This window comes from Sparus aurata, chromosome 15 (assembly GCF_900880675.1).
Source record: "Sparus aurata chromosome 15, fSpaAur1.1, whole genome shotgun sequence".
NCBI lineage: Eukaryota > Metazoa > Chordata > Actinopteri > Spariformes > Sparidae > Sparus > Sparus aurata.
In genome coordinates this window covers 18288762-18432940 of record NC_044201.1, presented here as the reverse complement: position 1 = coordinate 18432940, position 144179 = coordinate 18288762, and the positions used below count along the sequence as shown (strand labels likewise).

Sequence of the window (144179 nt, the reverse complement as noted above, 5' to 3'; positions counted from 1 at the left end):
ATGTTCCATCCCAAGATGCATTGAGAGCAGAATCCCTTCTGATGATGAACTTTATTGATGTTTTAGATTTAATGCAACAATAAACAGATGTGTAATACATTCAACTAAATAAAGAGAAGAGTTTTTTGGGGGAACTGTAACACTCAAAACTGAGTGTAAATTATCAATATATACTCTAAACATATGAAAAATATTACATGTATTTGATGATGTCTGTTGTTCTTGTTGTGGTTAGTTTATTTATGTTTTTCTCCCATCATCATAATCCTAATTAGGTTCATTTTTAGATATAATTTTCTTCTGTGTACCATCATGTGGAGGAGATGTGTGATATGTTTTTATATTTGAATGTGTTTCAATAAAGTTAATGGCTATATACTGTACATTGAGTTGTGACTAATAAATATTTCACTAGACTGGTTATTGCATCTTGTGTGTGTGTGTGTGTGTGTGTGTGTGTGTGTGTGTGTGTGTGTGTGTGTGTGTGTGTGTGTGTGTGTGTAGGCAGGGGGATGAGGATCAATATCTCCAGCTACATTCTCTCTGGCTGTAGAAACTTCCCTGTGTCAGAAACTGGGTCAGTAACAGGTGATTCAAATAATATCCACATCCTGTTTTCTGTGCGGCTGCAGAAAGCAGAAGTCGACTGTTTTGCCTCCGTGACAGTTTCTGCCACATGACAGAAAAGCAGGGAAAGCCCCCGAAACCAAAACTCACTCCAGTTTCAGCCTGGTCACCGAGACTGAAGCAGTCACGATTTTACACAACATTGTGTCAGAGTGTCTTGTGTGATTACACAATGATCCATGTGGAGTACTACTGCTGATGTGCATGGTCAGCCATCATGAGTGGACTGAAATGACCACCAAGGCAACAATGGGTAAACAATATATAGATCAACCATACATGTATAGACATCTGCAGCTGGAATATATTGCAAATCACAGTTTCAGCTGTCTTTGTCCGCGATTTAAAGTGTGGGCTTTCTAATTAGGTACCGTTTGTAAAAGGGTTTTAGAAGCTGGGACTAATAGCTTAATAACAGTTGATTAATCAGGTAGTAAAGTTATATAGATCAGTTAGAAGCATTTATAAGAGCGAATCATTGTGAAAAATCCATTTACTGGTGTTTATCCTCCTTTTATCCATTTGGTAATGAAGTTCCTCTAAATGGTTTCAAAGCCCATAATAATTGCTAATGAGCTTCTCACATTTCTAATCTGCCATCAGGTAGAACCGTTCAAACATTTTAAACCACCTGCACCAAAAGCTTGATTGAGTACAGTCAGACTGGTGAGAGGACGGCTGTGTGGTTTGAAACAGTCAGTATGAAGGGAAGAAAAATGGAAGCCTAGCATCGAAATGTGTGCCGATTTAAAAAAAGAAACAGGTTCTCGTCTCGGTGTCGAGTGCACAACAAAGTCTATACCCGGCAGGAATCCACTGGCATGTTGCTTTAACAAAGCTATTCAAAATAGAAACTAGAGCAGAATATCCGCTGAACATACTTTTACTGTCTAATCACAGTTTAAACCCACTCAAGTAGACTGTGAGAGCCCAAAGATGAAAGGATTCCCAAAATATCTAGAACCCGTTGCCGTCTAATAATCTCAGGTCACTTATGCTTTTCTGGACTGGAAGTATAATAATTTAAATATTATTCTTTTCGGACTAAAAGTATCTTTGAAATACAAATAACACATTTGATGTCTAAATTGTCATGTTTTTAAGCCTTAAGCTTGTCAATGAAGCCTTAAGTTACAACATGAACCCATTATTTAGAGAAATCATGTAATAGTGTAATTCTGGGTTGAGTTGCAGCAAAGCAACCAGTCAATCACGACACACTTTGAAATGTTACATCGTGGCCACTAGAACACTGATATAGCGTTTAGTTAGAGTGGCGAGTGTGAAATTCACGTACACCCCTTTCTGACAGCAATCCCACAATGCAGTGCATCGCATAGATGCACTTCAGCCCTATCAGTGTTGGCCCATATAGATGATTAATGTGTCCAAAATCCCAATGTACTTCACTATAGAATAAACTATAGAGTGTCCATTATATTTTGATTTGTGAATGAGTGATGGAGTGATGTTGGATTTTGATTTTAAGAAGGTCCACTGAGTATTAATGTGTTTTAATCACCTGAGAATATGTCTTTGTTTCTTTAGGAAACATATATAGAATAAAAATGAATCATTTATTTGTATCGTGTTCATTCTGGCATTTGCGGAGGGAACATTTGAATTCAGATCAATAGCAGGTGTTTGACCCTCTTGTTAAGGTTTCCAGGTTTCAGATGATTGAATATTCAATTTAAGGGTAGATTTAAGCACAAAATATCATTAACAAAGATATTTGATTTAAAAGACCAGCGGTTATATTGTCAACAGTTTGAATATGTAGAGATCTGTGGAAGTATTGGACAAGCAGATATAGGATGTAAAACACTTCAAGCCTATTTTAAGGGTAAATCAACATTGGGATTTGGGTTGATTGAGGGATTCATTAAAAGGTTTCTTCTCGTTAAACTGCTCATAATCCTGATAAGAAGCTAATAAAACATGTAATAAACAATCTCTTTTGTGCTGAGTGGGATTGGTTGAAAGGTCAAGGGAATAAGACAGAGACGGAAAATGCTTAGTTCACTTTCAAGATTATAATTGTGTCCAGTTGTTCAGTGCGATCTGACATAACCGGCAGCGCTCGGGCTTCAGCTGTCAGCCTCAGTGTTGGTATCAGCAGAAAGGCAAAAGAAAAACATCAGTTCTTGAAAATGAAAAAGTACCACTGCGGTGCCCTCTGCCGTGTCACAGATACGGCCTTTAGACATGCTGTTGAGAAAAATAAGTGAGTGTTGGTGATTACCGGTCTCCAGCGGTGCCTGAACTCTCACGGTCTCCCCTCGAGGATGAGAGGGGAGGATATTGTGAACTATCTCTTTAAAAGGCACTGCGGCGTGTTGAACAGCATGCTGGGAGGAAATGGGAGACGAGAGGACAGGAAGCACATGGAGACACCATCTGTTGTTGGGCAACAATAAAAGGAAGAAATGCCAAGCTGGAGACAAACACACACACACACACACACATACACACAGACGCATATGAAAGCAAATGGCAAACAGAGAGATAAGGACAGTATCAACAGTGGGAGCACATATTCGTCTGATCAGGATGCTTCATTTAAATTTTCTGATCTAGATTTCAAAACTCGGCGAACAATTAACAGCCAATATTAAACAGCCCTATTACGTGTCATATGCTAGCACTCAAAAAGAATCATGTTTGAATAAACGAGAATGAATCAACATCATTTGCTTTTATTCATTCAGCCCATGTGGCCTAATCCTGACAAAACAAAGTCAGCCTCACCTTCACCCATGAGGTATGGTATCAAATCCAAAAGTCCTTCCTCACGCTGATCAGAGGATTTGGTGTCACGATTATCCATTCAGCACAGCAACAGCGACGACATCAGCTTCGTCTGCCGAGGGCAACGGCAATACCGACACCCTGCCGAACAAAGCGCGGTTTACTGTGCTCACACACTGGGTTTTCTGTAGTAGACATTTGTGGTTAAGATTGAAATTGGATGGATCACTATGAAATCTGTAAGCACACAGCTCACCTCAGAATGAATTGTAACAGCTGATCCATCATCTCTTCATCCAGCAGTCCATCAGGTTACATTTACATGTATGACCTGCAAAACTACTGACATCAGCCTCAGCTCCACTTTGCTAACAAGCAAACATTAAGTATGCTAACACGGTAAACTAAGATGCCATGACACTTGCTTAACATCCCCCTTTGTCGTTATAGGTGTTCTCGCATGCTAAATGTTAGCATCTAGCTCAAAGTGCCCCCGAGAAACCAGCCTAGCTGCTAGAACAACCTATTGGCAGTCGACAGTTCCGCACCATATTGACATTTCTATAAAACATATCATGTTTACATTATGTTTATGACCTGGCTCACATGGAGGCGGATCGTATGGTAGTGGAGTTAAGCAAGAAGGCTGCAGTGCCAGTGACCACAGTTTGAGACGGTGTTTCAATATTTGTAAATGTGAAACCTCTGGATATTAGAAGGAGACCTCTGGACAAACAAATCTTGCGTGTTTGTGTAGCCCACAACATGATTTTTAGCCCCTAACTGTTACGACCAGGGCCTAGAGGAAATCGTGGCGCAACATATAACATATAACATATTTAGTTTGGTATCTTGCTTCCATAATTCAGTGTCAGGAAGAGAACAGAATCTTAAGGAAGAACATAATGTGGGGTAGGAATGCTTAAATGAATTCTTAAGTTTTTTTTGTATGTCGTTACAATGAATAAATACATTCTAGCCGTTACGACTCATCCGCTGAACCTAAAACAGAGGATTTTCTCATCAAATCAGTGTTGTATTGATTTGCATGCTATAAGATTGGAAATTATATAAAACCTGCAGCTCTTTACATCAGTGGCTGTGTGTGCTCCACGAGTCTTTCCGCATCCTCCACACACATTCAAACACATTTTCACAAGATATAACGAGCACTATAAAATGAGAGATGTTTCCCCTTAGTTTTCTCAGTGGGGGGAGGGGGGGGGGGGGGGGTGTCCCCTTTCAGTCGAATGCAAATAAGTCGACAAGCCAGAAAAACTCCCCCACCAATCGCCGTGTAACCCCGTGCCGCCTCAACACACGCTCGGTCGCTTTTTCTGCTCGAGCACACATTGTGGAGGGCCTCCTCATTCTGTCAGTGTGAATCGGGTGAGTGTGCACGTAGGAGAAGCGTATACATACGCGGAGACACGCACGCGTAAGCACACCTGTGCAGTTATTGGGGCTTGGGAACATGAGGCGGCGATTATGTTCATGAATTTAGTAAAAATATAAATGGACTCAAGGAGACAGAATACCTCGGAAGGGCTGCACATCTTCTCTTTGTCTCTGTATCCTCCTCAGCAATAAGACGAGGTGCTCTATCACAGGAGAGTCCTCGTCGCTGCTATTTTGTGATGCACTGGTTCGAGTTAAAGCAACAATATGCTTTCCTTCATTTTGATGGCACAGCGACTTGTAATGGAGTCGTCAGTGCCGTCGCCGTCTCAGCCGCTCCACCGCCCGCTGCTTGTTTCTGTGCTATGTAACTTGCAAGTGTCCTGGAAGTATGTTGTCGGATGCTAGCAGGTTGTCCTCGGCACATCGGTGGAAAGTGTTGCAGTTTGTGCACACATGCTATCGTGTGCTGGAATGGGCGTCGGAGCCAGGCAAAGAAGGCAACAGAGCCAGGATCGGCAGCCTCTACGGACATCATGACAGAGGCAAAACGATCGAAGAGGATGTCGATGGAGGAAGCTCAGAAGGGGGAAAAGAATTAGTGACTGAGGAAGAGACTGGAGAAGAGTAAATATTGGACTGGATTTTAGACGCTGGCAACAGCTTCACAAAATAAAAGCCGCAGACAGACGAGGAGCTGGATTTGTTGCTGTTAGACTAAGTTCATTCGCTGGCTTGCTATCATCTCTGATTCAGGTTACGTTAGTTTAGTTACTGTTTTGAGTTGTAGGAAACCCAACGTTGACCCCAGGAAACTGTGGGGGTGCACCAAATCCCTAAAAATCTACATTATGTTTCTTTTAAGGTGCAGTGTGTAGAATTTAGGGGACATCTATTTGCATACATGACATACATATTCATCAGTGTATAATCTCTTGAAACTAAGAATCATCATCTTTATTCCCTTAGAATTCCCCTTTATCTGAGGAGCAGGTCGTCTTCAATTGAGTCTGCTATGTTTTACTGCCATGTTTCTACAGAAGCCCAGAGAGGACAAACAAGCCACTGGATCTACAGAGAGTCTTCTGTGGCTACCAGAGGGGAGGGCGAGATGAGGGGTGTTCAGTTGGTCGCCATCTCACTAAATCACTAAAAGCCACTTTTACCGACACACTGCACCGATGACATATTGGTCTATCAGACTGGCTTCACTGATCACTGTGGTCTTTACGCAGCACTTCACATAGATCTCAACATGTGGATTTTCTGAAGACAGCCAGATGCTCTGGCTTGAGCTCTAATTACATGCAGGCCTAACAGAGAAATATTAGTGTAAACTCAATTTTACATGTGTTGGCTACAAAAGCAGCTATCTTTTATAATACAGACAAAATACAATAGGAGAATTTCGATTTCAGTTTGCGTAGATCGTACTTATCGTAGTGACATGCAGAACCTTGTGAAGCTGCTTTGCTTGACACTTCATCTCTCCTGGCTTGTGTTTTCTTGTCGAGGCTTATCAACGGCAGCAAAGAGGAGCGGAAGGATCGTCGCTGTCACCGACGTGGAGACTGAAGAAGGAGCGAGATGAGTCGCACTATTGCACAACTGATGCCCTCTAGCCATCACATCTTTCGGCTTAAGCCCCCTCCTGGCGGGCAGCAAGTGCTGTAATTGTATCTCTCTTAATATTTTCCAACTTCTTTGTGGGGAAAACACTCGTTCCATCGAGTTCTTCAGTGAGTTTACAATTCCCATAATATCAGGCTCCTCCAGCTTTTTACTGAGAAGTTTGATCCCATTGTTCAGCTGGCAGATCTGTTGCAGCACACGTGTCCTTTGTACTGAAGAATCAGTGTATTTCTTTCTTTTCTTGTCTGTGGAAGGCACAGGCGTCACATGATTGACTGTAAGAAGCTTCAGCACTGAATGTCTACATAATGACTAACAATGCTTCAAAAACTACATTAATAATGTCAGAGACGACCATTGTGATACGTCAGTTTTGGGAATGCATTTACAGGCAGGTTATGTGCTGTCTGCAGCGTTTAAGCCCTGCTGTTGTTAATTTCTCCTGTCCTTTTGTCAGGCGTCATTCGTCACAGTGTAATTTAATGTGAATATATTATATATTTTATGCCTGCCAACAGGGTAATCTGTCTCCTGTCTGGAAGCAACTGAAAATAACTGTGAAGCCGTCTAATGCAAACACATGATGATAGGGGTAAATTAACAGCATTCATAAGCAATCGACACAGGCCTCGGAGCAAAACTGTTAACTGCTGCGATCGCAGGTGTGACGTGATGTCACTCTCCAGTCACGACTCCTGCTGATGACACGTTTTAACCAAGTGTAACAGAAGCTGATGACTTGTACAGCTGCAGCACAGTGTGACACTTTTCACCTGAATACTGGAAATAAAACTGTGAATTACTGTTTTGCATTTGCACAGACACATTTATTCTATATTGCACTTCACACACAAGGAAAGTTACTGTATATAGTAGGTTTATCTTTATTCTCGTAATTCATTCTATTCTTTATTCAAATTGTTATTTTATTCTTTCCAGTATCACTTTATCGTCGTCTCTCTATTTTTGAGACTTACTCTTGTGCTGCTTCTCATTTCCCTCTGTACTGCAAATTTCCCACAAGGCGGATCAATAAAGGAACATCTTATCTTGTCTTGTAATAAAGGTATATTTGAAGATAAGGAACACTGGGTGTGCATAAAGACTTAAAATTCCTCCACAGTGCTCCTTTAGGGTATTTATATCATGGTAAACAAGCGGTGCAGCTCTTCTTGAGTGAGCTGAATCAGTGGGTTTGGGGTTTTAGTGTTGATATCTATGGACGTAGCCGTGTTGGCTCGCGGCCATTTTTACACTTTTACTGTTCTTCTCGCCAACTTTAAGTATTAAAGTCGTTGGATTTCCTGACAACCTGGATCTACAACCAGGAGGCTGACGAGAATATATTTTTTCACTCAGCTGCTCATATTTACAGTCTGTTCATTATGTGCGCACAGACTGTTGCCTGCTTGATTGACACCTCCCTCTTATTAGCTCTCCTGCTCCTGTTCGGGCACTCACAAAAGCGGCTCCCTGTGGATGTTTGCAGCGACATTGTTTCGCTCGTACCACACAGTGCTGCAGGTTTTTTGTTGTTAAATGTTAAATGTTGCAAAATGTGACAAAATTCAACTGCTGCATGACTGATACCGGCTGTATTCTTGGGTCATAAGCATTTATATTCTGTGCGCCTTCAACTGTGGTGGAGCATTTGATCCGTCGCTGCTGTGCACCTAAACCACTGTATTTAGGTGGCGCTAGCACAGGAGCTTTGGACCACAGGGTGGGAAAAGGTTTCCATGGACCCAAACGGGAAGCGGCGCTGGACTTGGCACCAGAATACATGTGGATACCTGACAACCACACTCAGTGCTCTCTCACCCTCCCTTGAGATGTTTCCATAGGTGCTACATTAACCTTAAATGGAGCTTTTACACTTCGCCTCAGAAAATTGACATTTTTGTCAGGTGTGCATGAGGTGTTGCTACTCTCATCATGCAGTAAAATTGACCGTGCTGAAGTTGGGTGACGGTTGTGGTAAAAGGCGTGTCAGAAATAATCCAAGCAGAAAAAAGTGCTGTTTTGTTTGTCAGAGACGACTTCAGCTGGGATAGCCTGGGATATCAGGAGAAAACATGCTGATGTGTTCAGCCTGTGACCAAAAATGAGTGAATGATTTTCATTCTATACTAACTATGTATAGTATGTGTACTGTCGCTTCACTCCAGTTGGGGAAACTGAAATGTATTTACAAAGTGAGCACTCTGTCGAAAAGACTGAAACTAACTGAAGGGTTAACTTCCAGCTGTCAGGTGTATTTGTGTTACAGGTGCTGATTTATTGCGCTAGTGCATTCACACCACATTTATAGCCACAGAGCAAGACTGAAGAGCAGAGAAACGTATGTATTGAGGTCATGATTTATGTTAGGATTACAATTGCGCATAGAATTACGAGGAGACATTGTGTAGCTTTAAAGGAATAGCTCAACATTTTGGGAAACACACTAATTCACTTCCTATCCGAGACTGAAAGGAGGGTGTGGGTTGTGTGCTTCCACAATTTCATGATGAAAACCAGGTCAGGTCAGTGACTACCTGTGTACTGTTGTCATCACAATGCTGGGTTAACTGCCTCCCAGCATCAAATACACGTTTCTTAACTTGTGGCACATTTAAATGGATGTTTATGTACTCATTGTTAATAACAACAATAACAATACAATATTTTCTGCATTGTAACTGATTGAGAGGAGCCTTAGAAGAGCTGTATGTTGTGCTTGACAAAAGTTGGTAATAGTATTTACCGACAGCCCAACATCAGGGCTAGATGGAAGCTCGCTACAGTTACAGTTATGGATATCAAAGGTTACACAGAAATAGACAGATAGGTTACCTCGTGTTCAGTGTGTAGTTGCCTACTCAGTCATTCATTATGTCTCTCCTTTCTGACTGTGAAGATCAAACAATCTTTGTAGACGAACCAGAGGATGTCATTTTGTGTATTTGTCCATTTCAATAATCTTCTGTTCCGTTTCTAGAACCAGTGCGACAACCCAGCCAATCCAAACTGTGCTTACCTGTACAGTATGCCGAGCTTCTGTCTAACATAATGACATTCACTTTTTTTTCTGACGGAGCCTTTTTTTCTTTGTAATGGGGCGTATTGTGTACGGCATCGATGTGCATATTAACGCCACGTTAGTTCCAGTCAGATTAGAGGCGCTGACGTCAGCGACATTTCAGAAGTCAGGCAGATAATCTCAGTTATATTAAGTATCTGAAAGTGAATCCCTTCGCATGTCTAATCCTCCACTGTGAGCTTATTTAACAGTGATATCTGTTCAGCCTTTGGCAGACAAACTGTGGGTTTTTTTTTTATGCTCCCACCGCTGAGGTTTACCTCAAGCAATGAGATTATTCCAGTTTCCAGAGCAGCTCTGCACCTGGAAAATTGGTGCTCGCAAATATTTAAGGGGCTCTATGTGACAATTTGTAGTAATTTACATGTACTAATCATTTTTTTATGAGCCATGTGTGGGCAGACTGTAACATGCTGTGAAAAATGCTTTGATGAAGTTGCTTAATGCTGCTGGACTGTGGATTTCTTTCTGAAGGATTCTCCATGACAGTCCAGTGCCTCGTCTCAGTGTTTCAGCGAACAACGGTAGTTAATGTTGTTTGAGAAGTAGAGTGCGCTAATACAAACTGACAACCGGCTTCCAGCGAAACACAGGGCCCCTTTAAAATAAAACGTATAGCCACACGTACAATGCTGTAATCCTTCAAACACCTCCAGATGACAAAAATCTTAATCCACATCCCCATTTTTATTTGAGTCAACTGTGGCAAACTTCACATTTTCGGGCAAATGTCCAGTTATTGAGGCCCGTCTAACACTGGAGGAAACACTGGCACAGTCAATATTCTATGGAACAATCACATTTTAATCAACAGGCCAGGTACAAACAATTTCAAGTATTATATAGCATCAACCTCTCCTCTAAACCAAGTCTTATGGGTTTTATTCCTGCTGTTACTGTACATTAATACTCATACTGTATATGACTGTAATGCAAACAATAATGTCAATATCAAAATGCTGTACAAAAAACAGGATGTACAGGAAATCAGTTGGGTAAGACACTCTTTACAGCATACAGATAAACATAAAAAATACAAAAAAAGGCACTTAAGAATATTAGACACACACACACACACACGCTCACACACACACACTCACACGTATATGTACACATACAGTATACTAAGAAATCATATACTTGAGCCCATGTTATCACACGATTCACCTGAAAAAGTTATTTTTACAATTATATCAGATACACTTGGCTGGGGAGCAATTCAGAGAACCTCGTCAGCTTACGATAAACAAGGCGTCATCCTACAGGAAGAGCAGCTGACCGAGTCAGGAAGGAGTGTTTACATCGTATGCATCACTGCCGTCTTACACCTCAAATGGCTTTTTATTTCACACATATCCGTCTGTTGTAACCAGGAACTCAGATGCCAAATGAAACATGATCGCCTTAACTTGCCTCTGCAAGAATGAACAAACCAAAACACACTTATATCATATTTAGTAAAATTAAACACAAGTATGGTGACGCTGTCGACCTCTGATATAACGAGTGTCATGATATGATGTTAACAACATCTCAGAGGTGAGTATAAAAATCTGCAGCTTCACTTTCTCCAGCAGCTGCTGACCCTAAAAAATAATTAGTCTGGTTGTCAGCGCAGTGTTAAATTACTGTAGCATTATATATGCTCATTAACTAACTCCTGCACTCTCATTAGAGAACAGTTCTAGGGGAAATGTTATTTTTGTGGAATATTTCATGGTATGTAAATGAACAAATGTTTCAAATATTGAATATCTGACAGAAATATCAGCAGCTGCTCTTCCATAACATGTTTTAATTGTCACATTCAGAGGGATAAAATCAAGAGGATCATCACTAACTAATGTTTAGCTTGGTTAAAAACTAATTTTGGCAAGTTATTGCAAGGTTAGAAAAAGAAGAACAATCATGTTCGTGACGCCATAAGTTCCCGACCATTTGTAGATTATATATGTATTTTATGTTGCGGTCAACAATTTGGAGAAACCTACAGCGCTCTCAACAGGAAGACACAGATTGTCAAAAAAGTGCAACAAACCACACGTCACCTGTTCGATCACATAACTTCAGTCACAGTCCACATCCAGTCATCAAGAATAGAGGGCTTTTAGGAGACACAACACACTCTGTGACAACCATATTGCCAATTACAGCAGAAAAAAGTATGGCTGTGTAATGTTTTTCACCACCAATTAACTCCACTTGAATGATTTTGTCTAAAATGTCAACATGGTTCTCTCATCTCATTGTCAATGGGGTTTTGTGAATGGGTTTTCTGTTAGATGCCTGATGTAAGGTCTGTTGTTAACACAAACTTAAGAAATGTTCACAATTGGTTGCCAAGGGGCTAAATGAGACTACAGAGGTTGTCGGGGACATTAAAGGAATTATATCTAGCAGAAACTATGACTACCAGTAGACGTTAGCATTTTAACTCAGATACATTTTGATATTGTAGCCAATAGGGCAAAGAAAGAGAAAGTTTGGCAGGTCACAGTAACCTTCATTTGACCTGAAAAGCAGCAGGGATCTTGACCTATTGCTATATGCTATATTTAGCCATCATTTGCACCTTGCCACTTGTCCAATAGGCCTTTATAGTGCCAGTGATTGTCTACAGGAGAGTTGTGATGTCACCAAAAAGCCTCGATTCTTAACTGTTTCTCACAGATATCAAGTCACTAACAAATCCCGTTTTTTGCTCAACAGTTATATACAGTTACCATAGGGTGCAGCTACCTTTAACTTGTGGAGTAAAATTGCAGAGCAGATAAATATTGCATTGTGCCTGCAAAGTGACAAATTCAAATCTCAAAAAACATGGTTTCAGAGTATTGCTTTGACCAATCAGCCAACCCCGGCCATTTTCACTCAGCTCCAGTGTGTGCAATGTTTGATGAGTAAGCAGGACTTTGTTTCCCAAAACAATCGCAAGACCAATATGACCCCTTTGGTTCAGTAACTACATTTTGCCTCTGCCACAGCTCCAGACCAAAAAAATAAGGCAATCTTTTGTTGTTTGAGTTGTTTCATAATCATAGCCCTGATGAGGAAAAGCATCATAATGCATGTTTGGGTTTCTACTGATTTGGATGGTTTTGAGATTTGATCCAAGGCGAGCTTGTTTAGCTTGACTCAGGATATGACCTCCCACCTCCCCAGTCAGCCCAGTCCACCCCCTGTTCAATACAGTGAAACAGATCAGCAAAGAAATAACAACATATTGTCAATGGTAAGCCCTTAACCTGAACTGATTCTAATGACTATCACATTGTATGAATGTGTTCTACTGTTACTGTCTTGACCCTAAGTGTCAGTGTCCTAAGGGGATGCCGAGGAACCTCCTAACTATGCTAAGAATAACGTTCTGGGGCTAAACAAAGATGCTTTCCTTACAATTGTACTGCTTAATTTTAAAAACAGTCGTTTTGTTCTGTCTGGAAACCTTGGTAACAATCGAACCCGTTTTCTCTACAAAGGAACCATCTCACTGTACTGGTTCCTCTCTCCTCGAGCTCCCGCCATCATAAGCGCTCCCTCCAGTCCGACCATACTGGAGCCGAGTCCTGTGCAGCCCTTTAGCCCTCCTCCAGCCAGGTCCTGGCACATCATGGCATCATGGGAAGACACAATAATCCCGCTACTTGCCAAGGTGGAGGTGGGGCTCTCCTCCCCCCTCCTCTGTCGCTCCGGTGTTGGAGCAGGTGCTCTGATCCCACTGCTTCCAGCACCTACGCCGCCTCCGACAGCTCCACCTCGCCTTTTAGGTGGCGGGCCCCAGAGGAAGGCGTGGGCAGGCCTGTAGTGCTGGCGGGCGTAGCGGAGCAGGCGTCTGCGGGTGGCTGGCAGGCGGATGGTGTAGACGTAGTACTCCAGGACGCTGTGCTGCATGTTGGGAATGGTGTTTTGGCACAGCGACTCCTCCAGGAACAGGCGAACCAGTGGGGCCTTGAAGGCCTCATAGCCAAGCTCCCCCAGGGACTTCAAGATGCGAGTGATCCGCAGGTAGTTGTGCTGCGACCTGGAAAGAACAAAGCAAGGTGAAAAGGTTTACTGGGATGAAGAAGGGGTTGAGAATTATGTTTGAGCAACATGATTGCAATGATACACTGTGTATATATTCCAGCTATGACTAGTATAAATGTCTGTTATGATTTAGGACAGTCTTTATTATCTTCATTATCAAAAATATGTTTGTCTCTGATGGTTGTTCGGCCTGAGAGGGATCTAGAAACTACGTTGCACCAGATGCTCAAGACGTTGTGTTTATCTGATGGGATGTTAAAAGGAGGGAATAAGATTATACTGAGCAGCTGCTTTATGGTGGAGAATGTGTTGGTTTTCATGTGGTTGGGATGATGGTAACAATTAACATTGGATACTTTGGGTTTAGAGGTGGTTTAAGACTTGAGGAGGTTATAGTAATAGCACTGAGACCATGCTGTGTAATACTACTAGTAAACACCCCAACATGAGACATTCAGGTTGGTTTCCATTGGAAGAAAGCGCAATGACTTCTCTCAGGCCAAGAAGCCATCCAAATCGAATGCGAAAGAAAAACAAATCAACCTTTAAATTACCCTTTAACCATCTGTTTGTTGGCTTGAAAACATGTTGTTTCACATTTGGCTGCTGATAGAAGAACAATTAAGTTGCAATGGATTTAGAATAATTGCCTTGCTAAAGGACACAAAAGCAGAAAGTGGCAACCCAGCCGGAAGTTTGCAGAAATTCTAGCAGCAATTTGACACCATGAAGCTGCTGCACAATGTGTTTGTGTGCGTGCGCGCTTACTCGTTGAGGTGCTGGAAGCGCTCCTGCCAGTTGGAAGCCCGAGCAACATTGCCACTCTTATCCAGCAGTTTAATGCCATAGAAGTCCAACATCAGGGAATAGGCCGCCAGGAATCTCCGCTTAGCCTCCCGAGTGCTTTGGAATTCCTGACAGGAGTAAACGCAGCAGGTTAGAGACTGAGACATGGAGACGACGCCACGTTTTTGTTTAGCTACAGAATGCTTTTTTTATGTGTAGATGGTTGTCACTAATACGATGAGGAAGTGCAAACAAATGAGACACGCAGCTCGAAGCTCAGACATAAACACGCTTGCAAACGTGGTGTGTAGAGTCTATATGTCTAAATTTGTGTCTTACTTTGATCTCATCCTGAGTCAGTTCATGTGCGTAGAAGTTGAGCCCTTGTTCTCTTAATGGGAACAGCCTGCCACACAGAAAAAGGATTAAAACACATTTGTTTATTCAGTAACGTAGATTACTTGACTGCACAACAGCTGCTGTTGTTGTCACTGGATAACAGACCAACAAAGCTAATGCCTCCATTGCTACCTTATGATCACAATAAGTAAGTAATAGTCTGACTTTACATTTCTACTCATCTCATCTTGGTAATGCTAGCACTAACTAGCTTGACAACGCAAAACAGTGTTCTTTCTTCTTATTCCTATTTCTTCCACAGAGATCATCAATTGGTGATGTTGTTGTATTTTTGCCTTAGATGTGAAGCTTTAGCCTCAGTCTTTAGCACAATATCATGTATGTATCCATCATCTGTATATTCAAGACCCTTTACAAAATAAGTCTGATGGAAATATTAAAAAGTAAACTAGAGAGAGTGTTTAAAACCAACTCTGGAGCTGACGTTAGCTTATTTGGCTTGCTACAGTGGCTGCAGCTGACAAAATCTAACAGCGACAGTGTTCTTTTCAGCCGTCTACATCGATGGTCCATGCCTATTGTCTACCTCTGTCTGACCTGACCACCATTATCATTTTAAACGGCCCTTTTAAACTGCCTGTGTCCTGTGTAGGAAGCAAAAGCTAAACAGGTATAGCGACAGGAACTAAAGAGGACCAGGCTTAGCGGGTACTTATTTTCAAATCCATTCCAATTCTAAGATGCCCCACATTTTACATTCAGGAAGCGCAGCTGATTTAAATCCTCGCACTTTTTTCTCGTGACATCTGTTCGACAACTGGACAGGAAAAAAACAAGCTTTGACGTGTCAGTCACTGCCAATTACGAGGAGTTTGTGCTATCACATTTGGGATAAATGAACACAGACAGATGCAATGTCTCACCACTGAATGTAGGTGTGATTGTGCTCCAGTTTGTCATAGTCGCCTCTCCACTTAGTCAGAATCTCCTCTATATAGATACCTGAGGAGAGACAGGGACTAATTAGCTGCCACACGCATTTGAAGTGTAAGTATGTTTGTGTTACATGCGTGTGTGTGCGTGTGTGTGTGTGTCTGTGTGTGTGTGTGTGAGCTCATTTAAACATTGGATCAGTTCACTAATCTTTTGGTCTTTCCCAGTCAAACATGACCTTTAGCCAAGCACAACTCGTTAAGCCCAAAGCCAACATCGGGTCTCTCCACAGTGGCAGGAGGTCTGCATGCATAGAGCGCGTGTGTATGTGTGTGTGTGTTTGTGTGTGTGTGTGTGTGTGTGTGTGTGTGTGTCTGTGTGCGTGCGTGTGTGTGTGTGCGTGCGTGGTCTCACCATCAGGCACCAGAGGGATCTTGTTCATATAGAAGCGCAGGTTGCGGTACTCGTTGGGTTGCCGGGACTTTCTGAAGTTCTGCACACAAACACAACAAAGAGATCACACTGGGTGTCTAAAACATTATATATCGACATTTGTGGATATCTAGGGCAGCACAATACATCATGTTTTCTTTGTGTGTGTGTGTGTGTGTTGTGTGTGTGTGTGTGTGTGTGTGTGTGTGTGTGTGTGCGCACGTACCGGGTAGCTATGACGGTATTTGTAGAGGTCCCTGGCAGCGTAAAAACTCCTCTTCATCTTTGGAACAGACTCTGGGGATTCAGTCTGCTGAGAAAGAAAGAAAGAAAGAAAGAAAGAAAGAAAGAAAGAAAGAAAGAAAATTATTCTCTGTTCAAATGCAGATCTGAAACAAAAACATCCAGTGTTTTCAACAGATGCAGCGTCCCACTCATCCACCATTCAGCTGAATTAAAAGCACTGACTTTGCTTTTGAGGTCGAGTGCTGTCATCATCCATTCCTTTCTGGCAAAAGAGGACAATTCACATCAGCGCTGCCGTGCAATCGCTGCAAAAGGACGCCAGAAACTAGATCTGATTCTCAAATTAAATCTGGGTCAGGCTAACTTCAACGGGTCAGAAAGGCTTGCACTAAGCCTAATCCTGTTAAATCGAACTATCTCACTATGGGAATCATATCGTGCACCCAGTACCTCGAGCTGTTTACTGCATGATGTTTCTTAATTTCATCTCTTTTTATAGCCAGGTTTGTGTCTGCCCTGAGTTTAAGCTTGACGCTCAAAGACCCAGACCATTCGTCCAGTTTAGAGTAAAAAAAAACATTTATTTCTTTAATCCGGCTAAATTCATCCATTCTCAGATGAAGCAAATGTAAAATTGGGACTTGAAATGAGCCAGACGGACACTTAAGGTTCTGCTAATGATGTATTGCAAACTAAATATACAGTACACACGACAGTCAGCCGCCACAAAATGTGTTCAACGTCCTTGAGCATTAAATCACGCTCCAATATGCAAACTCCAACACCAAGTTCTGGTTTAATCATTACGAAAACACACACACACACACACACACACACACACACAAAAACAATTAAGAAGTCCGATTGAATCATCTGAAACAATCTATCAAAGAGTGATTCAGCAGATTACAGTTTCTCTAATAGCCCTGTTATAACCTGCTGGTTTCAATAATGTGAAACAGTGTGAGGCAGCCTAATTACAACTATTGTGATCGTTCAGGGCACAGGGACCATAATCACGAAGCTGTAATCTTACCATAAACCAGCAGGCACATTGTGTTATTTCAACTGGAAAAGCAATATAGGGAATACATAACTACCTTTAATAATTAAATGTATCAGACTTATAGTATGTGGTAAATAATGCCACATTTGTGATACATCAGTAGGCTACCACATCATCATGCAGTTAATGGAAAAATTTGATTAAATACTTTTAATATTTCTTTGGTGTGTGATCCACACAAATTTGACAATTTCACAGTCAGCTTTGTGCCAGCTGCCTGTAGCAACAACCCTTCACTGTCCTGTGTAGTACACCTTTGTACAGGTACAAGTACAGTAACAGCAGGACCATTTCAGTGAAGTACGCTACTGTGTTGCCGATATAATGTCAGAATGTATCTCAACGACTGACTTAAGTTCACACCATGGAGTGAGTGGATATCTCTGCGTAAAGCACACGTTCACGTTCAAAATTGACACATTTTTAAATGGAGTTTGGCGGAACGCTCGCCCTCAACGTGACAGCATGTATCGGGGCTAGTGTGCTGCCCTTCTGTGTCCTGGCCTTGTCAATATTGGTGCGCTGCCGGTGGCACACATGTTACCGCAACGTGTCCCTTATCACCCCCCCGCATTGTCTAATCACACGCATACTACAACATGACCCCTCGGTGTACCTGCGGGGACGTTTCTCCAGGGTCTCCGGCGGCCCGCTCGCTCTCCGCCGGGCTGACGGAGTCGGAGATGCCGCTGTCATCTTCAGCCGCCGGCTCGTCGCTCTCTGAGTCCGACCCCCACGTCGAGTCGCATTCCTCAACGGTGCTCGGCTCCTTGAAACGCCAGCTGCCCAACAGATTTCCCATTTAAAAAACATGCAACGCCTCTCTTGTACTTCTTAGCACAGATTACTACATCATTTTCACTCAAGCCCCCTCGTATTTAGGTTTGTCACATTGCCCTCAGAGCGGAGCTTTTAAATGGCAGAAAAGGGGGAATTTCCAGATAAGCGGCGATGATGCGTGTTTCTGTATGAGAGGTGATTAGTGCGACGAAGCAGCAGGAGGCGCTTTTAAAGCGGCAGCCCCTGAATACTTACCTGAACGAGAAGCTTAATAATTGTCTTAAAGAGGATCATATTATGCGTTTTGGGTTTTTGTCGTTCCTTTATTGTGTTATGTAACATTTCTGTGCATATAAAAAGGTCATGCTACTGTCTGAAATGCCTGGTTCGGAGTCGAACCTTTATTGTTTCGTTTTACAAATATATACGTTTAACATAAAACAAAACATATACACTCCAGTCATTCAGCAGATATATAGTTGCTACTGCTGTAGTGGTAGAGCCCGGATAGCTTAGTCGGTAGGGCATCAGACTTTTAATCTGAGGGTCCAGGGTTAGTGGTTAAAGCCCCTGTTCGGGCAGTTGCAGTTTTAAGTTACAGTGCAGACTGAACTATGGGGCTACCTGTTGAGAAATCTTACACCTCTGTCACAGGTAAGGTGAGGTGGAAGACGGATCCATACTGTGACGTAAGAATCAAGAGCAGCGTGAAGTTAATTACACCTATATAGATGTTCTGTGATTTGGGGCAGCTGTGGCTCAGGGGTAAAGCCAGCGTCTTGTTATCGGAAGGTCACTGGTTCAGTTCGCCTCGTCTGCATGCGGAAGTGTCAATGGGCAAGATACTGAAACTCAAACTGCTCCTGATGTGCTGGTTGGCCCCTTGCATGGTAGCCACTGCCATCAGTGTATGAATGTTCTGTAAGTCACTTTGAGCAAAAGCGTTTGCTAAATCTAAATCTGGTGTTATTTTAGATCACACTACCTTCCTTGGCATGACCTGCCCTACCCTGCCTCTGATTGGCTACATACATCCTGCCCGTTAAGTAATGCACATGTGCAACTCTTGCCAAAGATTCAACAAAGGCCAGGTGTCTCACTCTGTAACTTCAGTTCGCTTACTTGTCATGCTGAATAGGGCACTGTTGTATTTTTGGCTTACTGCTCAGTGAACTACATCGTCTTGCTTAACACGCCTCACCAACACCAACATCGCCACCAACTCGGCACAAAAAGGTCCTAAATAAAGATGAGAATCACAGTAAATCTGGCCATATTGACAACTATGTGAACGGAGAGTTTGTCAATTCTGCATACAGGACCAGCTCTACAATGTTTAAATGATGGTTTTGGTGACCCCGTGTAAACAATACGACGTAACTAACGCAACTGTTGCGTAGTCTTTCAAATTACGCGTCTTAGTCTTACATTTCATTTGTTTTTCTGTCATCTTGATATTCTAGTGGATATCTGATGTTTGTGTAGCTACAGATGTTTTGCACAAAAAAATTAAATGTATCCACCTCATTCTTAGCTCCCATGATGCTTTGCGTGTAGTTTAGGTGCGATGGTAAAGGTGTTCTCATGGTGACACGAAGCTTATCCTCATTTTTGGAGCAATTCATATGGCGTATCATTAATTCATGAAGATCTAGGATGGTGACTGAATACTACTGACATTATCTTTATTGCTAAGCCCACTTAGCTAACGCCTCTGAAGATACTTTGTTATTTACACTAGTTCAGCCTAGCACAGGAATAATCACCCATAATTGTTTCCCCAGTGACCTTCTCAAGAAATTAGTGAATTTACAACACATTACCAAGACTACAGCATGTCTACATGAAGCAATAATAATAATGTGTTGTGTGGTTGTTTTATAGGAGGTATGTGTATAACATTTCTTGTGTTTTGCTTTTTGTCACTCTGAAGGCACCGATCTTGTTTGTTACCCAGTATTTTACAGTCCACAGTTTTTTTGATAGGCCCTCGCTTCGCCTCATCCTGCTGCCGTGTGGCATCAATCACTCCTTATACAGGGTCCCGGTAACAGCAGCATCAGGACCAGAGCTGCATCACGTGACACCGGGACAAGAGGAGGTTACGGTAACCCACCCCCCACACCACCGACCCCTAACCCACCACCCTCTGAGCTTATCAATGTCAAAAGATAGCTTGGATCGTCCAACATCCTTCACAGTGTAATATTTTGCTATTAATAAAGTAAATCTGTTAAAAAAGTAGGTTGTTAAAAGCAGAACCTTTCATTTTAACATTGTAGTTATAGAACTTTAAATGAAATGCTCTGGTTACTTGTTCCACCGCTGATATTTGCGTTGACCTTCATGTCATCGTGAGCTTGATGCGTGGTTTACAAAATACAGTTCTACTGGACTATCACCACAAGTTAGAAACAACTTAACTGCATATCACATTAGTGTTAACCTTCAAATGCACATACAAGTACAACCCTTGTAGGCATTTTTTGGTTTGGTTACTGCGGTAGGTCGACCACCCTGACGCTGGAAAGAGGAGCCACCTGGAGGGGAAACAAGAGCTCTTGGCAGCCTGAACGACACCTGTGACATTGATGCAACTCCGATCAAAAAGGTGCCTCTAGTCCCCTCAGCTCTGACGGCTGCTGCTGCGATGGATGAAAGTGATTCACAGAGGTCAGAAAAAAGTCATCATTCCAGTGGGAAAAAAAAAAAAAATATGTTGTGGTGTCGAAACGAAAAACCAAGTGAAACTGAGAAATGAGGCCATCGAGAGTGGTTAATGCAGTATCAACATCATAGTCTCGGTCAAGTCACCACGGCGGTTAGAGTGACCTCCTCAACTTTGACGGTAAGTCATTACGTAACAGCGATTAGCTGAGAAACAACTTGAGTAACATATAGCAAAGCTGATCTTTTACAGCTTTTCATAATTGTCCATTGGTCTGACGCCGAGTTGGATTTTTTATAAAACAGAAGTGAATGCAACATTTTGCATTCAGCTCGAACTTCCCAACTACCACGTCTGACAACAGCAGAACTCTACCAACCACAAATCAGTTATTGTTGACGGTGGAAAACCCAGGATCAGATGACTATCATGATCACATCAACAATGTTACAGAGAGACACAGAAATCCTTTTGATCGGTATTGAGGAAAACTGGTTCAGGCACAGCAGCAGCAGACAAACAGTCAGTGATGGGATCAGTATTTCATCTAAATATGAGCCATATGTACCAGCACCAAACCAATGGGGAGACTTCAACTGCTGCATTTCTTTGTTTACATACACTTATTGCTCTGACATTGGGAGTCAGAGGGCCTTTTTCCTCCCTCAGTAAGCTTTTTATTGCTTTCAGTCCAACCAGTTTCCTCTAATGTGTTGTTGAAACACAACACCTGAGCCTGTTTATTGGAAAATAATGACCCTCATGCTGTCGAGTGATATCATACACTTACACTGCCGCACAGTGTAAAAGCCGAGCATCAACCTAGTAGGGTTCCAACTAATGAATATTAGTTTTAGACTTTTTCAGAATCACAAAATGCCCCAGGTGACATCTTAAAAAGGTGTTATAAGAATTGGAAACCAACCTCTAAACAACTCTACACAAAGCCGCTAACTGCTGCTAGCTTGTATGCTTAGTTAACCGTGCAACAAGCAATCTTATTGGCCGACTCTGTCCAGACTGGGAGCTTGAAACCCCGGGGCGGTTGGTGTTGTTTATTATTGTACTATCCTCTAGAGATACAAAGTGGCTAGGTGCTAACTGGTCAGCATGCTAAATTCAGTGAATATCGCTGCAACCAAATACACAGATGTCTTTGAAATGATGTTGTTACGGCCCTAAAAGAAAGCTCTTAGCCCGAAGAGGTCTATTATAATTACAGGAGTCAAGAGCTCCAAAATGGAAGAATTTTATTTCAACAGACAGAACGTGACCAACAAAAGTGACACATAACTGACCCCAAAGCCTCCCCAACTAACTACAAACTGATGGGTCGGCAAAAAAAGAGCAAAAGATGGGAAGTCACCTCCGTCCAACCCTTACAGGGCCGTCGAAACCGGGCTCTTCCCTCTGCCCTACCCAAACATTCCCCAAACTAAACCCTACAACAGAAATAGCGCCACAAAACTGAATCACCGAACCCATCAGGGAAAGGCCAAAGAACAAACAATCAAAGCTACATGTGGTGGTGGTGGTGCTGCTGCTGCTGTCGGGCCAGGAACGGAAAAGAGACCAGACTTGAGTCCCCACCCCCCTCTATATTGACTCCTCAATCAACCTGAGCAGGCTCACCTGGAGAGAGGAAGAAAACAACAGACCAGTGACATCAGGGCATCGCATGATCAGAAAAGGGGGGAGAATATAAGAGAAAAGCTTTTATTTCTTCACATTCAGTTGATCATTTTAGTATGTTATTAACGTATATTCTTAGATATTACACCTTTGAATTGCTTTTTTCCAAGTGATGTTGAACCACAACACTCCAAAACTAATTATGTTGAATTTACTACCACAAAGTATGAAAATAAGTATAAAATCCTCACATCTGAAAAGCTTGAACTCAAGTTTAATTAGCCTCTTCTTGAGAAATGGCTTACAGATGTGATACTGCATTGAAGCTGCTTTAAGTTATCTGAAGTTGACTCCCTGACGCTATGACTTCTGGGAGAGAGTCAGAAACTTGACAAAATATGAATAAAACGTTAAAACATCATCCATGAATGTTTCTGCCTGAGTTCATGTGGATGTTCATCAGTAATGTTAGCTGGTTGTCTCCTATGATCCCTAGATCATGGGTTAGAAAACAGAAAACAACAATTAATTAACAACATAGTTTTGGACTAATTTACTGAAAACTAACCATTTGTTTCAGCTCCACATCAACCAGCTATTAAATGTCAGCCTGTTACATAAATGTGCTGTATATACTATTCTATTAACAGAAATGAGTGCATCAACAAAATGAGGAATAAACTTTAGAGCTATTTTGTTTAAAGGAAGTGCAATAAGAGGATGTGTTTGTATGTGCTGATGCTGCAAAAGAATTCTATCTATACCCAATCAAAATATAAATGTGGCACTTCTCTTTTTGTTGCCATTTTTCTCAAGTTTGAGTAAAAGAACTGCAACTTTTATGTATGCAAAATATTAATTTCTGTGTTGGTGAACACTTCTCCCTTACCAAGATGCTCCATCCAGCTGGCAGCTGTGACATATGATGCTGATCGAACAGCCGGATGAGTGCACAGGTGTGCCTCGGACTGGTCGCAATAAAAGGCAAATTAATGTGCAGAACAATGAATGTGCAGTTTTATCAAACAAATCATTTTGTGTGAATAAATAAATCACACTGCATTCTGCATATTCTACTTGTGCTTGGGGAGCAAAAACAAATTAATAAATTGCATGCCAAAGGCCAAGTCTGTTGTTGTGAGCTGAGCTTCAGCCTCTCGGAGTGAGTGAATATTTTTCTTTTCTGCTGTGCTTACCTAAACTGACCACCAGAGGGCAGTGTTTCCAATATAATAATGTCAGGCTGTCTCATCATTGCCAGCCCCTCCCAACTCAGTGTGTGTGTGCGTGTGTGTGTGTGTGTGTTTGTGTTTTCATGTATGTAGGTAAATGTAGATGACAGCATGAGGAGGGTTGTGAGTGGGGGAGGCTGATAATGTATAGGGACACACATCCACATTTACACATGCACACACACGAAACTGTCCTCCAGCTGTAGCTGCCAGCAAAGACACAGCATCCTGCTGAGAAAAGGCCTCTTATTGAAATGGGCCAGCTCAATGTTCCCTGTCTACGATGCAATTGTGTGTGTGTGTGTGTGTGTGTGTGTGTGTGTGTGTGTGAGCACGTGTGTGTGCATCTATGTGTGTTAAAAGCTGTTATGTCTCCCCTAGGATCAAGTTGGGTGTGTCGCTGCCATTAACAGCATGTTAGCTACCTGAACTGACGCTGAGGAACCAACCATCAACCGTAATGACCGTACATACAGTACCTCTGTGGGAGTGTGTGGGAGTGTGTGTGTGTGTGTGTGTGTGTGTGTGTGTGTGTGTGTGCTCTTTATGACAGCAGAATGGAGTGAACGTGGGGGAACAGATTGAAGGCACAGTTCAGAGAGGCTGGCTGTGAGATGATTTCTTCTTCTTCTCTTTATTTATTTTATTTTTTGGTTCCATCTTCGATGTCATGACCTCATTCCCACGGTGGTAGTATTTTGTCCCTGGGACTGCCAGAGGTCACCTGCCAATCAAATGGCGCGTCCAGTCCAGCAATGTGACATCTGTAACCTTTGATTTTCTCTCTGTGAAATTTCTGTTATGTGCTTCTCTCTTTTTCTTTGATTCGCCCTGAAGGCTATAAACTGCTCAAAAAACACTGGCTGCAGTGTTCATAGAAGATTCAGTTGAAATGTGAGAAAAGTGAGCGACAATATCTTACATTCTGGTTATGTCTTGCTCCAAATTTTCAATATACTGCAGTCTGTTTGTCTTCATAGTAAACCTACAAAGCACTGTGTCGGTATAGATATGATTCTGGGGAATTTGTTTCACGGCAAACTCTATAAATAATAAAAAAGTGAGCATTAATCATTAATAAATCCCATTAGAGGAATTCCAAAGTATCAGTAAGGACCAATTTCTCTAAAAGCTGCACATTAAAAAAGTGGTCCATTAATTATGTGTCAATCTCAAACAGTAAATAACAAAGTGGAAAGTCATAAACACTTTTCCACACCTGGTAAAAAAAAAAAAGGAATGATCTGTTAAATTATCCTGGTGGAACTTATGGAATGAACGGAGGAAAAACATTGTGGACGCTGTGCTTGAGTAACTGAACGGCAAAGAAAAGGTCAATACGTGACTGCAGCTCGCTGTTCATGTGACAATTACGTTATTCGATTATGTCCTTAGATGTTCTCGAGTGGCTTCAGAATGAGAGATGAAGATCACCGTGGCTTTGACGTCACAGAAAACAAACGTGTTTATGCCCGGCCTATCGCTGGAATTCAGTCGCTCAGCTAATTCAGGGCCGACCTTTTTTGACTTGCTTCGACGGGCGCTGCGAGTGCTGCTGTTCGTCCCGCTGGCAGAGATAAAACCCGAGGATTCACCCGGAGAGGAGACCTAAGTCCTCGACGGCACAAGGGGACTCCAGCGACATCCCCTGACAGCTGCTGACTGCTGTTATGTATGAAGGGAGGATAAGGGAGCTGTAGCATCAACCTTGATGTTGGGAGCTGGATACTTAAAGGGATGGTTCACTCCGAAATTTAAACTACATGTTTTTCCTCTTACTTGTGTTTATCTTTCTGCCCTGTCTCGAATTAAATCAAACTACGCGTCTACCAAACTTCACCTGCCAAACGTGCCACCACGCAGAATGTAACATGCATCTACTCACAGACGAGAGCCAAGGGGTTCATGCCAGAGCGGGATTTAAACATTAACCTGTAACATTTGATAGGTTAGTTGCATAGATGCACGCTTACTTGCTTACGCTCACGCTTACGGTGAGAAGGTAAGAAAATGGTTCATACATGAATCTGCTCACAACAAGGTCTGTGGAGCATCTAGACTAACCGGATCATGATTTCTGGTAAAAGACATTGCAGAGTATTTTTTTTTTTTTTTGCCCATTGAGCATCACAAGCCGAATATCATCTTGTCTCATTATATGTGAGACAAAGCAGACACCTATTCGGCCGGCATCTCCAAAAACTTGGCAACTCACACCAAAACAAATCTAGATGGATAAGTAGCACTACAGGTAAGAGGAAGAAATGTACTTTCGGTTTTGGGGGTATACTGTAGGACTGTGGCATCATTTTAACCATCTCATTCTTTGAAAAATATTCCCAGCAAACTGAAATAATATATCATCCTATCTTAACGTCCTGTGAGTGTTTCCCACAAAAGGAGATAGACACCAGACATTCGCCCGAAACTACCACTGGGTGACAAAGAGCAAACTGCACATTGAACAAATCATCCGCACTCTCCACAGTCTGCAGCCGTGCATAATGCTTCAGATAAATCAACCTCCCACTCTGGGTGGACAGCAGCTCCTCTACTGCCCAGCTAGTTGCCTTCTTCCTCCGCCCACTCGTTCACAAGCTAAACACACTCAAGGTTATTTACCGTGAAGAATGGCTTCTGCAACACGTGTTGAACCCTGTAATGCCAAACCTCATGATGTCCCCATGTAGGGTCTTTACGCATGGTGTGATCAGGGAACATAGGTCATTTGTTTGTTTTTAAATGTTTATTTCCAGGAATTTTGTACATTTACTCTCAGCAGAATACAGAATAAATCACAAACAAGTGTCCCCTTGAGGGTGTTGAAGGGACACGGAGAAATATTCTGAAGGGGATTTAAGAATCATTATTTAAAGGGATAAATTAGAAATAACAGTGTTTTTAATAGAACTACATTTTTGTTGTATATTTTGTTGAGTTGTGTACTTACATGATCCCAAATGTTTCCAAAAATGTAAAAACCCAGAGAATCTTTAATTGTATTCAAGTTAAGGTTCAGCTCATCACTTTACAGGCACTAAGCAGCTAAAGGGCTCTATATTTTTCTGCAGGAGTTAATGGAGACCAAAGCAGATCTAAAAGAGAGGTGAATATCAAACTTGCATTCATCAGCTGGTGCAGATGAATGCTGATGTTGCTCTCTAACTGCTGGATGTGTAAACAGGCTGACACGTCCACTCATAAGCTTGCAGCCCAGTCACTAGGATAAAATATTGGCGACATGCATTTCTGCAAACCACGGAATACATCAATTTGTATACGTCCTACACATCATATTAATATTCATGTTAGGCTACATGTATATGGGCTGACATTCATGTCAGAAGGAGGAGGAGGAGGAGGAGGAGGAAGCATGACAAACTGCTGCCAAGCGAGAGACCAGTCAACAACTGTAAGTGTGAAACCTCTGGATCTTTATAACGTGACATCGGGCTGATTTCAAGCCTCGTTTGTGGTGATAGAACCTGTTATTTTAAATCAAAACTTGATCTTTTCCTAACCACTTTTCTTTTGTATTGACCAGACCATTAACAACACGTCGTCACAACATAAAATCGGACTGACCCTAGAGAAAAGTAAAATAGCAACATGTCTGTCGTTTGCAGAAATGAGCATTGCCAACATTTATTCTGGTGATGAGTTTGCAGCTAGGGTGATAATAAGTCTATGGGTACAGCTTGTGTCTATAAAAAGGAGATGTTGAAAAAGGGTGAATGAGAGAAGCTTCTTCTTGTAAAAATCAACTTTCATAGTCCAGATCATACTGTACTTTTGAAAAAGGTTCAGCTTGTTCCTGTTCTGATGTGACAATCACAGGATTCATGGTGGAACTGTGAGGAGGGAAAGAGAAAGCGGCTCTTTGCTCTAGTGAGCAACACCTAGACCATTATCATCAGGCAGAACTAAGCGTCACAATCTGAACGCTTCGCATCAAGTCATTCAGGATTAACAATCAGCACAGTTAACAGCTCAGGAGGAAAATCATTATCCCTCCTCTCCTGTAATTAGGACCTCTAGCAGATCTTAAGTCAGCTGAGTTCACGAAGAAAGACCCTGGCGGAAAACTGTTCGGTCAACTTCCCTCCAATAAATAATGGCTACAGAGACAGATAGAACCTGCTCTAAACACAACTCCAGATTCACTTCAAACTGTTCGATGTCGCACCCAAAACACATTCTGTTGAATTTCACCTCCATTCTCTATTTCCCCCGCAGCCTTTAAGTGGCAGCGCGCTAGCAGCTAATCTCTCAGGCCGACACTCCGGCTCATGGCTAATGACTAAGTGTCAGTGTTACAGATGAGGCTGCTGTCTACGCTGACCTGTTTACAGACACTAAAGGCTAAAGGCGTGAATGGTGCCGGTGATAAATCATTCCTCCACAAATGGCTAGAAAATGAACTGGTGGCAAACAAATATCAGCCGCCAGCCCAACATGTTGCTAAATCAATACAACGAGGATTACATTGATCAAACAATACCATCAAATGTAAATTACACATTGGGGAAGCTAGAAAAGTTCAAATACTTAAAAGAGAAACAAAAAAGACTACGACAAACAAACATACGTCCCTCACATAACTGTAAATGGATCAACATTGTTTGGGTTAAGTGGTGAGCGGATGGAGCCTATCAGTAAATGTAGTTTTTCCCATGTCCAATTATGAAAAAGCCCCCTTCATATCTAATTAGAATATTCAATTTATAAGCTGGACTGCCAGAGCAGACAGAGGGAAGTTTTTCACTTCCCAGACAGGGTAGCAGGTGTCATAGTGAAGATGAATTACTCCCAGCTCCCGGTGCTCCAGTAGACAGTGAAGGCAGTGAAACATAAGGACCACTGTATGGTGATGTTTAACTACAGTTCTATACACAGTGATGTGCAGAGACTCTCTCAGATACAGTGAACCAAACAGGGGGACCAGGGCGGGGAACATAGAGTACTGGGATGGAGGCACAATTGCAAATTAGTGTCGGGAGAAAAATTAATCCAAGTTGCTGGCATTTGAATAGCACTTCCTCCGGACAATGTGACATCGGGGATGATTGAACTGAACATTCACGTCATAAAATCACCTTCAGCTTTTATTTCCTTTTATTGAGAGCCTTTTCCTCTCTGAGCAGTTTCATTTCATGTTGCAATAGCCACCAGCATGACCCAAAGCTGTAGGCAAAGAGGAGACAGTGCTGACGATGGCTGCTGTGTCTGGACCTCCTTTTCATTTGCTGCCCATCAGATTGTTTTTTGGCAACACTACCTTATAGAGGGTGTTTTTTTTCCCCCTTATAAATTAAAATAAGCAATTCTATAAAAGTGGCATTGCTTACCTTACCATGTCACGGAAGCCATCACTCTCAACCACACTGTAAGGTCATAGGTCCTTAGCGATATAACAGGCTATAGATGTGGTGATTACCTTTGACCTCGCCGAGTTGTGGTTAAGTTGTGGCTGGAAAAAGTCGTTGTCTTGCATGTTCTTGCTTGTGCTAGCTGTAACGTTACTAACGTTAGCATCCACAGACTCCCCGTCACACACGTAGTTTTCTCTATGCCGTCTCACCAGGTGAGTTTTCATTTACATCATTAGGAACGTGTCAATGTAGCTGGATCTTTAACGTTAAATTCAGATACCGATTCGTATCGGTGAATCTTTACACCCCTACTATCTTACCATGATCAGTGGAAAATAAGAAATATCCATGGCTTGGATGAAGTCATGCTGCACTTGGAAATCTGAGGCAACGAAGGACATGGAAGAAAAGGAAGATCATGGGAAGGAGTTCCGGTCAGGAAACATGCAAACTGTTCTTTTCTTGGAAGTCAGTCAGATAATAAACTGGATGAAGCGGGAAGGGTTTAAACCATATTTGGCTCAGCTCTTTGATCCCAGACTCAGCCATTACCTCTGAGGACTTCTGAGATAATTGCTAAAAACCTGAACTGAACAATGGAATTGGGGAAGAAACAAGACGGTTTCTGCTTCATGATCAACAACCGGTGGTAGTCAGGGGCGGTCATCATTTCTATGGACTCTTCTCCTAATCTAGAGCACCTTATGATTGGACACCACTCTAATTATCTCCTGAGGGAGTTACCTCAGATCAGATCTTACATCAGATTACATCTCAAAGAGGTCCTACAGGTCATCATATGTCAACAAAAACCAAGCCCTGGACAAGATGTAGGCAGTGATCAAAAGACTTCATGACCGGAGGCTAGTTTCATTGTTAACGAGGCCAATGTGAGGAAAGTGCTGCCAAGATGTCTGTAGCTGTCTTACACATGCTGATAATACAACCTTTATATAGATGCTCTATACTCCCTCCCCATAATGTCCCATGTATCAAATCATGTTTTGCTTCTCAAGCAAGACATTCCGATGACGGACCAGATTGAGGGACTGACCCTACTTGGTTCGGTTAAGGCACTAAAACTTCTTCAGTGGCTTAGGAAAACATCATGGTTTGGGTTAAAATCACTATGTTACTTCTGTAAATAATGTACTTCTGTTGTCTACAGAACTTCTTTTCCATGATGTATGTCACGTAACTTCACTACACTAGTAAGCTAAAAGAACTCCACATTGACTTCTGGTTTCACACTCAACATAAACAGGAGTCTGCTGGATTAAAGTCCTATGCTTGTTTAGCTTGACTGTCCATCTCCAACCTCCTCCCTACATGGACTTTTCACTTTTTACACTGCTTTTGTTTTCAACCTATAAAAGAACAAATAACGCAGCGAATCAACTCAAAACAATTTTAAAACCACACATTTTGGTGAAAGATATGAAAGGATCTTTAAGTATTTTGAAAAGCGCCATATGAGTTAAATGTATTATTACTGTACCTTGTTAAGAACCAGAAAACAGTTATTTGGTGGACTTGACTTGGAGCTAACTGGTCTTGACTTGGGGCTTCATAGCCAAGACTTCTTGGTTGAACAACAGTGATCCTTCCTTGTCCCGTAACCAAAACAGACAAAGCTGACATTTCCTTGAACAAAACACACTGAACCTCAAACAGATTTCCGACCGACTCAAAGTTGACATCTGAAACACAGTTCAACTTGTCACACTCGACACTCATTCATGCAGCCTGACCCCAACATGTAATTAACATCACATGCACGCACACTGCACAGAGGTGTTTTTTTTTACGCTGTGTTTCTAAATGGAAGGTCTCCTCTGTTATGCTAATGGGTTCAGATATTGCCAGTGATTCAAGGTTAGTCAAACAGCAGTTTGTTTGGTTGCCGGGCACGATTAAGAGACTTTCCTGTCCTGGCTCGACAACAAAGCTGGCACAGCTACAGCCATCAATGTCATTGCACAGGGTAGAGCATTTGTTTCTGAGTCCAGCCCTGTGTTGTACACAAAGAAAAAAGCCAGGCGGTGAGCCAGTTCTGTATGTAGTCGCCGGGAAAAGTATGCCGTGCGGAGCTGTGAGGAAGGTTGAGATTTTGCGATCTTGATATGCAAATGCGCTACCCAGGTTTGAATGTTAAAAGGCTCTGGATAGATATTTGCTCAATGTCAGTCGCACAAATCGATGACGTCACCGCTGCCATTTGGCTCTTCTAGGATGGCTCTTAACTGACTGACTTTTTTTTTTTTACAAACCACTGCACTGTTTTCTCAAACAAATCAGCTTGGAATGGTTCAGCGCGCTCAGAACGAGGGAGTGAAAAAGAATGATGAATACGAAATGAAATAAAAGAAGAGAGTGACGGTGATGAAATGGGAGAATAATAAGACAACTAGCCAAGAAAAGTAATGGGAGGAAAAAGAGATCCCCCCAAAAAAAAGTGTGAGAGAGAGAGAGAAAGAAAAGGAGAAATTGATAAACAGGCAAGGCAGTGAAAGAAAATCTTTATTGCATTTTTTATCCGGTCTGTCTGAGGAAAGGAAGGCACAAAAACAGAGTTATTCTTTTGGAGATTTGATTGTGCAGGCGGAGAATAAATTCAGTACGCTGCAAGGTTCTGCCATTCTGCCAAGAACACAGGAGAGGCAATTTTATCCTCTGTAGCCTTTCTCACAAGGTCTAATATTGTTAAGCTTTCAACCAAATGGTCAAAGGTATTATTATAACAATGAACTCGACAGTATTAAAACCATGAGTTTATTTTGTTTGTTATAACAGCAGAATCTGCAGTTATTCAGGAAAAAGGAACTGAGCAATTGTCACAATTCAATTCATTTTTATAATAATTGAATTGCTTTGTTGGAAACTTTCCTGGATCAATTTTCATGCATCCAACTATGTTCCAACAATTTTTTATTGATTTTCCAAGCATGATTTTTCATGGGAGTGCCCTTTAAAGAAGGCAGCCCTGATTCACATCATGAATAATCATGTTCCCAGTGAGCATTGTCCTGCTGCTCAGGGAAGCATTAACTGTGGTTCCTGCTGACACAATGTGACCAGTGAAAGCTCATTTTAAAGGGTCCTCAGCCCCTTAGTTAGTGTTTCAACTATCGGTGTAAGCAGCACAACATGGATGGTTTACTGAATGGGTCTACCAGGCTCAGGTCCAAAATGACCTCACAGGGATCCCGATCAACCATAAAGACAAAACAAAATGACCACAAAGTCACACAGTGACCACAAAAAGATACAAAGTTACCACAAAGAGAAATCACATGATTAAAAAGAGATAATAAAATAATAATAATGACCACAAAGACATACAAAATGATGATAAAGCAACGCAAACAACCCAAAAGAAACACAAAATGATGACAAGAGATACAAAGTGACCACAAAGAGACTTTTAGACTTTTTGTCTGAAATGGGACTTTCACATGCAATCAGTCGCACATAAGGCAAAACCTTAACTCCTGTACAGAGGTCACATTGACCTCAGACAAACCAGGAAGTTTGGCGATTTGTTCGAAACACGCCTAATGGCAACGCTGGAAGGCAGGGTAGAAAAACTGCTGTTGTGTCCTCCTCCTGGCTGTCTCACGCTGCCTTCCCTTCATCAGACTGCGTGGACTCCGTCTATTGTGTGGTTGCTGTCTCAGCGGGATGCATCATACAAAGGCGCACACTTCAGTCTCTCCACAAAAGGCCTTCATGCTGTCTCCCTCAGTTTATCTCATAACACGCCTAAGCGGGTTCACATCAAACATCTACTGTTTATTTCAATTCATTAAACATTGATTGCATTATTATTTTATGCTACAGTTTATCACACCAGTTGCGAGGTGAAGAAGAAGCATAGTTTGATTATTCATAAGCGCTTTAAATCTTCAGTATGAAACACAAGCAGTGTAGCAGTGTGGTGTTTGGTCACGCCACATCTACTGTAGCTCCCTACTGGAAACATTACACGACTTTTTAAAAATAGCCACGCGACCCAAACCGCTACACTGATCGTGCTGCCGATTGTTATTGCTGCACAACTGGTCACGTCCTCTTTCCTCACTGCCATTATTTGCATGGCAAAAGAGATGTGGATGGTGCTCCAGCCCCAAACAGATTGCAGGTGCACGTATCACAGGCTGGTGCCCTTTGGTAATACATAAGAGAATTTGATTTGGCGCTGGAATGGATCACATTATATAGCTGTGACATTAACATACATGGCAGCAACTAAAATCAAATGGTTGACGCGCAAATGTGACAAGGTGTTCCAACTCCAAACACTTCCCCATACATGAAAATGTATTATGTATTATACAGTATTTTTAAGCGACACACTATAATACAAATACTAGCACTGTACAAAAGATAGAAACTCCTCTAGACCGCGATCTAATAAAACAGTTCCGTGTTGTGTTCTGTCTCTTTGAATCTCTCGGCGTGTTCTTCTTGACAGTGTCAGAGAAGAAAACTGATTACACTCTGTGGTCGTCGTTATGGTTGCATTTCAATATACAGCACGTCAGTACGACCCTAAGACCATGACCCAAGGCCTCGCAGAAATTATATCTCTCAGACAGAATCAACCGAAAGCTGAACTTTATCGTTGCTTTATGATTTTGATTCATTTCATGGCAGCTGTATTGGATTGCATCAGGATGCACTGGTTTTTTTTTCTTTCTTGTTTTTGGTCAGTCAGTGTAAAAAATATATAACCTGACAACCGAGACAGAGAAAGAGTCTTATGTCTTACGGGATCTTTATTCTGATGGCAAAACATTTGGCGTTCTGTTGAAATGAAACTGCAAAAGCTTTAATGCCGGAAGCAGTTTTATAGACTCTTCTATCTGTGTGCACTGTATCCCTTACAGAATTGTATGTTGAGGAGTCAAAAAGTGCAACATTAACCCTCAGAGTATGACAATGCCAAAATAACTAAAACAAAAAAACTGTTTAATATGTCGAGGCTCTTCCTCGTTAAAACAAAGCCGACATATTTAAATCCTTTTGAGTTGAGCCATTATTCTGTCAGCACTGGGAGGTAAGAACTTTGACACATACATCTGCTGTTGTCTTCCCTATTGAAGAGAATGTCAGGAGTCAGGAGACTGACCAATTTAACATCCAACAGAGTATTAAGCTCTTGACTTTTTTTTTGTTGGTGCCGATGCATTCAAATGTCAAGCGGCGCCTCTCATCTCCGCGCAGAATGTATCGAGTCCAACCCCCCTAATCTGAGGAAGTGCCGGACAGAAACTTATTTCTATGCTAATAGTGCTGACAAATGTGTTGTGATCGGTTTGCCATTTTTGAGCAGATTTGAATTGTCCCCTTGAATTGAATTGTGCTGTGAATTATCATATAATTGCATTTTCAGCCGTGATTTATGTGCACACTGGAGCCGCTGTGCTCCAGTTAGTTGGTTGTGGCATTTCGGCAGCTGGTCTAACTCCAAACACTGCAGGATGTTTCTCCACCAGTAAACATCAATCTTTGAGCCCCGGCTCCCCTCCCCTCCCCTCTTCCTGCTCTTTTCTCTTTCTTCATTCATTTGTTCTTTCTCCATCTTCCTGTCTTACTTCCTTTCTTTCATTCATTCCTTTCTTTTTTGTTTAAGTAGCCCTACAGGCGATGCTTTCACTTACTCCCTTTATACGTTCCATCTTCCATCATCTGTCTCAGCCGTATTTGAAGAAATGACAGTGCGGTACCCTCAGGGTTATTCAGCTGCTCTGCCTCCTTCACACTGCGCACGCACACACACACACACACACACACACGTGAACACACACACATCTTCTCTTCCCTGTCATTTCTGCATCCCAACGCCTGGCATTGACAGATTCTCTCTCCGTCTTGTTGTCTGTATGCTCCAGTCTGTCATCCTGCCTGCAGTAACACATTGTATTGGAACTTCGAACATGTGTGCTGGTCGCCACCTTGCATGGCAGCCACCGCCATCAGTGTATGAATTACTGTAAGTCACTTTGGACAAAAGCCCTAAAATGTAAATGTATTTTGGTATTTTTTTTATGATATTTTATGTTTTTTGGACAATTGGACAACATATAAGACAAACAGCAATATATATAAAATACAGTCCTACAGTGTGTCCATTAGTCTGAGCTTGAAAGTGGTCTTCTTCTTCTCTGTACTCTACTCTCTACTCTCCCATCTTCCAGTCTTCCAGCAGTACATCCCGCTCACACACAGAGCCTCAGCCCTCCACATCACCGCATGTCACCAGACTGCAGGGTCCTGGCAGCCCCCAGTCACGCTGACATCCTGACATTTGACATCATGTCACTATAGCGAAGCCCTTCAGGGTCAAATCAACAGCATGCACAAATCCAACCCTACACTGATGACGGGCAGCTGACTCAAGTCTGTGTCAAAGGTAATCGGGCTTGAAAGTCATCCTGGTTGACTTTACTGGGACCAGCTTGTGTAGCGGTGATGCTTTTAATAGCCAGATGCAGAGTTGTTCCAGGCTCGCTGTGTACATTTACAGGGGTGGAAGAATAATGGACTGTGTGCGTTTTTTGTTTTTTTTCCAACCACACCAACTGCTATCACGGTTTGACGAAGTGCTCAGGTAATGCCGAGTAGATTGGAGTTTTTTAGCTGTACAAACATTCCTCAGAGCTCTGTAGGTAGAAAAGGAAAGAAAGAAAAAAAAAGACACACAGGCTGATATAAACCTCCAAAGCTTTTTCAGAGTAGATTTTGAGGCACAAGCTTGAAAACTGGCCAAACAGCAAATGAAGTTAAAACTGCACTAATCAATATTTTTATATTAGCACTGAATCAATGGTGCGATGAGTGAAAGGTGTTTCTCTTTGTGACAAAACCCCGCAGACAATTTGCCACCTGACTCTCCAGTTTTACCTCAACTCTGTGGAGCTTTTCTCATTAATTGCATTTCTACCGTGAGCAAGCAGCCTCTTTTGCCTCGTCGCAAGCAAGCTTTCTGACAAAGCTAGCAAGTAGGGAGTGCACAGTGGGGCATTATAGACGTACAAAGGCTGATACGAAACATAATAGATAGAAGAGTAACTGCTGTCAACTGGAGCTGCCATTGGTTAGCTCAGTTTGTCTTAGGCCAGAGGTCCAGACTTGGAGCTCGGTGTGGTATTACAACAGGGATGGGTTTGGGCCTGATGATGGGTAGCATGCTAACTTCAGTAGATATCTCTTCAACACAATAGGCTACATACTGTAGATTTCTCTGAAAATTACAGAAGAATTAGAATAGAATAGCATAGAATAGAGTAGAATACAATAGAAAACAATGCCTTTATTGTCATTGCACTGTGTACAACCAAATTTAAGTGCACCTCTAGTGTAAGAACAATAAACAATAAAACAATAAATATATTTCTTAAGAATAAAGTCAGCAGCATATTATTACACCTAACAGTAGCACCAGATACTTAATAAAAATAAAATATGAAAAGATTGCACAGGGGAGTATTGCTCATAGCCAGTTTTTTGGCAGAGATCAGGTCTCTGAAGTCTGGAGGTGTGGAACTCAACAGACCTGTGGCGCTTTCCGGAGGGCATCAGAGTGAAGAGGTGACTTCCTGTGTGAGATGAGCCCTTGATTATGTTCGCGGCCCGGCGGAGAGGTTCTGTATGTGTCCTCAAGTGAAGGAAGCGTTGGCCTGCTGATCCGTTGTGCTGTTTTAATGACTCTCTGGAGTGCTCTTCTGTCAGCTAGCCCACCGCGCCAGGATGCCGTAGGTGAGCATGCTCTCCGCAGAGCAGCGGCAGAAGGACAGCAGCGAGCGACTGCCAGGACAGGTCGGCTGTCCGCAGTGTCATGAGGAAGTAGAGTAGTGCACCGTCCATAAGAGATCCTGTGTGTCACCATATCTCCTCCAACGAATACAAGAGCAGGTTTTCTTTTTCTCTAAGTCACTAATCAGCTCCTTTGTTTTGGAGGTTGTTGAGTGCCAGGTTGTTGATGGAGCTACATTCTATCAGTGCCGACTGACACCCAGCTCGAGCAGTTTATATTCAAATGTAGATTAGAAAGTTCAATTTTTGCCTCGTAATTGTTCCGGAGTGGAAGTATAAAGTAGCAGAAAGTAAAATGCAAGTTCGTCTAGACTGCACTTAATTGTAGTGTTTAAGTGAATCTACTTAGTTTACATTCAATCACTGGTTTATTGTAAACTGGGATCTGGATAAGAGGATAATGGTGGGGAGTGAAATCCAGCACCTGCAGGGCGAGGGTGGATAATGGAGGACTGTGGCTGGGCGTGAGCCTGGAGGGGATAGCGTGGCGGGCAGGGGATACCACAGAGGCTCGGGGGGTGATTGGCAGCTAAGTGACGATCCCGGGACGAGGAGAGAGAAGTTAGTTACATGAAGCACAGCGAGAAACTAGATTGGCCTCGAAGTGCAACCACAGCATGGGTGAAACAACAATCTGACGAGGAGCGGTGGAGGAGCTCGGGTTGTTTCACTTAGGGGGAGGAGCCGATGAGAGGCAGGTGTGCAGACTGGGAGGGGTGACAGGTTTTGATTTCAGGCAGGTGTGTGTGATGAGCGGAGAGAGAGCCAGGAAGAGGAAAGGACGACCACGCCCTCACCAAAAACACAGACGAGACATAAACAAAGAGACGCAGACAGGGGAGCACTGGGAACACGGGGAAATCTTCTGGGGGTACGAATATAGCATAGATTAAAGGTTTGACTACATTTCACGGTTTGAGTTATTAGCATCAGAGTGTGTCCTCATTATATAAGCTGCCTCCTCTTTTATCCTTTGCTTTTCTCTGGGCCCACATCTCATTTTACAAACCGCTTTCTGCCCGTCGAGGTTTAAGTCAGTCTCAAAAGAAGTTCTACCCCTGAAAAAAAATCTGCATTTATCATCCGACAAAGCTTCTGTTATTAAAAATCATCACTTGATGTAGTAACGGCTGAGAGACTTAACAAGATACTAAGGTCATTTGTGGGAAAGCTGTTCTTTTGCATAACAGAACAGTAGAAACTGTATCTGCTACAGTACTAGTTGAGTGACAATAATGTATTGTATATGTATATATTTAAAGTATGTATATATTTAAAGGTGTCTATTTTTGGCCCAACTGTCCTCTCAGTTCTCTGTCACTTACGCACTTAGATGAGCACAAACGCTTGCTACGAATGAAATAGCATTTATAATGCGGAGACAGGTGAGTGACAAGGCGGCTTGACGTGTGATTGACAGGTCTGACAGCATGACAGGGGGCGGAGATGGGAGATTTTTTTTTTCAAAGCCTGACGGATCGAGACATGTGTCACGACTTGACATTGGTATGATTTTGTATTGCACCATGGCAGAAAACGGGTAAATTAACCTCCGACTTCTCACTGTCAACATGTTCCACCCGAGCAAATTTGAATTGCTACAAATCAAGTTTCGAGACGCTTGATTATTCCGTGTACATTTACATTTCTTTGAACCGGCCCCTTTTAGATCTTGTTTTTCAAAGTCCTGTACATAAAATGCTGTTCCTCCTCTTGTGTCCCTGCCGTGCTACTAATAATATCTAAAGCAATTTTAATCAAAACGAACTCATTTCAAATTACATTTCGCTTGACGAGTGCTCTTAATTTCCAAATTGCTCATTGTGTATGAACAGATGGAAGAATGTGCAATCACGGCTGATAAAGCGCGGCCGTTTAATATCGGAATAGAGCCTGTTAAATCACTCGCTATCATCACATCACTCTCTTTAAAGTGATTTACCACTGAGTGAGCCCATTACCTGATTTTCCCCCAAATCACTGAGCATGCGATTGATTAAGCCTCTAAGAGTCATTTTGTTTTGGGGACAATGCATTCGATAAGTTTCAAGGTGCCAAACATAGCGCTTAAAAAACAACAACTGGTGGTTACTGCTGCCCACCCTCGCCCGCGGTGTTCCCTTAGCGGCTACCTTATCTGAACAATCAAAGGTGCTTTCATCCTGTGAAATTATGAGCTTGTTTGCCTGCAATTAGTTTGGCGCGAACCAACTCTATTAGTGCGGTTCAGTGCTTTCTCTTCTCTTGCCTCTCGACGGATCCCTTGATCCGTGTTGTGTGCATAATTACCCATCAATGATTAGCTTTCTCGGCTGAAGTGGAGAACACCAGTAAGCCAGGAGCCACGCACGTATCTGCATTAAAGACACACTGAATGGATTCAAGATAGAACCACTGGCTTTTGATCCGGCTCTGTTCAGATGAACCCCATCTGGGAAGTCGGCTGTTGGTATCTGTGACCTTGAAGAGTGTGGGTGATAGTAGAGCGTGTTGTAGCAAAGAGTCCTAAAACCTGGAAGTGAGTTAGCATTTGTTTCCCCTCTTCTGGCTCCCTTGCCTCATAGTCAATGGGTATTGTGAATGGGTTAGTTTTGTTAAATGCCTGAAATAAGGTCTGTGGTCGACACAAGCTTGAGACAACAGAACTCGTCTGAGACCAACTTCATCGTGCCGAACATGGCAGGTGGACTTTAGATGCGACCTGTTCTTATTTAAAATTCAACTGATAGAAAAGTAAGATTTCATTCCATCTCAAAAAGAACATACTGTACAAGTGGCATCCATTTGGGAGGGTTATCTTGCTGAAAGAAATGTAAAAGTATCATAAACTTGTGTTTGCTAGAGAATTTACTTTCTATAATTAATCAAAACCCAATTTAGAAACCCCATGGGCTTTTTATCAAAGGAACTAGGGCGATGCTAACTTCCGTCATAGCCTTGTAGGATACTATGGTATGTGGTCCTGGCATGGGCAGCACCATAAATATATAATGTAGGAGACACTGCTCACACGCTACTTTGATATATATATGATTATTAATCACTGGCAATTAATATTACACTCGTTAAAGGGGCACCACCTCCGTGTTTAGTTATTGGAATAATCCGGAGGACATTATTCCAAACACCTAACTGTACCAGTTAGCTTGGACAGTTAGAGTCCATTCAAAATCAATTTATTCAGTCTTAATATTCTGAAGTAGTGACTTCTTTGCACGTATCCATCGGTTCTCCACGTTAAAATTAAGTTCCAGACAAAGACAACGATTATATATTTATTGACTAAATAATTTGGGTGAAATAAAAGACATGACAATTTTAGACGAACAACAGATAACAGAAAAGGTAAAGACTGTAATTAGGAAAGTAATAAAGCCGTGTGACCGTCGGTAGATGGTAAAGTTAAAGGGTCGGGTTTTTATATATTAAATATTACGGGAGTAATCTTTTAATACTAACGAGACCCTACCTCAACTTTCTTAAGTTCATAGGATAGAGGTTAGAACTTTAGACAGAAGTCAGAACCTGAGACAGAAGTCAGAACTTTAGACAGAAGTCAGAACTTTAGACACCACTCATTCTCACGTGTGTGGATCCAGCTGTATGAAGACGTTCAGCCTGTTTTGTCTGGGCGTCAGGAGGCACAGAAGCTTGGTCTCTTTGAGAGTTCTGGGTTGGACCACGGCACGGCGCGTCGGTCCAGTAGCCAGAGGGAAGGCCGATACTCTGTTGAGGAACTCTTGGTCCGAAGGCCCAGCGGGTTTTCCGCCTTGGGAGCGCTGGGGGCAGAGTCGGTGTCGGCTGGGAGCACACAAAGTCTCTTTTTGTTGGAGACTCTTTGCAAGGCTTGCAACGTTCTTCATCAGATGATCACAGTCTTGAAAAAGACTTTTCTTGGTGGTTTCAAATAGTGGTACTCAAGTTCTGATTCTGAAACTAATTCAACTTCTTCTGAATCAGGCGGTGATACTTTAACAGTATAAAATCAAAAAGAAAAGAATTCGTTCTATTAAAAACTTGAATAAAAGTGAATACTTAAAGTAGGGATTCAATTCGCTTGTCTTAGCTTGTTGCAAAAATAAAAGTAAAGATTACTTTAAAAATAAAAATAAAATAAAAATGAAAAACAACGAAGAGAAGAGAAGAGAAGAAGAAGAAGCAGGGGGAGAAGAGGACAGAGAGAGAAGCGTGTCCTGAGAAGAAGCGAAGAAGAGAAGAGAAGCGCATGAGAAGGGGAGAGTGTCTGTTTTTATGACCTGCAGCAGGGGCTGGCTGACAGGGTCACACCTCCTGTGATCTGAGTTGAGGCTCCCAAAAGTTAATCTAACTATACTATTGTATTTAACATTTTGAAATCGTGTTTTAACCTTCCCAAAACTTCACCATCTTAAAAGTCGAATTTTTGTCTTCGTGAAAAGATGCAACATGATAATGATCATTTGTCATTCAAGAGAATTATAACCTGATTAAGACATGAAGCACTAAAGTATACAACATATATCAATATAGTATACAATACACAGTAGAACCAAGGACTTATACATATTCCTTGTAGTTCTATCTTTAACAAAACATATCAGACATTTAACTGGTAAATAATACAAGTATTACACAAGGAATGATGATCTTCAAATCTCTCCTCCATCGACAAAGGGGAGGGGGTTTCTGTTGACCTCAAACTTATTGAGTAATAAACTTCATTTGGGCTTCACAATAACATAAGAAAGATCTGTTGAATGACAGATTTTTCCATTTCGGGATCCGTTAAATTTAAGAAATTGAGATGTAGTTTATTTGTTATTTAGGACTTTTGGGTGAGAACAGAAGACTGAAAGGGGGGAATGGTATGTCAGACCCAGGAACAACAACGGTCGTAAATAACAGTTGGACATGTGAGGAGAAGAACACACAGATTAGGTTTCCCATTAAGCCTTCCCCCACTGGAGAATGTTCCAGAGGAAGAGACACGTAGATTAGAAAAACATCTTAAATCACCACATCTATGTTAGAAACCAGTCCTTCTTCCTTTTGGTGTGACCAAAGAAAACTCCATCGGGCTTGACCTTGTTTGACCTGAGGAACAGGGGTTCATCTTCTTTGGAGGAAGAGGAACAGACCAGATGTGCTTTAGTCGTTTTAAATTACATGAAGATCTCTGGTGATCTGTTTATAGCAAGATAAACAACATTCTCTCACTTTGTGGAGAGGAGAGGATTTGCCAGGCCAGGATATGGGGGCTTTCAGTCCCATATGCTGGAAAAAGGAGTTGATTTGGGTTAAAGGTAATCATGGTTGAAATGAAACCACCTTAAGATGCAGAGACAACGGCTTGTGTTCCTACAGCCTACAGAAATACGTCATCCCTGCCGCTCTCGTGACACAAGTGCAGAGAGAGCCTATATCATCAGTTATTGTCTTCATATTATTTGTGGATGGCAGCTGTGTAGAGTTTGGTCATCGTAAAGTCAAAGAGATGCAAGAGTCGGTCAGTGACATGTCACCACTTTATTTTACTCCATTGATCTCTGGCAGGCTAGTTTAAGAAATACGACCCTGACCCACTCCAGCTTTAATTAAAGCAGTCACATTTTATTTTGTTTGTATAAAATGTTTGCAAATAGTGAGTAATGCAGGTTCCTACAGCTCAAGGTGAAGCCATCAACCGCTTGCTTTGTCCAAACAACACCTCAAAACACCAAGGACATTCAGTTCACTGTCGTATTAGAGTGAAAGAGTCTTCACATTTGACAGGCTGGGAGCAGCTGTTTCTTTGAAAAATGAATTAAACATCATAATTTAATTCATTTTCTCTGAGTTTTCATTTAAAGTTAGTGATCAGTGTAAAGGCTAATTGTTCCAGCTCAATCTGTATTTAAATTATGTGAGCACTGGACGTCCTGGTAGCCTGTAGAGTTAGAATCCATACCATTGACTCAGTATTGATCATCGTTAGACATCGACATTTGGTTGGTTTCAAGTTATGGTATCAAGCAACCAAAATTCAGCGTCTGTCCAGCTTTGAAAGTTGATGGTAAGCCGATGTTGGGTTTTGGCGTCAACTCGATTCTTATTTCTAATTTAAGTGTAATGTAATTCCAAAGTCAAGAGTCCAATATCTTTCTGATGTGACATGGCTGTCTGATGACAGCTGGGGTCCCTCCTTCTCGGCCATATTAGCTGTCCGTATCTACATTGTGAACTTTACAGCAGAGACAAATATGATCACTACCACTACTACCACTAATAATAATAATACAATTTACATCAAAGCTAGTTTTGGACTGATCCATCTTTAGATTGTTGATTGCAGCCTTTCTTCACATTGATCTGGCTTTAGATCAGCACAAAGTAGCCCTTGGATACACTTAATTATTATTTTCATGTATCTGATGATTACTTCCCCCCAACAGGTTACGTGTCTGTTGGTGTGTTTGTTGGTCGGTTTGTCAGCAGGATCGCACAAAAACTGCTGAACACATTTTCACAAAACCTGAATGGAAGATGGATCTCGGTCCAGAATATACCCCATTTACTTTTGCTGCAGATTCGCCTTTAACATTACGACATCGGGCATTTTTCAACATTTTCTTAAATTTCTCTGGTAAATGAGACTTGGATCTTGATGACTGGGTTGGTTTAACTGGCTGATATCTATGACTGAGTACAGTTCGATGTGGATCCCATACATTGTTCTTCCACAACACGTTGGAGATGATGATTCCGTCTGCGTTGTTTTGAGCTTAAATTATAACCAAGCAGTAATGGGTGGTTCAGATTGATACGGAGCTATCGAGTTCAATATTGGATTAGGCTCGATTGAATTAAATTAAATTGCTCTTTTGGGCCTTGGCGAAGGTATGCAGTCTACTTGGGTCCTGTTCCAGTCATTCCATTAGTCATTTCATCTAAAAGTAGTGACAAGTGGCCGTCATAATTACTTAAAAACCAAGATGGCATCCTCTAATAGCCTGTTTTGTGCATCCAAGACCTCAAAATACGCAATCGAGGGAAAGAAGACAAATCTTAACAATCTGTAAAGAAGCTTGAACTATAATGTTTTGATGTTTTGTTCAGAAATGTGACCAACACCCAACTACCAGAATGCCTGCCAGTTAATGTGGACCTCACATATATGAAGTCACGGCACACAGCCGACACATTATGATTATTTCTCACTACTTTGTCCTGACATTTTACGAGATGTTAGAGTTATCGCCTTGAGTTTGAAATAACAGTGTGTGAGGAGTGGATGAGAGTGGCATGTTTGACATTAGCTATGCTGTATTTCTGAAAATTAATTTTTTCTCTCTAGTCTTATCAGTGTAGAGACCCCTGGAGGTCTCTGGGTCCCGAGACAGCTCAGATCAAATCCTGCCTTCTTTTTTTTCTTTTTTCTTTCCTGATTTCATAATATATTCTTAACAAACACAGCATGAGAGCTCCGGCAGCACAGGCCACCTTCTGCCTCTCTCTCTCTCTCTCTCTCTCGTGTCTCCATGCTCTCTCTATCAGCTGGGTTTTATTCTCAGCGGACACTGATGCACACAACATAACAAGGCCTTTCTAGCTTTTCCCCTCCTCTCTCTCTCTCTCTCTCTCTGACTCTCTCTCTCTCTCTCTCCCCAGGTTCTCTCCTCTATCCCGTCTCCCCTCCTCTGCTCTGCACCTGCTCCTCCCCTCCTGCCTTATTATCCTCAGACTCAGAGCAGCGCTCCGTCCTCGCCAAGTGATGCTCCTCGGCGGCGCACATCGGTGGGTTATCACCGCCCGCTGCAGGGGACACCACTCCGGCTTGTTTTTCTCCTCTGGAAACCGGCACTGAAGGGGCGACAGAACATGGGAATTTAACGGGGGCTTTTGAGAGAGAGTGCGCTGGAGGAGGGAAGGACGACGAAGAAGCACTTAAGTCCCATCCGAGAGAAGAAGAAGAGCAGGAGGAGGAGGAGGAGGAGGAGGGGAACTCCTGGGAAACGGTCCCGCCGGGACGGGGGAACGCAGCGGAAGGTTTTGTGCTTGATATAGTTTGAAATGGACTCAAGAGGTCCGCTTTTGTTGTTTGTTTCTGAGGAGCAGCATCATAGGATTTAAAGGAAGGGGGTTCCCGGAGTGCATTTCTTTTGGTGTGTGTGATGGAGTGAGTGAGAGAAGAGGGCGCACGGTAACTTCAGCCTCGCCATGAAATCAGTGTTTTTCAGCCGCTTCTTCATCCTGCTGCCCTGGGTCCTTATTGTCATCATCATGATCGATATCGACAGTAAAAGAACGATCCGGGCCCCGGCAGCCGCTCGGACCGGCAGGGCGCAGCGGGCGGCCCGGACCGGCGCACCGGGAGCCGGTGGCACCCAGAACCAGACCGCCCTGCCGGTCATCTACGCCATCACTCCGACTTACACCCGTCCGGTGCAGAAAGCGGAGCTGACCCGTCTGGCCCACGCCTTCCGCCAGGTGCCCCGCTTCCACTGGATCGTAGTGGAGGACTCGACGACGCGCACGGAGCTGGTGGCGCGCTTCCTGGCCAAGTGCGGGGTGCCGTACACACACCTGCATGTGTTCACTCCCCGCAGGTTCAAGCGCGCCGGGATGCCACGCGCCACCGAGCAGAGGAATGTGGCTCTCGCATGGCTCCGGCAGCACCGGAGCAGGCGGGACGCCGGGGTGGTTTTCTTCGCGGATGACGACAACACGTACAGCCTGGAGCTGTTTGAAGAGGTAGCCCCACATTTCATACATCACCTGTGTTATTACCGCAAATCCGTCACTTCGCAGCTGAACAAGGGGAGATTTATTAGCGATTGTCTTACCAGTTTTTCTTAAAGACGAGCTAAGATATCTGAATTGAATTGTTAACCTGTTAAACTGTTTTAATTTGAAAACCAAGAGGTGGAAGCATGAGGTTTATTGTGTGTTAAAACAGTAATGTTGGAAGAAGTTCTAAAATCCTCCCTCACACACAAATCTAGCAGAATGGTAAAAGTAACAGAAGTGGGCTATTATCAGCATTAAGGCTGCTTAAAGCATCACAATGTAGTATGAAAGAGGAAATGGCACATATGTTGGTTTACAAATCGAAATTTAAACATATACCAGTCTGAGAGACTGGTAAAAAAAAAAAAAACACCTGCGAAATTAACAAAAATTACCCAAAAAGCCTTGCATTGCAACTTTAAAAAAGATGGGGAAAAAAATCCCTGGGTCCTCTCTTTATCCAGATCTGCACCAAAAGGTCTACTCTGGTCCGAAACCCTTTCTCCATATAGGTTTCGTGGAAATCTGTTCTGGAGTTTTTGTGTGATTCTGCTGACAAACAAACCAACCAACAAACACACAAATGGACACGGATGAAAACATGACCGCCTTGGTTGAAGTAATAAAAACACCCCTCCTCAATTCAACACCCTCCAGAGTTTTGCTGGTCATACAAACCTACTTGGTAGTCTGTCTTATCTTATGTACATGAACTTGTACTGTGCTGATGTGCTGCTGCTAGACAACGTTTTAGGATCTACCATTGTCTTATAATTGGCACCTGGTGCCTTTTCTGCAAAGATTATACTGACTCACTTTGCATTATCAGAAGCAGTCATTATGCCGAATGGCCCCTTTCTGAGTCCTGTTATTACATCATTAAATAATTACTCATAATCGCAGCAACGAGTCAACAGGATTGAAATGTTGCAGTCGATATATATGGCATTGACTGCTGTACATACTGTTCTGTTGCTTGATGTCTTCATGTGCTGATCACATTTTTATGGGGAGAATGTTGAATTGTGAAGTAACTACAAACTGTCGCAGACAGATTAGTTAAAAAGTAACCTGAAAACCACCCGAATGGTGTCGGAGCCCTCAGCCAGACAGCCCTGATAAATCTTAAACGCATCCTTGCACACCCTGTTGCAGAGGATATTGTCCCATAGATTTAGTAACTGATGTCACGTCAGGAGATAATAGAGGTAAGAGCCATAGAAATGGACTATTTGGGTCTACACTATGAGGGTATGAGGTCTATTCCCTAATTTCCGAATGCGTTTGTACCATGCTGGAACCATGATGCTGCACAGGAGAAGCCATTGTTTAGCATTCCCCGTATGGGATCACATCAAAATTCACCAGCTCTTCATGTTGATGGGATCCCACCGGAACATTGCTAAAAAAAACTCTGGGGAGGCTCCAGACCTTGTTCCAATACCCGCTCGTTCCAGCTGAGATTGTGTTGTTAAAGCAATGTATTCTAGTCGTGAAACCAGTAAAACCACATGACAGAGAGACAGATGAGAGAGACGGATGGTGGTAGAGGTGGTGCTGGTGCTCACTCGGGGTGTTTTCGGTGCACCAGGGCTGCCACTTCTTTCCAATCTTTATCACAGCACCACCGCTGTCCGGATTTCATCGGATTCACTCACCCACACTGAATTAATGTGACAAGCAGGGTTGTGTGTGTGAGAGTTTATGCTAGGGTAAGATAGCGATACTGGTTCTTTTTGACATACATGTTCATTTGTATAATTTTCTCATTAATCTGATGCAGCATGTGGACCAATTTGAGACCCTCCGAGCCTTCTCATACATAAATACTGATAAAAACATATCGACCGACAGTCGTTTGTAAATCTGAGTTTGTCGACAGGCCAGATGATATGCCAGTATCGACTTCTCATATCGGTAAACTGACATTGAAGTTTATGTCTGAGAGTGTGCTTATATTAGCACATGTACATACGTATATTGGTGTCTCTTTTCACATCGGCGTTAAAGATCTGCTTGTCCTCGATAATACACGCTGCTCTTAATGCCCAGGTGACAAAGAGCGACAGCAGCGGCAGACGCAACCAAACAACCCTCTCACGTTCAAATGAACAAACACTCTTGAATGCCTCTCTGATTGCTGATTGCCTGCGCTGATTACTGCCATTCAGAGAAATGCTAAAATTGCTATCATTTGTTCCAATAATAAAATATTCGGAATACGAGACATTTTTTACAACTTATCCTCTAATGCTGCGCTGAATAATGTAGTAAAAACCGAAAGGAGGAAAAAAAAATGATTGCAATACCTGGAAAATGAATTAAATTTCACAGCGAGCGATTTACCTGCTGGTGTGCTCTGATGATGATCTCTGATCACGACTGACCCATTCAGAAATGTGGCGCTGTCCTCTACCTGAGCATTATAACGGCCCTTTAGCAGGGTGAAAAATTAATGTTTGCATTGCAACATGTTGATACAAAAAAAGGCTCTTTTCTTTCTCCCTTTGAAAGCAATCTCAGCGCGCATCTAAAATCTGTTCTTCAAACAGCAGGGTAAAACTGAAGGCGAATTTACACTAAGAGTGTTTGACGCACTGTATTTGAGCTCTGCAGCTTTTCTTCTTTTCATTTTGGACATGTGAGAACGGAGCCTGATGACTGATGATTCTAAGGGAAGTCTTGTTCAGCGGAGGAGACAATGTAACTGCTGGAGAAATGCAGGCTGCAACAGATTACAATTTCCACCATCGATTGATCTGACAATTTTTTTCCTGGATCGTTTTAGGTCAAAGGTGTCAGAAAACAGTGGGAAGTGCTCGTCACAATTCAGTGAGAAGCCTTAAATTTGCTCGTTTGCATCAAGCCAAACAGTCCAAACCCAATATTAGTCCAAAGGCCACAAATGGTGACGTTTTACAAGCTGGAAATATTTAACAATTTAGCTCATGGGTGACTTAAATTATTAATGGATTTTCACAGTATTGGCAGCATACATTTATGAACTTTTACTTATTGATTAATCAATTCTATAAAGGGTCAAACAGAAAATGAACTGCAGTCTGGGTTGGTGCTCATTCCCACACAAATGACCCAAAGGTCTTTCCAATCAATCCAAATGCAGCAAAGTAAATTATTCACATCGGCTCAGCCTGAAGAAATACAGCTTTGATTTGAATCACATGCTGACTCTCGATGGCTTATCCATCTTTTTTGGTCCCTGAATGCAGCACTTGGGCAAAAACCCTCTATATTGTGAGCCCAGTGTGCTGGCTGAGACTTTCCTGACACGTAGCCTCGGTGTTGGATTCTGTGCCTGTGGCTCATCGTATAGAGCGTCTGTTTGATTTGTTGATAGCACACTGTCTTCTCTCTGTCCACCTGCCTATTTCATTACTTAGCTCCTCTGTGCAGGTAATGGCCTGTCATAGAGAGATAATAGGCTGTCATACGGCAGTAATAACCTGCAGAAACTGTCTGCAGGCTTTAGACTGATGGCAGTAACTGTGCTTATAGTGGGTGGCAGCTTCAGATTAAAAACCCTTATATCACTTTAGGAGGAAAAATCATGCAGTTCACATTTCTGCAACTAAAATATTATTTCAACATGACCTTTTGGAATATTATTTCTCATTGTAATCTTTTGGGAGTTTTTCCTGGAATTCCAACAATGATTTTATAAAACTGGTGTTTAAGAAAAGTCTGGATTTTTCAAACCCATCTTAACGCAGTACTGTCATATGAGTCACAGCAAAAGCAATACCCTAGGGGTACAAATCAGATCAAGCCAATACATTATTTGCTCACTGATGGCTGAATTTATATTATCAGTCATTTATCAATGTGTCCAATAACAATAGACGACAATGCGAGGATAGATTGCTTTCATGGACTTTACAAGCACAACATCAGCACATTCTGATACAGTGTGTGGTGGTATGCAGCTTAAATGTTGGTTTGCAATCTGTCAATAAAGAAGAAGAAGAAGAAGAAGAAGAAACACTTGTTACGCTCATGAATTTAAACTGCTACATCGGCATAAAGCCACGCAGTGTAGACTAAAGAGCCAAACATGTTGCTGCTAGTGTGGACGTTTTTTTTACTGTTTCAGAGAGGAGGGGAAGTTTACTTTACTACAAGTTAAACACAACAAATCTTATTACAGCTGTGGAATAATTGATCGTTACTCTTTACTCAGTAAATCTTACATTTGTTTTAATTTTAGGTGTGCATAAACTACAGGTAATGGACTTATTTTACAAGTGAAATTTTTTTTAATGAATTATCCGTTATCTTATCGGCATCAACCATAAGAAGCAGGTCATTACCACTTATCAGAATTGGCTTTCAAAAAAATCTTTATTGTGCATCCCCTAGAAAAAACCAACAGTTGCATGTCCTATTTTATGTCCCCTGCCCACCAAGTTATATGAAACTGAGGCCCTGACCAGTCAGTAGAAGAAAAAAAAAGCTAATACAGACATAAGAGGATTTTTGTAATTTGAACATCTGCCTATGGAGATTATGCTACACAAAGCGCAGTGAGGGGGAAAATAGATTTAAAGCATTACAGTACTGCAGGCACCGTGTGTTTGGTGGCTCTGAACCCATTTTACAATACCCAATACTGTAGGTAACAGACACAAGTCTGCAAAAGCGCGCTTCGGGTCATTGCTACACATGTTCTGTATCACGGGATTAAAACCGAAGCTGATGCATTTAAGATGGATGATTGAAAAACGCGGCTTAGACACCTGCTGTATAGACAAACAACAACAAAAAAATGCTGCCAATGTGGACGGCCCTGACGTTAGCCAAGTCAAGCACATCTTCATCCTGTTAGCAGTGTTTGTAGGTTTGTTGCCGGTGTTGTGTTCCTGGTGACAAATGTAAATCCATCCACCACGGCTCAGATAGGGTCAGGGTCAGTATAGAGAGGAGGAATGATTACAACATGAGTAATGTGCAGTATGAAAGCAATTTGACCTAGAAACCCTGATGTCAGTGCTATTAACAAGCAGGCAGGTTGTGTTACTTACTGGTCTAGTAGAGAGATTGCTTGTTGTACACTGTCTCAAGTCCCACTGATAAGAGTATATAGAATATAGTAAATATACCAGCGGGGGAGCAGATTCGACACTCCAGCTCTCCATCAAATAAACGTCTGATTGTTCACTCCTTCTCTATCAGTGTTGTCCTTTTTCTTTTGCATCGCAGAGTTATTTCAGTTGTTGCAGTTGTTCCACCGTTACCTGGAGGAAACTGAGCGGGAAAAACAATGCCTCTCCTGGTTTTGGTAGGGCAATTGCAGACACGCTTCCTTGGTGCTGTAATTTTCGTCTTTTATTTTTTTCGAGAAAAAAATCCAGCCTGGTGGCAGCATGGTGAAAGTGAGATCGGTGTCATTTCTGTACAGCCATTATTCTGTGCAATCAGCACTTCTGTCAGAATGATACGTAGAAGCTGAAAAAGTACATTTCTTGGACATTAAATGCTTCACTGTTATCCTTCCAGAAATATTAGAATTTAACAACCTTGGTTTAACAAGGAGAAGATGTAGAATACCGTACAGGAGAATCATGTAACTCAAATTGATATAGTATATTTAGACATTGAATAAAGGTGATAATATCAGGTTTGGGAGGTTAAATGTTGATTTGAACAGGAAAAAGGATGTTTTTCAATATCTAGATTCAAACCAATTTCATCAGTCTAATTTTAACTGTAGAGCTGAAAGCACTTGATTTCTGACCTGCAGTTGCCCAATTAACAAAATGATGAACCCCAGCTGGGACAAAATCTGCCTGGTGCTTGACTCTGAGCTGTTGATTGCATGAAGGTATCTGCCCAGGCAGTTTTGCTCCAAACCACCGCAGAGTAATGAGCTAATGAAAAAAACATTGGTACATAGCGAATGTTTAACAGTTCTTCCTCCTCTCCGGCAGCAGAGTGGGAGTGAGAAGTCAGGTGGAACGGCATTTAGCATTAAGACAAGAGTTAAAGGGTGTATTCTCCGTTTCCCCACATTAGTCAGGTCTCACTCTGGCTTGGTTTATTATGCACGCGACGCGTTCCAGCTGAGTCGACGCCTGGTAGTCAATAGGGTGTCAGAAAACGCGAGGCTGCTCATTGAATGCCACCCGTGCAATTACACCTTGATTGCTCTCACACACGCGCGCGATGCTTCCTGTTGGTTCCTGATGGTGATTTGGCATTTTTCCCTCAAGGAGCAGTGTGCCACCGTCACAGTGGCTCCCTCACTTTGGAGCACATTAACATTGTGTTCATAAAGTTTGAATCACTCAGATTTCTTTTTTATATTTAGCTGGTGGGCTTACCCTGACTGTAGTTTCTTGCAGTAATGTATCCTCGCGAGGACAGTTAAACAACACTTATACCCAGAATGAGCGAATCGTAATGGGGTTATGAATTGCCTAAGCCACAGTGAATGAGGCTTCATTTATGACTTTGGGGTTATTTTGGTGAAATATCTTGAAAGCACCGTGGAAGGGTTTGTCTTGTGGGAGAAAACGAACAGGCAAGAAGATCTGACTTTGGCAGCCCAATAACAATAAAGACAGATGGGAGCCTCTCTACGTCACTAAACAGAAGTCGAGACAGTTACACCCCCTAAAATGCACAAGCTAACATCTCTGGAGACTGTTCGTGATGAATTCTAACCAAAAAAGGTTGAAAAGGAGTAAAGTACCTGTCTGTCAAAGATACATCCACAGTCTGTTCATATGCCATATGCTGTCTCTCAATTCGGGGTCTGCATCCTTCAGAGGCCGCATTTGAAGGCCAATTATGTCACAACGCTGCACGAAGGCTGTCTCAATTCGAAAGCCCATCCAAATGCAGCTCACAAATGTGGCCTTCTTTACCCTCTTTTTGGAGGATGCACCGCTACTATGCTTCGTGGACTCACATATCCTAAGATTCTTTGTGCGCCCGAAAAAGAAGAAAGAAGAGAAGAGAAAATGGCGACATGGCGTGGCGTAGATCGTCACTTTCGCGGGCCTGGGCAGCAGAAATCGTGACGTAAGTGTAAAACATCTGGTGACGCAACCAGGAAATGCCCCAAAGGCTAGACCGTTCCATTTAACAACGGTTGACGCGGTTAACAAGGTCTCTCCGAACGACTCCCCTTCAAAGAACGCAAAGGCCGGGTCCTTCCATGGATGCAGACCCTGAATTGAAACGCAGCAATAGTGTAATTACAATACATCAGGAGTCTGGGAATAAAGCCTCTCACTGTCTGATGTCCTTAAAGGTTCCGTATTATGCTAATTTTCATGATCATTTTTTTGTTAATTTTGGGTGTCCGCTAGAAAATCTTTACATGATTTACCATTAAAACCACTGACAATTTTTCTAACATTGTCTATACTGCATCACCTCTTTTCACCCGATGTCTCACCGCTCCCTTTAAGGCATTGTAAGGCCCAAAAAGTCCCGTCTGCTCTGATTGGTTAGTTCTCACAGACCTGAACAGGCACTGCCCTCTGATCAGCTCTGTCTGTATTTTTGCAACCTCAGCTGAGGGACTATTACAGACACTGGGCACTTTCTGTGCACTGATGCCCCGCCATCTACAGCTAGTGTAGTTTCCTTTTTATTTTTCTTGCCTCTGCCCCTCAAACATCCTGAGTCTACCAGTGATTACAGCCATTTTATATTCATTACACTTATTGGCTTTACCTCCAAATAAAAGGCTCTACGATTCAACTCCGATCATCTAACTTCATTTTTCTTCTGTCGGCTTGCAGCAATAACTTTGGTTAGTGGTGTTATCAAAACCAGCAGAAATGATAGTTAAAACTACAAAAGTAAGATCCAAAATGTAATAAAAACCTGAGTTATCCAATAAAATACTGCTGACCCCAACTATGTCTGGCTCAGTCAGTTTTACAGTGGAGGAACCCAATCAAACTTGGCTGCGAAACAAGCAATCAGGAAAATTAAGCTGTGCCTTTTTCCCCCTTCTTCATTCCTGAAAAGCTGACTCTGGGGATGGAAGCTTTTTTCAGCTGACGGCAGCATGGCAGGGCTGTTTGATTCAGCTGCGACGGCCTGTCAGCGAGGCAAGACTTTCGTCAGACCTTTTTTTGAATAATTGAACTCCCCCGGCTCCGAGAGCTGCGCAGCAGTCACGGCGACTATTTTAGGGAGCAGGTACTTAGGCAAATGCTCTATGCTGAAGTGTGACTCTGGGACACCTTTCCACCAATGGCGCCGCACCAGATCCAGTGTTGCTTTTTTTTCGTTCTAAATTTGTTTGGTGTTTTTGTTTGATTGTGTATTTGTGATGGAAATCCATTGCTGTGCTGAAATGAAACTGAACTCGAGAGCTCAGAAAGTCCAAGAATAATTTGTTCCATTCGATTTTTTTGATGATTCATCTTTGAAATTAAATTGGATTTTAATTACACTCTCATACTGTTAATATTCCCTCCTCTCATATGTTATACATCTTACTGGGGAGTCAGTCAGTGTTGGGGAATTAGTGAAATTACTTTTCTATTTTTGGAGGAAATGGTCGAAAGACACGTAAGCAAACATTAAGGATATATTTGATCAAGAGTCCAAAGCGGCAGACTCCAGGCCTGCAGAGAATCGTGGGGTGATGGTGGGGGGTGGCACAAAGAGAAACTGCTGGGATAAAGGAGCCAGAGCGAAATGGGAAATTCAATTTCCTCAAACCCCTATGAGCAATTATCATAATTACATAGTGTAGTGGGAGAAGCGAGGATGGGGGGGGGGTTGTAATGTCAGGGTAGCGAAGCATAAAGGAGATGAACCTCGGCGAGAGAAATTGTCCGTGGTGGGGTTGGTGGGAGGATAAGGATAGGGGAGACAGGAAGGTGACGGAAAGGTTGAAGGCTTTAAAGGGCCAGTATAAACGTGAGGCGGTGATATGCACCAGCCTGCTGCATATTTCCCCAGCCTTTTTTAGACTACCCCCTCCCTATACACACTACCCCCTCATCAAACCCCCTTGCGTCCTGTTTCACCCCTACATTCAACAGAAGCTGGTCATTATTCAACCTGTGTCTCTTAAACCTGGTTTTTCAGTTTTCCTGATGTGTTTATAGCTTATTGCGTCCACAGATAAGCTTCTTCAATCTCAGACATTCTGAAAATTGAAAATGACTCCAACACTTTCCTGTGAACATATGTGGGTGGGAAAAACTGATGAGATCTTATTTCCTATCGGATCGGTTCAGTATGTGGGCTAGTGGTTCTCGTGGTTTCGCTGTAGACGCAGTGGTAAACTTTTTGGTTGATGAAGTTTTTCTTCTATTTCAGCATAATGATTAAAGGATAAGTTAAAGTTCAGTCATTGTCTGGTCACTCTCATGTTTATGGAGAGTCAGTTGAAGCTTCGCAGATAAACAGCACTGCAGCGAAAGTAGCTGGTCATGTCATAGTTTCTGGGATTTTTTTTCCATAATAGTGAGATGTTGTGGAACTGATTAGGAACCAGCCCGATTAGTCATTATACATTAATAGTGTCAGCAATGCGTCAGGGTCTGCCATCAGTCTGATATCTGCTGAGAGCTCACCACCCGCTCACAAGCTCAAAGGAACTCTTTATTTCAGTTACTATGCTGTGGCTGCGGTTGAACTGTCTCATTGTTTTGTTTGGTTTGATTTAAGATGCTTAGAGTGTACAACATGTTCTATAGCGTGTCCTGAATTAACCTTCATAGTGAACAATCTAGTAAGGCCTTACGGTTTCTTAGGTTAGCTAACTAAAACTAATCCAGAGAGGTGTTGATTCAGCTGTGTGATCATTTCAGCTCACAGTGCTGTTGTATTGTGACGGTTATAAGAGAGGTGTTTTCTAATATTTACCCTTCCCTCACTGACATTAATACGGTGGAGTATATATCAGAAACACCTACTTTAACATGACATAACAATACACCATTAACAGCTTGAGTCAGGACATGTCTAGCATAGGTTAGTTTAGCTTAGAACTACCAACTCTTATAAAGCTGTCTTTGCACGATGTATCATCTTACGGTAGAGAGGTCGTATTCACTGAGTTCATATCAGTTGTCCGTCCCAGGGCTCCGGTCCATTAAAAAAGATGTATTGATATGTTAAAAGTTATCAACAAACTAACAGATCAAGGCTGCGGTAGACCAGCAACTCCCATGTTCTGTGAGGTAAAATTGCTGTTTTTAGAATGTAGTTTGTTGGATTTGAAGAGAGCACAGATGGACATCACAGCTCCAGTTTTCCACTGATTAAACTCTTACATAATACTATGTCACATTGTCCAAAACTTTGTGTCTTTTGTCATATAACACAGGGTGACGACAAACTCAAATGTTCAACAGGTCAACAATCATTGTCTCGAGTTGTTACGTGACGGCGAACAAGTTCAGAAAGATCGACTTTGTTCCAAAATAAAGTGTCTTTCTCGCTTGTAATGTCCTTAATACATAACAAAAAATGTTAAAAAATGACAAGTTATGATTTAATGGAGTACCTAGTTCTTTAATTCAGCATCTACGCCCACGGTACAGTGTAGGTTTCCAGACACAGTTTGTGGGCACAGGTTGTAGAGAGCACAGTAGGTCAGCAGGGAGCGTTGCTGTTTTCAGGCTGTGTTGAGTTTGGGAAAGTTGCGTCCAGTCAGTGCGGCGGGCAGTTGTTTGCCCAGAAATGGTTCCACCATGTAACTGCCCTTAAAACCACAAAATGTCATTTTTATATTTCTGTATGTGTTCAAGGTTAACACACAGACATGAGAATTGTTACTCTCATCTCAGTCTTGGCAAGAAAGCACATAAATTCACTTCCCAAACTGTTGAACTGTTTTGTTATAATAACGAAATACTACAAGCAATCAGAATAAAGAGGCGAAGAGTGATGTAAGACTTTCTAGAGGCGAAAGGAAACTGTATATCTGGAGCCAGTGCTTTGTGACAGAACAGCTGGATCTTTGTTACAGAAACATTTTGCATTTGTTCATAGATTTACATTGTTATAATGTATATAACAAGTACATACACAATATTAAGGTTGTCAGAAGTATGAGAACCTCTTGATACCAATGCGAAATACAGATTTGACGGCATCAAATGTGCCAAAGCTATTAAGAAAAATCTACTAAAAGATTGCCGTCAGACAGCCACTGAAAGTCTCAAAACAGTGCACAGCAGGCAGTGGTTGAAATATGTCTTGCTGCTGGTACTTATTTACAGCGGTACACTGCTCTGCTCACTGCCGATGTACATCATGCATCCCACTGTCAAAAGACCTGAACTATCCCTTTTAATATTATTACAGCTTGTCTTTTCTGTGACAGCACTGTGTGCAGGTTGATCTTTAAAAAAAAACAATTAAAAAAATATTATTATATGAATATTGGTATCATATTATTTTTTGTGTTAAGGATTTATTTTTTTTGATGTGGTACTGAAAGTTGTGTTGAGAATGCATACAGTTCCCCTGCTGGAGAGAAATGCTGTGACATTACAACATCTCTGCACATTCGTGGATATTGTCACAGAAATCACTCCGTTTCACACTCCACACACACACACACACACACACACACACGCACGCACACAATCAGCATGCACCGTCATCTCTTTCATCTTTTTCCACATAAACCCATAAAGCATTCAACCTGTGCACGTATCATGCACCATTGCAGCACGGTTTCATAGCCCGTCCCCAGACTCTCTAATTTGATTCATTCATTTTCTCCCAGCTCATTTTTTCCCTCCCTTTCTCCGATTGCCTCTGCCATGCATATTAATAACACACAGATAAAAATACGCTTGATTAAAATCACACCCGGCCCAGCCACTCGTCCCAGTGCGTCAACAACACAATGACGGCTCTTTCTCCAGGGCAGGAGGCAGGAAACGAGAACATCCATAATGGATTTCATATACCTCATCATTAAGAGTCTCTTTGTGTGTACACACAATTCACTTCTCACCTATTTGTTTGCAGGGGAGGGAGTCAGAGTTGATTACCCGACTGAGCCTCAGTGCTCCCAGACAGAGTGTCCTGGCTGCGAGTCAGATGAAATGTGATTCCCCTCAGCACTGTATTTTTCACCCCAGCTTTTCTTTTGTTTACTTGTAAATAGCATGCGTTTACTGACTGAGCTGCCAGCGCTGTAATTTGTCAGGACTTGGAGGTTGTCGTGCACCCAGCTGCATCTGAAATGATTTTTCATGTGCGGCAAAGATGAATTATTTGTTATCTCAGTGCAGCGTCTGCCCTCTGGTGAAGATATCCATATTGATAATGAGACAGGAGCTTTGGTAACGCATGACAGTGTCCGCTTGTGACTCCGTCTATACAGCCCACCGATGTACAGTACAGAACAAAGGGTCTACAGATTCAGCAAGGGAGGAAAGTGAGTGTGTTGTTTTAAGGTCTTATTAGCAGAGGCAGAAGAGTGAAATGATATTCTCTTGGAATCACTCTTATCTTTGACTCAACACTAATATCCACAGTATTTTTCAGATATGAATTTTGTTCCATTTCACTCTTCATAGGTGTATTGAATTGCAGACCTTTGGACTTGAGTCACATGACAAAAACGACTTGACTGTGATGTCCAGGACTCATCACATACATTCTAGCCTTTTTTGTCCACCTAAAATGTCCAGTTTGTAAGAAAGTTGTCTCATTTTTCAACTTGTCAGATACTTCTTCTTTGGGATTGTGGGTCGTGTCGACCCCAATCCCAAAGCGCCAGTGTTTGACGAGTTGGAAATGAGACGACTTTCTTACAAACTGGAACTTTAAGAACAGAAATAAATAAAACTTTCAGCACCTTCATAGGTCAATCTGTCGGTCCACAAAACTTCCCCCCCTTTTGGCGACTGCGCCCTTTGTGTCTGTGTATGTCTGTGTGTGTTCATGACTTTGCAAATGTCTTATTCATGGATAACACCAAGAGGTAGTTTTGGCATCCAGGTCATTCAGTATTGATGCTTGTCTTGGCACCACCTGAAAGTTGGTTGACATGTTCTCTGATCCAAACCAATATTTTTACCATTCTTATCTTACCGGTTTCCCCAAATTTATTTTTGTCTATTCTGTATACACTATACAACATCTGTCATCACTCCACTGTTGGTCTTCCTTCCTTTTCTTTACCCATTTAAAGGGTTTTGGGTCGTCATAGCAGGATGAATAAAACATTATTTGACACAAAAATCGAGTAAAAATCTCTCAGTCTGGAATGATTGTCAAAAAATGCTTTTGCGCAACATTTTGAAATAGAAGAAAGTAGTAAGAGGAACTTCACATTCTAGGATATGAACATAATGTGCTTTTTAGCATTGCCTTCAGAGAAAACTCCATTCAACCGGAAGCTTAGTGAAGGCACATTGGGATCTTCACACAGTGTTAGGATGTGAAAAAATATTGTATTGGTGTCCAGTGAGGGAAATATTTGCCCACCGTGAACAAACGACAACAAAGACGACTCTCTTCAGATTTAAAATGTGTTGCAGTGACAGAGACAATGAAAAGAAGACTGAATGTGTGGACCGTCAGAATTTTTTACACCCCAAGGAGTGATGCATTCTTGCAGAGCTCGACCAGAATGAAAATACAATATCGCTAGAAAATCCCACTGTGAGCTCACCCAGAAACCTTTACTCTCTCTCCTTCCCTAGTTGAGTCCCTGTGGGGAGCGGCAGAGTCGGCTCTTGATGATGAACCTGATCATAAGGATGAACTCTGTGGTTTTCTGAGAGAATTGTTTGTGTTCTCAAATATGAGCTGGATTACTGTGGTCTGTTGGAGTGACATCGTTAAGGCCTGGATCGTACTCTGTGGAGACTGAGATCAGGTGTAAAAGCCGACTGTGTTCACACTCTCACTGTTCTGAAATCTTTACAACCCAATTGCCAGAATAAATGTAGGCAGTGTACGTTTCTGCAAACAAGTTGTTGCAACTTTAGGCTTCTTTAGGTTCAGTTTCAAATGTTATGACAGTGCTCAGGCTCAGAACCAACTTCAGTTAATATTAGGAGAAGATCATAATTTGACTAACCGTTTCTGTTGCCACATGGGAAATCAACCCGAGGTGTAACATCCAGTGGTTTCACACTTACAAATACTGAAACACCATCTTGAACAGTGGTCTCCGGCTTCAAAGGTGTTTCACCACCACAATCCCCTCCACCTCCCGCAATGAAAGTCAGCATGTGTACATGTAATGTGAAGGTGATATGACAGATAGTGTACAGATGTTGATATGATAGTTATGATATGTAAAGATTTGAATGTATCCGTGTTTTGCATGTCTATCATTTTGTGTTTTTCCTTTGGAATCCCTTTCTTTCTGTAACTTTATCATTTTGTGCTGAGCACACTGTATTGATTTCAAAGAGCTGTATCTTGGCCTACAAAGATAGGGTGTGTGCTTCCCTTCCCACTGTAACAACTATTTGTATGTTGTTTAAAAAATATGGATTTTTACTCAACTTACGCACTAAAAAGCATATATACGCACACACACACAAACAAACCCATACACACACTTCCCAAAATAGCAACCTTTCTGCACTTTCGAGGTTGTGTTCACTCTTTTCTACAACTCCATATCCTCCTAAGATTGTTGCAGTGTTTTTTCTTCTCAGATGAAGGTATGGAATGTCCCAACAATGAGCACTCATTGTTTGAAATTGGTTTTGTTAGCAGTAAAAATGTGAGTTGATCGTAAAATCGATGATTAAGAGAGCTCCTGGTTTAACTCCTGAGCTGGTGCCAAATAAAACCCGAGCAGCAGCCAGAAACAGAAGTACCAACTCACCGGTTGGCTTTTTAGGCGTTAGAGGAACGACCGTGCAGCTGCAGTCACAGCTGCCAAGTCAGGATACTTCTAACAGTAGCTCATAATTCCTACTTAGAGCAGCAAAAGTCTGGAAGGTAAATTCAATAAGTCCTCATCTCCCGACGTGAAATCTAATGGCTGTTTATCTTTCTGTGTTCCCTTTCTGTTTATCTATCTGTTTATCTGTTTACTGGGATCAGCTCTCACATTTTTCTCACTTTTGCTGCTGCCGGCCATTTGTTTGATTGCACAGATTCCTGCTATTAATTTGTTTTGTCAGCTACATTGCGAAAGGAAACATAATTGCTGTCCAGATTATGTTCAGTGGAAATGATTCTTTTATGTATTATTTAAACTTTTTTAAACATCATGTTATGGAAATATTGCATTCGTTAATGAAGTAAATTACATTGTGTGCTTGAAGTCTCTTTGGACAACGTTTGAACAAAACTTTCTCTGACCCGAAGCACAAGCGGATGCTAACGCTGCCAGCGTGGATATTGTTGGAAAACAACATCAGTGAGCGTCTTGCAGATAAAATCATTATCAACATCTTTGCAACTTGGCAGATTAGTTAATTATGTTTCCTCAATGTGCTGCTAAAAATAGCATTATGTTTCTTTCAAAATGTAGCTTCCTTTTTCACATTCAGTATTCTATATGGCCTCAGTAGGGTTGTCTGTATCCAAAGATGTTTATTGGATAGCTTCAAGGTCTGAGGTCTATTTGTCATTACACAACGCAGGGCTGAATAATGAAATCAACATTTTTACATGTCGCTCCTTCATGCTGCACAAACATTAAATATGTATACTGTCATTTATAACACATACACACCAAGGAATAATTATATAGGGCAATTTTTTATAATAATAATAATAATAATGGTAGAAATACATTTTATTTATCTTGCGCTTTTCATGATGCTCAAAGACACTTTAAACGACCTCATTTTAAAAAGAAACAACACATGACTTTTTCATTTTCCTCACAGCATATGTAAACAGCAGCAACAAGATGGCGATGGTCCTATGATTTAATTTAATTTTCATCAAAAGTTTTACATCAGGTAAACGTTACCCATCAACTTGGACTGCGTTTTAGCAACGTTACCCATCAACTTGGACTGCATTTTAGCAACGAGCATCAATGATGTAAACACAGATCCACCTGCCTGGGTCTTGCCAGAGTCTTGTGTGGTATTAGCTCAGAACGCGGTCTGCAGCATACAGCACCTTCATTCGGGATGTTGACGTGAAGACAGGTCTCTTCAAAGATGAGAGGACAACAGTGTCTGATCCCATTTCGTACATTTCATTTCTTGTCCCAGTCAAAGCTGGTATCTGTTGTCCTCTAATCCTGTTGATCTGGTTGGATGGTTGAATGATGCCATGGGTAGTGAATGTGTCAAAGTCTCCTAGATTTCATGATTGTCTTATTCCTCAGGCTTGGTCACTTTAAGTCACACAGCATTCAAAATGACAACATTTTGCATTAGAATAAATTAATCTTGGTGGAACTGTTCTTGTAAAGTAAGTCTGAGAATGTATTAGTTTCTCAGGTTTACTTTTGGTGTATATTTACATGGTGATTGGCAAAATAAGACAAGGGAGAGTCAGAGTTACCTTATTATCTTAAATTGAATCTGCCAGTCACAACTGAGTCAGATTTCTCACATGTGTGCAAATACTTAGCCAAAATAGAAGACTCTGATGTCTCCTGAATATGGTGTGTAATGTATTTGTCCCATTAGCTAGCTTTGGCTTGCTAGCTGACAGCTGAACTTCACTGCCGCTTTCCAGTCTGATCAAGCCTCGATGCAGTATTGTGCTGGGTCTATTACATTATCCATGGCTACATTAAAGTTGCCCTTTAATGCCATGCAACACACTCCTATTAACTTTAATTGGTGCCTAATGCAAATTTTAAGCAAAGAAAATGAAAAAAAAAATTATGCCATTGTGAAGATCTGCAGACGGATTATAATAATATGCATATATCTACTGTGGCAGGGTCACAGGGTTGAAACATCTTAGCATCTGGCTGTAACAGAATTGTATATTACATGTTTTAGAGTCAGCCTGGAACTTGATGTGGCTTCTAAAAGCAGCTTTTCTCGAAGATGTGAAAGGAGGATAGTGGAAGCAATTGTCCTCATGTGTGTCATTTATAGAAATGCTGCTGCCTCCACTCTCATCACTTAGCTCTTAGGTTCATTACTGGAGATAATTACAATACTCGCTGCAGCATGCAGACCTAATAACCATTGTGTTCATTTATATAAAAAGCTCTTGTCTGAAATACGGCATGAACTTAACCTTGTTCAGGAACCCCATTCCACACCAGACTGAAGACTGCTGTTGTGGCAACCCAGTTGTCAGAATAAATGTTGGCAATAAAAGTTTCTGTAAACCTCGGATATGTTGTTGTGCTTATGGTCTCGTTTGGTTTATGCACAGAAAACACTTTTAGGGTTAGGAAAAAATGACCAGGCTCGCCCAGCTGTCACACAACACTGGTACCTCCACCTCCTCACATCGAAGTAACCTCGAATACATTTCATGTGAATGTGATATGACAACTTTATTAGACATGTTAATACAATGTGTATACATTTTATTATATATCCATGGTTTGCAGATACATAAAATGCCAGGATTCCATACTGGTGACTGGGCTGGTTACTGTTAACAAACCGGGTTAATGGAACTATGAGGAAGTCTACAGAAAAGCCTTTGACCTTGCTAAACCTTCAGACTTTTCTCAATAACTGGTCATACCTGACTGTAACTGCTTTAACCGAGCTCTTCTTCTCTTCTCTTTTCTTTTCTCCACGCATCTGTTTTTGTCACATTATTTGATGTATTTTTCATTGTCCCTGCCAGGCAGGTAGCTGCTGTAAAAACAGCATGTACTGTATGCTCAGGCAACCAAGTATAGTTGAGGCCACAAGTTTGTGTTACAAACTTTTCCTGTGCCAGCAGTAGTCTGCAGATGGTGGCATGAGAACCAGCATGTACCAAAGCAGTCGCCACCGAGCAGAATAATGTACCATCTGTTGAAACACTGTCACCCCACATCTTTGTTTGGCTCCCAGCATGCATTTTGACTTTGAGTTGTTGTTGAAAAGACAACCTGCACCGATGTTGAAAATGAAACCGGAGACGACATCTGTGGTGAGCTGCCACTTGGGTCTGGAGTGTAGTCCAGTAACATTCTGATATCCAATTAAAACTGTCTTCAAAGCTGGTTTAATATACTTTTTTATATATATAACTTATTTCATATTATAACATCATATTGCTAAAAGGTTGTGCTTGATTAAACTGACACAGAACTTGCACATCCTCTTATCATCTGTCAGATACTTGTTCTGTATTCCAGGGCAAAGATTAACTTTAGATCATTAGGTCATTTAGATGTGATTCTTTAACCTCAGACGCTCTAACATGAAGATTTGAGAGGTCCTGAGTGTTAGTCTAATGACACTGCCACCCCAGATAGACAGACTCAGTGTGGAGCCTGGCCACAGTCCAGTCATAATGGATAAATGAAAGCTATAAAAACAACAAGTAGGGTAAGCAGCAGTATAATGTGCTGTTGATATAGCCTGGTGCTGGCAGCCCGCAGCTCTCAGCTCTCTCATTTAACGCAGTCTGGAGATGCTCAACAGGCATTTGTCTGGGTGTCATTTTAACTAAGCTGTGCTATGGATTATTGACATCTCACTCCTTCAGTCAGACATCTGCCTGAACCCTTCCTGCATCTAATTGTTGGAATGAACTACTCAGTGAGCCGTCGGTCGTCTTTGCCTCAGATTTTTTCAGACTATGAATGATTTGGTCTCAAACCAACAAAACCAGTCTTCCAAACCTACATGTCCCATATAATGCTCACTTTCAGGTTTATACTTGTAGTTTGGGCGTTGTCTAGAAAATGTTTACATGCGTTGATGTTCAAGAAACACATTATTTTTCTCATTCTGCCTCTTACTGCAGCACCTCTATTCACCCTCAGACTAAATGTGTCATTTAAGCCCCCCCCCCCCCCCCCCCCCAGAAAATCCCTGTCTGCTCTCATTGGTCGGATCTAACAAGGCTGAGCAGGCACCGTCCATCGTGTCTCCAGTCAGCTCTGCCAGTGTTGTTTAAAAACATGGGCTGTGTCCAAAATCACTCACTCATTCCCTACTCCCTAGTCACTACATAGTGAATCCAACATAGTGCACTATATAGTGAGCTCAACGGCAGAAAGAAAAACAGACTTTCGAACACTACTCCAGCGCCGTTAATGACGTCACTGCTGTCGCGCAGTTGAAATGTGAATTGAAACCTCCATGCGTTCGTCCGCAGCGCAATGCATGATGGTAAATATTGCTTGGTTAGTGACCATCGGTTGTACACTACTTTTCGCGATGCATTGTGGGATACTTTGAGTGCACTATATAGGGTATAATATTCCTCACTAGACATTCAGACAGCACTACAAAATGGCGTAGTCACTATATAGTGCACTATATAGGGAGTAGTGAGTGATTTCGGACACAGCCATAGCCATTCGGTGGGCGTGGCTGAGTGTGGTGACTGTATGTGATGTCACAACCTTACAGAAATCCTCATTTAAAGAGACAGTGTCTGTTTACAGGCTGTGTGCTGGTCTCTGTGGACTGAGCTTTACTATACTGAGTATATATTTATATTCATCTTTATCTTTATATTGGACCTTTAAATTTGCATTTAAAATAGGTGAGGTGTAGTGATAAGCGTGGCCAGGCTCCCTCTATTTCCATCAGATAAACGGTATCAATAATAGCAGGATTTTCAGGAGACATCACCACAGCTGAAGACAACATATTGGAAAAATCCAGTCCACAAACGCCATTAATGACAACTGATGACCTACGAGGGTCTTGAAGGGTTGTCCCATTTCACAGTGGGGAGATTTCAACCTCTGCACCATGGCTCTCTGTTCTGAGGGGGCACTCGACAACAAAGAGGATCGGGAAAAATTGGAAATATATATCTATAAATTGACGGTCCCAAACTCACGCAAATGAAATCATATATATATATATATATAATATATAATATATAATCATTATTACTTTTTTGACCTTTTCTCACATACAAACACAACAAGTTGTAAAGATTCATCAGGTTGTTAAATTGGAATTCCTCTGCTTTTTATGAATGTTTATGTTTTTTTTTTTTTAATGTAGATGTTTATTAGGCAACGATTTCATCTAGGAGACATGACCTTCTAGAAGATGTAAACAAACAGTCGTGTTTTTTCCTTCACTGCAGAGAAACTTCAGAGAGCAGCAGCCTCTTGTCAGAACTCTTTGAATGTGCTTTTGAAAGAGCCAAGGACAACAAATATAGATATTTCTGAGTGTATTTATGCCTCGAAAAATGATGTATGTATTTCACCGCGTTGTGGTGCAGATCTTGTTAAAGGCAGGCCAAGCAGAAACAACTCCAAATGTTACAGGACTGGGGCCCCCAGCGCACACAGGTAGCCTCTCTGAATATCTTTGCACTCCCATTGGACCCTGTTTCCGTTCCAACTCTCTAATAATGTGTGAAACTGCACTAAGCTCGCTCTGAGGTGCAGCATTCAAACCTGGGGAATCATTAGCAGTCAAAATAGGACTTAACCACTAAGCCAAAATAACGATCGTACTCCAGGAATGATCTGGGAACGACCGACACGCACAGTCAGCCTCCCTTTCTTCCTTTCTTCTTCCTCACATTTTCTTTTCATCTGTTTTTTTTTTTTTTTTTTTATTAAACAGAGGAGTCTTTGAAAAATGACCTGAGAGAGAAAGGCAGACAGCAGCAAAAGAGAAACGATGGGGCGAAAGGTTTTAGCGTCACGCAGGCAAACTCAAGGGGCCACAGTATTAACGGGGAAAAGGGCTTCAAAGCTGCTGACGTCACTCAGGGGGCCCTGATAGAGAAGTTGTCGGGGTGTGGGACAAAAGACATGGAAAAGAAGGAGAGGAATAAAAAGAGGGGAGGAGAGATGCTCACCACTTCTCTGAAGGCGCAGGATCCATAGATGAAGTCAGTGCGCCTCGTGAAGATGAATAATTACAGTTATCATCCGTGACAATACTATAAATAAATATCCATTTCCTGTTCTTTGTTTCAGTGCTTTAAAACAAAGGGCTGATTCAGTCAGCTCATCAAAGCTTTTACATTTAACTCTGAGTCGCTCTTCGCTCCGGCACACAGGTTTATGTTTTTTTTATATATACTGACAGTTTCTCTATGGTGAAGAAATGTAATAGTCTTCGCGATATGTAGTCGACATCATGAAGGGATGTGTTGAACATGATAATCAACATCTCGAAAATCATTCACAATATGGAAAACCGGCTCATGAAAATGAGCATAGAGGTCGATTGTCAAAGCAGCTTATTCAGACCCATATTTACGTTTGGCGTGAGGTGCGGTCCAATTATAACAGCAGCAAAGGAGGAAGTCAGGTGAAATAGTATAAAGAGTAACATGTCTGTAAAGGGAGGAGGTCTGGGATGGAGGGGAAGCAACCTGAGACTCAAACCTCAACTATCTTTCTTCAGAATAACTCAATAGTCCTACATAGCGTTGCTTTATTTGTCCACCTTAATGCACGCACCCTGGCTTGCCTCTCCTTTCTGCTTTCTCCCCACCAGCAAACTTATTCGCTTTTTCCGTCAGCAGTAAGTTGTATAAAGTAGGACAAATAACACACCTGGCGTTTTTGATTGTTCCGCCGCGTGTGGACGAAGCTTATTGTTAATTATGTAGGCGGTCAAAACCAGTGTGCCGCAACAGCCAGGTGCACTTGCAAGTTTGTATAAAAACAAAAGCACAAGTAGTTCGCATTAAAGATGTTATAACAGAGAGCGTCTGTCTTTTCATCTTGCGTGATTGGCAGTAGATGGGAGGGGAAAAGCGAGGGCTGATTGTCACCTAGTTAATAGATTGAAGAAGGCGTCGTTCTCGCGGACGTATTAAAAAAGAAAAGTAGCCCATAAAATGGTTTAAGGGGTCGCCAAGTATACCCGGGCAGCTGTTATTATACATGGGCAGCCTGCCCAAAGTAAACTGTATTTGTGGGGAAACTCTGCAAACCATACAAACAAAAAGCAGTCTGATCGATGTCACTCAGGCTTATCTTCAGTTTATGTAGTGAATAGTACTGTCCATGCTGTCAAGTATCTAAGACACCATGGCTTTTGCCCTGAAGGCCTTTATTGTTGTTTGTTTTGTCAGCTGACAATTAGGTGGCTGCTGCTGCTGCTGCTGGCTGACAGATAACACTTCTTATAAACACTTTTCCCAGCCTTTATCTTTTAAGAGTCGCACCAGCACACTTGATAGGAGCACAGCCTGTAGGTACAAGGGTGGGTCGTTTCACATTGTGAATCGGGTACCGATTTAAGGTCCATGGCTGAAGACCCCACTAACTAACATTTTCTGGTTAATGTCTTGTACGTTTGCGAGGTGATAAATGTTACATCTGTTAGAGGCCAGCACCACAGTCGGCAGTGCTGCGTGTTCACATACACTGTGGTATTCTTTCCTCGTCACTCCGTCTACAGTTCTGCCTCCGTCATTGAACTCTGGCGAGGTTCGATATGCGCTTGCTTGAGGCAGACATCCTTTAATGAGGCTGTCAATGGTAGACTGACAGTTCTTCCCTTCTCTAATACATCAACACAAACCTTTTCTTCACCTGATTGGATACTCTCTGGGCTGTCATTGGTTTTTGATTTCTTCATGTAGCTGGAAAGACATTGCAAAAATGTCCAATTTCTCCTAAATTGTTAACCAATCGAAATATTTAAGTTGCGGTAAAGTCTCAGCTGTTTTTTTTTTCATTTTGCCATGGACCATGTTATATTCTCAGCCATGCTGTGTGCTCATGCTCTTGGTCTCCCCTTCCACAGGTTCCACAAGTTTGCAACAGGACTTTAAATCTCTCTATATGCTGGGCTATACCTACACTTGGTTTCCCGTGGCTTTAAAACCCAGCACTCAGTGTGATATCTGGGCACAGTAATGCAGTGCTGCTTACTGATTTGGTTTTGCTCTGTTGTTTTGTCATGAGCGACTGGCTGGAGGCTGTTTGGGTGAGCGATGAGGAGCAGTGTCTGAGTAAACGAGCTTCGGGGTGGCCAGGGCTGGAAAATAGAATCTCACACACACACACACACACACACACACGCATATATGCATCCACACACAACGCCAGGATACAGATGTCTCATACTCCAACACAGAAACTCAGCCGTCCTCACACAGTCCACCCCTCCACACTCCCTGTCTTTTATCTCGCTCTCCTCTCCGTCTCATTTCTCGTTGCACTGCTTCTGGCTGTGTGCAAATTCATTCACTGTGAAAATGGAAGGCAGCTCCGCACAGCACAGTTTCATTTAGTCTTCTATTCAGTTATCCACAGACTCCCTGCATGCTGCTCTCACTCACATTTCATATGAAATTAAAGATCTCTAATCACTCACACAGACTGACACACGAGTAATTCACTTCACTATCAGCGTCACCAGCAGATTCACTGGCTTTCTTTCTGGGGGGTTTTCGACTTAATTGCGTCCGCTCAGAGTGGACAGCGGCGCAGACTTCACGTCCAGTTTGCTTTTGCCGAGCTTGTGCTGCGGCAGAAGAAAAAACTGATTGCTGATCACCTTTCCTGTCTGAACCTGCCATGTCTTCTGTGAGGCTGTGTTCAGGCCCAGTCTAGTGTTCAGTTTTGTTTACTGTGAGGTGGCTGAGCCGATTAAGTGAGCCCAGTTGACCACTGTCCCTCCCCCTTCATCTGAGTTTGCATGCCGACTCCCATCAGCTAAAAGGGACACTTAGCTTTGCGGCAGCTGGTCCCCACATCCAAAGGATAGCTATGGCAAAGAGTATAGTGGGCAGCAGTTAGCAGGTATGCTGCCCCTGTAGTTTTTGAGCAACCCTCGAACCTTCGAACTCAAAATTACACCTTTTATTGTTGTTATTCACAATTTTTCCTAAAGTTTTCTTTGTGGAAGACTTAAGTGCACATATTTGGTGGGACGTTTGGGGTCCTTCCACCAACAAATTATTGTGTTTTTCAATAAAAAATGAGTAAGAGAAGTGCACAAAAAGTTGAAAAATGATTAAAAAAATCCACTCCCGAAAAACGTAATAATAAAACCAGCTTTAAAAAAGTCCACTGAGAGTTTACTACAACCATTACAACTCTCTGTTAGGTGTGATGCTCTCCACATTGACTTCACATTAATTTGCCTTCTGTGGGGTTCAGCTCGGGTGTCACAGCTTTTCCCTGCCATTATCTTGTAATGGCAGGGAAAAGCTGCAAAACCCTGTTACCACAGCACAAACAGACTTTTAACCGTAACAGAAGAGGAGGTCAGAGCAGATCTTCTTCCTGCTGTTGTCAAATAACACAGCTGTCAGTTTTCAGTTCATTGTATACTAGACTTTATTCAAAAACCACCAATCTGCTGGACTAGCCTGAAGGCTGTTGCGTATCGTTTGCTGATTTGTATCAGTGTATCTGTGTTGCTGACTGTGACTCAGTTGGATTCTCCGCCGCTCAGCACCTGATTATTTAAGGAAACGCCTGTTGGTAATTAGTCACAGAGCGAATTTGACGAAGTTGCATGCAAAACACGTAGTTCGCTCCTTTTTGTTTTTAATGTAACTGCAGCAAGATGTGTCAATCCTTTCTGGTGTGCGCTATAATATAACATTTAAAAAAAAAATTGTACTGACTGCATGGGATATCTCCCGTTTCTTTCAGTTGAATTGCATTGTCTCATTTGAATGTATGAAAACGATGTATCTGTAAATGTTTAGCTTGAGTTAATGCAGTCTGTGTATTTCTCTTCTCTGCAGATGCGCAGTACTCGAGGTGTGTCTGTTTGGCCCGTGGGATTTGTAGGCGGCAGGGCGTATGAGCGCCCCCTGGTGTCCGGGGGTAAAGTTGTCGGCTGGTACACCGGCTGGAGACCGGACCGACCGTTCGCCACCGACATGGCAGGTAAGGAACAGCTCCAATGAGATATCGAATTACTGTTAATAATTGTGTTAATAAAAGCGATTGCAGATATGTTTTTTTTTAATGATAAGAATGTCTTTAATCAGAAATCCATGCAGGCTTCTCACAATGCAGTCGTCAGCATATTTGTTTTTGGCGTGACTTTCATTTTGCATCAGACTAACGTAAATTACTCTGGACAGATCTCCAGAGGTTGATTCCTGATGATTGTGGTTCACCTCTTTCAAAAATCAAACATTTCACTCCATCACTCATGTGGTTTCATAACTTTGGTAGATTGCCATCACATTTAAAGAACACATTCAATTCATTAATTCCACACACAAAAAACGACTCATTACTCATCATGAGGAGAAACAATCAGCCATGGAGCGTGAAATATGAGGTGTTATGCCCCAACTTTATGGAATTAAAGATTTGGCAGAAGGAATACATAATTTTTCTTAATCCAAAGTGGAAATAATGAGGCTTAATAAGGTGCTTTACAAGCAAGCTTTACTTGCTACTTTCAAGTCTAAATGGATGACTGGGACTGAATCTATTTAATAGATGATGCATGTCTAGTTACATCCTGTATCTTTGCTACTTATCCTTAATTGTATTTAACACAGGAGGACTGTTTAATAAAGTATTTGGGATGAGTAGAACATCTGGAGGTAAAAACCTGGTGAGTTACAGCAAATGTTTGGAGAAAGCTCATGGCAATCTGGTGTGGACTGTGAAAATGAAATGGCTCCTCTGTTTAGCTCTCACCACTCTGTGGAAACATGGGACGATTTTATTGATCAGTTCACTGATTACAGAACAGTTACAGTCAACTGGACCGTTTTGGCCTGCCGGCATTCATCAGAGCAGAGAACAAACAGGAAACAAAACGCTGCTCTGTCTTTCTATGAGTTTACCTCAAGAGATCGGACAGGTTTTTCTATTGAGCCTCTGTTTATTCATGGATTAATTTACCAGAAAATGAGATCGGATCTTTCCAATTCATATCCTGACTGTTACTCCTCCACACGCCAGCTTCTGTGCTACTTTGCTTGATTGTTTATTCCTGAGATAAATCACAAAGCAGGATTGAAGAGAGTTGAATAAACTATTCTGAAAACATGCAGATTAGGTGGGGATCAGACCTGAAAGAACCCAGTAGTCTCAAAAAGAAAGTCTGAGGTTTCAGGAAACTCACCAAACTCACTTAGTGTGCTAAGTCTGCTCAGTACATAGTGTATGCAACAGCGTCATCTATCGATACTGACAGGTGTTGACATCATGTCGTTTAAGTAGCTCTGAAGTCTAATTTTATATTTAAGGCCTTGACCCCGATGTAACAGTTTCATTTGATATTCTCTGGTCCTGTAAATACTTTTGCTTTCTGAAATAACCTCAGTGTTTGCAGTAGTCTTGCAAGCCAATGTTACAATGTTGAAACTTTCATTGTATTTATGATCATTTCGCAATAGATGAGAGCAGGTGTATGACACCTTCCTGTCACCAGAGTGACCACGCCCCCTTTTGGGTAAACACAACCACTGCAAAAGCATCATATCATTAAAACCTGGATACAGTGTTGGAGACGGAGCCCCATTCATTCCTATGAAAGCTGTTCAGTGGCGTTTTAAGGCAAAAAAAGCTTGACTTGCCAATGAATGAAAATACCCGAATGTCCCGTGCTGTGGGGCCCAAAGAGCATACCGACGCTTCTTTCACAATGTAAGCTTATGGGAATAAGTCATTTTGGGCCACATCACCTGATGTTGTAATTACACGGTTTGGCCACTACGAAAAGTGGCTTCAAACCCTGGCGCCCCTTCTCCAAGTGGTGCTTGCTGCAGAACCACGAAGGTGGAGCTGCACCAGAGTCAGCCCCGCCCACCAGAGTCAGTCCCACCCACTTTCCACCAGAGTCAGCCCCGCCGACTTCTTTTTTTTCTTCTTTTTTTTAAAACTTTATTGCAAACGAATGAATTTACAAGCAAATCGCGCAAATAATCCTTTTCTTTAATGTTTGGTTTTAATTGAAAATACTTTTAATGGTTAAAAAAAAAACAGGGGTTAAACACAAACAACCGTTGTTTTTTTTTCTTTTTTTAGAACTTTGTTTCACATAGGACAAAACAAGCTTACAAATCAATATGCATTTCACATATTCTACGCCGGGGGGCTTAGTTTACAGTAGTAAATTTAAGTGTTCACAAATATTAAACAGTTTGGTAAAGATGTTGATATATGAAGCAGATAATTAGTTTTTGTTACTCTCCCCTCGAGTTTTGTGGATTTCATTAGACAACTATTAACCGAAACAGATATGATAGCATAGTAGGTACGTCTGCGAGTCAACGGAGCGGGCGACCAGGGTTCGAGTCCAAGTGTGCCTTTTGCATTTTCCATTTACTATCTATAAACACACTAGGACAGATGGACGAAGAGATTTCGTAGACAAATAAGCCTCAGAATATTTATCCTAAAAGAATAACTTAATATTCGTATCAGCATCAACAGCAAAAAAATTAATGCCCCTGTCCCCTCCCTGATGAATATCTACAACGATGTCCTTGCAGGTTGCAGGTTATGATCTTTCCTGCCACATGCCATCACACTGTACAATAACAATTTTGGTCATTACTTACAGTCACTCCGCACTTCACACATTACACACATTGCACATTTCTACTTTGCGCTATTATCATCATAGACCATTTGTTGTATATACTTTTATATATTACATTGAATAGTTTATTCTTTATATTCTTTATTCTCTATGTTCTCACTGTGTAATGCTGCTGCTGCACTGTAATTTCTCAGCTTGGGATCAAAAAAATATCTCTATTCTCGCAGGGCCGCTAACGTCATAAAATAATCACCCGTCCCATGGCCTAAGATACAGTAGACTGCTGAAACAGTTTTAGGCAATCAATATTATTATTGAACTAATAATAATAACTATATTTATTATTTTCTTAGTATGCATTATTGATTAAATATCTCGGGGTACCAGTCTTGTTCTGGTAACAGTATTACTTTGTGAATGAGAAATTACAAGTTATTTTGTAATCTTGTATCTCGTGGCATTGAATAGCTGTATGGATTATGAGGATGTTTAGACAGACATACAGGTTAGGATAATTGCTGAATGGCCTGTAGGTGTGAAAGGGAGTGTGAATGTTTCTCTGTTTTTATATTCTCTGCTCTGTTATTGAATAGTGACTAGCCCAAGGTGTATCCTGCCTTTCCGAGTAAGTCTGCTGAGACATACTCCAGCTCCCCCATAGCCTTAGTGACGATAAGTGATACTAAAGATGAATGAATGACTGAGAGTTTAAGATATACATCAATGTTGATGATTTAATTTTTCATGTTATTGATGACACATAGATCTGTAAACTAAACCAAACAGCAAAATTGAATAGAGAAGATAAAATAATGGACATAATGCACTTAAAAATAATTATCAACAAAAAACTGGCTCCTGGGCTACAAAGATGTACCTCACATTTTCTGGCCAAAAAGGTTTACAACCAACAGTAACTACAAACAAAAGGGAAACGAAATAATAAATATGACCAATAAGAACAACCAAAAACAAAAAGAAAAATAAAATACTTTAAATCAAATCAAGGAGAGGCTGCATTTACACACCAGCTCCTACTACTCATATTGACATTGAAAATGTCAGAGGTCAGGGTTGTACATGCAAGACACACGGATGCCTTTTTTGTCTCTAATTTCATGCATGAACAACTCCATATCTTCTTTGTCTTCAAAAGTGAAAATGAAGGGAGCCCGGATTTCATCCTCATCCATATCCATGTCATCTTGTGTCATGAACAGGTCCCGCATTGTGATAGCCATTACTGCGTTGTCTTCATCCATACTTATGATCTATGGTGGGATAACCTTTTATTTTATCTTTTTAGTGCTAATCAAGTGCACTGGGAAAGTCTACCATACTAGCTACGTTAGCATGTACCGTAATTACCGAGTGTAATTACCGCGGAATTTACCGCACATTGCAAGATAAACGTTTAAAAATCAACTTTATGCTGATGTCGACATAATGACATATGTCTTGGAAAACATTTTAAACACTTAATAATTATGTTTATGTTACGTTGGGTTACTTACAGCCATTAAGTTGAAGTCCAATCACTTGCTCACAACTCTTCAATCCAGCGACTACTACCACTTGCCTTCACTTGGGGCAGGCTGGCTGTGGAAGTCTATCAACGGGCGGGCATGCGCCGACTAGGGGCGGGGCTGACTCTGGTGCAGCTCCACCCTCGAAAGTGCCAGCGCCAAATTGAAGAAAAGAGACCTAGTAGCACCATGCCTAAAAGCGATTGAATGGCATTTTGCACATCAAAAAACAAGAAGTCTTTACTTTCCCGAAGAATGTAGGACAGTAAAGAGGAGATCTGCGGTTTTATGGCATCCGCAGAGAGGATAGAAAATGGTAACCTGTGTGACGTGGCCAGTCAATAAGTGTCCATATATAGCAATTAATTAATCACAGGTTACTTCATAATATTATTGTAAATGACGTCTGTGCGAATTGTGCATGTTGATCGAATCAAATCAGAAAACAGGCGATGGTGTAACTACAGTTTTCACTGTGAAAAATGTGACCATGCCATATAGAACATGCTTTTATAATGGAGTTTGGTTTAACAGTCTGTCCACTCGAGAGACATTCATAATTCACATTAATTGAGCTGATCTACTCTCTAATAATGAACCTTATAAAAAGCTATAAGTAAACTAGGAAGTTTGGCTAAAACCGACCTTTTCCACTCCTCTCTGCTCGTAGCGGAGTCTCTTCATTAGCACAAACAGCTATAAAAGCAGCGGCAGTGATTCAGCTCTGCCACAGAGATGTAATTAGTAAACAGTAATATTGGACGGATGATAAAACAGCCAAATAGAGTGTCTTAATGACTGACAAAAAATGACAGACGACAGAAATACATCACCGAGACATTCATTAAGGTAGATCTGTGTGTGTGTGTGTGTGTGTGTGTGTGTGTGTGTGTGTCCGTCCACTTTGATTGAGGTCGGACCGAGAGGACATTCATCAACCCCTAAAAAGCAATGCTGTAGTCTAATGTTGTGCTATTAAATTAGCAAAGACCTCAGCATTAACCACCAGTCAAATTAGAGGGACCGTTTTCACCCCTGAGGGTCAATGGTACGACGCAAGAGCAAAGTACCCAGATGGGCTGCCATCATCCATTTAAATTTTCCTAAAAGCTCGGTGCTGAAAGAGTTTATGACTGAACTATCTGGCCTCATAAGAAGTAGGTCTTTGCTCAAATGTACTCAGAAAAGTGCATTATGATACGAACTTGTCAGACATTGGAAAGCTTATTTCAGCAACATATTTTTTCCACTAGGTCCAATATTCATTCAAATACTATGAAAAAAAAAACAAAGAGCAAGTATAGCTAACAGCACATGCTTCTTGTGACAGTGAGAGTCCAAATTTGTCTTGTGGTTATTACGGTTCTAATGGAGAGCAGATTCTCAGCAAACATCTCCATAAATCTATTTACATCTGCATATCTCCTGAGTACAATCCAATCGAAGGAGCGTTCACGACTCCAAAGAGGGAATAATTTATCACGCTGACCAAATAATAATGGCCTGTCACTCCTAATTCCACCTCACCCACTCAGACATCAGTGCATTTAGACATCTGCTGGAAAAATTAGTTGTTAATAAATACAATTAAATGTAGAGGTGTTGTTTTATCTAAGGTATAAACAACGATTGCATGCTTATTATTCCCAGGCACATATGTGGACATGGCCGAGGGCACTACCACGGAGCACATGCATGCACTCACACTCTCTCCACACACACACACGCATAGGTCTGCCCCGGGGAACAGGGTTAATTAAAGCATGATAACAAGAGCGAGCCTCTCTTTTTTCTCTCCTCCACCTTTCCTGCTCCACCACGGCCCAAGATCTCATCCCTCCATCCTCCTTCAAGCCATCCTATTCCACCTAATCTTACACTCTCTCTCTCACACACACACACACAAACACACACACACACACACACACACACACACACGCTGACTGTAATTATCAGCCTTACTTTTACACTGGGCTATATAATTACACTGTCAATTTGCAACGCAAAGATTTACTGCGGTGGTTGTATTATGAGGCTTTTTTTTTTCGCTTTAAATTCTGCAAGAACAACAATGGCTGTGCCGAGCGAGAGGCCCAAACTTTATTCACTCTTAAATTATTATTCATAGGATTTACAATGGGGTGTCTGCAGAGCGCTGAGTGAGTGCCAGTGCGTGTCCTAATAGTATTGTGTTATACAGCGCTGTATTGTTAGCAGATCACTAAAGCCTCCCATCTATCGCTCTGTCTCATTTAACCAGACCCAATGGAGCCTGGACAATGATGCACTGTTCACCTCGGTGTGTGTGTGTGTGTGTGTGTGTGTGTGTGTGTGTGTGTGTGTGTGTGTGTGTGTGTGTGTGTGTGTGTGTGTGTGTGTGTGTAAGTGTGCGTGTGTGATTATAGACACGTGCGCACGCAATTACTAAATCATGCATCTGGTTGAGGGCACAAAAGCACACACCTGCCAGCACTTCAACTGATAGGCATGCACACGCAATTTTCAGGGGAAGCATCCTTGCAAAACAAGGCAATTGTGTATATGCATGTATATCTATGTTCTCAGCAAACACAAAAATATAAGCTGCGTGCACCAACACAAAGACATTGTGCCTTTGCTGAAGTGGTACTTGTGCCTCAGGAGTGTTCCCTCAGATAGGACATAGAAGTGTTTAACCCTCAGTAACCCCACTGTTTACCCTGCTCCTGAGATGGTGAGATGAGAGGAGAAGAGAGGAGGATAGAGACAGAGTGCAGAAACGGTTACAGACCCGTCCTCCTGCACTGAAGTACTGGTGTAGCAGCAGAACAGAACAGAAGCAGCTGAACAGGGGACACAGACATTAACCGAATGTGTGTCTCTTCTAGCAGAATATAAATGAAGCAGATAAAGAATAAATGTTGCACATCTTAACTTCTTATTTCTACCATTTAGTCACTAAGTCACAGTGTTTATTGTAACAATAAAATGCACTTTTATTTGACAGCTTGCCTCTGCTAATGTGACGCACTGGAACGAACTTCACCAAGTTAGACGCAGACTGTACCTGAGGCCACAAACACCTGGCACGGTCACATATTCAACATGTGATGGACATGAAGACATACTGACAAAAATGAAATGCAGGATGAGGCTGAACATTGATGAATGCGGATAGAATAAAGCACGATGGACTGCCGAATGGTAAAGACAACACTTGATATGAAGAGGTGTGGTAAGACACCAATCCCAGCGAGAAAACCACCTTTGTGCTCTTGGGATTGGGGTTGAGTCAGCTAATAAGAGCACTCGCTGCATGGCTCACTGAGCAAATTGTGGGCAGCTACAGTTTGTAGCGGTAAGCTTTCTTAAGCAACAAGGGAAACTCCAATAATCACCTTGGTACTTATTCCTTGTCATCAAACTGATTGAGCTCAAATAATGTCAACTTTGTACTGAAAGACTCCTTCGTGTTAGTGACAGGAGTCATGTAATGTCATGGTTATGATGGTGTGGGTCAATCTGAGCCACATCCCTTCAAATAAAGTGCTACCAAGTTTATATTATGTTGTAGTAAGACAAGACTCAAAGTCACTGTGATCACCTTCACTATTCATCCTGAGGCGTGTGGTGTGAAGGGCCAGAAAAGATAAATCTGTCCTATTCTGCATGCACTTTAGATAACAGCAGTGTGGTGTACAATTTAAAGTGAGAAGGGGGATTCTGTTTCACTCGATGCCGCAGCGTTTGAATGCTGCTCTGCACTCTGGTTGGGAGACGGAGCCTTCATCCTCCATGTCTGATTAAGCCCCTTGTTGAAAGTCTTGCATATTATTTTGGTTTGCAGATTTCCACTTTGTTCATTCTAAAATGTAGTTTGCCTCACTGCATTTTAGCATGAAAAGAAACTGGAAGACACCACTGGAGGTAAAACGTTGAGCTGTCATTGTAACATAATTATGGCATTTCAAGATCAGACTGTTGTTTTTTTTAGCAGAGACAGTTGTGTGGTAGCATTAATGAGCTTTGGAGAAAGTGTCTTTTTATCGGTACATGCATGAACGTGCAATAGTCTTTAGTGTGTTATCAGTGTGTGAATATAGATGCACCTACCGACACACTGAGGCAGAATGTTGTCCATCCTAAGGACCAAACACAGAGGTTTAAACAGAGTAATGCAGTTTATGTTATTCAATGCAGCCAGGATGGCAAGGATTGTACATTGTGGAAACAAAACAACCTTGGAGGGCCAACTCCTCAAGTCAAGGCACTGCTGTCCACTTACATCCGAAGGAATAAACCATTCCTTTGAGGACAACAATGTCAACATCTTTGCCGGAGGGGACAGATGGTTTGAAAGAGGAATAAAAGAGTCCATCCATGTCACCTGGAACGACTGTCTTTGAACAGAGGAGGTGGCCTTCAACGTAACTTATTACTGAAACTCGGAGCTCACACTTGTCCTCAAGGACTCTGTAAGGACACTCCCACACAGTGTTTAAAATCCAGCCAACTCCCCTCCAGTTAGTTAGAACTGGAGAAGTCTCTTGGATGAGAGGTGAAACATCTTCAAGAAACTGAAACAAGTCCAGTTGCCTACGATACAGCACTTAAGATTTACCATGACCTGGATGACTGAGAACCTTCATCAAAATAGAGGCAGATACACACACTTAAGATTTGGGGTTAGAGAGGGATTTTTCTTGGGATAAAAGAACCAGACTCAGGGAAGAAATACCATGATCTTGAAACCCTATTAAGCAGTCCATCTCGTGTTTTTCGAGTTCATATTTCATTCTCTAAGAATGAGAAGATAAGGACGTAGTGTCAGTAATGTCTTCCTTTGGCTTCTGAAGAGATGTATAGAAGCCTGGATTTGGATTTTTTCCTTAACTCAAACAGCAGAACAGACAGTTCTAGTGGAAAATGAGTCATTTACTGTCTTCTGAGAGAAGTTTGGACTGTTTCTGAATCGACTTCAGTCTTTCCTGGACCCAGCACGTACTGTAATCGCCCCTAGATGAAGCTGGTGGTTTCTGCTTGATTTTGTCTCAGTTGGAGCAAGGTACCATGGTGTTTTTGGACCGCACATCCCAGTGGTGACCTGTCAGTCAAACTGTATGGGTGGTACTGGGACATGTTTCTAGGATTTTTATTTGTCTTTGTCTTCATTGAAACAAGAAGAGAAGCCTGTGACTGCAGCGTTACATCACCAGCTGATCGAGCTTGCTTAAACGGTTAATTTATTGCTGGCTTATGATTTTATTGTCGTAACGCCGTGGTTGCTGAGTGTGCTCCTATCTGTTTTTGCCCCGGAGGTAAACTCTTTTGTGTTTCATCTCAGCCCCTGAACTGAAAATGAATCACAGGGCGACGGGATGGAACACAGATGGGGAGAGGGGATGAATAAACGGAGGAAACAAAAATAAAAATTGATTGCATACTCGCATGTAAACCTAGAGCACAACAGAGTGATTCCCTCAGGCTGCTAGAGTTTCAGGTTACACTACAATAAGGCAAATCAATAAAGCACGAGAGACCATGCCAGGCATTGTCTTCTATCTCATTTTATTGTTTTGTTTATTCTTCTCTCAGCCTGTTTTTCCTCCAGATCAGATCATTATTATGTATTGTTCCATGTTTGATTCTCATAGCTATAATATGAAGTTAATTAGGATAAGAATTGGGCTGGACAGCATACACATATTATTTTGTTATGATATTAGACTACATATCATCTGCATTGCAGTAAAGTGATGTCATTATCTGACTGCTTAATACTTGCCTTCACCCACTTATTCATTTTATCCACATTACTGATGAATATTTGTCATTGTGTTAGTATTTAGTAAGAGCTCCTCATCTCTCCAGCAGCCTACCTCCGCTTGAGAAAACCAAGTCCTTCTGAAATAAATGAAGCAAAGATTTATTTCTCTAGTTCACCCATGAGCTACATAGCTTTGCTTTTAACAATCCTTGAGCTTCAACAAAACGGAATTATTTACGTCTGTCATTAAGTATTTGCAAAGGGATTTTGTTTTGTTTGTTTGAAATGTGTAATTTATCAGCTTGGAGTCTTTTTTTTTCTGCTGCCTTTGCTGGGGCAGCATTACGTGACATGTTACCAACACCTGTTGGTTAATGTGATACCATCAGTATGGAGCTAAGAAAACCAGGACCGCCAGTTAAAAATATTGGGCAGTTGCATAAAAAGTGGCTCAACAATCCACTTTCAACTATAGGAAACATCGCAAGAGTTGTGATGTTAGTAGATTAATGTGTTGAATTAACCGTGAAAGTAAAATGTCTGCGTTACATACTGTAATTCTGTTCATATAATTCAGTCATGGCTATCAGAAAGAACCACCCCAGTGCAGACAGGTTCTATTTTGACCATGAAGCACAGTTGAGGAACTACATTCAGTCTCCAGGGAAAACACAGGTAAAGTTCAGTAGTTCCTGAAATAGTTATGGGCCCCCAGAGGCGGCGAGCTCACACAGTAAACTCCAATCTCGCTCACTCTTTCTAATGATGAATTTCATGCAAATCTTTTTTCTCCAAAAAGGATAATGTGGCATTTAATGATGCATATAGTCATATAGGTCAGCGAGAGTAGGTCAGGAGTGGGAAGTGGGACAAAGTTAGTGCAGAGCCTGGACGATCGCCTCTTGGGCAAACGGGGCTCAGATAAGCCCTGATCTCCATATCGCAGAAGGCTGGCTGCAGGTTAGAAGATGTCTATCTTGTAATTGCTCTCCTATCTGTCTGCTCCACCTGAGCTGCATTTATCTCTGCAAATAGCCTACAGTATCGCAAACACAGCAGTAATACGCCTGATACCAGAGTAACCTTACAAATGGTATTATATCAGGGTCTGTATGTGGCTTTGTGTATGTATAAGGCATTGTGCCATTGTAGGGGTTTGCTTCAGGCATGGAGAAGAAGTGTGAGTAAGAGTAACTTGTTTTTCTAAACTTTAAAAATAACAAGAAATTACCCTAAAATTGCCAAATTGAAATGTAGTGGTTATTCAAATCTTCTATTGAGGCTTTTGAATGAAGCCTTGAATGTCTATTTTCAAATTTCAAGGTTAACCCTAAAAAAAGTAAATGAATAAGCAAAATCTCAAAACCAAAACTCAATTGGATAGAGTGATCCAATGCAAGATATGGTCTCTTCTTTCCTTCCGATTTTTTTCTGTAATCGTGTTAGAGCCAAAATAGGTTATTTGTTATTATGCTGCTATGGCTCAGATATGGCAAAAAAACTTGCAGAAACAAGGGCTGACTGTTGCATCACCTCGTGTCACCTCGGCCAAAAAGCTGCACTTAAACGCACCGCAGAGAGGAAATAAGTCTCCAAACCAGGCAGCAGTCATCGTATTCGTCATTAGAAATCGGAAGACTTGCGGAAACAAACCGTTGCTATGACAAAGAAGCACCACTCTCATTTATATAGAATCAAAAATATGGCGAAGAGGCAAGGCTCAATGGGCTTTTCTTCTTTTTCCGTTTCAATCAGAGTGATTTCTCTGTTACTGACGAGCTCTTCTGCCGATTCTACACACTCAATCTGTCAAAAAGTCGCAGACAAGGACCAACTAACAGGACACAACTGTGGGCAGAGACGATCACCAACGGCCCCGTCATAATTGATGTATCAGGGTCCTTAGACTGCTGCTACACTGCCTGTTAAAGGTGGAGAAAGATGGTTATCATTCTCTCTCATCCCCTGATCATTAAATATGGATGCCCTGGGTTGGTGTTTAGGTCCAAGCTAGCATCGATATTTGACGACCTGGATTTTAGACTTAACAATCAACCATCACGCATGCAAATGCAGCGCCGGATTCAAATGTTGATTTCGAATGTTAATGTCGATGTTATGGGCGAAGATTCAAAGCTTTGAACTGTTGGCTACAGTAAAAAGCATAACCTCCGATCTATAAACATTGCGTCTGTTTGAGTCTTTAAAATGGCTCCCAGTCTCACCCCGGTGTGTACTTCAGTGTCTCTTTCTGTGGGTGAGTGCAGGATGAAGGGCGAGGCCGTGTTTGCAATTGGCTGACCTGTTCTAAAACGCTGCAAAGTTAAGCCTATAGAGAGATGATGAGCAGAGCCATTTGCATGTCTACAGTTTTTCTCTGTGTGTGACCCCAGCTGACACTCACATTACTCAGAGGATGGCTGTCTGCCGGCCGTGTGTCAGTGCCTCAGGACAGCTGCAGCCTAGAAAAATGCTGCTCAGCCACAAGGGAGAGGGGGAACAGAGAGGAAGGAAGGATGGTGAATTATTTGGGGTGAATTCCCACACTAATGTGCTGATTGCCAAGGCGTGCCACCCACTAACGATCTCCATAAATAAATATTCAGTAATTTATGTCGAGACCTTGTGCACAGAGGATTGCAGACATTTCTGGAAATATTCTCCGGTCACGCTCTGAACTGGAAAGAACTTCAGCAACCCATGGAAAAATACTGCTCTCGCTTAAAACATAACTACACCTACGCTTTCATTTTTCATGCCCTGATGGGGCATTTAATGGCCGTACCCATTTACCCATGAATTACACACACTTTAAATATGCCTACACTGTGGTTCTTGGATTATCTGTGTTTTTTTTCGAACTTCCAGGCAGCAACTGATTTTCAGCTTGTATGAATATTAACTTGACACTGAGTCAGCTTGACTTTTTAATAACTAACATAATGCTCGCACAAAAAAAGCGTAGATCATTTTAAAAAGGCTGCGAGCTTCGCACGGTGTCAGGGCTCTGACATCCAAGACTTTAGATTCTGGCCAAACACTGAAAATTAAGGAAAGCACATCCGTGTTTGCTCAGGCATGCCTCCCATGTTTAAAGGAATAGTTCCACATTTTAAGACATTTCTTGAAAGCGGTGTTTACCAATGGGGAAGCCATGAGTGCAGGTTTCAGTATATAGGAATATGTCACTATGTTGCCCCTAGAAAAGGGCAAGACTGTCATTGTTTCTCTTTAATTTACCTTTAAGCAGATTTCCGCAGCTTTCTTAGGCCGGACAAGTGATATCTCTCTCTCGCTAAAAAATCAATGTTTACACCTTTGCGGTACTTTTAGCAATATTTATAGTAAAACTAATGAACATCTGTTTGAGTGAAAGAAAAAATGACGACAGGTGTGTTAAATAAAAAATGATTAGCACCACTGATTAAATGCAGTCTTTCTGTACTCTGATGAGGGAAATACGGGTGTTCGCAAAGCTTATGAGGAGTGACAGCTTGTTTCTTCATGCAAAACAGATCTGTGGTCTGAAATTAAACTAAGCTGCTTTATTTTAAGCTTATGACAGGTAGTTCGACAATGGTTAAGCACGCTGTGTGTGCTGTGATTAGCTAAAGACTGCATGTAAGGGGAAAGCCTGGTTCTATTCAAAGTTTTTTTTTAAATGCTTAAAATATAATGATAATGTTGTATCTCATTGGTCAGTCTATACACAAATACTAATGTTATAAATGTTGTAGAGGGCGTTAAATGCTTGAAATATCTCGTGTCATTCGTCCATCCAGCAGTGTGTAATGTGCTTTCACATTAGTGTTTCCATGAGGATGAAACAAACGCGATAGAACGTGTTAATTAGTGAGTTTTAGATGTCTTTGGAGGAGGGTTTTGAAGTTTACAGAAAGCCAGGCAGTTTACCCCCTGCTAGGTTACGCTCAGCTAGGCAAATCAGCTCTCTGCTTAAAGCACAGTAATGCGACTAATGATCTTCTCTCACTTCTATCAGCGAAGCTCTTTCACAGACTACAAATGGTCTTGCATTCATAGCTTGAGAAGGAAGATCTTGTAGCTTGTGAGAATTGACCTCAGTAAAAATGTTGTCTTTTGGCGCTGTTATCTCGTTGACCGGCCCGACGGTCTCAGTGAGAATAATACACAATGTGAGCTGCTAGTTTGATTTTATTTGGTAATTAAGCTAATGAGCAAAGGAACATGCAGAAAATGACTCTTCGACAGATCAAGTCTTTTTTGTTTTTCGTTGATTTTAATTGTTATTTTGATGAAATTAGTTTTTGATATCATATAATTAAAAACATATTTATGTGAATGAATAATTAACTGCGCTGCAGCTGTGTAATTAATTTCAACTTGAACTACTGTATATGGATTTTAGGACTCTTTCAGGTTTGTCGGTATCTTTTTTTATTACTGACTCTGCAGGAAGACTGAGACAGTGACTCTGGAGGCAGCATGAGGGAGGGAAGGTGCTGATGGGATTTGTTTTAAGCCCAGTTGGGGTATACTGGCTGCAGTGTGGGGTCTTAAAGGGGAAAACCCACAGAGGACGAGAAAATGTAACGATCACTGTATGTTACCTCTGGACAGCTCATTGTGAAAATTGACAGTCCAGACAGATTGGGAGTAATGAAAAGTAATGAATGGATTTATAATTTAATAATTCCAAATGAAATAAATAAATAATTTTCCCCTTTGAGAATGAGTGATGTTAGTATTTCACAACAGTTAGAACAATACAAAAATACTCAACAGCCTCAACAGCAATATGTGTATATCTGTGACGTATTGTTCCATTTTTGAGGGGGATGGACGTCAGCTGCAGGGTGACTCTTCATGTGTGGGATCCTTGTGCCTGGAAACATGAGCGTAGGAAGCATTTAAAATGTGGGAAAGTGTGACAAGGTTCTGGGGATTCTCCCGCAGAAACTTTCTAACAGAGTAGAGGCTATTTTTAGCGTCTTTTCCGTGTCTTTTTACGGGCTGCTTGATTAATTTATCCGAATATACTAGCTATGAAAGAGCACATTTTGCAGTTTTATCTAGAGAGCATGTTTGGTCCCTGCTCACATAGTGGGGAAGATATTAAAAAAGCTAAAAGTTCAGAAATTGATTTGATGCATAATTCATAATAGCTGTGTGGCACAGGCTCCTGATATACGCTTTAGGCTCAAAGTACATATTTGCTGAACATTTCAAATAGCAAATAACTTCAAATACAATACATAGTACCAAAATAACCAAACAAAATCAAGATTAAGTTTTGTAAATCAGCCAGTACCTTTGAAAAGCTAACTGTTTCGATCAAAAGTCCTATATTATCTGTTCCCACATCAGAATGCGAGTGCCTTTCCTTGATGGTCGGCCTGGGATAGGAAAGGATTATTACTTGTGCTCCAATGAAGGCCACTAAGCGAAACGTTAGCATGTTGTTTGACATGGCCAGAATACATTTCTCAACTCTTGTCCGGCGCGGGTGTGTGTGCTACCTTCTGGTCTGGACTTAGCACCACTATATCAGACAAATTCCAGAAAGCACATCCTCTCAAAGATTAACAACTGATTATGTTGCGACACTAGGAAACACCGAATGAAGGAGTAATTAACTATCTAGCTATTAACTCTGAAAATGTTGAGGGAGATGGTGCACTGCCAGGAGCATCACATGCAAACAAATGCAACACAGTTCAGTTCAGTCATATTAAACTTTGAGCCAACTACCAGCATTTACAAGCTTTAGGTCTGACAATCATCAGTTTTCTGTTTCCAATATAAGTTGAGAGAGATTGGCAGAGGAAAGAGTCCTGAATGTCAAGAGCAACAGTTAATAGAAATGCAAAATTGCTTCATGTGGCAATCACAATAACACTGATAACCTGTGGATTACCAGCACAAGAATGGAGGCCAAACCTCTTTGCGAGGCAGAGAGACACTTCGAATAATAAAAAAAAAAAACGTGCTCTGAAAAGCCTTGCATAATGACAAGCTGGTAACAATTTATAATAAACCCTTTACTTTCAGCTCATACATCTATTTTTTTTTAAGTCTACAGTTTTTATTTCCAACCATGATCCACAGCTCCATCTCTGAGTCAGCTGGAGTTGGAGGCTAAAAGATGTAAAAAAAAAAAAAAAAAGAGGCCCATCACATGTCACATTCAGACCTCTGCCCTCAGGGTCGGACAGCACATCAGATGTGTGAATGATGTGTTCTCTCACACACATGTTGATGAGGACAAGGTTAAGCACCGCAGAAGACAAGGTCAACCACAGCTCTTGTCTATGGACCAGAGTGAAAAGGTGGATATTTTTGAGTTATGGAGGATAATTGTGCAGACTGGTCCCTCAATCAGATTCTCTTTTCAACCTTCAAACGTATTTCTGGTTGCAGGACAGCTAATATCTCTTTGCTTTCAGAGTAATTATGCCGTGTCAGATTTTCTCGCGCTGCATCCAATTTTTCTAATCAGGTTGATTAAATCTGGTTGCAAGCCAGCAATTAATCTCCACCTCTCCTCTGCTACAACACACACACACACACACACACACACACACACACACACACACCGGCACCCTTAGCATCCTGACTTCCCCCGACTGTCTCATGCTTTCCTTCTCCTCATGTATAGGAAGTACAATTATCGCAGGAGAATGGCAGACCCCTGTGGTAAATTAATATAATATCAGCCATATCATTAGTCATTAGACACACTAATGCACTCACTCATTTTCTGCTGTGATTGTAATAGACTCATAATGTGCTTTTAATTCATGCTGGCTAACCTCAGCACCCTCCTTTATGACATTGTTCCCACTCTTCCTCATCTCCCTCCCTCTTCTCTCTCTCCACCAGGCTTCGCAGTGAACCTCCAGGTGATCCTGGCCAACCCACGGGCACAGTTCAAGAGGCGTGGCTCCCAGCCGGGGATGCAGGAGTCGGACTTCCTCAAGCAGATCACCAAGGTCACCGAGTTGGAGCCTAAGGCCAACAATTGCACCCGGGTCAGTAACCAGGCACTGCTGACAGCAGCTTTTTCAAATTAAATATATTTTCCTTCGGTGCCCTCTCGCATTATTTGCTGTAAACATCACAATGGGTGCTCCTTCTAACTTCAGACCATTAGATTCAGACTGGGGAATTTTGTCTGCTAAAAACACAGAATTTCAATAGTCAGAAATTCATTGAGGTTCATACTCGATAACTTTTCATTAGTTATTATCACATTACTTGTGCAGTGCAGAATAAAGCTTGAGTGATGTTTCACAGGTGTTATTTTTACCTCATGAAGTGATACTGAAACCTGGCACCTTGGTGACTTGAGAGGAAAGTGAATGAGCTAAAGTTAGAACCTGCATAAAAAGTGGCCCAAAGATTGTTTTTATATAGGTTTCAAACCAACTTCACCTCCTATTGCATGCTTACCTTCCAATCGTCCATTCGACAGTAATGCCAAATGCAATTCTGATTTGCATTTTCTCACTGTTAAAACCACAGAAAACATTACAATTTAGAGATTTTATCAAGATTCCTTTCAAACTTACTTTGTATTATCTTAAACAGATATCTTGATTTAGTATTTGCTTAATTTAGGCACTCAAATGAAGTATTATGGTTTTCATGAGTTTAAACTTATTAATATTTGTATGATGAGCATGAATTTACACATAAAAGTACTCAAGACAATTTCTATCAACTTTCTGTTTAAGCAGTAGCAGATTTAAAGAGGGTGCCATATCGACTTCCCTCCACTCAGTCTTCACACACCCTAAAAATAACAATAGTTACGTTAGGATGCTGTTTGTTGACTCCAGTTCAGCTTTTAATTGGTCTCAACCATGAAGCTAATTGGAAAACGTATCACTCTGGGCTTGAGCACCACATTCTGTCATTTGATATTGGAACTTCTTACCAACAGACCCCAGATAATACGGATTGGCAGTCACACTTCCTCTATTTCTATTGTCAAAAAAAAAATCTGCCATTATGCAGTTTATATACTCCCTAAAGTAAATGGGATTTGTCTTTGTTTCACAGCTCAAAGTCATTGTTGTTGATGATGGTGGGCAGGATTGGTCCGTTATGTAATATGTACATAATCAGACTGCATTGACCTGCATATGGGAGGCGGCTGACTCAGACTAGGGTTCAGTTTTTCATCTTTATAATAATATACTTGCCTTAATCGAGCACTTGTGTGTTTGTATATGTGTGTGTGTCGGAAATTAAACTGCAGTCACCATCACAGCAGCAACTAACCATGGGGCACCTCACCCCACTATTGGCAGCATGACTCATGCTTTAAGCTGGTGGCACAGGCTAAACTTAGACACACACAGCTTGAATTGGATAGAAATGGCGTTATAGCGCAATCAATTCTAGTTGTGTGCTTAGACAGCTGAGATCGATGCAGCTCATCTCAAATCACCACAGCCCCTGTTGGCACTTGGTTTTATGAAGCCACTCATCCTCTTGACAACCATCACCGAGCCGCCTTAAAGGACTTTTGGTGAGAAATGGATTCTATTACATTTAAACCCTTAAAGGAATACGCGAGCGAAGATTGTTAGTCCCCAGTTGGTCCAAACAAAGACTTTTTGTTTTGTTTGTTGTTTTAACCGTTTATGAATTGTTTTTTCTGATACTGTTTTAGGTGATATTAGTAGTGGTCGTGATCCATCAGAGCCCGATAATCAGACTGAAATATCATTCCATTTCATAACCTCTTTTAGTATGAAACACATTTCCACTTGGACATGCAGAAGCAAACAGGCAGACTCAAGAGTTGCTCATTTTCTAAGTCCACTTACAAAAGCGTTCATACCTATTATTATACCTAACTATTATTCACCGTTGCCATCACTTTTGTGGCCATTATTTCTGTCGCTATTTTTCTGATTTTGACACAGTTCCTATTCTTGATCATGGCTACATAGCTGTGATTGTCAGGGATCACAACACAAGATGCAGTTCAGTCTGAAACAGGCTTGGTCTGTTGGATACTTTGGTACAAACCAAATACTTCAACAATTACTGGCCACACAGCCATAGGTTTTGGTATGGCTATTCTTAATTCCTAGGGGATTCTTCTTATTAACTTGTAAGCGTCATAAGTAAATTACTATTGTTGACCTTCACATTTTTTGTGTGACAGTTTCACCTCAGGGTCTTACAGGTACAAGACTTTGCCCCGAAAAAGGCACTTGTGTCAGGTTCAGGGCAGCCGGTGTACTCATTGGCGCAAAGGCATTGGCTAAGATCTTGGGCTGTTTCTGTGGTCGCAGTACCTTGGCTGCCCACTGCTCCTCCAGAGCTCCAACCCCAGCTTTAAATGTGTCCGTGTTAGTTATCTGTACATGGCAGTAGATATAATAAGAGGATAAGGGTGTTCAGAGTATGTTCAGACTCTAAACTTCCCTGCAGATGGGAAAGATCAAACTAAACCACAACTGTTGGTTCAATCCTGCAATTTCTAGTTGTTTGACAGATATAGCAGCATCCAGCGGGGCTCTGGTTTTGTTGATTTTTATTTAATATATTTAGTTGAGAACAAAATTGTTTTCTGTAGTCAGTCATCCTGTTTCTATCCATCCATTACACTGCAAACAGTGTTTTCAGCCTCTGTGGAGAAAAACTCAGCAAGCAAGTTGTTTCATCTGGACTCAACAAATGTGAATTGTAAATTTACTGTTTCACCAGATGCGTGCAGGTCACACTGTTGCACTTTTAAGTCCCTGGTGGGTTGTGGGTAAATGTTTCCTGCAGGGAATAGAATTAAGACCCCCAGAGCTGCTGAATCATCACTTATTGGAGCTGCTGCTGGCTGCTGCTGCTGCTGGTGCTGCTGCTGTTGCTGCAGACAGCTCTATGTTGAAACTATCATCATCATTATCAGCCCCATTACACTAATGGAGGTGCCCTGCCGCTGATATTAATATAGGCCATTAGCAGGCTGTGACATCATCAGTCATCTCCCAGCACCGCACAGACAAGAAGATGTGATATCAGCATTTATCACGTCACGGTGACAAAAGCAGCGGGATGTGACATCATCGTTCATAAACCCCCGGTTGTGTGTTAGAAACTATGACAGTTTATTCAGACATCATACTTCTAAAGTTAAACCGACCGACCAACTCAGCCCTTTGTGGCGTAGACAGAAAATGTGATGTCATCGTGAAATGTTCTTGTAAGAGGTGACAGCATCACTGATCATCGATGTGTGAGCAGAGAAGATGGAAAAACACTTTTGGACAATGAACAGAAAACAAGACAGAAAATAAATGATAAAGGGGTCAACTGTAATTATAATAACAGCATCAATTTTAAATAAGTTATACAAAATATGATAATAATGCAGTTTGAAAATTAATAACAACAATCCATTGTGCACTGTTAACAAAGTAAGCTATACAAAAGCTATTTTCTTTAAGTTTTCAATAGGTCATATTTGAGCTTATTAAATCTTAATATTAAATAGACAGAGATGAGATAAAATAAGATGATAAGATAAGCCTTTACTTAGCATGCTGCGACACAATACATAGACATCACATTGTGCTTCAATTTGTTAATGTTTTAAACTAAAATTAACATGTTTGTTGGGCCTCATGCCTCTATACCACATGCCTCAACAAAGAGAAAGGCCTGTAGGTGAAGCCAAAAGCCTAAACTACTAATCCCCCCCCCCCAACCACGAGGGACTCAAGAACAAAGGACCATAAAAAAGGGGTCCACAAGGTGTGAAAACCGCGTCACCCGCTGACCTGCCCAGAAGAAGTCACCTGGTCCCTATTGGCTGTGAGCCAGGAAGTTCCGCCAGAATCACGGTGACGTCACCTACAGATTAAAAGGTCACGCACCCCGAAGGACCGGTGTATTTTCCCGACGACTACGTGGCGTGTCAACGTCTGCAGCTGTTGTCTTAAGGATACAACCTGAGAAATGTTTTCCCTCCCTTTTTTTTTATTTGAGCTAAAGTTCAGTTCCCTCCTCGGTGGACGAGATAGAGACTGTTTTGGCTTCACTTTCGTTTTGTTCGAACATTCAGTATTATTTTGGATCCCGAGAGGAACGCTGCACAACCCAGCCGTTCCCTCACTACCTGCAGAAGGAAGAAAATAATCGTCAGAAGGGACGAGACCGTCCCTTCCTTCGTGTCGACCGATCGCTGTGTTACAGCCTGCCGTCAGCTGTGAGGACGCTCCAGTCTGATCCCGCGCTCGCCTCCTGAAGGAGTTGGAGTATACGAGTTAGCCGGGCATCCCACGCTACCGCATCCCGCGGCATCCGAAAGTAAGAGGTTCTTTGTTTGGGCAGAAACAGATAGTATATAGCGTGATTGTTTGTTTTTGTTGTGAAAGGACCGCCGAGTCCGTTTATGGTTACCTGTACTGTGTTTTCACTGTGTTTGATACGCTCGCTAGGAGCTCTTTCAGGCAACCCAGCCTGGGTAGTCTTGCTGCCGTGTGTGACCACAATACGTCGTATTCCGGCTCGATCAGCGGACGGCAAACGGACCTCGATTCACTTGCCGACCACTGTTCGAGGGAGAGACGACCGCTGTGTACCACATGGTCGTTGGGTTGTTTCTGTGTTGTCTGCTAAGCCTCGCTTAGCTCTTTCCCTCTTTTACTAACACACACACGCACACACAAATACACGTTGAGAGACGTATACTGTTTTGGGCGATCTGTTGTAACACACCGTTAACAACTCCGCTATAACCCAAGACGTGTGCTTATCATCCCTCCTTCATTGACTATAAAGACGGACTTCTACTAATTCGGAATTGTGGGTATCATCCCTGTAAATTCGACCCTCGTGTGGCCAAACCGCACAGGAGATCAAAGACGGCGCAACCGCTGCCCTTTGTTCAAATCTCGCGCGCACATGAAGTGACCACCCCTGGTCGTTACAATCACTGCCGCCATTTTTGAATTCCAGGTATATGAATCAGCACATCTGCATTCATCCCCTCGGAATTCACATTCCTGCGTGACAGAGTCACATCCGGTGTTTTCTGGAATCTCGTCGGCGAGATTCCTTAGATCACGCCCACTAATTTGTAGTCCAGTGAACGTGACTTCCCAAGTCACGTTCGGCCATCTTTGTAGTCTTTGTTGGAGACTTACCTATACACACACACCCTAACACACACATACATACTTACCTACACACGCGTACACCTACACACACACACACACACATACATATTTACCTACACACGCGTACACCGACACATACACACACACACACGTTTGGCTTGCTTATGTTTTATACTGTCAATAACTTAAAGGAAACCGTTGTTGGTTAAAGGTGGATTGTTTGGTGGAAGGAACTTTAATAAACACTGTTGTCTTTAAATTGGACAGCCTCTGTGATTATTTGTACAATTTCATGTTGTAATAACTGCTGGTTGAGATGGTCAGTGCTCGGATTCACGCCGTCCCCCTTATTTAATTATTGATACTTTCATGATATTGACAATTTGAATAACTTTCAGGCTTTGAGACTCAAGGTAAATCAATTGATTGTTGATCCCTGATTTCAGGGTGGTGCCCCGTGTTCATTAACGACTCCTAGTCACCTAGGTGTCATTAATCAACTATAACAATATTCAATTAATTAATAATTAACAAATTAATAATTAATTAATAATCAATAATCAATAACGATTCCCAACATGTTGTACCTTTAAATTGACTGTTACCTTGTTAGCAATACAGTATTTATAGAGAATCAATCAAGCCTCAAGCTGCAGTTATAATGAAATTGGTTTTGGCTGGTCTGAGCAGTTGTGATTGAAATGATTTCCAGCCACAGTGACACACCCTGACTCCAGGCTCTAACCACTTTTGAGGAAGGTATCTAGGATCAGAATCACAGAGCCTGAATCCTGACCTTGACAATGGAGGGCAGAAATGCTCATCTGATGGCCGGTCAGTATCTGGAGACGACTGACAGGAGCTCTGATGTAGTTAGAGCAGGAGACTAATGGCAACAGACAGCAGTGACAGGACAAGAGCGGAGGGGGAAAGCAAGAACAGATGGAGACAGATGATAGCACAGGAGGAAAATGAGATAGAGTGGAGAGGGGGAGAGGGGGGAAAATAAAAGCAGAGGATAGGTGGATGATCTGACTGGATGGGTAGTTGAAAAGAAGACACCAAGGAAAGAAAAGCGACACAGAGACGTCTGCTGCCATGGACTGAAAGACTATAACGATGTTTATTGCATTTGCATTGGCTTTCAGGTTCCTGCTAAACCTAATTTTTATTTTCTGAATGTGGCTAAGTGCATCTTTGACCACCACTGCATCTGGTTTGGAGGATCTGATCCTCAAATCACTACAAATGGATTTGATGCCCATTTTCCTCTCGGTCCCATTAGGGGACAGTTGTGGTTAATCACAGCTTGGGTCTTGAGACGTGAAGTTTATTACTGGAAACTGCAGGTGACGAAAACAGTCTCAAGTTGCTAAAGTGTTCAGACGGATGGAAATTTGAACATCTATAATTCCATTGGCAGAGGAAGATTGTGTGATGAGATCATCTCTTACGGGACCTAGTGGTATGATTATTTCCATTGAATTTATTTATTTATCTGAGAGGTAGAACTGACACAATCCTGGTTGGCCTTGCCTCTGCATCACAAGGTAACAAGTGGCTCCGCATTTTTGTCTTTACTATAAGTAAAACAGCGGTAACTTATAAAAGCTACATTGACCTAAAACCTATCACAGACACTTTTTAAACAAATGTGGAACGTTCAGTCTCATCCATTCATTGATGCATTTGTAATGGACTGTGGTCATTGGGTAACACTATTGTGTAGAGTTGCGTGTCATCAGTGTAGGAGATGATAATAGTCTGAGCAAGGACGAGCAAACAGATGTTGAATACAGGGGCCTGAGAATAGAGCCGTGAGGAACTCCACTTGATTTTTGTTTGCTCAGATTCATGTTAACCAGTTGACACAAAAAAGTCCCTATCTTGTAGGTATGATTTGAACCAATGTTTGAGGGAATTTAAAACAACTAGTGCATTGCCCGTAGGAAGTATGTATTCCTTAGAAAAGTGGGACGTTAAGTAGCTTTTTCATGGAAGGCCAAATGAGGCTGTGTTTGAAGGTGGGACATAGGGATATAATTTGCAGTTTTTTACTATTTTTTTATTTTACCATTATATTTCACCGTAAAAACTATTTACCTTGCCTTGTTTGGTGTCATTATTTTCAGCACAACCTCACATGCGTGACTGTACAGTTATTTTTTTTTCCATTTTGACACACCATATTAAAACAATGGACCTAAAATCACAAAAAACCTAAAATCCGAGTTGAAAAAGTTAGATTTTTTACTGTGAAAACCACAAATATGTTTAACAAACCTTTTTTATTACTTATAATGCAAATATAAATTGTTGTTTGCTAAATTTGTGTATGAGTTTTGGAAATTTACCAAGTTATATTAACTATTTACATTTAAATGCAGGCAATGCCTCAGACTCAGGGCTCTCTCAGCTCCTCCCTGCCTGCTCAACATTCAGCAGTCTCCTCATCGTTTTGACTCACAACACAAAAAAACAACTACACTACACAGTTAACACACTACACCAAACACTACATAACACACTAACTATACACTCCAAACACGCTATATGTCACAAATCTCTCAACTCTCAAAACTCGCGATCTCTATTGCGGAGACTTTCGTGACAAAAGCCCGTTTTAACCGTTTCTTCCCGCACAAGACACAACGCAAACGTGACGGCAATGTTCATGAAAAAGCGTAGTGGACATTATTTACCGTAAGTCCGGTTTTGGACGTGCCGTTGCGTCCGTCGACTCAGGAGGTGGGGGTGGGCTAGCAACTAGCTACACATGAACATCCACAGATTCCTATTCCAGTTTGTTGTCCTTGTGTCTCCGGGTCAGACCCGAACAGACTCGGTCCGGACTCGTTTAGTCTCATTAATCCACAACAGTCAGTTTAGATGCACAGAACAGAATGGGACCGAACCACTGGCAAAATCCCTGTCCAGCTCGCGCTGCTGCAGGTATAAATCCGCTTGTGTCTTAAGGTGTGTCGTGGAGTCGGGCTCTGCAGTGATTGGCTCTGGTGCGCACGTGGCTATGGTGGCTACGGTGGACAATGCTCGCGGAATTTGTAATGCATTTATGAAATAATTTATTAACGGTATCATTGCAGTCCAAACAAATCTGACGTCGCACACCCTTAAACCACGCAGCAGCCATGTTGTAAGTCTCAGGTCAGTCTGATCCTGATCCGCAGAGATATTTGAGGAACAAACACACAGACAGACAGAGATTCCTTGCTTTTATAGAGAGATGTCTCCATAACATGTGTTGTCCATCTGGGAGCACTGACAACTGTAACATCTTACGCAGCACATCTTATTCCCTGGAAAGAAAATCTGATATATCTTTATCTGCTTTTGTTAATGCCTCAAGAATGTATTAATATCAGTCTGTGGATCAGGCTATGATCATCAGATAAATTCACAATGTAAATTTTGGCCACAAGTTGCGATAATCTGGAATTTAAAGTCATTTCAAGGTCAAACTGGAAGCTGTTGCTACCCAATCATCTTTTCCCTGCTTCTCCACCAGTTACTCCTTCTGCTGGGGAGAATCCAGCCTGTCCTCACATTATGCTATTAAGGCAAAAAAAAAAAAAGAAGAAGCTCTAACCTGGTAAAGCTTTTTGTCTCAGAGTTGCCTCAGGGAAGGAAAGAAAGATAGAGCTGGAGAAAGAACTGAGAGGTAAAAACGGGAGCAAGGCCATAAGAGAAAAAGTGGACGTGATGAATGAGAAAAATGGAGAGCAAACCGGGAGGAAGAGAGGTGTTTGAGGCCGGGGGAACGGGGAGGGCACTCCGACTGCATAATTGGTGTGTCTGCGCACACACGTGCACATCCTCGCACACGTTCAGTACCATTTTCCCCACAGCTCTGGAGTGATGCTTTAGTGGCTGCTACATTAGCCTCGTTAGATATGCAAAGTGGGCCAATTAGCAGCACAGTGTGCAGGAAGTGACATGTTCCACCTGAGGAAGCCCAGAAACTAAGGCAGCCAGCAATAAATCATGTTCCTGTGAGTCTGTGTGTGCATGTGCGTGTGTGTTGCTTTGGATACAGAAATGTCACGTGTGTGAATTATAAGCTCATTAGCTCTTTCCTAAAAAAGTCGTTCTGAATCCACACAACCTCACTTGAATCTCTGAGGAGTTAAACTTGTCCCGCTCTCCAGGAAAATATTAATCTTTGCATCCATTGCAAGTGTTTTGTCACCAATATATTCCTGTGAAATTGGCTGCAAACGCAAGACAAACAGCTGCGGTGAGGTGCTTTTGATTTGATCCATTTCAGGAGGTGTCAGACTGTTTCCTGTGTGAGGAATCCCTCCTGGCAGACTGGTGAGCGTCAGAGTCACAGCAGGAGGATACAATTCCATCTGTTTCAAAGAACGCAGCAGTGTCTTTCTTTTGACAGATATTTCATCAGAGCATCATCAAGCAACGAAGCCTTTACTTCAGAAAGTCTGAACAGCAAGGGAAATACAACTACCCAGCAGCTTTAGACCAATACATGGGGTTTTCATGAATTCCATACAGTAGCCAGTCACCTCTGATGTATTGGACATTTTTCCCATATTGAACGTAAGGGGTGAAGTTCTGAGGCTCATTGATCTCTGTGTCAATGCGTACAATACTAAATTGGATCCAGAGGGACTTGTTATGACGTCTGATCACATGTAATTGCCGTCACGGGAGAGATGTCTGATCTGAGAGTGTGATCTTTAAAGAGCAGAGTGATATTACACATTTGATCACTCTTTGATCGAACGTGATCGCTTAGTGTTGTTGGAACAGTCTTGCTTCTGGAGTGGTGTTTTGGCTGGTCTATTTAGATCGGGTCCAACCGTCCTCAGTTCTGTTTTGGATGTATTGTATTTCTTTATGCTGGCTGCATTCAAGATGGTCTTCAGTGCATCTGTTTCCTCTCAAATCCAAAACCTCACTTTTGTGAGGACATTTTTTTTTTTTTTTTTTTTTTTTTTTTATGTTGTTTGTTTCGGACATGTCAATTCATAAGCATCACATTTCATCATTGTTCAAATAATACAACACACATGGCCGAAAGGGAAAAGCGGGAGAAGCCAAAGCTTATCAAGTCCCGCCCCCATTACCCACAGTATAAAATCTTCATTCTGATCTTTTCTTGTCTTTTGCAAATTACTTTTTTCTTTTCTTCTCTTTTTTTCTTTTGTTATGACCTTTGACAAAACATATTACAGCAGTAGCATATAGAGCTGAATTCAAGCTCTAGACAGTACATACAGATTACATGTGTGTCTGCACGTGTGTCCATATTAGTCCATCATGAGTGAACAACAGTCTCATCTTATGGCCTCATCTTATAGCCAGGCTTGCCACAAAGTCAGAATATCCAATTGAGAGAGAGCAAAAGTCCAGTGTATTTATTATTTGTTGAGATGGTGTTGGGATGGTGTAAGAGCCCTTTACATGCTACAAGAAAATTTTAATGCGGCAAGAAAGACAAGCAATCAGACCATCGGCGCGTTCAAGGGTTCAATTCCATTTCCAATTTTTCCCCCTACTCCTTGTTTTCAAATGCCCCTCAGGACAGATTCACAAGAGGTAGTTGTTCAAATCTCCCCCATGACTTGAGAGAACCCTTTAAGACCCTCACAAATCATCAGTTGTCCTTGATGGTGTTTATATAAACAGTCACAACTTGCCATTTCCAACACGGCATCACCTGCTGTGTTGATTTCTCTTGTGTTACTGTGTCAATCCAGGAATTGTCACATTGCAATCTGATAGAGATGGAAAAGAATGGACGTTTGTAGTTAATTAACTTCATGGTATCAGTCAAGTCATCAAATAAAAAAAAAAAGAACAATGCCTCATTACCTGTCCACTAGTGGTGCTTTATAGGCTAACATTAGCAGTCAGTGCTCCTGCCCTGCCAGTCGGCACTGCTATTAGAGGCGCGACACCAAGTGCAGCAACTTTGATGTCATATGTCATCAAAAAGGAGAATCAGAACATTGAAATATGACAAAATGCAAGTGATGAACAAATCAGCAATAACAATGTGACGGGTGACTTAATCCCTCATTTTACTGGTGGACTGTTTAAATACTGCAGGTCAAAGGTGAACAAAGTAAGTCATCTATAAACTGTGGAGAACATTTATACATGGTACAGTTTGGATCATATTTCTTGCAGTCTACATTTGTTTTAATGTCCAAATAGGTGAGGTCGTCTTTGGGTTTAGTCCAATAATCTGACAGCTTGAAAATGATCCTTCTTGTTGCCTCATTCCTTTATTTCAACACAAGGTACCCTGTGAAGATAGTTTACGCTGGTCATAAAGATTTACTATAAAACAATAAAAAACCTAAATGGCCTGTAATCTACAGTTTTTAGTGTCACTTTCAGTGTTTCCTCATGATTATTTTTTTTTTTTTTTAATATTTTTTATGGCATAGACACCTTTATTAAGCAGCAGACAGATAGGAAATATGGGCGAGAGAGGTGACATGCAGCAAAGGACCTCCGGCCGGAATCAAACCGGGGTCGGCTGCTTATATGGCATGCGCACTAACCACTCGACCACCTGCGCGCCATCCTCATGATTTTTTAAAAGCTTTTTCAGACATTTTTCTGCTCTGACACACACACAAAAAATTCTTGGGCACAAAATATCAGCTATCAGCAGATTTAATCCAAACAATATCAACCTGAGTCTTTGGTCTTACATGGCTCAGTTTAGCTTTGCCAACCACCTGCATCTGTGCTGTATTTATCCAAGCATAACAGCCTGTTCATTCGTTATTTATTCCCAAGCATTTTCCACTGTCAGCAGATTTTCTCACCCCTCTCCTTCTCTTTTTTCAGGTGCTGGTTTGGCACACTCGCACAGAGAAACCACACCTTGCAAATGAGCCCAAACATCGGAAAGACACTGTGGTGATCGAGGTGTGAAAAGAAGGGAGCTGAGCAGCGGATCCTAGAACCAGAAGCTGATTGTGGCTGGCCATCATCTCTTGGCTGGGACTAATGGCAGCCCCCTGCTTTCTCTCCTTATCGGGCTAATAAATCTGTTCACGGCGAACACAGACTCTGAGGAGCTGCATGATTCAAGACTTCTGGCTGTCTGTCAAACGTGCTCTGTCAGGACTGGACAGCACTGAATATCTTTGTGTGATAACCTGGGATGACTCTGACTGTGTGTTTCCTCCATCCACGGCCTGCTGATGTAAAAAAAAGTACAAATGTTAAAAAAAAATATGTCGCTTGTTTGAAAAGTGCCATGTGAATCATCAATGTCATTTTTAATCATTAATACATGATTGTCAAATGAACTGTGATACCTATAATTACCATACAAACCAGACTTGTGGTCCAGGTAACTGCCGACTTCTTACGACAGCTGTCGTGACACGCTGATTCTTTAAGCAGCTAAGAAGATTTATACCAATTTCACATCTGTGCATAGGAGGCAGGTATCAGGAGGATACCGTTAGCGTTTAGCATAAAAGACCGTCAACAGCCAGCCTGGCCCTCACCAAGAATATGCCTACCAGCACCAGTAGCTACACATTAACACAACTTCATTCAAGTTGTGTTAATTCAAACTTCAACCTTATTCATTTTACTGGCTAGCCTACTTCAACAGCTGTGCGCAGCGACAGTGAGCTAGCATACCACTACGTACAATATGTTAATAACTCAAGTGTGGCAATTTGTAAGATATAGCTAGAATTTTTAGCTTAAAACGTTCAAAAAATGAACTTAACATCATCAGCTGAATGTGAAGAAACAACGGTGTTGACGTTATGTCGAAGACGTCGATGTGCTGTGTTGATAACCAGCTAGCCCTGCCCGTCCAGACCTGTGATATCACTTTGTGTCAAGTGTCTCTCTTTTACTGGACTAAGACAAGCTTAATTGCTTTTTAAGCTCATGATGGAACAGTTAAGTCAACAAGAACGAGGCCTAAAACTTTTGGTCTTGGTTTGTCTTTTCTGCAGTCACCTCCTGTCCTCACAGTCCTGGTATGGCTGTTTGAGCTGACTTGCTAGAAGCGGCGGCTAGTAGCTACAGCCAGAGATAGCTAACAATTTAACAAGTACAGTGAGCAGCCGTCGTCCGTAACTCTGGTGATATGCTGCCCCTTATATTTTCGGAGCTACCATCGACAGGTGGCCGTATCTTACAAGCTACGTCTTTAAAGGTGTTGGTACATGTATTTTTGAACTTCAGAGAGAGCCAAGCTGGTTGTTTTTTTTCACATGCTAAGCTAAGCTACGTTAACCACAACCCAAACTCCAGCTCTGTACTTGCACACAAAATTGGTATCGTTTTTCTCATCTTACTGAAATATGGCAAGTGTTTCCCAGGACATTGAACTATTTGTCCCAAACAATACTTCTGACTTCGTCTACGTATCTCTCACTGAGCAGATAAAAATGTTGGAATGGAAATTTTTTTGCATCAGCTTTTCCCTCCGTTTATCGTCTGTTAAAGGTTTCAGGTCTGTTTGTTGATGAAGGTAAATGCCCTCTTCATGTTTTCATGCTGGCTCGTACCTGTAAGATGCCAATGAGTGACTAACACAAGCTGCTAGATTTTCCAGCTCTGGTCCTCTTTGTTTAAATGAATTACATGTCAGACTTAATGTGGTAAAGACTTATTATAGCATAAATGCTCTATAATTACATCATCCTGAACTGCTCATTTATAATGGACTGGAACGACCTTTGTCCTCCTCATATTCTCTATGTATGTGAAGTATGTGATCAGGTTTGGAAATGGCCCACGCAAAGTCGCAAGTAACATCTCTCGTGACAAGCTGCCGTCTTTAATGTAGTCTCTGGGCTGACAACAAAGAAAACCTGCCTCACACGTAAACGCACCTGCCGGCAGAGGAACAAAAAGGAATGGATTGAGCAGACGGGGGTAAAAAAAGAGCACATCAGACAGGCCGCCACCAATTTCCTTCAGAGCATGTTACCGGAGGTTTTGTCACGAAGACTGAGGTTTAGGGTGGACTGTGTTGGTGTGCGATGTGAACGCGGGAAATAAAAAAAAAACAGGATCAAATCCAGGATTCAACAGCCTTTATTTTCAAATGACCCTCTTGTAAAACTTGGAAACGGGGGGGAAAAAAAGGAGCAAACAAAAGAAACTCCAAAAAAGATAAAACGGTACATTTACAGTTAAAGAGTCATTGGACAAAGATGAAACACAGAAAAATTCCTGTATATCTTTTTAATGCACGGAAAACACTTTCTTTTTTTTTTTTTTTCTCTGTACTAGGCACCAGAAAATGTAAACACATCGGAAATAAACCTGGAGGACAGTAGATTTGTTGAACATGATGATGTGTTCTTCACACTAACCACATGTGTGTGAGAGAGTGCAACAGTTATTGCATGGCAGGGGGACTCTGTGTATACGGACATGAATCTCTGCGCTGGCGCTTGGCAGTGTGATCGTAACTCTGTGTGCACATGAGTAAGTGTGTGTTCGCTCATTCCTCCTCTGTTCTCACTCCCACGAAACAAGAACAGGACAGTAGTGATGGGACCCATCCAGCATTTTTTCATACAGGTCCCCTTTTGCTAGCACCGTCCGCTCCAGTTTAGCCCTGTGATTGGTCGTCCAGGTTTATTTGCTTCAGACTAACTGTGCTTCTCTTGTACTGCACACAACAAAACACCACAATAAAAGATGGCGGATGGCAGAAACATACAGTTACAGCGTCATACATTAAGGGAGCAACATTTTTTTGGGGGGGGTCACATTTATCCAGTTCTTAAAAGACAGAAAACTGTTGGAAGTGAACTGCTCACTCATCTCTGCTGTTGCCTGACAACGATCTGAGAGACGCAACCACAACACAGCGAGAGATACAGTACCTGCTCTGCTATTTAAAGTGCAGAAAAAGACAAACCGCTGTGATTCCAGCAGCACGAACATTTGCCTCGGGGAAATGGTACATTTGAACAACAAGGAATGTCGTAACTGGGTCGGAGCCCAGTCTCCAGCAAACCCGGCTCGTTTGGTTTTAAAACACTTCAAAACACCACAGCATAGCTACCAAAGACACCCCGGGGAGCCGGGGGACGCCTGGCAATTACAGAGACTTGAAGGAGGAGGAGACATTTGGAGTTTTAGGATGTTTTTAAGCAGCGAGCAGTATGAGAAACAGGGTAGGATCAATTAATTCAATTGGTTGATAAAACTATAGATACTGAGCTGGCCAGTGTTGTCACAGCCAGTATACTGTTTGCTCGTATATACTATCAGTGGTTCCCAACTGCTTTCGACTCTCTTTACTCCTTTTCAAAGGAACGTCTACTCTCAACTAAAGCAAGGAAATAAACTGATAACATTTTATTTCTTGTGTTTTATGTGAAAAATGTTTGCAACACTGAATTATTACAACATTCCCAAAAATGATATTTTCAGCCTAAGTGTAGAATAGCAGATAGCTGTCTTGAGTAACAGCAGACCCTCATACCGCTACATGAATACTGTAGTTTTTCGGACTGCATCTCAAGATTCAGACATTGCATCTACAACAGGGCTGGAATTAAAACAGACACCACACACTCGAAGCTCCTGGTTTTTGTTCGTTGTTGAGATACTTTGCATGTTGTTGGAAGAGAGGCTGTGCAAGTGCGATGAAGGAGGCCTTTATCGCTTTGTTCAGCCAATACTAGCTGATCAGTTAGCTGGATGTGTGTGCTGCTGACATTTTTGAACATGTGGCTATTAGCTCTCTAACAAACAGAAAAGTGGACAGATCAATACCAGTGTCATGGCTGCGTGTTCAATGGGAACCTGTTTCACTACAGTATTGGTCGTATACACAAATGAACAATGCTAAACTTTACTTCGCTGGCGTTTTTTAAGATGCATATCTGAGTGAGCTGTTACTTGTAAAAAATGGAGGCTGAGAAGACCCTGATCACACGGTAAAACAGTGCTGATCAAAATTTACAAATGAATGAATTGCAAATTCTGGTACCTGGTTGTTCCGGCCAATCTAGATTGTTTGAATTTGCATGAGATTCCCGCAGATGGTGCAGTTATTTGTTAATGATTTGCACATTTAGGCCTTGAAATACTGATGTTTCAGTATAGTTTTAGTCGTACCATGTTGTTACTTTTTGGCTGTATTGCCCGGCCCTACTTGCGATCCCTCGTAACAGTTTGAAGTGAACTGAGCAGGCAGAAATTCAAAGAGTGATGTTCCATTTTCTAACAAGTGCTAAATGGTTTATAAAATCCTTGGAGCCAAGGTTCTCCAATATGTCAGTATACAAAAGCAAAAATTCAGGGAAAATTAATAAAAAAACAAGATTATTTTGTTCATCTTTGAATCGTTCATGTCCATCTTGCGACCCAAGCCAAAGGTTAGGAACCACTGGTGTGTACGATCTTTACTGTAGAGAAACTCTTACACTGACTGCAGGGTGGGGAAAAAATTACAAGCGGTTGTAATGAGACACTGTTTGACTTAATACTCTGAATGTTTCAGACTTCCTTGTTTGGAAAATGGTCAAATTACAGAACAATGACTCGCTGAATCAGTGCAAAGTAACATCTACTGTTTAAGCAGCTTTGAGCCCGTGTCAGTCAAAGTAACTTGAAAGAAGAGAGAGCTGGAGAACCTGATCTCCATATGTTTCCCTTCCAAGGAGTGATGGAGAGAAAAGCGTCGACCTCTCTCGTATGGCTCTGCAAAGAGGAAGGTTCACATCTTATTCACATAAATACAGTACTGTTCAGACGATTATCTGCTACGAGGCTCTGCTCGCCCTACGGAGAGGGGAGAGGAAGGGAAGGGAGGGGAGAGGGAGGGCTACAATAAACACAGCAGAGAGAGGGAGAGAGGACAGGGTAGCATAGACCAACCACAAAATAGCCATATCTATTGTAGGTATTGAAAGACTATTCACTAACTACCCATTTTGGTAATGATATCATATCACTAGAATAGACACTCTGCGTTATTGGTCCAGCAGCTTTTTCTTGTTGTCGATTCTGCTGTTTTTTGTCTCTTTCTTCAGACAACGACGACTAAAGGAAATCAAAAATGAAGCAGAAGGATGAGCAAAGACTGGAAACGACAGCTGCCAGTCTTTCTTTTTCTTTCCATTCCATCCACTGTGATGTCATCTTGTTTTGTTTTTTTTCTTAAAGGAACCATGGTGAAGGTGTGTCAGGTTTGGAAGGGGCAGTCAGACTACCCCCGCTGTGCGTTGTTTATGCTGAGGAGGTGGGTGGCGGGTCGTTTTTTTTATTTTTATTGCCATAATCCCCCCAATCATCCTCTGGAGCCTCTTCTCGTCACTTCCACAGCTGAGTGCTGAGGGTCTGGCCGGAAGTGGCCGGTGACGTCGCGGGCCAACCAGCCGCTGGGGCTCCTGATTGGCTCAAAGTGGCTGGCGTTGGCCCTCCACCACTCACGTTCATGCCTGACATCTGCTGGGTCATCTGGGTGAGAAAATAAAAGCGAAGGGGGTAAGAGAGAGATGGGGGGGGGGGGGTCGGTGAGTCGGTTAAGAATTCATCAGAGCAAAAATAGACAGTTATTCCCTCCTCCTGTGAGCACAGCGGCTGCTTCCCTATCCTTTACCTCGACTCCCCTGCCTCCAACACTCACTTTTTGCTTTCACCCCTGTTCTTAAAGGCTTTTGGCTGCTCCTGCTCCCTGCCCTCTCTCCCTCCCACCACTTCCCCGCTTCCCTATTCCCCTGCCAACTCCTCACCCCATGCCTCCCATCTACCTCTCCTACTCCTCCTCCCATCCTGTCCTATCCATTATTAATATGCTTTGGTGCAGCGCTACTCACTTATCTGGTCATCTGAGAGCTGTGGGTAAGTGTGTGTATAAGTAGGTGTGTGTGCGTATGTGTGGCTATGCATATATGTCAGGTAAGCTCGGACGTATGTGCGACCAAGTGCTCGTTCATCAGCTCACCATTCCATTACGTCTTTCTACACAATACACACTTACACATCTCGTCATCTACCTCCCACTTTGATGGTTCAAATGTGGTGATGTGTGTGTGCGTGTGTGATTTATGATCTCTCATTAACCTTCCCTGCTGTCAAGACGCTGACTACAGTTTTGAGTGCCGAGTGCAAACCTACACACACACACACAGAGTATGATAAGGAGTGTGTATAAGCGGTGTGTGTTTGAGCAGCAGGTAACTAACTTAGAAAACTCTGAAACAGATGTGCTGACAAGCCTCCCAGTATAGATCCAGTATAGACACAGCTGGAAGCTCTCATCAGTTATAGTGTTTTACATATTTTCACATAGAGACAGTATGTCTGTTATTCAAACAGATGATTGTTTTTAAACAAACAACCTGTGGAAATCATGGGAACGAAGAAACACTGTTATGAAAAACACTCCAGTAAAAAGCTAGAGTACCTGGGTGAGAACCACCTGCTTTTAAAAACGAAATAGAAATATAGGGTCATTCAGTGAGTTCAACTCTGGACACATTCATGTTAAATTAGTTTTGAAAAGTGTGAAATTGTAAAATAATATGTGAAGCCAACACAGTACAAATATATGCTGATGAAATAAAACTGAATGTGATGTAACAGTCAGTCGCTATTTTCCCCCGAATGTAAATGAAAGAGTAATATCTTATCCTTGAGTGCAATGAATATTAACACTTTTACATAAAAACCTTTCAAGGAAATTAAAATGATCCTTCTTGTGAGAATCTGCAGTCAAAATATCTATAAAAGTACTGTATGTTTTTCAGCTCTGAAGCTACAGTATTTGACTAGATCTGTGGGTCTCACTTTTTTATGCTGGCCCAAATAACTTTTAGATGAAGACAGAACTACATTAATACTACAACAGAATCAGAATGTGGTTGTGAGAAAATGAAATCTAGTGGAAATATTAATTGATTCATTAATTAATTTAATGATTTATTGTAATTAATTGTAATTAATTCCATTACTGTGAACTATTCGAATGAATACATGTTGCCAAGCATTCTTAGGGTTTCATGGATGTTCAGGGCAAATTTATTTTGCTGCTTTATTAGTGAAGCGTAAAGTGCAGAAACAGTGGCTGATAGATGATTATGCCTCCTAACAGGTTAAAAGAAGAGTTTCCTGTGAATCAGTAGTTTAACTGTATTCTCGTTTGCAGCCTCGTCAGACAGATTTCTTGAGGCTAATGACTCAGATATGCATTTTCCTACAATGTACTTGCATACAGTGCATGATCTGATATTAATGTTGACTGACAGACTACTTAAACATACAATTAGCTTTAATTTAACTTGGCTGCTGTTTTTTTTATCAACAGCGTCCTTGTTGCACTTGATAATTAATGTCTTGCTTGATTAAATCCTTAATCGGCAAAAAAAAATGTTAAGCTCTTCGAGACAAATGTGTGATTATGGGCTAAATAAATAAACTTGACTGCACTTGACTTTTGGGAGCTTTATTTTTAAATATCGGCAAGTTTGATCCAGATTCAAGAATGACACGTGGCAAACTGAAGCTGAAGCTGAAAAGTCTGAATGACACCGCCTCAGTATGGATACATTCAAAACCTATTTTCTTAAAGGGGAAACAGAGGAACCGTTCCTCTTTAGAGGAAATACAAACAGAGCTCATACAGATGGTGTTGTATGTTTATACCAGGTGTAAATGAGGCATAAGACACAGTCCACAAAGGTAAGGACAGAACCCATTGACCTGTTGACAGAGCTGCTGTGACTAGCACACAACTACTTTAATCTGTAAATCCACTCCGTGAGTAGTGAGCACTGCTTGTTGCTGCTGAGCGTCCAACAAGGAAGAACTGAGGTGAGGAATACAGAGCTGTTTGTTTCAAATCAAACACATCACGTCTGTCCTATCAGAGGTTGGGAAGGTGGAGTCGAGCAGCTTGGATTTTAACTACAGGACCAATACTGGCCCCATACGGTATATTGGTCTAATCCCACTGGCCAAAGTCAATTGTTTATTTGTTCATTTAAATAAAAACACTGAAGATTTGAACATGATTACGTATGATTACTCTCAAAAAAGATGTTCACATTATTTTGAAAGAGACATATGCTCATTCACAGGTTCATAGTTTTATTTTAGGTTACTACTAGAATAGATTTATATGCTTTAGTGCTCAAAAACACATCAGTTTTCTTAGCCTTCCCTGTACTGCAGCTCTGTATTCCTCCTCTGTCTAAAACACTCATCTCCACTCTGGGCTGGTTTTAGGTTTTTAAAAGACTCTATCACCATCCTCGACAAATCAAGAAATGAGCCAAATGTTGGTACGCGCTGATCAATTCATGATGCTGGGCAGAACATAATTTTGACGATATAAAAAAGATTAAATTGATGATTAAAGCTGCACAAAATTACCTTGTGTGTGAAATCATATATCAGCTTTTACGATCGGGATAATAAAACTATTTCACAGGTGGTGTGCCACAGGAAAAAACAATATATTTATGACATCTTTATTAAGGTTACTAGAAAACTAAATGTAAGTTATTCTAAAAAAACGTAATGTGCAGAGAAACTGGAGTGGAATTACAATCAGTAAAATGTTCAAATGAGTTCATTATCACCATGAAATTAATTAAGCACCTCATCCTGAGTGTGTGTTAGATGTATAATATATATTTGTCTGTCCCGAGTGTTACCTGGCTCATATTCCACTGTCCTTGCTGCTGTCCTTGCTGCATGCTGTACATGTTCTGCCCTTGGTTGGCTGGCATCGCGCCCTGCTGCTGCATGCCCATGTAGCCGCCGTTGGGCATAGCCACGCCTGACATCATGGCCCCTCCGCCCATCATGGTGGTGGGCGGGATGGGTCCACCCATCCCTGGAGCAAAACCCTGCGGAGTGAACTGCATCTGGGGCTGGCCTATGTACATTCCTGCTGGAAAAAAGAACGACAATGGCGAAGATAAGTGCCTATCTTGTATTTTTAGTGGCGGAGTCCATCATTCCTGACAAATTTGAAGAGTCACAGGACATGCAGCAATTTAATATTCATAATTTCATCTCATTAACAAAAGCCTCTGCCTTTTTTCTTCACTTTCCAAACACACATTAAAAGCACTCAACTAGCACAACAGAAGGTGACTTTTATGGCAAGGCAGCCACAAATATTGCCACGCATTTGGCACCGAGGTTAGCCCTGATGAGTCAACTCTACTTTAAACACGGCTTCAAAATCAACTTGGACTAACATCTTGAGGCAGCTTGAAATACATGCATGAATAATTTCATAATGAGCGTAAATGCCCGGTCGGGGCGGCTGTAGCTCAGGAGGTAGAGCTGCAATGCAGGGTGCCGACCTGCTCGTCAGGAGCAATTTAAGGCTCCTGATGAGCAGGTCGGCACCCTGCATGGCAGCCTCTTTCATCAATGTGTGTGTGAATGGGTGAATGTGACAAATGTTGTAAAACGCTTTGATCGGTCAGTAGACTGGAAAAGCGATAAAGAAAATGCAAGTCCAGTCCAAAAACATCAAAACAACCACATCAGAAGTTTGTTTGACTGGGTAAAAGATCAGCACGCCCAAAAAGCAAAAATGCTTGTTTTTATTGCTGCATCTAAAGATGAATCTGAAGCTGCAGAACATCATATTTCTAAGAAAGTACATCACCCATAAATCCATTTGCACGTCAGCGCTGCATGAGACCACTGACGGGATGTGATAAGTGGCAAAATAAAACATGAATTTATCAGATTTGTACTGAGTGGAGAGCTGTAGTGACTGCATGTACAAAATGTTTGAGTCTACCATCTGATACTGAAATATGGCTTCTTTAGGCACAGTCCCTGTCACAGTGGTGAGCAATATGGCCAATATCTCCTTTCATGGGATAAATAATGTTGTATCACAGTAACAGTATGTTTCCCTATACAGTAAGTGTTCTTAAATTCAATTAAGAAATGGTTTAAACAACCACATTGTGCCGCACTTTATCACATTTGAGTATTCTTCCGTTATTTGGACCTTGAAACTGAAATACTTTCAAAATGATACCTCTACGAGAGGCTTTACGTGAGTTCTGCTGCTCAAATCACATTACCAAGGCAGCCGGATCCCCAAGATCACATGAGAAACCAGACTTGATTTGCCAGCCTGCCCTAAACATACAGAAGAGAAACTAAAGCTGTTTTCTCAGAATCAGGTACTTTCGGGACTTTGTCTTGAGTTGCCTTGTAGCACGCAACAGGAGATTGATTGTTTCAGATGTATTCTCAGCCACGAGAAATACTCTGTTTGGTGAGGGTAAGGCATAGGCGCCTGACTAAAGAATGCAGAAGTTGGAGGACTCATTAGCAATGATGGCTGTTTATGCATCGATATCAAAACCACATGTAGCTGGACGTATCCGCAACATCAACGAAAGAGCAGAAAAGCGATATACAGTCGATGAGAGTATGAAGCAACTGCACTCCCACGCCCGCTCGCTCACTGTGAATTCTCCAGACAAATGCTTGATCGGACATTAGCCAGACTTTGTACTGGGGATCTGGGAAACGGTATTGCCAAAATCTACAAAAAAAGTCTGCACATCATATTGCCCGACTCTGTCCTACCATGTCTCAAAGTTTTAACATCCCTGACTCAAAGCAAAAATGTTGGAAATATTTTGTAACTCCTGTGTAATTTGATCATTTTGGTATAAGCTGCAGTAAGAGCTACATCCCCCTTCCAGAGATCACATCTCCACCCATCCACACACACACACACACAGTCTGTGATTTGGGGCATTTAGCCTGGCACAGTTCTCTTGGCTTTGATCTCCATCAGCATTTATTTGGATTCAGAGCGGACAATAAGGTAGCAGAAAGCCCTTCATCTGGATTTCCATTCCTAATCCTCTATACATCAGTGTAATCATGCAGCAGTATAATCAATATGCACAAACTGCTGCTGTACAAATCTGCTGCCTACCCTCTACCATTCAGAAAACATGTACCGCTTATGCTTTCCCACACACTCCGAACATGTTCAGGACGACGTATGTGTGTATACTGTATTCACGAATATCCACCCCCACGCACACACATAAACAGCCCTGGCACTTCAGTCTTTCCACATAATAACTGTGAGATGAGTGTGAACCTGCAGACACTTCTCTATTTTTACTGCTGCATTGGGACTCCGGTAAATGCGGCGTGCAGCGGACCTGCCTGCTTTTCAGTACACTGACCTTTCATCTGCCTTCACTCTCCTCCATTTTTATGATGCATCTCACCTCTGATGTATGTGTGAAAGTGTGTAGGTGTGTGTCTCTGTTTGTGCACAAACACCTACGTTTGAGTGTCTCACTTATGTTATGGTACTGTATATTTTTCCCCCCGCTTATTAAACACAGCATGGGTATACTGTTTGTTCACATTCTTCACGTACAACACATCTAAGCACTGAGCAAGGCACAATCCGTTTTATATTACTTTGTATTGCATTCAAACTGCACCAACCCATAACTGTCCCAACCTGGGGATCGGCAAACCCTACAGCTGTCCCAAGGCAAGTCTGAGGGGCCACAAGATGACGCAAAAGATAGGAATACACAAACCACACTGCATATCTACTATTACATTTTTTCTGTTTTGTTGTTGAGCTTTCGCAACAGCACATTGTGTTGAGCAGGGATTCAGCCAGGTCCCCACCATGCAGTGCAAGCACAGTGCTCTAGGCTGAAAATAACTTCTCTTTAACCCTGCAGTGAATAGTTCGATAGATAGTTAATTAGACCCAGAAGACAGGATAGCCTACGTATGTTTCTGCTTTATTCCCAGTAGCCTTGGTAGGTTGCTCTCCCATTAGAACAAATAATATGATTGGTTCTTTTTTGGCATTTGATTGACTGCTATTTATGATCATTATAAAGACCTAACTAAAGTTTGAAGGAGAAATGATAAGTTATTTGGCATTCAGTAATTTATCTATTACTCATACAACAGAGTAATAATCAGGATTAATAATCTGAGAAGACCATTTTTTCTCCACCAACTCCTGAGGAAACTATTTGACTTTCAGCCGATAAATGTCGCACGATGTCTGCCTGCTAATTGCTAACTGGGTTTTTACTGCTGTTTGGTGATGGGCAGTAATAAATAGTGGATTGAGCAGAACTTTTTCGGTAAAAGTGGCGGCCTGCTGCTGGCAACGAGGTTGATGAGTGTGGTGAGACGGCACCAAAACAATTAAGTCGCCAGTCGTAAAACCAAATCAATTAAATGAATGATGCCCAAATGCACTGCAAAGCTGATAGGGACTGCAGAGGTGTGAGATGGTAATTGTTTGTGGGTTAATTTTACAGTGACACTTTCATAGCTGTTTCATTTGTTAACATTAAAATAATACTGATAATTGCAGTTTTAGATTTGGTCTGAACACATCTGAACACTGAGGGCTCATACATGAATCCCCTGTTTGCTATAGATTAGCTTTTGTATGATATCCGGCTGATTTTTTTGCGGTGAGCATCAGCACATCCTTTGAGGCCATCAAGATAAGGCCAAGTGAAGATTAACCTTATTTGTCGCCACTTGGAGTAGAAAAAGGTTTTATGCTCGATAGGTAAGATGCTACCTGGTGTGGGGGCGGAGTTTGTTGCACATTAGCTTTAAACTACAGTACCATAGCTTTGGTTGAGCAGCTGAGATTTACAAAAGGCCATTTTTGAACACTATGAGCCTATGCATGCTTTGTTTATTTTCTATAGCTGAACAGAATATATCTTAACCACGCTAAAGGAGTATGTGCTTAAAAGTTTAGATAAACTGCTGCATTTAAGCTTGTCTGGTTCTCTACATAAATTATGTAGGAGGTGTACAGGACGATTGAGCTCAACTGATTCAATATGGATGACAGAGGGTTAATAAAGATACTGCGTGTGTGTGTATGAGTGTGTTACCTTGTCCTGGAGCAGGCTGTTGCTGGCTCTGCGGCTGACTGCCCACTGAGCTGCTGGCGTACAGAGACAGGATGGAGTCTTTAGATAAAAGCTTCTTCTGCTCTGCCTTTGTGGTCGTAGTGGTGGAGGTAGAGGAGGAGGCAGAGGAGGAGGTGGAGGGGTCCGCCTGCTGAGGTGCTGTACTGGAACCAGACTGTCAGGGACACGGGGGGGAGGGGGGATGAAGAGAAATGTCATGAAATATGTAAAGCTTCACCCAAACACACTTCTATCTGATGGTGTATAAAGCACCTGTTCTTGGTCACCTTACAGCACAGTGCATGCAGAGCTGCATATGCCAGATATGGGGCTGGCTTGAATTTTTTGAGCTCGAGCTGATAAGATGCATCATTTTTTTTTTCAATCTTTTTACAATTGTTTTTCATCATCTTGAAAAATCTAATTAAATCCTAAAGGATGGCTGGAGTCTTCATTAACCTTATCAGCAAAGAGGACCAGGCCATTTGAAAAAGGCTTATATTAAAAACATATTGAAGATATTTTATCATATGTTAGCTAGGCTCTTGTTTTCCTAACCAGTTCCATTTTAATGTGTTGTTGTAAAAAGTTCACCCACTCCTTAATTTCCTTCTCGTGATTAAGTCAACACAATATACATGCACCCTGTCTAACCGTACAAAGTCAGAGTCATGTTATACTCACTACTGTGCACTAATTAACCTTAACTTTACGGTTCAATCAATTGCTGTAAAGCTACTGTGAATGAAATTAAAGACTTCCTGAAAGAACAGCAAGGTCAAGCAATTAATAATCCATTAGTATGAAAAAGGGTAAAAGCAGAAGCAATAATAGTGAGTGAGAATTTCTGACCATTTTAAAAAAAGGCAGTTTTGTTTTTCTACAAAGTTTTTTTATCTCATTAATGATGGGATTGCAAATATGAACTGTTTATGCAACTGTACAAGAACTTTAACAATTAAAAGTGGATTAGAAATCTCATCAGACAGCTATTGGGACTCATTTTAACACTTAAAGGAGCAATATGCAAGACTTGATATATAAGCTACATAAGACTTAAAAATGTTAAACTAAAGGTGAATAAGAAGCAGTTTTGACACACATATCTACTGAAGTTCGCTTGCTAAACAGGCAGCCCTGGCCAGCCCTGGTCCAAAGCTCCTGTGGTAGAAGTGTAAACACAGAGGCTCGATTGGTCCATGAGCTCCCTTTCCAAACAGCTAGCTGCATGTCTAACTGAGGTAACTAGCTAACTATGTTTCTCTGGTCACGTGCTGCCCTCCAGTTGTTTGACATGTTCTATACAATTTGACAGGTGGCCAATTTTTACATATTGTACCTTTAATTCTTGGATGTGTTTCTCTTAGACTGGTCATTTCATGACTTTCATGAAGTCTAATTAACGAATTGCCCGTTATTATCTATATAGGCAACAAAGAACAGAATACAAACAGGAAGTATATTCAAACATACATACTGTATGTATCGGGATGAGAAAACGATGAGATAAGGCAGCCAAACAGGAGAGAGAGGAACGGAAAAGACATGATAAAAAAAGGGGGGGAAGGGAAGGAACTGAATAAAGGACAGGAAAGGAGAGAAAAGCATGGAGGAGACAACAGAGGAGAGGTATTGTCACCGTAAGTGAGACAGATGACATTAATTAGGCCGCTGCATAGAGAGGTAGACATGAACTGCTGCAGACAGGACACACACACACACACACACTCACACACGCACGCATGCACACACACACACAGTCTCGTTCATATGCATTTTTCCCTTTTTTTTTTTTTTACAAAAACCTTTCAGGCGCACACCCATTATGTCTAATGGATGTAGCTGACAAAAAAGTAACACCTGCTTAAGAGCTCTGTACAGGTGTGTGTGTGTGTGTGTGTGTGTGTGTGTGTGTGTGTATGCATGTGTGCGTGAGAGAGAGAGAGCGAGAGAATGGAGAGAGAAAGGGGGAGGCGATAGTCGGCTAGACTTCACGAATAAGATAAGGAGAGACTGTTTGATAAACAGTGGCTCCTGCAACACACACACACACACACACACACACACACACACACACACACACACACACACTGACAGACACACACACACACACACACACAAACAAACAGGTGAATAAGGGACAATCACACAAACATCACACATTCTATTAGTCACACAGAAACAAAAAACGCACGCACAAACTCACACACACACACAAACCCAAACAAACAAAGAAGTTTGTGAGTGTGTTGTGCTCAACTGCTTAGCAGGCAGCTCTGCTCCCCTCTGCTGACTTCCTTTGACAAGAGGACAGGAAGGAGGAGAGCAGGGAGGCAAAGGAAGAGAGGAAGGGATAACAGAAGGACAGAGGGGAAAGAGAGGAGGGAAGAATGTAGGAGGAGAGTGGAAGCAAGTCAAAGAAGGGAAAGAAAAGGGATGAAGAAGGTAAAAGGACAGGGGTAGGAGGGGAATTGACAGGATGCAAGAAAACAGAGGAGAGCGAGGTAGGGAGGACAAAACAAAGAAAACAGCGATACAGAGAAGGAGCCAGAGAGAGAGAGAGAGAGAGAGAGAAGGAAAGAGAGAGGACAAGTTGAGAGGGGCAGATGAAGGAATAAGCAGAGCTGTGGTGAAAAAAATGGATAGCTAATCATGCCAACACAACACAAGCACGCACGCACGCTCTCAGGGTCCACTTTCTTTCAAGTGAAGCTGCTTGAAGTGAGCCGGGTGTTGACAGAGGCAGGATGGAGCTTCCTTCCTATTAATAGCTGCAGCACATTAGCGTGATACTTCCTCCCGGAGTGAATAGAAGGTGAGAGAAGGTGGAAAACTGTCCTCACCTGATCTGTCTGATGTCAGCCAGCTATATAACATGACTCAATCAAGGAGCTAAGCCTATTTGCTGCTAAGCTTGTTCACAAAGTTGAAAAATACATTTAACAGACTTCAAATCCCCCCCCAAACTGCAGTAATCGTCAGCCATTCAGCTCCCTTCATGGAGTCACATTTGTAGAATGGACAGCCATGAGTCAGACCGGCTCTGAGCCTGTGTGGTAAGACCGTCATCCAGAGTTGTTCAGGAAGGTCGCGGCAACATGTGGAATGTTAACCAATGACAAGTGCTCAGAGGTGGCGGGAACTGTAATTAACATTGCATTAAGTAGGGAAGGCTACCAAAACTCGATATAAAAGGGGCCCTGGGGCTAAATTATTAATAGACTGTATTGATAATTTCCGACATTAATGGTTCTTTTATATGTACTTTCGGATGCTCTGGTGTAATTTATTATCACATTGTTGTGGCCTCTCCTCTGCTGAGCGCCTCCACATGCACACAAGGGGAGTGAAGTCAGCCGAGCAGAGAGGCGCCAGTGGAGACAGTGAAGTGAACCGGGTGAGGATAACTTCAAGCGTACTCGAGCTGACAGCAACAACGCTCATTACTGCGAGTGCAGTAAAACCCTTGCAAGTAAAAATGCAAATAGATTATCGATACACCTGTTCAACAATCATAAACATGTTAACACGTAGAGGGCAATACTTTAACCCGCTCTGTCTGCATACCCTCATCCACAGCCACTGTTGTGAGCAAGCACAGTGTGCTAGCTCGGCTAAAGCAAAGTGTTGGACAAAAAAACAGAACATTGTAGAAAATTTGGCTTATTCTTGCGAGCTCAGCTGCTGGCTGAGATAAACCAGCCCCTCCTCCCTCTACCAGCAATTCATGCAGGCAGTGAATCACCTCAGCAGAGGGGAAGAGGACTCATGCTGACTGACGACCATGTTCTTAGTTCTTTACAAACTTCAGTCAGTATTCTGATTACAGGATAATTTATTCTTTTGACAGTTCTTGTCGGTTAACCACTGAGATATTATTGAGTTTATAGTGATTTTGCAGTTGTAAACATTATTGTTGCTGCTCTAGAAACCATATTGTCATATTTAAAACACTAAAGTCTATTCCTGGTTTGTATTTATTCTGTCAAAGGCAATAATGTCATAATGGAAAAGAAATTATAAGAGTACCTATCACTCGCAATACGAGATAGGAACATGCTCTATACTGTGTTATGTAGATTTATGGCTTTATGGTCACTGATAGTGCAAGAGGCCAAATTAAGGCAATTATTTTGCATATCCCATAGTTGTGTTGGCACAATCCTGAATTTTAAACTTCGATACAATACCTTGAAAAATATTGACGTTTCGACACCATCAGGAGAAATTGACATTGAGGGCATAAAATTTGAGATGTTTTATTAAAAGATAAATATAGTTGGGCTTGTTTACTGTGTGTTAGGATCGGCAGCGTCTCAATTGGTTTACATCTGGAGAAGAGGGGAGATGTGGGCACTACAGCAGTGCAGGTGTCACAAAACACATCTGGTATTTCTGACAACATTAATTCACAGCGAAAATGTTCCACTAAACCAAAAATGTGTCTCAGCACTTACTGTAAATTTAAAATAATAATAATAATAATAATAATAATGATTGAGTGAAAGTGAAATTGAGCAGACTGTTTTCCCAGCAGACATTTGGACATGTGAAACTCTGAATGTAATCAGCAACACCAAGTTGTTATACTGCACCGTATTAATTGCTGTAATGAAGCCTTTGTTCATGTCACTAGTCCTACCTGCTCTTTTCATGCTGTGACAAAATTCAAAATATCTGTTGCGAAAAGGTCTTTGAATCTGACTCATTCTGGGAGAACAGGAACAGCAGTCCTGTGACACTAACAAGGTGCAATTAGCTTTAGATGGGGTGATACAAAAACGTTCGGGAATCACTTTACATATACAGCATATATATTATATATATATATATATATATAATATATTATATATATATATACAGCATATATATATATATATACAGCATATATATATATATATATATATATACAGCATATATATATATATATATACAGCATATATATATATATATATACAGCATATATATATACAGCATATATATATATATATATATACAGCATATATATATATATATACAGCATATATATATATATATACAGCATATATATATATATACAGCATATATATATATATATATATATATATATATATATATATATATATATATATATATATATATATATATATATATTCACTGGTCTTTACCTCGCACTGGGGCACGAGTCGAGGACTCGAGGCAGGAATGCGGTTGCTTACGACTAAACATTTTCTATTGGCCTTTCACTGATTCCACCGTCTGTGACTGCCAGACACTCCAGGAGCATTAGCTCCAATTGCACTGAAAGGAACACAGAAGCGATCCAGCAGATTTCTTAGCCAAACTGGTGGCACGCAAAGTAAAAAATGCAGCGATGGATCGGTTTAGCTTCACTTCTTACGGATGAGAAATTTGAGTAGAGTATGTCACATATGTGCATCTATCTTTTTTTTTGTCTTACTCAGTCTCATAGAGGAGGGCAACACATACCGTCTGCATAGTGTGTGATGTGCTATGTGGCTCCTTGCAGCGCATTGTGTTATAGAAAGTCTCTTCAACAAGGCTCCATTCTTCTCAGCCAATGTTGGTGTTGATGGGTGCAGCCAGAGCTCTGAATTACCACTCTGACAGCCTTTTCCTCACTGTCGCTATTCATAGACCTCTACAGCCAAACACACACACACGCACGCACATGCACACACACACACACACACACACACACACACACACACACACACACACACACACACACACACACACACACACAATAGACTAGATCTGCCTCCCTACAGTTTTCCATCACTGCTTGAAACACTCATACACTCCCCTCTGATAGACCATCTGTGGCTTTAAAAACCACACCAGGCTCGTCGGTGTGTGTTGTTTGTGTGTGTGTGTGTTGAAGGATTCGCGCTAATTTACTGAAAACAAAAGCAAAGCTCGACTTGGAAATCTGAATTCAAGAGGGAGAGCGGATCCAGTAAGGAAACATGACAGAAAGAAGGAATGAGAGAAAGATTGAGGCACATAACAATGACGAAGAAATCAGCTGCTGGTGAATTCATTACCTCATCGTCTCTTTACCTGCCTCGACTTTTTCTTCTCAACTCGTCCGTCTGTTTCTACCCACGCCTTCTTCAATCGTACATCACTCTCCCCCCGTCGCTTCATTTCTCCTCCCATCCTCCTTCCTTCATACTCTCTCTCTCACTCCTCGTTCAATTGTTTATTGTTTCTTGTTCCATTCTCTCTTTTGTGCTACTTAGTCCTTAAACACAGCACACAAAGCACTTGCACAGAAGCTTCTAATTTATGTTCATTTTGGTAGTGTTGGTCTCTGATGTATTTTGATATGCACCATGTACATTTCTCAAAAACACAAGCACACTGTCGTGGCACAAAATTTGGTTGGACTAAAAACCATGCCAGTTCGAAATCTTGTTCCTAATTAAAACTGAACATTTAGTACAGCTTCGATGCATGTGGAGTACTCCTGCCCACAACTTTTAAAACTTTTAAATAACAATAGAATAAATAACTACATTTAGTGTGAAATTAGTCACTTGTAGCAATGAACCTATGAAGAATTATCACCAAACTGCAGCTGCTCTCAGCTCAACTGAATATTTCAGCAACCTCAATTTTATCGGCCCAACGCTTGCCAAAAGTTGGTGCTAAATGGAGCTAAAAAGAGATGGTGACTGGACAAGATGCCACAAAAAGTGACTCCAACTTAATATTGAATTTACAGCTGGTGGTGCCGCCCCAAACTGGCCCAAATAATCAGTGCAGTGAAAACAGTTTGAATCGTCTTTGCTGCCAATCTTATGCAAGTTACCAACTTAATAATACATTTTGTTTGTTTATTTGTTGATGCTTTCTGATTAGACGTGCTTTGTCCCAAGTCATCTGCATATCAGAAGCTTTGTATGTTGGCTGCAGCTGGTGTTTGGGTGATGAAGGCTCCCGATTTTGAAAAGCAGTCCACTCCTACACCACTGGTAAAGTCATTATGGACACAATTATCAAAATCAACACGGCAAAACCAGAGATATCACCTCTCTTATTCTACGTATTCTCCTTCCTTTTCAAAAATGTCTGCCTACATTACCATCAATGCAACTTAGCCACTGAGTGACATCACTGCAGGCGACCAGCTCAGATTACATGCAGCTTCCTCTGGAGCCACAAAAGGCTTTGTACTACTATTTCACATTGGCAATAGTCGGCACTGATTCCACGTTAACTGATGGTCAAGTTCAAATGCAAGTTTGATGAACACAACAAAAACTCTTGTGTTACAGTAATCAGATACTGTGTTCTTTAATAAGAGCCTAATTACTCTTTTTTTCTCATAATTAATCTTAGTTTTCTTTTCATCAACACAATCTTCCTTGTGGCGCGTGTAAATCCCATTTGCACTATGTTTACGCCTCCTTTTCCGCAGCAGTGAATCTTCCACACAAATATGACAGTGTGAAACAGTGTGACCTCAGTAAATCCAGTGAAATACATAATCAGTCTCCTATTATTTGCATAATCCTCCCTTAAAAGCCTATGCAGTGAAGGGAGAGACACACCTTGCAGACACAAATGACGCACAAACTGCCACTTTAGCCTGCAGCGTCAGTTTGATACACGTGTGTTCGGGGCATGGACAGAATTTGTCTCATCATATTAGACTCGGAAGCCTCTGTTATTGATTACTTGCAGTGTGGGTGACCTACGTTAACCTACCAGCTTTAGAAAAAGAACAGAAATAAGGTTGGTGCTTCCCTTGTTCCCGCCCTGATCCTCCACATTTACTTTATCTGTTCATTCTTCCCCTAACCTGCTCTCAGCCCACTCATCCCTCTTTTCCTAACTTGTTCTTCTGCACTTTGTTTCATCCATGACACTTTCTCCTTCCTTCCATTCGTCTCTCGCTTTTTTCAGTGCCTCTTCTTACATTCTTTTGAGTTTTCTTGGTTAAATTGATCAAAAACTAAATTTTCCTCCTTCAGGGTTAGATGGATGAGAGAATGAGAGATGGAGGACAACGTATAGATAGAGTGTGTGTGTTTGTATGTAAACAAGAGGGAGAGAGAGAGAGAGGAAGAAGCTGGGGATAACACAAATCCTCCCCCTCCTACAAGGCTGTAATCGTATTTTTGTAATTGACGTATTCGCAGATAGGCGAGCGCTCCCCGATGCCGGTTAATAGCTGCACGAATCAGCAGGCTGCCAGCTTCCTCTTTCTTCACGCACCCAGCTAATCACAGCTGTAAAGCAATATCCGCCTGCTGAATCCCAAATTCAGCCCCCTGTGTGTGTGTGTGTGTGTGTGTGTGTGTGTTTGTGCAAGGTGAGCTGGATGTGTGCTGACTGTCAAAACTGCGCCCTTGTGTGTACTGCTTGTATGTATAGGGGAGGAAATAAGTTATCTGAAAATGGAAAGGTTGGTGCTGCCAAAGTGAGTTTACGAGTTTCCTTGTGGGAGCGTGAAGCTGCACAACAAAGGGTTCAGGAGACGCACTCATTATACATCTGAGAGACCAATGGGTGTCTTCCTCTAGGAAGCAGAAATGATCACACGCCGTTTGGTTTGTAAGACTTGTTGATTGCAGACAAACAAACACAAGTTAACCTTCACACCAAAGGCAGGAGCAGTTGTCATCCACATAACTGTCTTCACTTTGAGTGCTGTGGGAGATGTCAGTGAAAGTCTGTACATCCCACCAGACATGGCCGAGGCGAAGACGAGCAAGATCTCTCCTGGCGAGTTCGAAGGCAACATGTCAGAAACGTGTTTCGACCTTGGTGTGTATTAACGCAGGGAGAATAAGACAGTCACGGCTGTGAGAGCTGCAGTGAACTCCATTTCTCTGAATAGAGAGGACCGTGGGGGAAACAATATGTCCTGTTTGACATTCAAATAACAGAGTCTACAAGACAGACAGGGCTGCCACAGGCGGAGAGCCATGTGAGAGCAGTCTGTCTGCTATCAAACAGCCGCTGTGGAGCAATCACTTGCTGTCCATGAAGTGCTATGTAACAGTCCATGGCCATAACAGATAGCCTGGCACTGCTGCAGCGGACGAGTCACTCTTTATCTAACGACTGATAACAGTACAAATGCCTGTCCATGGATCAGATAAGTTATGATTTCATCTAACAAACAGTGGTGGAAAGCAACCAAGTACAGTTACTTAAAGTCTGCCAAAAAGATTTTCAGTTAGCTTTGTACCTCTACAATGATGGTAGGATATGCAAATTAACATCTCTCCGTTTTTCTTCCCAGAGGCCAGCTAAAAGTTCGGGCTGTTGAATCGACTACAGACTGGTTGGCATCCACAGACACAAAAGGTTGAGTCAGACCCTGAGACAGAGAGCCATTGTCCCTCTGCCTGTCCCTTTGATTGAGTTGATCCACCACTAGACACAGGCAGTTTTTACGCTGATAACATTCTATGGCTTCATTCTATGGGACAGTTTGAGAGATGACAGGAAACAGGATGAAAGAGAGAGAGGGGGGATGGTGTGCAGCAAAGGGCCACAGGTCAAACTCGAAACCCTGGGCCTCTGCAGCGAGGACACAGCCCCTATACATGGGACACATGCTCTACAGATTGAGCTACTGTGGCGCCGTGAATTTGTGGTAAATCTTCACACACTGGTGCTTTTCACCGTCTCTCTCAGTACATTTACATGCATAGCTTAGTCAGATTACAGCCATAGTTCGACTATGCTACTCAATCAGACAACTGCAATTATCCGAGTATACATGCCGGTGAGAAAATCGGATTATTGGGCCGGAGCATGTCATACCCTGGTACGCTAGGTGGCGCTATACCCATTTCAACTAGTGGTAACAGAAACACCTCCGGCTGACCTCTTACATCTGTGTACATTCCGTATATGGTGTACGTGATAATTACACAAACTAGATGCACAATGCCGCTCTTTCTTGCGGTGATTTCGGAGGAAAGACGCCGCCACCGCCGTCCGTCTACTTCCGGCTCACGACCCCGGGGAAAAATCTCGCGCCTGCGCAGAACACAAAATCCAATCCGATCCGCTGGAACGTATACATGCAGGAGTAATGCGACTATCAATCGAATAATCTGGGTGCTTTAATTCGACTATGAGAAATCCAATCCGGTCCAATTTTAGTCAGACTAAGGTGTATACATGCATCTTAATGATCCCATCATAGTCAGACTAACACAGTAATTCGGTTTTCTTGAGTGTCATGTAAACGCTACGTCTGTCTCTCTCTTTGAAGGAGTGAGGAGAGTCTCACCAAACTCCCATCAAACTGTCTAAACTGGCAGAGTTGATAGACTACATACCAAGTTTCAGTTCCCACACTGCCTATTTCTGCTTAAAATGATTTCAGAAACACATGTTTGTGTACTGTACTCACAGTACATCACCTATAAGCAGGAGGGTTGTGGCGATGCGGCGGATTGCATTCTGGTTGTCGTAGGTTTTCTGCCTTTTGAGCAGCAAGGAATACCACAGGCCGTTTTCTCTGTTTTCTCTGGTCATATACCACCAATTTTGAAAATATTTTATATATTATTTTTATATTTCTTTCTATAGTATAGACAGGCCAATTCTTTTCTAAGGGCAATCTTTCAAGTGGTGAAATACTTCTGTAAATATAATTCTTAGGTTCTTGTACTACTCAGTATTTCTCATACTCCATTACAATTCAGAGGGAAATCTTGAGCTTTTTATCCCAATACATCTATTCAACAGCTATTGTTATTGCTTCCTTGTCAGTTTCAGATTATTTCATTGGGAGTACCAATCATTACCAGCAAAATTGACTTATTATTCAGAAAAATTAATGCATCGATGTGTACTGAGCACAAGTAATGTCTTTATATACTGTATGTATGGTTAAGTGGACTTTCAGCCTTGGAGTCCGACCCCCTCTTAGGAACCACATGATAAATCTTGAGGTCAGGAGTTAAAAAAGAGATGACAAGGACTTTTGTTTTCATACTTCATGCATGTCCATTTTGCTGATGATACTTATGTCCTTGCACTAAAGTGAGATAAAGGCTCATGACATCACTTTTATTTTTTTAATACTGTACTAACACAGCTGCCGCCAGATGTGGGCAATAGTGTAGATATTTTTATGGCCTGCTGCACAGCCATCTACAGTCTGAAAACCATGTGCATCGTTCAGCCTCTGAAATGATGGTTAAAAGAACAGCATGCACTACACAGCTCATGGTAGGTGTGAAATTCCAGTCTTGTCTCTTTGTCCACTCCAGTTTTTCATCACATCATTTGTATCTGTGATCTATAGTTCTAAACCTATATAACCTACATTGCAAAGTCAAACTTCACACACAAATTACATAGTTTTCATGTTCTCATTCTCGATTGTATGCTAGTACATTCCTGCAAAATTTACTTTAAAAAGCCTATTCATTTTAGAATTTAATTCCCTTTTTTCCCTCTTGGTATTGAACGCCAGCATGGCCTTGGCTGCATTTTAATTTTTGCACTTTCAATCATAAATCTGAGTTCATAAATACCACTTAGAAATGTTTGTACAGTGAGTCTGATTCATGCATGTATTTGAACATACCTAACACTGATTAAAGAGGCTCCAGGTAAGAAAAGATATATGAGTGGAGGGACGTTACAGGAAGGAGGCAAGGAGCGTTAAAGAGAGGAGCAAAAGGACATATGAAGGACGAGGAGGAGCAGTGCTGTATGTGCAGATTCAAGGAAAATATATTCATGTAAGAGAATGAATGGTGACAGTGGTCGGGGGGGGAATGAAAGGACAGGGGAAAGGGAAGATGTATAGGGGGAATAATGGAGCATAAAAAACTGTGAAAAACAGAGCTGGTCTCAGGTCTAGGCCCAAGAGAGGGTACAACATCACAATGAGGGAAGAAAAACTACCTAATATTAACGATATGACCTCATGCATCAAGTCTAGAATGATGCAACACTCTATCCTAACAGACTAATCAGTCTGAAGATATTTCAGTGTTGTAGATGGTATTGCTTTTTACAACTTTAAACAGTTTTAAGACAATGCAGACATATGAACATATGATAAAAATTTGAGCTTATTGATGATGTCCAATAATGGATGCAGCCAATCGTCGTCTTTGGGATGATGACGAGGGGAGTGTGTAGGTTGATGTCTTTAAATTGGACAAATGGGACTGCAGTCAGCTGCCAGTCTTTTCCAATCTATCATTGGACACATTCAGTGTAGACTGATAGAGATGAGGGGGGATGATGTGCAGCAAAGGGCCACAGGTTGAACTCGAACCCTGGGCCGTTGCAGCGTCATCCTCTATACATGGGATACACGGTCGACCGACTGAGTGACTGTGGCACCCTGAATTTGCGCTACATTTTTACACAGTGGTGTTTTTCATATTTAGCAACAGCTGCCATTTTTTTTTCCATTTGTTGGTGCTAGACTATACCAGCTCTAGCTAATAAACATTGACTCCCTCAGTTGGTTGTCTCCAGCTGCCTCTTCTGATAACAAGAACCATGCAAAAGGATCTCAATTTTGCACTTGATGGCAAATAAATGAGATAATGAGAACGAAATGTTTGTTTTGTGCTTTATGTATCATTGTCCTTTCTTGTGCCTTGTCAGGTGTATAGCATTGCTGTTGCTGTTCTAATGTATCTATGTGTCTATGGAAGCTGTCATTACACCTGCCCAGGGAGTGCAGTTGAAAATCAGACCAGATGGCTAAACTGACACATTTATAGAAATGTTATTCATGTGCAATCTCCCTGTCACTCTAAACTGTGTGAATGAAAATAAATCAAATTAATGATCTTAAAAATGTTAAAGCCTTAATGTCCTAAAAAGTCCTCATCCAAAGGTTAAAGGGTTAAATAACAACTACAATAAAAGAACAGCTTTGGTTTGTATTGTATGGTTAAGCGCATAAGCCTCAGTATTGCACTATATACATGAAATTATGGGGGGAAAATGTATTTCTACAACACTGTTCAAATGTTTTCCATGGAAGTAGGCTCAATGAGTTACTTGGACATCCGAGGCAAAGGTTAATTCAGTGGCTTTCAAATGTTTTGGGGCAGAGCCCGCCAGCCAGTATATACAGATCCCTTACCACCGCACATGAGATAAATGTAGGCCAATTATCTTCCCTGAATATTACTGATGATTACCATTCTGTGTTAGAATGTCATTGAACCCCAGACAAACAGCTTTAATTGAACAGTTGGTTATCATAGAAGGAGGCGTAAGAGCAGCATACCAAGGAAAAAGTCTGAGGCTACTAGGAGTAAAAAGCAAAAGAATATGTAGCCTACCCAATTTCACAGGCCAATTTGTCTTAACTATCAAAGGAAATGAGCTAAATTGCTAATTATTGTGAGCCCTGCACTATGTGGTTCTCTGTCAGTTTGTTCACTACCGGTTGTATCAAAGTAGTTTCAGTTGTGATGAGTTGGACTGCATGTGGAGGACCTGGCTGTATCCTTGCATAATGAGATACATTCATGGAGAAGCACAGAGCCTGGTCCTCTTCCAGAGAGCAGGGTAAGGCTGGGCCATACTTGACCCACATGGTGCCCCAGCCAGAGGTGGGGAAAGAAACAAAAAATTCACGGCTAGACAAAACAGTTTTAGAAAGTTGTGGTGAGAATTTGCAGCAGTGGTAACTCCAATGTTTGACATGGGAGGAAATTCAAAGCTTCAGAGCCCTCTTTTGCCCCGATATTATCCTTAAGCAATAATATGGTCAATATCAACTATCTCGACTGCACAGCATATAACACCCACTCTACGGCTGTGTCGTCAAAGGTTTACATGCACTTGTAAAGAACATGTTTATCAAGGCAGTCAATTTCTACAACTTAAATTTTTCTGTGAGACTGTATATTCAAAACACTCTGTGCAACTTTTGAGTTTGACAACCCAAGATAGTTGTATGATTTTGGTGTTAAAACGTAATGTTATGAATATAACTTCTGTTCCCTGAAGGAGAGGAACGAGGTACAACACATATATTATGGGATATCACGCCCCCGCGTGGCCTGACTGAAGACACCTCTATTCACGCCTTTAAGGCAGATGACCTGTGGTGACGTATGTGCGGCCCCGCCTGCACATATATACGTGCACCACCACAGTCATCCTTCAGTTCGATAGCCGCTCTTCACCGAGCCCGGCTGCGCAGCGGGGCAACGTAGTGTTGTACCTCGTTCCTCTCCTTCAGGGAACAGAAGTTATATTCATAACATTACGTTCCCTTTCAGTCGATTCACTCGGTACAACACATATATTATGGGACATGTATACACGCCCAGCAGAGCAGCCACCGAACCGGAGTCAAACCTCCAACACTCTAGTGCATCGTAGACCCAGCAGAAAGGACAGAGTGAGCCACCGTAGGGGCTGTCACGTCCAAACGATAAAACCGAACAAAAGTGTGCGGTGATGACCAACTGGCTGCAGCGCAGATATCGCTCACAGAAACCCCTTTAAACAAGGCCCACGAGGCCGCCATGCCCCTGGTTGAATGTGCCCTGACACCTTGGGGCAACGAAAGACCCCTGCTGCTGTATGCTATGGAGATAGCCTCCACAATCCAGTGGGACAGCCGCTGTTTAGACAGCGCCTTGCCCTTAGCCGGATTAGCAAAACATACAAACAACTGGTCGCATAAACGCACACCCTTGGTGCGGTCTATGTAAGTGCGTAGTGCACGCACAGGGCACAAAGAATGTAACCTCCTCTGCTCCTCAGATGCAAACGGAGGGGGGCAGTAGCTCAAGAGCTCAAAAGTCATAGAGCTGTAGGCTGTGGGGATAATCTTAGGCAAATACGCCGCATTCGGGCGCAGTGTAACCTTAGATCCATCCGGAGTGAACTGGGTACATGTGGGATGCACAGACAGAGCATGAAGGTCGCCCACTCGCTTTGCAGAAGCCAGAGCAAGCAATAGTGCAGTCTTGTATGAAAGAAATTTCATATCTGCAGACTCAATAGGCTCAAATGGGGGTCCACAAAGAGCCTCAAGCACCAACGCTAAATCCCATGAGGGAACGCTGGGTTTAAACACAGGCCTCAGCCTGCGGACTCCCTTCAGGAAGCGCATAGCAAGAGGGTGAGCGCCTGGCGTCACTCCATCAAAACCAACATGGCATGCAGATATAGCTGCCAAATAGACCTTAATTGTTGAGAAAGAGAGACCCTTATCCAGCAGCTCCTGAAGGAATGTCAAAACATCCACAATAGAGCACTGAAATGGGAGTACATTTCGGTCCCGACACCACTGCTCAAACGCCCGCCATTTGTAGGCATATAGGCCCCTAGTAGATGATGCTCTCGCACTCTGGATCGTTGCAACCACATTTGGGGGCAGACCCTGAGCTATCAAGTTGGACCTCTCAACAGGTAGGCATGTAGTCGCCACAGCTCTGGGCGTGGGTGAATCACCTCCCCTCCCGCCTGAGAGAGGAGGTCCCTGCGAAGAGGGAGCTGCCAAGGCCTCGCCACCAGCAGACTGATTATCTCGGCGTACCACGACTTCGCCGGCCAGCGAGGAGCCACCAGGATCAGGGAGAGCCTCTGCTGGCGCACCCTCTCCAGAACAGACAAAATCATTTCCACCGGGGGAAATGCATACAGCAGCGTGTTGGGCCATGTGTGCGCTAGCGCATCCATTCCCAGTGGGGCGTTGCGGTCCGTTATGGAAAAGAACAGGGGACAGTGGGTATTTGCTCTGGAGGCAAAAAGATCCACTTTCGCCCTGCCAAAGCGGTCCCATATCTGAACCACTACCAGTGGATGCAATCTCCACTCCCTCACAAGAGGGCCTCCCCTGGAGAGAAGGTCCGGTCCCAGGTTCAAGTGCCCTGGAACATGTGTGGCTCTGAGAGACAGAAAATGAGCACTGCACCACAGCAACAGAGAGTGAGACAGTTTTAACAGGGGGAGGGAGCGTGTCCCTCCCTGCTTGTTTATATAGGAAACCACCGTGGTGTTGTCCGTCCTGATCAGAACATGATGGCCTGTCAGAACGGGACGAAAATGCTTCAGAGCTAAAAGGGTCGCTAATAGCTCCAGGTGGTTAATGTGGAGCCTGCTTTGTCCTGGCGTCCAAACCCCTCTCACTGCTGCGCCCTCGCACAGAGCCCCCCAACCGCTCAGGGATGCGTCTGTGGACACCACCTTGCAAAAAAAACACCCTCCCTATCGGGGACCCCTGTTGTAATAAACCGGGTTCCCTCCACGGGAGAAGAGCCGACATGCAAGACGGAGTTATCGTCACCCTCCTCTGGAGGTGACGCAGCGCGCACAGCCGGAGAGAGTGAGCCCAGCGTTGAAACGCTCGCATCTTTAACAGCCCAAGCGGCACTACAGCGATCATAGATGCCATCATGCCTGTCAGCTGTAAAATCGCCCGGAAACGCAGTTTGCGTCCCAACTGAAATTGAGCGAGGCAGCGGTGAAACGCAGCCCCCCGAAGCTCTGACAGACGTGCTCGGCTCGAAACAGAGCATATTTCCAACCCGAGGAAAGAAAACTGTTGGCTCGGGGTCAGTGAGCTTTTCTGTAGATTTACTGAAAAGCCTAGCGTTTGGATGTGCGACAGGGTCAGTGACAACTGAGCCGCTGCTCGCTCTCTGGAGCTCGCAATAATAGCCCAATCGTCCAGATAGGCTAATATGCGAACGCCTTTCTCCCGGAGCTGAGCCAACGCCGCCTCTACACATTTGGTGAATGTTCGGGGGGCGAGTGACAAGCCGAACGGCAGCACTAGGTATTCGTAGGCTGTGCCCTCGAATGCAAACCTTAGAAACTGCCTGTGGTCCGGGTGAATCGCTACATGAAAGTAAGCGTCTGTCAGATCGATAGTTGTAAACCAATCTCCCGGTCTGACCGCGCTCAGTAGCTGTCTGAGTGTAAGCATTTTGAACTTGTAAGTTCGTAGGTATTTGTTTAACACTCGCAAATCTAGAATAGGACGGAGCCCTCCGCCCTTCTTCGGAACAACGAAATAACGGCTGTACCAGCCTTTGTTCGTTTCCGAGGCGGGAACAACTCGTATCGCTCTCTTGTTCAACAAGCTGTTTATTTCTTCCCTCATAACTGCTGCTGCTTCGCCTCGTACAACTGTGTTTATTACAGAGTGAAAGCGAGGCGGCCGGGCCCCAAACTGTAAACGGTAACCCATGGCAACGGTTCTCTCTACCCAAGGTGAAACTGCGCATGCGCGCCACCGAGGAAGATGAACAGCTAGCCGACTGACCTGCAGCACTGTGGGGGAGGGGCTGTCGCCCTCTAGCGTGCCGGGGGGGAACAGCAGCGCTGGTCTGCTCCGGCTTATTTGATTTGCATTGTTTTGAGAACAAAACGAAATCTTTATTGGATTCAATAAATGCACATTTACAACATTCACACAGTGAACAGGCACCATTTTTGGGGCATTTGTGTGTGAGAGGGAGTTGTGCTTGGGAGACTGTGTTAGGGGAGAGAAGCGCCTCTCGGGACTTGACCCCTGAACAAAACTTAAACGCGGCCTTTTTGGCGGCAACAACCGAGGGGCAGCAGTGTCTCCCTGCTGCTGTAGCCCCTCTCGAGCCGATCCCGAACTAGGACGACTGCTGCTTCTTATTCCTGGGCGCCGAGCCCCTCTGGAGGCCCGGTGGCGGACCCTTGCTCCAAGCCGAGGGACGTGGGTTGTGACCGGGTGCATGCTGCTTCACCGGCTGGGGTCCCGACCTCGCCGGCGTCGCAGACCTCTTGGAAGGAGGCGGCGGTGCCGGTTTGTGCAGGTTGGCTGGCTGTTTGGGCTTAGCGTCCCGTCTGGGGATGATGCTGCTCAAAGCCTCGGTCTGTTTCTTTCTTAGCTCAAACTTAGCCTGGATGGCGTCGAGCGACTGTCCGAACAAACCGTCAGCCGACACTGGCTCGTCCAAATAAACAGCTCTGTCCCTGTCCGGAACGTCGGAGAGAGTCAGCCACAGGTGCCTCTGCGCCACCACCGTGGAAGCCATCCCTCTTCCCAGGGAGAGCGCTGCACAGCGGGACACTCGGAGGATGTAATCCGTAGCGATTCTAACCTCGTTAAGGAGAGGGGACAGTGGACTGTCAGGAGGCATACGTGACCCGAGTTCCGCCAGACACATAGCTTGATATGTCTGAAGCATGGTGACGGAGCTCAGTGCACGGGCCGTGCTTGCCTGTTTTCGGTAAATCTTCTCCAGCTGGGACGCGGAGAACCTGCAGTGCTTGGATGGGAGCGTGGTGGGGCCGCCGACACCATGGTTCTGGGCCGGGGCAAGATATGCTGCCAGGGACGCCTCCATAGGCGGAGGGTTGACCAAACCAGCTTTTTCAGCTCCATCCAGGTCCAAAAACTGTCCATAGCCGGGCACCGTGGCGCGGGTAGACAGTGGTTTGTTCCACGTCGAGGTGAGCTCCGCGACAAAATCAGGGAACATGGGCAGGTTGTTTCTGACAGTCGTCGGTTCGGGAGGAAGGAAAAACCCAGAGAACCGCGACTGCTTCTGAGCCGGTGGAGGAGAGGGCCAGTCCACTTCCAGTTTCTCAGCTGCACGGCGGTACAGTGAGAGGAAGGATGTGTCGACCTGGTCAACCGGCGCAGCAGCGGCGGCGTACTGACCCGATGACAGCGGCTCCTGTTCATCCTCCGATAAGCCATGCACATCCAGGCCGATGTCCAGCACGTCATCGTCCTCATGGTAAGAGGCTAGCCCGGGTAGCGGCTGGCTAGCGCCCTCGGAGTGGGCCGGTTCCAACCCAGCTAGCCCGTCAGCACACTCCATATGGTCTGCCCAGCTTCTAACGGGGTCTTCGACCAAGAGCTCCTCGCCGCCGGACTCGGACGAAGCCGGGTCCCTCGACTCGGAGAGGAGGGGGTCGTGCCGTGCAATGGCTGTCTTTCCCAGGACTCTCTCCACGAACTTGACCCGTCGTTCAAGGGTTGAGCCCCGGAGCTGGAGACAGGACTCACAGGACTCGGGCTCGGTCAACGCTCTCCTGGTGTGGACAATCCCCAGGCAGACGGGACACGCTTCGTGGAAGTCCTTTTCGTGCAGGAAGAAGCCGCACCCCTGAGGACAGGGGCGAACAGAAGACTTTCCCTTCGCTTGCTTAGGCTGCGCGCTCATATCGAGACACCAAACCAGAAGAAAGCAGACGAAATTAGCGCTCCGCGGGTAGCCAGTGGCTAACACCAACAGGGGCAGTTAAGCTAATTTCAAGCTGGCAGTAGCCACAACAAGACCAAGCTAACTGGCAGCAGCTAGTTAGCCTGACTCGGTAGAGGTGTTCTTAGCGAGGTGAAGAGCGTAAGAACTGAAGGATGACTGTGGTGGTGCACGTATATATGTGCAGGCGGGGCCGCACATACGTCACCACAGGTCATCTGCCTTAAAGGCGTGAATAGAGGTGTCTTCAGTCAGGCCACGCGGGGGCGTGATATCCCATAATATATGTGTTGTACCGAGTGAATCAACTGAAAGGGAACCAATATTCATTGATATAATGCTATATCCATTAAATGTGGTTTGGAAGACTTGTGGAAGAGTGAGGCATTCATTTTCAAGCGACTAGCTAAGCTGGCTTTTGTGGAGCTTACAAAGAAATCAATGATTCCCAGTCGTAATTCTGGTTGGTACAGTAATCATGGTCATTCCCATGTGGCATGAGTGATGCATAACCCTCCAGAAAATGAATGGACCTCTGCCAATAAGTTAATTTAATGTGAAAGTGTTGGAAGACATTCATGATTGGCCAAAGGGGGACTGCACATCACCGGTGACCAAACTAGGGCTTCACAGAGAAGAATAAAAGAGGACCGAGGAGGAGCATTTGGTATTAATGGGTGAATGGAGATGAGCAGAGGTGTGAGGCAGACGCAGAGCAGCAGCAGATGAAGTCACAGAGGAGGTGAGCATGGAGGGGAGATTAGAGGGTAAGTGGGAGGCTGGCAGTGGCAGAGGGGGAGCTTGCAGTTACAGCAGCTCATAATTGTTCTTCATGCCTGGGTCCCTAGTGAGCCACTGCCTGGTCCGGTCCCAGGAGGCTCAGAGGTGTGTGTGTGTGTGTGTGTGTGTGTGTATACCAGAGTAAGATACAATTTAACATCCACTGAAAGAATGAATTTTGAATTGTGTCACTGTGAGTATGTTCTTGGTGTATATTTATGTTTGTGTGTGTGTGTGTATTTTGCTCTCATAGCATATGTAATGCATGTCACCTTGCTTCTGTGTTTCTGCATGTTTATATTCTGTGACTACAGGTGTGCAACTGCCTGTAAGAAGCATCTTCTGAGTGGAGGCTGTGTGAAACAGATTTCACGTATGTGCCTGCATGAATGAGTGTGTCCTCATTTCCAGCCAAGCCGAGGTCAAAGGCCTCAACAGAATTTTAAAGTCAGCCCTGCTCCTTGAAGACATGTTTAATTCAACCAGCTTTGTTTCCTTGAAACTAGTCAATGGAGGACTGTGAGACTTCTTTCCCCTTTTGTTTCCTCTCTCTTCTTATTCAGACAAGCGCCTCATTGTTTTGTTTACCAAGAAAATAAAGACACGACCAAGCACACTCATCGGACTCCATCACCTTATTCATCTTTGTTCATCTATGATTTAAATTATGATTTAAATCATGACTATTTTCTATGAACTCTGTGCCTGTGTTTGTGTAGTCTACAACGTGTCGTTCAGCGTTTGTTTGTATCAAGCATAATCACAAATCTGATAGTGTTATTTCTGTTTCAGCATGAAAGACTCAAATGAAATGACGCCGTTGCTTCCGTCCTGGCAGGATACAAATAATCAAACCTGTCATAAAAGTCAAATTTAGCCTATGTTAAAAAAGAGAATGATGGCATACTTGATACACATCACTCTTTTTTTTAAGTGTTGCTGTATCCATCAGTACAAATCTCAGTGTGGTCCAAAAGTATCAGACCTTATTGAAAACCTCTAATATCGTCACTTTAACCTGGAGATAATTTGAATGCTTGTGGATTCAGAAAGTTAGTTATGTTATCAGAAGTCAAATTGTTATTTTATTTTTTGGCATAAAATCATGGCTATCAAGGTTTCTAAGGAAACAGTGCATGGAACTGCAAAATGCTTTGCTGACACTGGATCAGCTGTATCCAAAGCACAGTCAGGCAGACCAAAGGTGACCAAACAACCAGAAGATCAATACATCAAGCTTAGTTCACTGAGAGACAGAAAAGCAACCTCACCAGAGATACAAGGCTTGAAATACCAGAATTTTGCTGGGGAATGATCTGTTCACTGATTAATCTAAGTTAGAAATGTATGGCATAAACAGGAGGGTGTATGTAAACAGGCGAACAGTGAAACATTCAAGTCTGGGACTGTTTCACCTCCTCTGGAGTTGAACAACTGGACAGAATTGACTCCACCCTGACAGTCTACAACCCTCTAGTGTGCATCTTCATGGAGTAGGATTCATACTGCAGCAAAGCCCGAACACACCACAAAGCTTTGACAGAACTACTTGGAGCCTAAAGAAGACCAAGGAGTCCCGACTGTCATGGACTTCCCTCTGACGTCTTACCCATTGAACATTTATGAGGGCACTTTGAGACTGAGCAATCTGTGACATCAGAGGAGCCTTTTTTGGAAAACTGTCATATCATATTGTGATAACATGAGTCATCAGGTTTTGCAGCAAAATGTCTCTCCACCTCTCCCTGTTTGGCTTATTCCTTCTCAATCGTTCCTTCCCAAATTGTAATTTTGTAGGGGTGTGGGTAGCACACTCACGTAAGTACACGTAAAGATACTTTGTGCGAGTAATCTTTCCTCAGATGGCCAATTATCCATGTGTTAATCGACCAGCTGCATTAGGCTTAAACAACATGTACATAACATAACAGCAGCAAAGGGCTGCTCTCTTCACTGTTGCAGTTCATTATTCCTCAGATAGGCCCTCTCTCTCTCTCTCTCTCTCTCTCTCTCCCTCTCTCTCTCTCTCTCTCTGTCACTCTCTCTCTCTCTCTCTCTCTCCCCCTTTGAAGGACATTGGTCAAATTAATTAAATGAAGGAAAGTCTATGACAGTTTGCTTTGATATGATCCCCAGAGAGTGTGTGGCAGCACGTATGAGGGATATGGAGTGTTTGTGAATATGCCTGTGTTTGTGTGTGTGTATGTGTGTTTGCATCATGGGAGTCTCCACAGACTCCCTGTGTTGCAGTCTGCCTGTGGTGATAAGCAGAAGTGTGTGTGTGTGTGTGTGTGTGTGTGTGTGTGTGTCTGTGTGTGTGTGTGCATGTGTGTGTGCGCACGCGCTCATGTGTGCTACCTGAGCCTGCTGTGCGTTGTTAGACGAGGGGAGAGGGTTGGACACCATTGGTCCAAAGATGTCCAGCTCATCGCTGATTGGTTCAGCGCTGCCCGAGCCCTTCCCACCACTGTCTGGAGCATCTGAGAGAGGGAGCAGGAGAGAGAAAGAGGGATCACAAACACAAAAAGAGTGTCCAGGTGATGGAGACATCAATTTATGGCATCTGATGCAGTTTTTGTAACACCTTTTCTTCATTAGCAATTTGTTTTCTTGACGTTTATGTTGAAACATTGTAGATTCTGTCAGTTTACAGTACAGTACAACCTGATGTATATTTTAAATGATGTTCTATGTGTTCTGTGTGTCCTCCATACTGTATATCCTTAAATGCTTTGGCAACACCGTGCAGTACGTTACCCTTGATAATAACCGATTCAAAGATAACTGCTAAAAACATACATTTTTTAGGACTATTGAAGATATTTCTTGTACACCCCATGGCAAAGAATTCTTTGGCACTGACAAAATAAAATCTATTTCTAAAGAACTCAGAAATCGCATTTTAGGATTTCTGATGAAAAATTATGTAATCACATCAAAAGCTGCCGAGCAGCTGCAAAATGGACCTTGAGCTAAAGTTGTTTTCTCAATATATACTTAAGCACATTCAGGGCATTTACAATGTAAGACTTCTATTAGACCAGCATTTATATATTCAGGGTACTCAGGGTAGACTGAAGGCACTGAAAGCATTACCAGTTATTCAATACAACCTTTACATACTTAAATAAGATTTCCACATTCGCACTCATTTGCATGATGCCCCACACAGCTCAATTTACAATTATCATGCTTATTAATTGGAACATCCTCAAGAAAATTCTGATGACTGCACTCCTTCAGTAGTTAGCTTTGCACTGAAAATGATTTCCTTTTATACTTCTCCTTTTGCCCTTGGAAAAGTAATACTTACTAATTGCAAATATATTTAAAACTGTAACACAGCACTGAATTAGTTTCTGGGTGTGACTAAGCTCAGTTGAATTAATTAATAGTCTAATATTATACAACTCAAAAGAGACGTATTCAAACTTTGAAAATTAAAAAAGTTTCAAAAATATGAACTGGAACGAGGATATTTTATATTCCCAGTTGGATCAAAAATGATTTGTTGCCTTTTGGGGGGTGAAATTAATACACTTTCGTCACAGCAAACATTTTGTTGCACACATTTACCCTTTGGGACGGCTTAATGGCGCATCGATGGAAAAAAGCCATCATTATTACTGTTAGTAGTTTAACATGTGTGTTTTTCTGCTCTGACCAGTGCTCTGTGTGCTGTGAAAGGGTCTATTGTGTCATTGTTGGCCCACTGACAAGATTTTATAGGACACAAAAATAGGGTCCCAATTCGTGGAATTGGTAACAACGGTGCTGTTTTGGCTATGACAACCAAAATGTCTGCAGTGAAAAAGCCAGATGTTAAAAGGATGGTGGACTGGAAGTGAATGATTTGGCAATAGCCATGCAATATCTGTATCTTATTTCTAAGTTTTACAAGTTAAATTTAAAGAAAACAACGGTCTCAAACTGCTGTTGGCTCCTTTTAGTGGCCTTTTACCTCACGATGTCCACCACCTGTGTGCCATTATAGCACTGAATATGACGAGGACTTTTCAAGATTAAGAAATAGTTAACCTTTTCCAGAATGAGAAGATAAATTAGAGAATAAATGAACATCTCATGCCAGTGTGTTAAGTACATAACTTATTTTTAACTAGATTTGTTTGACTTTTTTTTATAAATAGTCCCCAGCTATTTCATTTGTTTGGAAGAATGCTGCAACACCATTTTGCTGTGAAGCTCCAGAAATGTACAAAACTTCAACCTCTTTCCATCAGCATGGGGGTGAGTAGATACTGACTGAATCTTCATTTTTTGGTGAATTTTCTGATGGATTTATTTGTCCCGTGGTCAGCTCAGACATGTGAGCTGAACTGAAAATATGTCTGATTTAAGTTTAAACCACAGTATCATTACGGAAGAACTGTGTTGTCCAGGGATGGACCCTAATGCTGAAGAAGAAACTCTGCGAGTACACAATGTACAGTCCTCTGAGAGAGAGAGAGAGAGAGAGAGAGAGAGAGAGAGAGAGAGAGAGAGAGAGAGAAAGAGAGAGAGAGAGAGATAGAGAGAGAGGGTAGTGATGGAGAGGCAGAAAGGGGGAGGAGATGGAGTGTGTGAAAGGGAAGAGAGTGAAGAGAGGGGAACTATGTGTGTGTAAGAGCGAGCGAGCGAGCGAGCAGCGGAGGTCATTTATATAACCGCAGTGATGAAACATCCATAATTTAGCCCTTTTTAAAGTGTGAACAAGACGGAGCTCCTTTAGCCAGACTGCAGGTTACAAGGAAAACCATTTACCTAGAGAAGCCCGGAAGACCTCCTATTAAAAACTCAAGCTCAAGAACTACTTTGATTGTGACGTCTTCCATCCTAATATTCAAACTACAGCTTGTTGCCCCCAATTCATCCCATCATGCCTTCATGTCACTGCCTGGCTTTTATTTTGATAGTTAAATCACTTTGTGATACGCTGTAAAAAAGGTGCTTGAAGAATGAAGCCTATTATGGCTGCGACTGTTACTTTAGGGGCTAACATAACAAGGTGCGTGTCACGTTGTTGCATATTGAAATAGAAGTGAGAAAAATAAGGATTTCATGTGCATCAATTACCCTCCAGCCACTCTAAACCCCCCTCTCACCAAATACTCATTCACCCCATTGCCATGGAAATGAGCTGCAGGGAGAAGAGGGCCCATCATCATCATCACTGCCACGTTGGGCAATGCCCCCCCCCCCCCCCCAAAGTGGGATAGAGACGCTTCTTGAGAGCACTCTCGACTTCACCATGGAAACAATAGTTCAGGCTGGGGGTGTGTTTTATAATCGACCTGAAACCCTTTGCCCCGAGAACACACACACACACACACACAGACACATATATAGAGTTCCTCAGTATATCCAGTGAATGGAGCGACCTCATTCAGCAGTGGGGGGCCGTCACATGAAGGACTTGGCAACCACCACGAGGGGTAAAATGTCTGAATTGATTAAGCCCCTGGCTCTGATGCAACATTCTGATTAGATTTCACATAAAAACATGTGAATGCACTCTATGATTATGTGACCCAGTGGTTCGAAACACTTTTCCATCTCGCCAATAACAGATTTCACGGGGTCTTGGTCTTTTGAAGTACTGGTACAGCCACAAACCCAAAAGCATGTTAATTTAACCCACTTTTCCCCCCAAGAAAACAAGTCAGAACTAGGGCATGAAACAAAGTTAGCTTGACTCTTGGTGCGAGCGAGTCCAGAAAAAGGAGCACAAGCCCAGGTGGTGTCCGCAGTCATTAGCTGCTGGTAGTCAGTCATTAAAAAAGAGGGTGGTGTTGAAAACAGAAACAAAATGAGCTGCCGCTGCTGGTACAGTATGTTTGTTTACAAGTGATAAAGGAGTTAAGACGCCACCTCTGCGTCAATCAATCAGACAGATGATGTAAATGAGATTGTGATGTTGGTGTTTTGACGCAACTCCCTATTAATGGATTTTAGAAGGGAGAGAAGAACAGCCTGAAAGTTTCAGAGTTGGAAAATTATGTAACCATGCAAACAAACATCGGCCAACAGACAGAAATGGCGGACAGTTTCTTTGTTTACATAGTTTAAGCTTGTTACACTAAGTCGGATAACGGCAACAAATTAACAGTAGTCTCAGTCAAGACTGCTTCAGTTGCTGGGACAGACTGGTACACTGCATATCAATTGATTTGAGTAATCTTTTAATAAGTTTATTTGCAATTTTGAAGTGGCATAGTATAATCAACCACGGTGGCTTCTGCATTATTACCTAATCTTACAGCCCTGACGTGTAGAGCTGTCCAGTATCAAATATTATTACCAAAAACTTAATCATGTAAGACTATGTTGTGCTCAAACTGTGCAACACCCCTCAATAAAGTTGTAATAATTTCTTTACAACACCATGAAAGCTACTGACATGTTCGTCCCTATGGTCACGACAGGGTCTACGCAGAGGTAGTTGCACCTCTAAGGAAAAAGGACATTTTAAAAAGAAAAGAAACATTTGCGACACAGTAGCTGGTCAAGGATGCATGCAATGCATTCTGGTGAGAAACGATGAATGAAAGTATGATTCGATTTGTTTACAAGAAGACTCCACAGGGTTCCTTAAATGAGATGATCTGTGTGGCCTTATCAGATATATTAACATTAATAAAGAGTAACCACAGAGAGGGCTAGAGGCGACACAGTGATGTCATTACTGTAACACTGACCCTGACGAGACTAACATCGCTGTGTTTTCTAAAAGACGTGTTCTCCCGGGCAACACTGAAACTGATACAGTATGTGTTGGACGAAGAAGCCAAGCTGAAGGGCCAAAACAGAGTAAAAAAAGGAGTTTTCAAATTCAGCCTTGGATGTACTCTTAGCATGCCGATGCATGAGGTAGACACATTGATAATGATCTTCACTGTTTTGGACAGCCCAGCTGTATACTTAACAATTCTGCTGTATTTCTCTCTTTTTTTTTTCCTCTCTCAGGGGTAAAGATGCCAGAGGCGTTTGGCAAAAAGATCAATATGTTAGATCATGCATTCAGAAAAAGTTTGAACTAAAATTAAGTGAACTGAAGCAAAAACTCAACAAGAAAAAAAGCTTCATCCCAGGCAATTTCCACAACAATAAAATGTTGTTTCTTTCAATTGAGAATACTGAAAAAAAAAAAAAAAAAAGAAGAAGAACCTCAGCATTTCTACTCGAGGTAAAACTAAACATTGCTGCTAGAATAGAGGCGACAACACGGAGGAAGACTGCTGTTTACTCTCCCCGGACCCAAGTTTCAATTCAGCGTGTCAGGACCATTAGAGTAGAGAGAGACCGAAGTAGAAGTGGAAGGGACGCGGAGACAAAAAAACAGAAACAAGCAGACAGGGGTGCTCCATCAATAAAAGTTTTTCAAATTGATTTAGTGGCTCCTGAAGGGATCTAATTTTGGCAGGATGGAACATCTCTGGCATAGCATTTATCATGCTGGGACACAAAAACTATGCAAAAAAATGTTTAAATAAATAAATACAAAACATATTTTTTCAATGCTGATGTATTATTTTATGACCAGAGATATTTAGCCAATATTTACCACATTTTTTGAAAACCAAGAAAAAAGCAATTATGGACAGAAAATCTGTGTATAAACGCATTTCTGAGTGGTCTCACGATACTATTTTTAATCTCATTCCAGCAGAGACGGCTAAACTGAATTAAACAGAACAGAGGAATTGGCAGACGCACACACAGAAGCAAAGGGAAAAAGTGTCTCTTTGACAGCTGCAGAGCGAGGTAAGTAGAGACGAGGAGGGATGGACGGAGTAACGAGGGGATGTGTGAGTGCTGAAGGCATACTGCCACGTATTTGACTTATTGATTATGTGTGAAATCTCATCCACTCGACATAGCTGCAAGGTGTGTAGCATTGGTTATTTATAGCGCGGCATCCACTCCCACTCTTCCATGCTGCGGTTGGGAATGTTTGATCAATGCTGTCTCCACCGGCTCTTTCTTCTGTCAGCTCAGCTTACCCTCAGCAAAGTCTAATACAATACAGTATTGTTTTGGAAAAATGCAGGAGGATTGAGAATTAAAGATTTATGGTGAAGAGCCTGAACCGAAGTCGACTTTTCTTTTTTTCTGCTGTGTTTTTAATGTCCAGGTCAACGAGCAGGGAGCAGAATCTCGGGGCGGTTAACGGGCTGAGTACTCAAAATGTCACAGGTTTGAATCCAGCTTGTGACCTTTGTTGAATGTCACATCCTCGGTGCATTCAATCTTTCCAGTGGCTCTGATGTTGGGTTCTTCAATTAGGTATACATGGCATTAAAATGCATGCGTGCATAGAGCTGGGCAGTATATCAGCATTGTATCAAAATTGAGTTATAAGACCGCGTGGCCGCTTAGAATTTGGTATTGATATGACATAAGCGTTGCCTTCCTGGTTGCATGCTGTGGTGAAAAGCAGCAGGACAGGAAACTGCTTGGGTTAGGATTGTAAGCGTAAAAAATTGCACTTCTTTGCTCGATTGGCCAGCATGCTAAAAACAGTATTCAACAAGGTGCAAATTACACTTAGCTTCATGATGTCATCGAGTTGACGTTAGCTTTTTATCTAACAGTCGAGTGTCAGCACCCACTGTCCCTACAGCCAGGCATCAGCTCTCCTTCTGTACTACTGCAAGTCTCATCTTTACAGTGCAGTTATTTATCCTGAATAGGAGGTCAATCCCACACCCTTCCTCTAACTGGATGGATGCTGCAGCATTATGAACAACATTATGATTTCGAAAGTCAAAGTAAAAAGGATTGAACTTTAAGCAAGTGGAAGGAGGAGGGGATTACATGTTACCCTGTTCTTCACCGAAGTGAATGGGAACACAATTGGGTTTGACTTCTTCCTTCTCCAGCTTCTTTCTACCTTTGTTGTCAGAAAAATGCACCTCAGTGAGTGCAGGCTGAAGTATCACTCCGATTATTGTGCTGCAGTTAAATTACGTATTAAACTAGCTAAAGACAGATGAAATGATCATGTAAACCTTTCTTGGAATCTTCAACCATTTTCCACTTAATTGTTGCACAATTAGTCCATTATCTTCTTAACTGAGTAATAGCGCAGTGATAATGTTTTTCCAGTTACAAAATAAAATGATATTTCCCAATTTCCCCAAAGAACAAAATAGTTTACTCTGTCTGTTCGGATTACAGATGAAACATAATTAGATAGTCGAGTACATGACTGGACAGTTGTGTCTGACATGCAGGTCTGAAGCCATCAGAGATGTACTAACTGCCAGACAGTATAATAAGGTCTCCGTCAGTGACTCAAATAAAGCCTGACAGCATTAAACCTTTCCCCTTATAATGTCACACGTTATTGAACCTACAATTATTACCACATCAATCAAAAAATGTTTTTACATCACCCAGCATAATTGGTTTAATTTACATATCTGACACATTAGGCAGACATCTGAATGCAGTCAGACAAGTTATTATATTGTCCAAGGGTTATTATAAATAGGTAGAAGACTGTACATGTCTTACCCAGGCCCAGCAGGTCCACAGCCAGCTCGGTGCTCTCCATGGTGCTGGCTTTACACTCTGACTGTTGAGAAAGACAAAAAGAAAAAGAAACAAAGGTATGTCAGTATAAGGTCCATTTAGCCCTAGCTCCTATGTGCTCTCTGATTTACATTTTTATAGAATAATCATGGGCAAATAACTGACTTTGGATAAAAACCAAGACAAACTATTCTGCTTTCTACTGAAAGTAGTTTGTTAGACAGCCAACGTGACTCACCAGTCATACGATGAAAGCCATTGCACAGCTGTAGACTATAAAACCATTTCAATTGTGCTTTTCATTCATCATGATTAGATTTAGTGAACTACTGTTTTATTATGTAGAAAATGTCCTGCAGTTTTGACATGACAAGAAGTTTGGGGCCATTCTGCTTCACTCAAAGAAAGAAAAGAAAAATAATCCATTATCCTGGATTTCAATGGACAATTTTCTTGTTTAAAGGGACCCTGTGGAGCTTTTGATCACTAGTGACAATGTGGAGCTTTGTTTTGAGGCCCTGAGTCCCTGTTTTGTATCTTGTACTCTACTGTCATGCATTATGCTGACAGATGACGTAACCTTCCTGCTGATGGTTTTAGTTTTAAGGCGAGAAGCATAACAACGCACAAGCAAAAAGGCAGGGTCTAAAAAACAACTGTGACCTGAATTGATTGTCAAAGCAGCAATTAATATTTTATGACCACTGGTCTGAGGAACAAGTTGTAAAAGCCATATGGACAAATTATGACCTCATAAAATTGATATGGTGAACGTCTCAGCAAACCTATTAACATCAGTGTTTCCTCTACATTCATTCAGGGGTGGCGGCCCGCCAGGGTCGGGTGTCGCGAGTGCTGAGGTAAACTAGATAAGTATCTTGCTCAGTATCTACTCTTTGGAGTAGACACCCCCCCCCCACCCCCCCCCCCCAACAAGTTACTGGTGCCATCGACGTTAATGACTCGCGAGAGCGCGGCCAAGCACCCAGGCACCAGGTCGGAGAGTCAGAGGAGTGTCATCTTGAAAATAGGGCAACGACTCACGGAGAAAGGTAGACTTATTAGCTATTAGCATTCGCAAAATATTGATGGCCAGCTAAGGTTACGTAACATATCAGTAGCTTATTAATTGGGCCCGGTGCCAACTCAACTCAGTGTCGCTAACGTTAATTGATAGCATTAAGCGAATATATACACGCCATGATGTAACTGCTGACTGCATTTTCAGATGAGCTTGATCAAATATTTCTCAAAGAAGAGAAAGACACCTGATGAAGATGACGTTAGTCAGGTATCATTAGCCTTTTACTGACTCAAATGATGATGGTTAGGTAAAAAATTGTGTTCACACTTGTAATCAGATGTGATGTGAGTCTAAATTATCTAACGTTAATGTTTTATGTAATCGTATAAGACAAGTAACATTAGACAGGGAGGAGCAGTGGAACAAAGTGAAGGAAGTGAAGGTACAGCAGAGGGAGAGCCAAGTGAAGGAGCAGGAGAGCAAAGTGATGGTGCAGGAGAGAGAGATGAGAGTAGAGGAGAAAAACCTAAAGGGAAGCACAGGCTATCAGGCTGGGACCCTAAATTAAATTAAATTAAAATTAAATTAAAAAAAAAAGCCATTTTCCATGCCAGCCATTCAATAAAAAGGGGGATTATGCTGGGCATAAAAGTAAAATCTGCAGTCAAGTGTCATTTGTTTACGAGAGCCTGCCCCCGCTGCTGAAAAAATCCTAGAGGAAACACGGAACATATATTGAAGGCATGGAGTAACGTGGGCATTATTCGGAATAAAATTTCGTTCCCCCCAGATGAATTTAAGCCCAACATTCTCACTCTTTTAAGCTCTGTTTTGTTCTCCACCAGCCACTGAGAAATCTGGCTCTTAAGCTGCCATATTCTCAGAGATCACTAGCTAGCTGCTAACTTTGCCTGCCTGCTGTTGGCTGTTGGGTGGTTGCCAGAGATTTTCATTGAAAACTGCATAGTTGATCAAAGATGTAAAAGCGAATCAAAACAGAACAGCTGGAGGCTGTGAACCAAAACAATGAGCGGAAAGGAGTCAAAGAGCTTAGAGGGTAATGCAAAGAGTACTCCCTCTCAATACTTCTTTTAAAGCAAATCAATGCGATTCAGATTGACAAAAACACCAGTCAACAGCAATATCGTTAATCACCTAATCTTTTAAGTCATGTATCGAGTGTGAATTCCACATTTTGCTGGTTATATCAGCTGTTCATCAGTGGTATATTGCCTCGAAAGTGTTGCATCGGACGAGGATCATGCTAATTGAGTTCTTAAATTGAAAGCAA

General features: G+C 42.2%; 3 protein-coding genes across 6 annotated transcripts; 1 reads left to right on the top strand and 2 right to left on the bottom strand.

The window, feature by feature from the left end:
- Nucleotides 1–10156: 10156 nt before the first annotated feature.
- On the bottom strand, nucleotides 10157–18308 carry ogfrl1 (opioid growth factor receptor-like 1). Of its 2 annotated transcripts, none has more exons than XM_030442644.1 (7): nucleotides 17956–18308; nucleotides 16254–16340; nucleotides 16010–16088; nucleotides 15586–15664; nucleotides 14642–14708; nucleotides 14285–14430; nucleotides 10157–13511 (listed from the first exon to the last, which is right to left on the bottom strand). In XM_030442644.1, the coding sequence occupies exons 1-7, from the start codon at nucleotides 18139–18141 to the stop codon at nucleotides 12962–12964; spliced, it is 1194 nt and encodes a 397-aa protein (XP_030298504.1). In that variant the 5' UTR covers nucleotides 18142–18308; the 3' UTR covers nucleotides 10157–12961. The 2 variants fall into 2 exon arrangements, with proteins under 2 accessions (XP_030298504.1, XP_030298505.1); XM_030442645.1 differs by having other exon boundaries at nucleotides 16254–16337.
- Nucleotides 18309–44313: 26005 nt separating this feature from the next.
- b3gat2 (beta-1,3-glucuronyltransferase 2 (glucuronosyltransferase S)) lies at nucleotides 44314–101775 on the top strand. Its single transcript, XM_030442937.1, has 4 exons — nucleotides 44314–45550; nucleotides 70310–70454; nucleotides 87211–87359; nucleotides 99306–101775. Exons 1-4 carry the CDS (start codon nucleotides 45017–45019, stop codon nucleotides 99390–99392), a joined length of 915 nt encoding a protein of 304 aa, XP_030298797.1. The 5' UTR covers nucleotides 44314–45016; the 3' UTR covers nucleotides 99393–101775.
- Nucleotides 101516–141956, bottom strand: LOC115597189 (stromal membrane-associated protein 1-like). Of its 3 annotated transcripts, none has more exons than XM_030442940.1 (5): nucleotides 141847–141956; nucleotides 134689–134810; nucleotides 112364–112556; nucleotides 108119–108357; nucleotides 101516–104918 (listed from the first exon to the last, which is right to left on the bottom strand). In XM_030442940.1, the coding sequence occupies exons 1-5, from the start codon at nucleotides 141884–141886 to the stop codon at nucleotides 104772–104774; spliced, it is 741 nt and encodes a 246-aa protein (XP_030298800.1). In that variant the 5' UTR covers nucleotides 141887–141956; the 3' UTR covers nucleotides 101516–104771. The 3 variants fall into 3 exon arrangements, with proteins under 3 accessions (XP_030298800.1, XP_030298801.1, XP_030298802.1); XM_030442941.1 differs by having other exon boundaries at nucleotides 108119–108354; XM_030442942.1 differs by lacking the exons at nucleotides 134689–134810; nucleotides 141847–141956 and adding an exon at nucleotides 118445–118751.
- Between the last annotated feature and the right edge of the window lie 2223 nt (nucleotides 141957–144179).

Bases quoted from the DNA above. Each gene is read 5' to 3' on its own strand.
- ogfrl1 (XM_030442644.1), bottom strand. From the start codon at position 18,141: ATGGGAAATCTGTTGGGCAGCTGGCGTTTCAAGGAGCCGAGCACCGTT. The intron at 14,431-14,641 runs GTAAGACACAAA...TACTCCTGTCAG, and splicing joins TGACTCAGGATGAGATCAAA to GAATTCCAAAGCACTCGGGA. The intron at 13,512-14,284 runs GTAAGCGCGCAC...TGTTCTTTCCAG, and splicing joins CGCTTCCAGCACCTCAACGA to GTCGCAGCACAACTACCTGC.
- b3gat2 (XM_030442937.1), top strand. From the start codon at position 45,017: ATGAAATCAGTGTTTTTCAGCCGCTTCTTCATCCTGCTGCCCTGGGTC. The intron at 45,551-70,309 runs GTAGCCCCACAT...TCTTCTCTGCAG, and splicing joins GCCTGGAGCTGTTTGAAGAG to ATGCGCAGTACTCGAGGTGT. The intron at 87,360-99,305 runs GTCAGTAACCAG...CTCTTTTTTCAG, and splicing joins AGGCCAACAATTGCACCCGG to GTGCTGGTTTGGCACACTCG.
- LOC115597189 (XM_030442940.1), bottom strand. From the start codon at position 141,886: ATGGAGAGCACCGAGCTGGCTGTGGACCTGCTGGGCCTGG. The intron at 112,557-134,688 runs GTAGCACACATG...TGTCCCTGACAG, and splicing joins ACAACGCACAGCAGGCTCAG to TCTGGTTCCAGTACAGCACC. The intron at 104,919-108,118 runs GTAACACTCGGG...TTTCTCACCCAG, and splicing joins GACAGTGGAATATGAGCCAG to ATGACCCAGCAGATGTCAGG.